Source organism: Schistocerca americana, chromosome 9 (assembly GCF_021461395.2).
Source record: "Schistocerca americana isolate TAMUIC-IGC-003095 chromosome 9, iqSchAmer2.1, whole genome shotgun sequence".
NCBI classification, from domain to species: domain Eukaryota; kingdom Metazoa; phylum Arthropoda; class Insecta; order Orthoptera; family Acrididae; genus Schistocerca; species Schistocerca americana.
Window position 1 is genome coordinate 221738440 of NC_060127.1, and position 144179 is coordinate 221882618.

A 144179-nucleotide genomic window follows, 5' to 3' on the forward strand; every position below is an offset into this window, starting at 1 on the left:
CACAGAATGTTAGAGCGTCAGTCCTCTTTTACTTAAGACGGCATTGTGCTATTTGTATTAATTTCGGATGCGATTTCTGTGTTTTATCGTCAACAAGAAGGTCCAAGGGATACAGTAAACCTGAAGCGAAGCATCGGAATCTAAACCTGACCTCGCAGGAGAGATTCGAATCATAGAAAGTGAGAGTGTCAGTCCTCTTGTACTTACGTCACCATTGTGACTTTTGTATTAATTTCGGATGCAATTTCTGTGTTTCATCGTCAATAAGAAGGTCCAAGGGATACAGTAAACCTGAAGTGAAGCATCGGAATCTAAAACTGGACTTACGGGAGAGGTTCAAATCATAGAAAGTTAGAGTGTCAGTCCTCTAGTACTTAAGTCGGCATTGTGCCTTTTGTATTAAATTCGGGTGCAAACTCTGTGTTTCATCGTCAATACAAAAGTCCAAGGGATACAGTAAACCTGAAGTAAAGCATCGGAATCTAAAACTGGACTCAAATGAGTGGTTCAAATCATAGAAAGTTAGAGTGTCAGTCCTCTTGTACTTAAGTCGGCATTGCGCCTTTTGAATTTAATTCCGATGCAATTTCTGTGTTTCATCGTCAATAAGAAGGTCCAAGGGATACAGTAAACCTGAAGTGAAGCATCGGAATCTAATACTGGACTCACAGCAGAGTTTCAAATCATAGAAAGTGAGAGTGTCAGTCCTCTTTTACTTAAGTCGGCATTGTGCGGTTTGAATTTAATTCCGATGCAATTTCTATGATTCGTCGTCAATAAGAAGGTAAAAGGGATACAGTAAACCTGAGTGAAGCATCGGAATCTAAAACTGGACTCACAGGAGATGTTCAAATCATAGAAAGTGAGAGTGTCAGTCCTCTTGTACTTAAGTCGCCATTGTGATTTTTGTATTAAATTCGGATGCAATTTCTGTGTTTCATCGTCAATACGAAGGTCCAAGGGATACAGTAAACCTGAAGTGAAGCATCGGAATCTAAAAGTGGACTCACAGGAGAGGTTCAAATCATAGAAAGTTAGAGTGTCAGTACTCTTGTACTTAAGTCGCCATTCAACCTTTTGTATTAAATTCGGATGCAAACTCTGTGTTTCATCGTCAATTAGAAGGTCCATGGGATACAGTAAACCTGAAGTGAAGCATCGGAATCTAAAACTGGACTCACAGGAGAGGTTCAAATCATAGAAAGTGAGAGTGTCAGTCCTCTTGCACTTAAGACGGAATTGTGCATTTTGAATTTAATTCCGATGCAATTTCTGTTTTTCATCGTCAATAACAAGGTTCAAGGTATACAGTAAACCTGAAGTGAAGCATCGGAATATAAATCTGACCTCACAGGAGAAGTTCGAATCATGGAAAGTGAGAGTGTCAGTGCTCTTGTACTTAAGTCGGCATTGTGCCATTTGTATTAAATTCGGATGCAATTTCTGTGTTTCATCGTCAATAAGAAGGTCCAAGGGATACAGTAAACCTGAAGTGAAGCATAGGAATCTAAAACTGGACTCACAGGATAGGTTCAAATCATATAAAGTGAGAGTGTCAGTCCCCTTGTACTTAAGTCGCCAATGTGCCTTTTGTATTAAGTTCGTATGCAATTTCTGTGTTTCATCGTCAATAAGAAGGTCCAAGGTATACAGTAACCTGAAGTGAAGCAATGGAATCTAAAACTGGACTCACAGGAGAGGTTGAAATCATAGAAAGTTAGAGTGTCAGTCCTCTTGCACTTAAGTCGGCATTGTACCTTTTGTATTAACTTCGGATGCAAACTCTGTGTTTCATCGTCAATTAGAAGGTCCAAGGGATACAGTAAACCTGAAGTGAAGCATCGGAATCTAAAACTGGACTCACAGGAGAGGTTCAAATCATAGAAAGTGAGAGTGTCAGTCCTCTTGTACTTAAGTCGGAATTGTGCATTTTGAATTTAATTCCGATGCAATTTCTGTTTTTCATCGTCAATAAGAAGGTTCAAGGTATACAGTAAACCTGAAGTGAAGCATCGGATTCTAAATCTGACCTCACAGGAGAAGTTCGAATCATGGAAAGTGAGAGTGTCAGTGCTCTTGTACTTAAGTCGGCATTGTGCCATTTGTATTAAATTCGGATGCAATTTCTGTGTTTCATCATCCATAAGAAGATCCAAGGGATACAGTAAACCTGAAGTGAAGCATCGGAATTTAAAACTGGACTCACAGGATAGGTTCAAATCATAGAAAGTGAGAGTGTCAGTCCCCTTGTAATTAGGTCGCCATTGTGCCTTTTGTATTAAATTCGGATGCAATTTCTGTGTTTCATCGTCAATAAGAAGGTCCAAGGGATACAGTAAACCTGAAGTGAAGCATCGGAATCTAAAACTGGACTCACTGGTGAGGTTCAAATCATTGACAGTTAGAGTGTCAGTCCTCTTGTACTTAAGTCGGCATTGTGCATTTTGTATTAAATTCGGATGCAAACTCTGTGTTTCATCGTCAATAAGAAGGACCAAGGGAAACAGTAAACCTGAGGTGAAGCATCGGAATCTAAAACTGGACTCACTGGAGAGGTTAAAATCATAGAAAGTTAGAGTGTCAGTCCTCTTGACCTTAAGTCGGCATTGTGCCTTGTGAATTTAATTACGATGCAATTTCTGTGTTTCATCGTCAATAAGAAAGTCCAAGGGGTACAGTAAACCTGAAGTGAAGCATCGGAATCTAAAACTGGACTCATAGGAGAGGCTCAAATCATAGAAAGTTAGAATGTATGTCCTCTTGTACTTAAGTCGGCATTGTGCCTTTTGTATTAAATACGGATGCAATTTCTGTGTTACATCGTCAATAAGAAAGTGCAAGGTATACAGTAAACCTGAAGTGAAGCATCGGAATCCAAAACTGGACTCACAGGAGAGGTTCAAATCATAGAAAGTGAGAGTGTCAGTCCTCTTGTACTTAAGTCGACATTGTGCCATTTGTATTAAATGCGGATGCAATTTCTGTGTTTCATCGTTAATAAGAAGGTCCAAGGGATACAGTAAACCTGAAGTGAAGCATCGGAATCTAAAACTGGACTCACAGGAGAGGTTGAAATCATAGTAAGTTAGAGTGTCAGTCCTCTTTTACTTAAGTCGGCATTGTGCCTTTTGTATTAAATTCTGATGCAATTTCTATGTTTCATCGTCAATAAGAAGGTGCAAGGTATACAGTAAACCTGAAGTGAAGCATCGGAATTTAAAACTGGACTCACAGGAGAGGTTCAAATCATAGAAAGTGAGAGCGTCAGTCCTCTTGTACTTAAGTTGGAATTGTGCCATTTGTATTAAATTCGGATGCAATTCCTGTGTTTCATAGTCAATAAGAAGGTCCAAGGGATACACTAAACCTGAAGTGAAACATCGCAATCTAAAACTGGACTCACAGGAGAGGTTCAAATCATAGAAAGTTAGAGTGTAACTCCTCTTGTACTTAAGTCGGTATTGTGCGTTTTGTATTAAATTCGGATGCTATTTCTGTGTTTCATCGTCAATAAGGAGGTCCAAGGGATACAGTAAACCTGAAGTGAAGCATAGGAATCTAAAACTGGACTCAAAGGAGAGGTTCAAATCATAGAAAGTGAGAGTGTCAGTCCTCCAGTACTTAAGTCGGCATTGAGCCTTATGAATTTAATTCCGATGCAATTTCTGTGTTTCATCGTCAATAAGAAGGTGCAAGGTATACAGTAAACCTGAAGTGAAGCATCGGAATCTAAAACTGGACTTACAGGAGAGGTTCAAATCATAGAAAGTGAGAGTGTTACTCCTCTTCTACTTAGGTCGGCATTGTGCGTTTTGAATTTAATTCCGATGTAATTTCTGTGTTTCAGCGTCTATAAGAACGTCCAAGGGATACAGTATACCTGAAGTGAAGCATCGGAATCTAAAACTGGACTCACAGGAGTGATTCAAATCATAGAAAGTTAGAGTGTTACTCCTCTTGTACATAAGTCAGTATTGTGAGTTTTGTATTAAATTCGGATGCAATTTCTGTGTTTCATCGTCAATAAGAAGCCCCAAGGTATACAGTAAACCTGAAGTGAAGCATCGGAATCTAAAACTGGACTTACAGGAGAGGTTCAAATCATAGAAAGTTAGAATGTAAGTCCTCTTGTACTTAAGTTGGCTTTGTGCCTATTGTATTAAATTCGGATGCAATTTCTGTCTTTCATCGTCAATAAGAAGGTCCAAGGGATACAGTAAACCTTAAGTGAAGCATCGGAATCTAAAACTGGACTCGCAGGAGAGGTTCAAATCACAGAATGTTAGAGCGTCAGTCCTCTTTTACTTAAGACGGCATTGTGCTATTTGTATTAATTTCGGATGCGATTTCTGTGTTTTATCGTCAACAAGAAGGTCCAAGGGATACAGTAAACCTGAAGCGAAGCATCGGAATCTAAACCTGACCTCGCAGGAGAGATTCGAATCATAGAAAGTGAGAGTGTCAGTCCGCTTGTACTTACGTCACCATTGTGACTTTTGTATTAATTTCGGATGCAATTTCTGTGTTTCATCGTCAATAAGAAGGTCCAAGGGATACAGTAAACCTGAAGTGAAGCATCGGAATCTAAAACTGGACTTACGGGAGAGGTTCAAATCATAGAAAGTTAGAGTGTCAGTCCTCTAGTACTTAAGTCGGCATTGTGCCTTTTGTATTAAATTCAGGTGCAAACTCTGTGTTTCATCGTCAATACAAAAGTCCAAGGGATACAGTAAATCTGAAGTAAAGCATCGGAATCTAAAACTGGACTCAAATGAGTGGTTCAAATCATAGAAAGTTAGAGTGTCAGTCCTCTTGTACTTAAGTCGGCATTGCGCCTTTTGAATTTAATTCCGATGCAATTTCTGTGTTTCATCGTCAATAAGAAGGTCCAAGGGATACAGTAAACCTGAAGTGAAGCATCGGAATCTAATACTGGACTCACAGGAGAGGTTCAAATCATAGAAAGTTAGAGTGTCAGTACTCTTGTACTTAAGTCGGCATTCAACCTTTTGTATTAAATTCGGATGCAAACTCTGTGTTTCATCGTCAATTAGAAGGTCCAAGGGATACAGTAAACCTGAAGTGAAGCATCGGAATCTAAAACTGGACTCACAGGAGAGGTTCAAATCATAGAAAGTGAGAGTGTCAGTCCTCTTGTACTTAAGTCGGAATTGTGCATTTTGAATTTAATTCCGATGCAATTTCTGTTTTTCATCGTCAATAACAAGGTTCAAGGTATACAGTAAACCTGAAGTGAAGCATCGGAATATAAATCTGACCTCACAGGAGAAGTTCGAATCATGGAAAGTGAGAGTGTCAGTGCTCTTGTACTTAAGTCGGCATTGTGCCATTTGTATTAAATTCGGATGCAATTTCTGTGTTTCATCGTCAATAAGAAGGTCCAAGGGATACAGTAAACCTGAAGTGAAGCATAGGAATCTAAAACTGGACTCACAGGATAGGTTCAAATCATAGAAAGTGAGAGTGTCAGTCCCCTTGTACTTAAGTCGCCATTGTGCCTTTTGTATTAAGTTCGTATGCAATTTCTGTGTTCCATCGTCAATAAGAAGGTCCAAGGTATACAGTTACCTGAAGTGAAGCAATGGAATCTAAATCTGTACTCACAGGAGAGGTTGAAATCATAGAAAGTTAGAGTGTCAGTCCTCTTGCACTTAAGTCGGCATTGTACCTTTTGTATTAACTTCGGATGCAAACTCTGTGTTTCATCGTCAATTAGAAGGTCCAAGGGATACAGTAAACCTGAAGTGAAGCATCGGAATCTAAAACTGGACTCACAGGAGAGGTTCAAATCATAGAAAGTGAGAGTGTCAGTCCTCTTGTACTTAAGTCGGAATTGTGCATTTTGAATTTCATTCCGATGCAATTTCTGTTTTTCATCGTCAATAAGAAGGTTCAAGGTATACAGTAAACCTGAAGTGAAGCATCGGATTCTAAATCTGACCTCACAGGAGAAGTTCGAATCATGGAAAGTGAGAGTGTCAGTGCTCTTGTACTTAAGTCGGCATTGTGCCATTTGTATTAAATTCGGATGCAATTTCTGTGTTTCATCATCCATAAGAAGATCCAAGGGATACAGTAAACCTGCAGTGAAGCATCGGAATTTAAAACTGGACTCACAGGATAGGTTCAAATCATAGAAAGTGAGAGTGTCAGTCCCCTTGTAATTAAGTCGCCATTGTGCCTTTTGTATTAAATTCGGATGCAATTTCTGTGTTTCATCGTCAATAAGAAGGTCCAAGGGATACAGTAAACCTGAAGTGAAGCATCGGAATCTAAAACTGGACTCACTGGTGAGGTTCAAATCATTGACAGTTAGAGTGTCAGTCCTCTTGTACTTAAGTCGGCATTGTGCATTTTGTATTAAATTCGGATGCAAACTCTGTGTTTCATCGTCAATAAGAAGGACCAAAGGAAACAGTAAACCTGAGGTGAAGCATCGGAATCTAAAACTGGACTCAAATGAGTGGTTCAAATCATAGAAAGTTAGAGTGTCAGTCCTCTTGTACTTAAGTCGGCATTGCGCCTTTTGAATTTAATTCCGATGCAATTTCTGTGTTTCATCGTCAATAAGAAGGTCCAAGGGATACAGTAAACCTGAAGTGAAGCATCGGAATCTAATACTGGACTCACAGCAGAGTTTCAAATCATAGAAAGTGAGAGTGTCAGTCCACTTTTACTTAAGTCGGAATTGTGCGGTTTGATTTTAATTCCGATGCAATTTCTATGATTCGTCGTCAATAAGAAGGTAAAAGGGATACAGTAAACCTGAAGTGAAGCATCGGAATCTAAAACTGGACTCACAGGAGATGTTCAAATCATAGAAAGTGAGAGTGTCAGTCCTCTTGTACTTAAGTCGCCATTGTGATTTTTGTATTAATTTCGGATGCAATTTCTGTGTTTCATCGTCAATACGAAGGTCCAAGGGATACAGTAAACCTGAAGTGAAGCATCGGAATCTAAAAGTGGACTCACAGGAGAGGTTCAAATCATAGAAAGTTAGAGTGTCAGTACTCTTGTACTTAAGTCGGCATTCAACCTTTTGTATTAAATTCGGATGCAAACTCTGTGTTTCATCGTCAATTAGAAGGTCCAAGGGATACAGTAAACCTGAAGTGAAGCATCGGAATCTAAAACTGGACTCACAGGAGAGGTTCAAATCATAGAAAGTGAGAGTGTCAGTCCTCTTGTACTTAAGTCGGAATTGTGCATTTTGAATTTAATTCCGATGCAATTTCTGTTTTTCATCGTCAATAACAAGGTTCAAGGTATACAGTAAACCTGAAGTGAAGCATCGGAATATAAATCTGACCTCACAGGAGAAGTTCGAATCATGGAAAGTGAGAGTGTCAGTGCTCTTGTACTTAAGTCGGCATTGTGCCATTTGTATTAAATTCGGATGCAATTTCTGTGTTTCATCGTCAATAAGAAGGTCCAAGGGATACAGTAAACCTGAAGTGAAGCATAGGAATCTAAAACTGGACTCACAGGATAGGTTCAAATCATAGAAAGTGAGAGTGTCAGTCCCCTTGTACTTAAGTCGCCATTGTGCCTTTTGTATTAAGTTCGTATGCAATTTCTGTGTTTCATCGTCAATAAGAAGGTCCAAGGTATACAGTAACCTGAAGTGAAGCAATGGAATCTAAATCTGTACTCACAGGAGAGGTTGAAATCATAGAAAGTTAGAGTGTCAGTCCTCTTGCACTTAAGTCGGCATTGTACCTTTTGTATTAACTTCGGATGCAAACTCTGTGTTTCATCGTCAATTAGAAGGTCCAAGGGATACAGTAAACCTGAAGTGAAGCATCGGAATCTAAAACTGGACTCACAGGAGAGGTTCAAATCATAGAAAGTGAGAGTGTCAGTCCTCTTGTACTTAAGTCGGAATTGTGCATTTTGAATTTCATTCCGATGCAATTTCTGTTTTTCATCGTCAATAAGAAGGTTCAAGGTATACAGTAAACCTGAAGTGAAGCATCGGATTCTAAATCTGACCTCACAGGAGAAGTTCGAATCATGGAAAGTGAGAGTGTCAGTGCTCTTGTACTTAAGTCGGCATTGTGCCATTTGTATTAAATTCGGATGCAATTTCTGTGTTTCATCATCCATAAGAAGATCCAAGGGATACAGTAAACCTGAAGTGAAGCATCGGAATTTAAAACTGGACTCACAGGATAGGTTCAAATCATAGAAAGAGAGAGTGTCAGTCCCCTTGTAATTAAGTCGCCATTGTGCCTTTTGTATTAAATTCGGATGCAATTTCTGTGTTTCATCGTCAATAAGAAGGTCCAAGGGATACAGTAAACCTGAAGTGAAGCATCGGAATCTAAAACTGGACTCACTGGTGAGGTTCAAATCATTGACAGTTAGAGTGTCAGTCCTCTTGTACTTAAGTCGGCATTGTGCATTTTGTATTAAATTCGGATGCAAACTCTGTGTTTCATCGTCAATAAGAAGGACCAAAGGAAACAGTAAACCTGAGGTGAAGCATCGGAATCTAAAACTGGACTCACTGGAGAGGTTAAAATCATAGAAAGTTAGAGTGTCAGTCCTCTTGACCTTAAGTCGGCATTGTGCCTTGTGAATTTAATTACGATGCAATTTCTGTGTTTCATCGTCAATAAGAAAGTCCAAGGGGTACAGTAAACCTGAAGTGAAGCATCGGAATCTAAAACTGGACTCACAGGAGAGGCTCAAATCATAGAAAGTTAGAATGTATGTCCTCTTGTACTTAAGTCGGCATTGTGCCTTTTGTATTAAATACGGATGCAATTTCTGTGTTACATCGTCAATAAGAAAGTGCAAGGTATACAGTAAACCTGAAGTGAAGCATCGGAATCCAAAACTGGACTCACAGGAGAGGTTCAAATCATAGAAAGTGAGAGTGTCAGTCCTCTCGTACTTAAGTCGACATTGTGCCATTTGTATTAAATGCGGATGCAATTTCTGTGTTTCATCGTTAATAAGAAGGTCCAAGGGATACAGTAAACCTGAAGTGAAGCATCGGAATCTAAAACTGGACTCACAGGAGAGGTTGAAATCATAGTAAGTTAGAGTGTCAGTCCTCTTTTACTTAAGTCGGCATTGTGCCTTTTGTATTAAATTCTGATGCAATTTCTATGTTTCATCGTCAATAAGAAGGTGCAAGGTATACAGTAAACCTGAAGTGAAGCATCGGAATTTAAAACTGGACTCACAGGAGAGGTTCAAATCACAGAAAGTGAGAGCGTCAGTCCTCTTGTACTTAAGTTGGAATTGTGCCATTTGTATTAAATTCGGATGCAATTCCTGTGTTTCATAGTCAATAAGAAGGTCCAAGGGATACACTAAACCTGAAGTGAAACATCGGAATCTAAAACTGGACTCACAGGAGAGGTTCAAATCATAGAAAGTTAGAGTGTAACTCCTCTTGTACTTAAGTCGGTATTGTGCGTTTTGTATTAAATTCGGATGCAGTTTCTGTGTTTTATCGTCAATAAGAAGGTCCAAGGGATACAGTAAACCTGAAGGGAAGCATCGGAATCTACAACTGACTTCACAGGAGAGGTTCAAATCATAGAAAGTGAGAGTTTCAGCCCTCTTGTACTTAAGTCGGCATTGTGCCGTTTGTATTAAATTCGGATGCATTTTCTGTGTTTCATCGTCAATAAGAAGGTCCAAGGGATACAGTAAACATGAAGTGAAGCATCGGAATCTAAAACTGGACTCACAGGAGATGTTCAAATCATAGAAAGTGAGAGTGTCAGTCCTCTTGTACTTAAGGCGCCATTGTGATTTTTGTATTAAATTCGGATGTAATTTCTGTGTTTCATCGTCAATAAGAAGGTCCAAGGTATACAGTAACCTGAAGTGAAGCAAAGGAATCTAAAACTGGACTCACAGGAGAGGTTCAAATCATAGAATGTTAGAGTGTCAGTCCTCTTGCATTTAAGTCGGCATTGTACCTTTTGAATTAAATTCGGATGCAAACTCTGTGTTTCATCGTCAATTAGAAGGTCTAAGGGATACAGTAAACCTGAAGTGAAGCATCGGAATCTAAAACTGAACTCACAGGAGAGGTTCAAATCATAGAAAGTGAGAGTGTCAGTCCTCTTTTACTTAAGTCGGCATTGTGCGGTTTGAATTTAATTCCAATGCAATTTCTATGATTCGTCGTCAATAAGAAGGTCCAAGGGAAACAGTAAACCTGAAGTGAAGCATCGGAATCTAAAACTGGACTCACAGGAGATGTTCAAATCATAGAAAGTGAGAGTGTCAGTCCCCTTGTACTTAAGTCGCCATTGTGATTTTTGTATTAAATTCGGATGCAATTTCTGTGTTTCATCGTCAATACGAAGGTCCAAGGGATACAGTAAACCTGAAGTGAAGCATCGGAATCTAAAAGTGGACTCACAGGAGAGGTTCAAATCATAGAAAGTTAGAGTGTCAGTACTCTTGTACTTAAGTCGGCATTCAACCTTTTGTATTAAATTCGGATGCAAACTCTGTGTTTCATCGTCAATTAGAAGGTCCAAGGGATACAGTAAACCTGAAGTGAAGCATCGGAATATAAATCTGACCTCACAGGAGAAGTTCGAATCATGGAAAGTGAGAGTGTCAGTGCTCTTGTACTTAAGTCGGCATTGTGCCATTTGTATTAAATTCGGATGCAATTTCTGTGTTTCATCGTCAATAAGGAGGTCCAAGGGATACAGTAAACCTGAAGTGAAGCATAGGAATCTAAAACTGGACTCACAGGATAGGTTCAAATCATAGAAAGTTAGAGTGTCAGTACTCTTGTACTTAAGTCGGCATTCAACCTCATGTATTAAATTCGGATGCAAACTCTGTGTTTCATCGTCAATAAGAAGGACCAAGGGAAACAGTAAACCTGAGGTGAAGCATCGGAATCTAAAACTGGACTCACTGGAGAGGTTAAAATCATAGAAAGTTAGAGTGTCAGTCCTCTTGACCTTAAGTCGGCATTGTGCCTTGTGAATTTAATTACGATGCAATTTCTGTGTTTCATCGTCAATAAGAAACTCCAAGGGGTACAGTAAACCTGAAGTGAAGCATCGGAATCTAAAACTGGACTCACAGGAGAGGCTCAAATCATAGAAAGTTAGAATGTATGTCCTCTTGTACTTAAGTCGGCATTGTGCCTTTTGTATTAAATACGGATGCAATTTCTGTGTTACATCGTCAATAAGAAAGTGCAAGGTATACAGTAAACCTGAAGTGAAGCATCGGAATCCAAAACTGGACTCACAGGAGAGGTTCAAATCATAGAAAGTGAGAGTGTCAGTCCTCTCGTACTTAAGTCGACATTGTGCCATTTGTATTAAATGCGGATGCAATTTCTGTGTTTCATCGTTAATAAGAAGGTCCAAGGGATACAGTAAACCTGAAGTGAAGCATCGGAATCTAAAACTGGACTCACAGGAGAGGTTGAAATCATAGTAAGTTACAGTGTCAGTCCTCTTTTACTTAAGTCGGCATTGTGCCTTTTGTATTAAATTCTGATGCAATTTCTATGTTTCATCGTCAATAAGAAGGTGCAAGGTATACAGTAAACCTGAAGTGAAGCATCGGAATTTAAAACTGGACTCACAGGAGAGGTTCAAATCATAGAAAGTGAGAGCGTCAGTCCTCTTGTACTTAAGTTGGAATTGTGCCATTTGTATTAAATTCGGATGCAATTCCTGTGTTTCATAGTCAATAAGAAGGTCCAAGGGATACACTAAACCTGAAGTGAAACATCGGAATCTAAAACTGGACTCACAGGAGAGGTTCAAATCATAGAAAGTTAGAGTGTAACTCCTCTTGTACTTAAGTCGGTATTGTGCGTTTTGTATTAAATTCGGATGCAGTTTCTGTGTTTTATCGTCAATAAGAAGGTCCAAGGGATACAGTAAACCTGAAGGGAAGCATCGGAATCTACAACTGACTTCACAGGAGAGGTTCAAATCATAGAAAGTGAGAGTTTCAGCCCTCTTGTACTTAAGTCGGCATTGTGCCGTTTGTATTAAATTCGGATGCATTTTCTGTGTTTCATCGTCAATAAGAAGGTCCAAGGGATACAGTAAACATGAAGTGAAGCATCGGAATCTAAAACTGGACTCACAGGAGATGTTCAAATCATAGAAAGTGAGAGTGTCAGTCCTCTTGTACTTAAGGCGCCATTGTGATTTTTGTATTAAATTCGGATGTAATTTCTGTGTTTCATCGTCAATAAGAAGGTCCAAGGTATACAGTAACCTGAAGTGAAGCAAAGGAATCTAAAACTGGACTCACAGGAGAGGTTCAAATCATAGAATGTTAGAGTGTCAGTCCTCTTGCATTTAAGTCGGCATTGTACCTTTTGAATTAAATTCGGATGCAAACTCTGTGTTTCATCGTCAATTAGAAGGTCTAAGGGATACAGTAAACCTGAAGTGAAGCATCGGAATCTAAAACTGAACTCACAGGAGAGGTTCAAATCATAGAAAGTGAGAGTGTCAGTCCTCTTTTACTTAAGTCGGCATTGTGCGGTTTGAATTTAATTCCAATGCAATTTCTATGATTCGTCGTCAATAAGAAGGTCCAAGGGAAACAGTAAACCTGAAGTGAAGCATCGGAATCTAAAACTGGACTCACAGGAGATGTTCAAATCATAGAAAGTGAGAGTGTCAGTCCCCTTGTACTTAAGTCGCCATTGTGATTTTTGTATTAAATTCGGATGCAATTTCTGTGTTCCATCATCAATACGAAGGTCCAAGGGATACAGTAAACCTGAAGTGAAGCATCGGAATCTAAAAGTGGACTCACAGGAGAGGTTCAAATCATAGAAAGTTAGAGTGTCAGTACTCTTGTACTTAAGTCGGCATTCAACCTTTTGTATTAAATTCGGATGCAAACTCTGTGTTTCATCGTCAATTAGAAGGTCCAAGGGATACAGTAAACCTGAAGTGAAGCATCGGAATATAAATCTGACCTCACAGGAGAAGTTCGAATCATGGAAAGTGAGAGTGTCAGTGCTCTTGTACTTAAGTCGGCATTGTGCCATTTGTATAAAATTCGGATGCAAGTTCTGTGTTTCATCGTCAATAAGGAGGTCCAAGGGATACAGTAAACCTGAAGTGAAGCATAGGAATCTAAAACTGGACTCACAGGATAGGTTCAAATCATAGAAAGTGAGAGTGTCAGTCCCCTTGTACTTAAGTCGCCATTGTGCCTTTTGTATTAAGTTCGTATGCAATTTCTGTGTTTCATCGTCAATAAGAAGGTCCAAGGTATACAGTAACCTGAAGTGAAGCAATGGAATCTAAAACTGGACTCACAGGAGAGGTTGAAATCATAGAAAGTTAGAGTGTCAGTCCTCTTGCACTTACGTCGGCATTGTACCTTTTGTATTAACTTCGGATGCAAACTCTGTGTTTCATCGTCAATTAGAAGGTCCAAGGGATACAGTAAACCTGAAGTGAAGCATCGGAATCTAAAACTGGACTCACAGGAGAGGTTCAAATCATAGAAAGTGAGAGTGTCAGTCCTCTTGACCTTAAGTCGGCATTGTGCCTTGTGAATTTCATTACGATGCAATTTCTGTGTTTCATCGTCAATAAGAAAGTCCAAGGGGTACAGTAAACCTGAAGTGAAGCATCGGAATCTAAAACTGGACTCACAGGAGAGGCTCAAATCATAGAAAGTTAGAATGTATGTCCTCTTGTACTTAAGTCGGCATTGTGCCTTTTGTATTAAATACGGATGCAATTTCTGTGTTTCATCGTCAATAAGAAAGTGCAAGGTATACAGTAAACCTGAAGTGAAGCATCGGAATCCAAAACTGGACTCACAGGAGAGGTTCAAATCATAGAAAGTGAGAGTGTCAGTCCTCTTGTACTTAAGTCGACATTGTGCCATTTGTATTAAATGCGGATGCAATTTCTGTGTTTCATCGTTAATAAGAAGGTCCAAGGGATACAGTAAACCTGAAGTGAAGCATCGGAATTTAAAACTGGACTCACAGGAGAGGTTCAAATCATAGAAAGTGAGAGCGTCAGTCCTCTTGTACTTAAGTTGGAATTGTGCCATTTGTATTAAATTCGGATGCAATTCCTGTGTTTCATAGTCAATAAGAAGGTCCAAGGGATACACTAAACCAGAAGTGAAACATCGGAATCTAAAACTGGACTCACAGGAGAGGTTCAAATCATAGAAAGTTAGAGTGTAACTCCTCTTGTACTTAAGTCGGTATTGTGCGTTTTGTATTAAATTCGGATGCAGTTTCTGTGTTTTATCGTCAATAAGAAGGTCCAAGGGATACAGTAAACCTGAAGTGAAGCATCGGAATCTACAACTGACTTCACAGGAGAGGTTCAAATCATAGAAAGTGAGAGTTTCAGCCCTCTTGTACTTAAGTCGGCATTGTGCCGTTTGTATTAAATTCGGATGCATTTTCTGTGTTTCATCGTCAATAAGAAGGTCCAAGGGATACAGTAAACCTGAAGTGAAGCATCGGAATCTAAAACTGGACTCACAGGAGATGTTCAAATCATAGAAAGTGAGAATGTCAGTCCTCTTGTACTTAAGGCGCCATTGTGATTTTTGTATTAAATTCGGATGTAATTTCTGTGTTTCATCGTCAATAAGAAGGTCCAAGGTATACAGTAACCTGAAGTGAAGCAAAGGAATCTAAAACTGGACTCACAGGAGAGGTTCAAATCATAGAATGTTAGAGTGTTAGTCCTCTTGCATTTAAGTCGGCATTGTACATTTTGTATTAAATTCGGATGCAAACTCTGTGTTTCATCGTCAATTAGAAGGTCTAAGGGATACAGTAAACCTGAAGTGAAGCATCGGAATCTAAAACTGAACTCACAGGAGAGGTTCAAATCATAGAAAGTGAGAGTGTTAGTCCTCCTCTAACTAGGTCGGCATTGTGCCTTTTGAATTTAATTCCCATGCAATTTCTGTGTTTCATCGTCAATAAGAACGTCCAAGGAATACAGTAAACCTGAAGTGAAGCATCAGAATCAAAAACTGGACTCTCAGGAGAGATTCAAATCATAGAAAGTTAGAGTGTCACTCCTCTTGTACTTAAATCGGTATTGTGAGCTTTGTATTAAATTCGGATGCAATTTCTGTGTTTCGTCGTCAATAAGAAGGTCCAAGGTATACAGTAAACCTGAAGTGAAGCATCGGAATCTAAAACTGGACTCACAGGAGAGATTCAAATCATAGAAAGTTAGAATGTAAGTCCTCCTGTACTTAAGTCGGCATTGTGCCTTTTGTATTAAATTCGGTTGCGATTTCTGTGTTCCATCGTCAATAAGAAAGTGCAAGGTATACAGTAAACCTGAAGTGAAGCATCGGAATCCAAAACTGAACTCACAGGAGAGGTTCAAATCATAGAAAGTGAGAGTGTCAGTCCTCTTTTACTTAAGTCGACATTGTGCCATTTGTATTAAATTCGGATGCAATTTCTGTGTTTCATCGTCAATAAGAAGGTCCAAGGGTTACAGTAAACCTGAAGTGAAGCATCGGAATCCAAAACTGAACTCACAGGAGAGGTTTAAATCATAGTAAGTTAGAGTGTCAGTCCTCTTTTACTTAAGATGGCATTGTGCGTTTTGAATTTAATTCCGATGCAATTTCTGTGTTTCATCGTCAATAAGAAGGTCCAAGGGATACATTAAACCTGAAGTGAAGCATCGGAATCTAAAACTGGACTCACAGGAGAGGTTCAAATCATAGAAAGTGAGAGTGTCAGTCATCTTGTACTTAAGTCGCCATTGTGATTTTTGTATTAAATTCGGATGCAATTTCTCTGTTTCATCGTCAATAAGAAGGTCCAAGGGATACAGTAAACCTGAAGTGAAGCATCAGAATCTAAAACTGGACTCACAGGAGAGGTTCAAATCATAGAAAGTTAGGCGGTCTGTCCTCTTTTACTTAAGTCGGCATTGTGCCTTTTGTATTAAATTCCGATGCAATTTCTGTGTTTCATCGTCAATCAGAAGGTGCAAGGTATACAGTAAACCTGAAGTGACGCATCGGAATCTAAAACTGGACGCACAGGAGAGGTTCAAATCATAGAAAGTGAGAGTGTTAGTCCTCTTCTACTTAGGTCGACATTGTGCCTTTTCAATTTAATTCCGATGCACTTTATGTGTTTCATCGTCAATAAGAACGTCCAAGGGATACAGTAAACCGGAAGTGAAGCATCGGAATCTAAAACTGGACCCACCGGAGAGATCCAAATCATAGAAAGTTAGTGTGTCACTCCTCTTGTACTTAAGTGGGTGTTGTGAATTTTGGATTAAATTCGGATGCAATTTCTGTGTTTCATCGTCAATAAGAAGGTCCAAGGGAAACAGTAAACTTTAAGTGAAGCATCGGAATCAAAAACCGGACTCGCAGGAGCGGTTCAAATCATAGAAAGTGAGAGTGTCAGTCCTCTTGTACTTAAGTCGGCATTGTGCCATTTGTATTAAATTCCGATGCAATTTCTATGTTTCATCGTCAATAAGAAGGTGCAAGGTATACAGTAAACCTGAAGTGAAGCATCGGAATTTAAAACTGGACTCACAGGAGAGGTTCAAATCATAGAAAGTGAGAGTGTCAGTCCTCTTGTACTTAAGTCGTCATTGTGCCATTTGTATTACATTCGGATGCAATTCCTGTGTCTCATAATCAATAAGAAGGTCCAAGGGATACACTAAACCTGAAGTGAAACATCGGAATCTATAACTGGACTCACAGGAGAGGTTCAAATCATAGAAAGATAGAGTGTCACTCCTCTTGTACTGAAGTCGGTATTGTGCCTTTTGTATCAAATTCGGATGCAATTTCTGTGTTTTATCGTCAATAAGAAGGTCCAAGGGATACAGTAAACCTGAAGTGAAGCATCGGAATCTAAAACTGACGTCACAGGAGTGGCTCGAATCATAGAAAGTGAGAGTGTCAGTCCTCTTGTACTTAAGTCGGTATTGTGCCAATTGTATTAAATTCGGATGCAATTTCTGTGTCTCATCGTAAATAAGAAGGTCCAAGGTATACAGTAAACCTGAAGTGAAGCATCGGAATCTAAAACTGGACTCACAGGAGGGGTTCAAATCATAGAAAGTGAGAGTGTCAGTCCTCTTCTACTTAGGTCGGAATTGTGCCTTTTGAATTTCATTCCGATGCAATTTCTGTGTTTCATCTTCAATAAGATGGCCCAAGGCATACAGTAAACCTGAAGTGAAGCATCGGAATCTAAAACTGGACTCACAGGAGAGATTCAAATCATAGAAAGTGAGAGTGTCAGTCCTCTTGTACTTAGGTCGGCATTGTGCCTTTTGAATTTAATTCCGATGCAAGTTCTGTGTTTCAACGTCAAAAAGACGGTGCAAGGTATACAGTAAACCTGAAGTGAAGCATCGGAATCTAAAACTGGACTCACTGGTGAGGTTCAAATCATTGACAGTTAGAGAGTCAGTCCTCTTGTACTTAAGTCGGCATTGTGCATTTTGTATTAAATTCGGATGCAAACTCTGTGTTTCATCGTCAATAAGAAGGACCAAGGGAAACAGTAAACCTGAGGTGAAGCATCGGAATCTAAAACTGGACTCACTGGAGAGGTTAAAATCATAGAAAGTTAGAGTGTCAGTCCTCTTGACCTTAAGTCGGCATTGTGCCTTGTGAATTTCATTACGATGCAATTTCTGTGTTTCATCGTCAATAAGAAAGTCCAAGGGGTACAGTAAACCTGAAGTGAAGCATCGGAATCTAAAACTGGACTCACAGGAGAGGCTCAAATCATAGAAAGTTAGAATGTATGTCCTCTTGTACTTAAGTCGGCATTGTGCCTTTTGTATTAAATACTTATGCAATTTCTGTGTTTCATCGTCAATAAGAAAGTGCAAGGTATACAGTAAACCTGAAGTGAAGCATCGGAATCCAAAACTGGACTCACAGGAGAGGTTCAAATCATAGAAAGTGAGAGTGTCAGTCCTCTTGTACTTAAGTCGACATTGTGCCATTTGTATTAAATGCGGATGCAATTTCTGTGTTTCATCGTTAATAAGAAGGTCCAAGGGATACAGTAAACCTGAAGTGAAGCATCGGAATCTAAAACTGGACCCACAGGAGAGGTTGAAATCATAGTAAGTTAGAGTGTCAGTCCTCTTTTACTTAAGTCGGCATTGTGCCTTTTGTATTAAATTCTGATGCAATTTCTATGTTTCATCGTCAATAAGAAGGTGCAAGGTATACAGTAAACCTCAAGTGAAGCATCGGAATTTAAAACTGGACTCACAGGAGAGGTTCAAATCATAGAAAGTGAGAGCGTCAGTCCTCTTGTACTTAAGTTGGAATTGTGCCATTTGTATTAAATTCGGATGCAATTCCTGTGTTTCATAGTCAATAAGAAGGTCCAAGGGATACACTAAACCTGAAGTGAAACATCGGAATCTAAAACTGGACTCACAGGAGAGGTTCAAATCATAGAAAGTTAGAGTGTAACTCCTCTTGTACTTAAGTCGGTATTGTGCGTTTTGTATTAAATTCGGATGCAGTTTCTGTGTTTTATCGTCAATAAGAAGGTCCAAGGGATACAGTAAACCTGAAGTGAAGCATCGGAATCTACAACTGACTTCACAGGAGAGGTTCAAATCATAGAAAGTGAGAGTTTCAGCCCTCTTGTACTTAAGTCGGCATTGTGCCGTTTGTGTTAAATTCGGATGCATTTTCTGTGTTTCATCGTCAATAAGAAGGTCCAAGGGATACAGTAAACCTGAAGTGAAGCATCGGAATCTAAAACTGGACTCACAGGAGATGTTCAAATCATAGAAAGTGAGAGTGTCAGTCCTCTTGTACTTAAGGCGCCATTGTGATTTTTGTATTAAATTCGGATGTAATTTCTGTGTTTCATCGTCAATAAGAAGGTCCAAGGTATACAGTAACCTGAAGTGAAGCAAAGGAATCTAAAACTGGACTCACAGGAGAGGTTCAAATCATAGAATGTTAGAGTGTTAGTCCTCTTGCATTTAAGTCGGCATTGTACCTTTTGTATTAAATTCGGATGCAAACTCTGTGTTTCATCGTCAATTAGAACGTCTAAGGGATACAGTAAACCTGAAGTGAAGCATCGGAATCTAAAACTGAACTCACAGGAGAGGTTCAAATCATAGAAAGTGAGAGTGTTAGTCCTCCTCTAATTAGGTCGGCATTGTGCCTTTTGAATTTAATTCCGATGCAATTTCTGTGTTTCATCGTCAATAAGAACGTCCAAGGAATACAGTAAACCTGAAGTGAAGCATCAGAATCAAAAACTGGACTCACAGGAGAGATTCAAATCATAGAAAGTTAGAGTGTCACTCCTCTTGTACTTAAATCGGTATTGTGAGCTTTGTATTAAATTCGGATGCAATTTCTGTGTTTCGTCGTCAATAAGAAGGTCCAAGGTATACAGTAAACCTGAAGTGAAGCATCGGAATCTAAAACTGGACTCACAGGAGAGATTCAAATCATAGAAAGTTAGAATGTAAGTCCTCTTGTACTTAAGTCGGCATTGTGCCTTTTGTATTAAATTCGGTTGCGATTTCTGTGTTCCATGGTCAATAAGAAAGTGCAAGGTATACAGTAAACCTGAAGTGAAGCATCGGAATCCAAAACTGAACTCACAGGAGAGGTTCAAATCATAGAAAGTGAGAGTGTCAGTCCTCTTTTACTTAAGTCGACATTGTGCCATTTGTATTAAATTCGGATGCAATTTCTGTGTTTCATTGTCAATAAGAAGGTCCAAGGGTTACAGTAAACCTGAAGTGAAGCATCGGAATCCAAAACTGAACTCACAGGAGAGGTTTAAATCATAGTAAGTTAGAGTGTCAGTCCTCTTTTACTTAAGATGGCATTGTGCGTTTTGAATTTAATTCCGATGCAATTTCTGTGTTTCATCGTCAATAAGAAGGTCCAAGGGATACATTAAACCTGAAGTGAAGCATCGGAATCTAAAACTGGACTCACAGGAGAGGTTCAAATCATAGAAAGTGAGAGTGTCAGTCATCTTGTACTTAAGTCGCCATTGTGATTTTTGTATTAAATTCGCATGCAATTTCTCTGTTTCATCGTCAATAAGAAGGTCCAAGGGATACAGTAAACCTGAAGTGAAGCATCAGAATCTAAAACTGGACTCACAGGAGAGGTTCAAATCATAGAAAGTTAGGCGGTCTGTCCTCTTTTACTTAAGTCGGCATTGTGCCTTTTGTATTAAATTCCGATGCAATTTCTGTGTTTCATCGTCAATCAGAAGGTGCAAGGTATACAGTAAACCTGAAGTGACGCATCGGAATCTAAAACTGGACTTACAGGAGAGGTTCAAATCATAGAAAGTGAGAGTGTTAGTCCTCTTCTACTTAGGTCGACATTGTGCCTTTTCAATTTGATTCCGATGCAATTTATGTGTTTCATCGTCAATAAGAACGTCCAAGGGATACAGTAAACCGGAAGTGAAGCATCGGAATCTAAAACTGGACCCACCGGAGAGATCCAAATCGTAGAAAGTTAGTGTGTCACTCCTCTTGTACTTAAGTGGGTGTTGTGAATTTTGGATTAAATTCGGATGCAATTTCTGTGTTTCATCGTCAATAAGAAGGTCCAAGGGAAACAGTAAACTTTAAGTGAAGCATCGGAATCTAAAACCGGACTCGCAGGAGAGGTTCAAATCATAGAAAGTGAGAGTGTCAGTCCTCTTGTACTTAAGTCGGCATTGTGCCATTTGTATTAAATTCCGATGCAATTTCTATGTTTCATCGTCAATAAGAAGGTGCAAGGTATACAGTAAACCTGAAGTGAAGCATCGGAATTTAAAACTGGACTCACAGGAGAGGTTCAAATCATAGAAAGTGAGAGTGTCAGTCCTCTTGTACTTAAGTCGTCATTGTGCCATTTGTATTACATTCGGATGCAATTCCTGTGTCTCATCGTAAATAAGAAGGTCCAAGGTATACAGTAAACCTGAAGTGAAGCATCGGAATCTAAAACTGGACTCACAGGAGGGGTTCAAATCATAGAAAGTGAGAGTGTCAGTCCTCTTCTACTTAGGTCGGAATTGTGCCTTTTGAATTTCATTCCGATGCAATTTCTGTGTTTCATGTTCAATAAGATGGCCCAAGGCATACAGTAAACCTGAAGTGAAGCATCGGAATCTAAAACTGGACTCACAGGAGAGATTCAAATCATAGAAAGTGAGAGTGTCAGTCCTCTTGTACTTAGGTCGGCATTGTGCCTTTTGAATTTAATTCCGATGCAAGTTCTGTGTTTCAACGTCAATAAGACGGTGCAAGGTATACAGTAAACCTGAAGTAAAGCATCGGAATCTAAAACTGGACTCACAGAAGAGGTTCAAATCATAGAAAGTGAGAGTGTTAGTCCCCTTCTACTTAGGTCGGCATTGTGCCTTTTGAATTTAATTCCAATGCAATGTCTGTGTTTCATCGCCAATAAGAACGTCCAAGGGATACAGTAAACATGAAGTGAAGCATCGGAATCTAAAACTGGACTCACAGGAGAGATTCAAATCATAGAAAGATAGAGTGTCACGCCTCTTGTATTTAAGTCGGTATTGTGCCTTTTGTATTAAATTCGGATGCAATTTCTGTGTTTCATCGTCAATAAGAAGGTCGAAGGGATACTGTAAACCTGAAGTGAAGCATCAGAATCTAAAACTGGACTCACAGGAGAGGTTCAAATCATAGAAAATTAGAGGGTCGGTACTCTTTTACTTAAGTCGGCATTGTGCCTTTTGTATTAAATTCCGATGCAATTTCTGTGTTTCATCGTCAATCAGATGTTGCAAGGTATACAATAAACCCGAAGTGAAGCATCGGAATCTAAAACTGTACTCTCAGGAGAGGTTCAAATCATAGAAAGTTAGAATGTCAGTCACCTTGTACTTAAGTCGGCATTGTGCCTTTTGTAATAAATTCGGATACAATTTCTGTGTTTCATCGTCAATAAGAAGGTGCTAGGTATACAAAAAACCTGACGTGAAGCATCGGAATCTAAAACTGGACTCACAGGAGAGGTACAAATCACAGAAAGTGAGAGTGTCAGTCCTCTTCTACTTAGGTTGGCATTGTGCCATTTGTATAAAATTCGGATGCAATTTCTGTGTTTCATCGTCAGTAAGAAGGTCCAAGATATGCAGTAAACCTGAAGTGAAGCATCGGAATCTAAAACTGGACTCACAGGAGAGGTTCAAATAATAGAAAGTTAGAGTATCACTCCTCTTGTACTTAAGTCGGTATTGTGCCATTTGTATTAAACTCGGATGCAATTTCTGGGTTTCATCGACAATAGGAAAGTCCAAGGGATACAGTAAACCAGAAGTGAAGCATCGGAATCTAAAACTGTACTCTCAGGAGAGGTTAAAATCATAGAAAGTTAGAATGTCAGTCACCTTGTACTTAAGTCGGCATTGTGCCTTTTGTATTAAATTCGGATACAATTTCTGTGTTTCATCGTCAATAAGAAGGTGCAAGGTATACAGAAAGCCTATGGTGAAGCATCGGAATCTAAAACTGGACTCACAGGAGAGGTACAAGTCACAGAAAGTGAGAGTGTCAGTCCTCTTCTACTTAGGTCGGCATTGTACATTTTGAATTTAATTCCGATGCGATTTCCGTGTTTTATCGTCAATAAGAAGGTCCAAGGGTTACGGTAAACCTGAAGTGAAGCATCGGAATCTAAAACTGCTCTCACAGGAGAGGTTCGAATCATAGAAAGTGAGAGTGTCAGCCCTCTTGTACTTAAGTCTGCATTGTGCCGTTTGTATTAAATTCGGATGCATTTTCTGTGTTTCATCGTCAATAAGAAGGTGCAAGGTATACAGGAAACCTGAAGTGAAGCATCGGAATCTAAAACTGGACTCACAGGAGAGGTATAAATCATAGAAAGTAAGAGTGTCAGTCCTCTTGTACTTTAGTCGGCATTGTGCCATTTGTATTAAATTAGGATGCAATTTCTGTGTTTTATCGTCTATAAGAAGGTCGAAGGGCTACAGTAAACCTGAAGTGAAACATCGGAATCTATATCTGACCTCACAGGAGAGGTTCAAATCATAGAAAGTTAGAGTGTCAGTCCTCTTGTACTTAAGTCGGCATTGTGCCTTTTGAATTTAATTCCGATGCAATTTCGGTGGTTCATCGTCAACAAGAAAGTCCAAGGGATACAGTAAACCTGAAGTGAAGCATCGGAATCTAAAACTGGACTCTCAGGAGAGGTTCAAATCATAGAAAGTTAGAATGTCAGTCCTCTTGTACTTAAGTTGGGATTGTGCCATTTGTATTAAATTCGGATGCAATTTTTGTGTTTTATCGTCTATAAGATGGTCCAAGGGATACAGTATACCTGAAGTGAAGCATCGGAATCTAAATCTGACCTCACAGGAGAGGTTCAAATCATAGAAAGTTAGAGTATCAGTCCTCTTGTACTTAAGTTGGCATTGTGCTTTTTCAATTTAATTTCGATGCAATTTCTGTGGTTCATCGTCAATAAGAAGGTGCAAGGTATACAGTAAACCTGAAGTGAAGCATCGGAATCTAAAACTGGACCCACAGAAGAGGTTCAAATCATAGAAAGTGAGAGTGTTAGTCCTCTTCTACATAGGTCGGCATTGTGCCTTTTGAATTTATTTCCGATACAATGTCTGTGTTTCATCGCCAATAAGAACGTCCAAGGGATACAGTAAACCTGAAGTGAAGCATCGGAATCTAAAACTGGACTCACAGGAGAGATTCAAATCATAGAAAGTTAGAGTGTCACTCCTTTTGTACTTAAGTCGGTATTGTGCCTTTTGTATTAAATTCGGATGCAATTTCGGTGTTTCATCGTCAATAAGAAGGTCCAAGGGATACAGTAAACGTGAAGTGAAGCATCGGAATCTAAACCTTGACTCACAGGAGAGGTTCAAATCATAGAAAGTTAGAGTGTCAGTCCTCTTGTACTTAAGTCGGCATTGTACCTTTTGTATTAAATTCGGATGCAAACTCTGTGTTTCATCGTCAATAGGAAGGTCCAAGGTATACAGTAAACCTGAAGTGAAGCATCGGAATCTAAAACTGGACTCACAGGAGGGGTTCAAATCATAGAAAGTGAGAGTGTCAGTCCTCTTCTACTTAGGTCGGAATTGTGCCTTTTGAATTTCATTCCGATGCAATTTCTGTGTTTCATGTTCAATAAGATGGCCCAAGGCATACAGTAAACCTGAAGTGAAGCATCGGAATCTAAAACTGGACTCACAGGAGAGATTCAAATCATAGAAAGTGAGAGTGTCAGTCCTCTTGTACTTAGGTCGGCATTGTGCCTTTTGAATTTAATTCCGATGCAAGTTCTGTGTTTCAACGTCAATAAGACGGTGCAAGGTATACAGTAAACCTGAAGTAAAGCATCGGAATCTAAAACTGGACTCACAGAAGAGGTTCAAATCATAGAAAGTGAGAGTGTTAGTCCCCTTCTACTTAGGTCGGCATTGTGCCTTTTGAATTTAATTCCAATGCAATGTCTGTGTTTCATCGCCAATAAGAACGTCCAAGGGATACAGTAAACATGAAGTGAAGCATCGGAATCTAAAACTGGACTCACAGGAGAGATTCAAATCATAGAAAGATAGAGTGTCACGCCTCTTGTATTTAAGTCGGTATTGTGCCTTTTGTATTAAATTCGGATGCAATTTCTGTGTTTCATCGTCAATAAGAAGGTCGAAGGGATACTGTAAACCTGAAGTGAAGCATCAGAATCTAAAACTGGACTCACAGGAGAGGTTCAAATCATAGAAAGTTAGAGGGTCGGTACTCTTTTGCTTAAGTCGGCATTGTGCCTTTTGTATTAAATTCCGATGCAATTTCTGTGTTTCATCGTCAATCAGATGTTGCAAGGTATACAATAAACATGAAGTGAAGCATCGGAATCTAAAACTGTACTCTCAGGAGAGGTTCAAATCATAGAAAGTTAGAATGTCAGTCACCTTGTACTTAAGTCGGCATTGTGCCTTTTGTAATAAATTCGGATACAATTTCTGTGTTTCATCGTCAATAAGAAGGTGCTAGGTATACAGAAAACCTGACGTGAAGCATCGGAATCTAAAACTGGACTCACAGGAGAGGTACAAATCACAGAAAGTGAGAGTGTCAGTCCTCTTCTACTTAGGTTGGCATTGTGCCATTTGTATAAAATTCGGATGCAATTTCTGTGTTTCATCGTCAGTAAGAAGGTCCAAGATATGCAGTAAACCTGAAGTGAAGCATCGGAATCTAAAACTGGACTCACAGGAGAGGTTCAAATAATAGAAAGTTAGAGTATCACTCCTCTTGTACTTAAGTCGGTATTGTGCCATTTGTATTAAACTCGGATGCAATTTCTGGGTTTCATCGACAATAGGAAAGTCCAAGGGATACAGTAAACCAGAAGTGAAGCATCGGAATCTAAAACTGTACTCTCAGGAGAGGTTCAAATCATAGAAAGTTAGAATGTCAGTCACCTTGTACTTAAGTCGGCATTGTGCCTTTTGTATTAAATTCGGATACAATTTCTGTGTTTCATCGTCAATAAGAAGGTGCAAGGTATACAGAAAGCCTATGGTGAAGCATCGGAATCTAAAACTGGACTCACAGGAGAGGTACAAGTCACAGAAAGTGAGAGTGTCAGTCCTCTTCTACTTAGGTCGGCATTGTACATTTTGAATTTAATTCCGATGCGATTTCCGTGTTTTATCGTCAATAAGAAGGTCCAAGGGATACGGTAAACCTGAATTGAAGCATCGGAATCTAGAACTGCTCTCACAGGAGAGGTTCGAATCATAGAAAGTGAGAGTGTCAGCCCTCTTGTACTTAAGTCTGCATTGTGCCGTTTGTATTAAATTCGGATGCATTTTCTGTGTTTCATCGTCAATAAGAAGGTGCAAGGTATACAGGAAACCTGAAGTGAAGCATCGGAATCTAAAACTGGACTCACAGGAGAGGTATAAATCATAGAAAGTGAGAGTGTCAGTCCTCTTGTACTTTAGTCGGCATTGTGCCATTTGTATTAAATAAGGATGCAATTTCTGTGTTTTATCGTCTATAAGAAAGTCGAAGGGCTACAGTAAACCTGAAGTGAAACATCGGAATCTATATCTGACCTCACAGGAGAGGTTCAAATCATAGAAAGTTAGAGTGTCAGTCCTCTTGTACTTAAGTCGGCATTGTGCCTTTTGAATTTAATTCCGATGCAATTTCGGTGGTTCATCGTCAACAAGAAAGTCCAAGGGATACAGTAAACCTGAAGTGAAGCATCGGAATCTAAAACTGGACTCTCAGGAGAGGTTCAAATCATAGAAAGTTAGAATGTCAGTCCTCTTGTACTTAAGTTGGGATTGTGCCATTTGTATTAAATTCGGATGCAATTTTTGTGTTTTATCGTCTATAAGATGGTCCAAGGGATACAGTATACCTGAAGTGAAGCATCGGAATCTAAATCTGACCTCACAGGAGGGGTTCAAATCATAGAAAGTTAGAGTATCAGTCCTCTTGTACTTAAGTTGGCATTGAGCTTTTTCAATTTAATTTCGATGCAATTTCTGTGGTTCATCGTCAATAAGAAGGTGCAAGGTATACAGTAAACCTGAAGTGAAGCATCGGAATCTAAAACTGGACTCACAGAAGAGGTTTAAATCATAGAAAGTGAGAGTGTTAGTCCTCTTCTACATAGGTCGGCATTGTGCCTTTTGAATTTATTTCCGATACAATGTCTGTGTTTCATCGCCAATAAGAACGTCCAAGGGATACAGTAAACCTGAAGTGAAGCATCGGAATCTAAAACTGGACTCACAGGAGAGATTCAAATCATAGAAAGTTAGAGTGTCACTCCTTTTGTACTTAAGTCGGTATTGTGCCTTTTGTATTAAATTCGGATGCAATTTCGGTGTTTCATCGTCAATAAGAAGGTCCAAGGGATACAGTAAACGTGAAGTGAAGCATCGGAATCTAAACCTTGACTCACAGGAGAGGTTCAAATCATAGAAAGTTAGAGTGTCAGTCCTCTTGTACTTAAGTCGGCATTGTACCTTTTGTATTAAATTCGGATGCAAACTCTGTGTTTCATCGTCAATAGGAAGGTCCAAGGGATACAGTAAACCTGTAGTGAAGCATCGGATTCTCGAACTGGACTCACAGGAGAGGTTCAAATCATAGAAAGTGACAGTGTCAGTCCTCTTGTACTTGGGTCGGCATTGTGCCTTTTGAATTTAATTCCGATGCAATTTCTGTGTTTCATCGTCAATAAGAGGGTGCAAGGTATACAGTAAACCTGAAGTAACGCATCGGAATCTAAAACTGGACTCACAGGAGAGGTACAAATCATAGAAAGTTAGAGGGTCGGTACTCTTTTACTTAAGTCGGCATTGTGCCTTTTGTATTAAATTCCGATGCAATATCTGTGGTTCATCGTCAATCAGACGTTGCAAGGTATACAGTAAACACGAAGTGAAGCATCGGAATCTAAAACTGGACTCACAGGAGGGATTCAAATCATAGAAAGTGAGAGTGTTAGTCCTCGTGTACTTTAGTCGGCATTGTGCCATTTGTATTAAATTGGGATGCAATTTCTGTGTTTCATCGTCAGTGAGAAGGTCCAAGATATAAAGTAAACCTGAAGTGAAGCATCGGAATCTAAAACAGAAAGTTAAATTGTCACTCCTCTTGTACTTAAGTCGGTATTGTGCCATTTGTATTAATCTCGGATGCAATTTCTGTTTTTCTTCGACAATAAGATAGTCCAAGGGATACAGTAAACCAGAAGTGAAGCATCGGAATCTAAAACTGGACTCTCAGGAGAGGTTCAAATCATAGAAAGTTAGAATGTCAGTCCTCTTGTACTTAAGTCGGCATTGTGCCTTTTGTATTAAATTCAGATACAATTTCTGTGTTTCATCGTCAATAAGAAGGTGCAAGGTATACAGGAAACCTGAAGTGAAGCATCGGAACCTAAAACTGGACTCACAGGAGAGGTACAAATCATAGAAATTGAGAGTGTCAGCCCTCTTCTACTTAGGTCGGCATTGTACATTTTGAATTTAATTCCGATGTGATTTCTGTGTTTTATCGTCAATAAGAAGGTCCAAGGGATACGGTAAACCTGAAGTGAAGCATCGGAATCTAAAACTGATCTCACAGGAGAGGTTCGAATCATAGAAAGTGAGAGTGTCAGCCCTCTTGTACTGAAGTCTGCATTGTGCCGTTTGTATTAAATTCGGATGCATTTTCTGTGTTTCATCGTCAATAAGAAGGTCCAAGGGGTACTGTCAACCTGAAGTGAAGCATCGGAATCTAAAACTGGACTCACAGGAGAGGTTCAAATCATAGAAAGTGAGAGTGTCAGTCCTCTTGTACTTAAGTCGGCATTGTGCCATTTGAATTAAATTAGGATGCAATTTCTGTGTTTTATCGTCTATAAGAAGGTCCAAGGGATACAGTAAACCTGAAGTGAAGCATCGGAATCTAAGTCTGACCTCACAGGAGAGGTTCAAATCATAGAAAGTTTGAGTGTCAGTCCTCTTGTACTTAAGTCGGCATTGTGCCTTTTGAATTTAATTCCGATGCAATTTCGGTGGTTCATCGTCAACAAGAAAGTCCAAGGGATACAGTAAACCTGACGTGAAGCATCGGAATCTATAACTGGACTCTCAGGAGAGGTTCAAATCATAGAAAGTTAGAATGTCAGTCACCTTGTACTTAAGTCGGCTTTGTGCCTTTTGTATTAAATTCGGATACAATTTCTGTGTTTCATCGTCAATAAGAAGGTGCAAGGTATACAGAAAACCTGAAGTGAAGCATCGGAATCTAAAACTGGACTCACAGGAGAGGTACAAATCACAGAAAGTGAGAGTGTCAGTCCTCTTCTACTTAGGTCGGCATTGTACATTTTGAATTTAATTCCGATGCGATTTCCGTGTTTTATCGTCAATAAGAAGGTCCAAGGGATACGGTAAACCTGAAGTGAAGCATCGGAATCTAAAACTGATCTCACAGGAGAGGTTCGAATCATAGAAAGTGAGAGTGTCAGCCCTCTTGTACTTAAGTCTGCATTGTGCCGTTTGTATTCAATTCGGATGCATTTTCTGTGTTTCATCGTCAATAAGAAGGTGCAAGGTATACAGGAAAACTGAAGTGAAGCATCGGAATCTAAAACTGGACTCACAGGAGAGGTACAAATCATAGAAAGTGAGAGTGTCAGTCCTCTTGTACTTAAGTCGGCATTGTGCCATTTGTATTAAATTAGGATGCAACTTCTGTGTTTTATCGTCTATAAGAAGGTCCAAGGGATACAGTAAACCTGAAGTGAAACATCGGAATCTAAATCTGACCTCACAGGAGAGGTTCAAATCATAGAAAGTTAGAGTGTCAGTCCTCTTGTACTTAAGTCGGCATTGTGCCTTTTGAATTTAATTCCGATGCAATTTCGGTGGTTCATCGTCAACAAGAAAGTCCAAGGGATACAGTAAACCTGAAGTGAAGCATCGGAATCTAAAACTGGACTCTCAGGAGAGGTTCAAATCATAGAAAGTTAGAGTGTCAGTCCTCTTGTACTTAAGTCGGCATTGTACTTTTGTATTAAATTCGGATGCAAACTCTGTGTTTCATCGTCAATTAGAAGGTCCAAGGGATACAGTAAACCTGAAGTGAAGCATCGGAATCTAAAACTGGACTCACAGGAGAGGTTCAAATAATAGAAAGTTAGAGTTACACTCCTCTTGTACTTATGTCGGCATTGTGCCATTTGTATTAAATTAGGATGCAACTTCTGTGTTTTATCGTCTATAAGAAGGTCCAAGGGATACAGTAAACCTGGAGTGAAGCATCGGAATCTAAAACTGATCTCACAGGAGAGGTTCAAATCATAGAAAGTGAGAGTGTCAGTCCTCTTGTACTTATGTCGGCGTTGTGCCTTTTGAATTTATTTCCGATGCAATTTCTTTGTGTCATCGTCAATAAGAAGGTGCAAGGTATACAGTAAACCTGAAGTGAAGCATCGGAATCTAAAACTGGACTCACAGAAGAGGTTCAAATCATAGAAAGTGAGAGTGTTAGTCCTCTTCACCTTAGGTCGGCATTGTGCCTTTTGAATTTATTTCCGATGCAATGTCTGTGTTTCATCGCCAATAAGAACGTCCAAGGGATACAGTAAACGTGAAGTGAAGCATCGAAATCTAAACCTGGACTCACAGGAGAGGTTCAAATCATAGAAAGTTAGAGTGTCAGTCCTCTTGTACTTAAGTCGGCATTGTACCTTTTGTATTAAATTCGGATGCAAACTCTGTGTTTCATCGTCAATAGGAAGGTCCAAGGGATACAGTAAACCTGTAGTGAAGCATCGGATTCTAAAACTGGACTCACAGGAGAGGTTCAAATCATAGAAAGTGAGAGTGTCAGTCCTCTTGTACTTGGGTCGGCATTGTGCCCTTTGAATTTAATTCCGATGCAATTTCTGTGTTTCATCGTCAATAAGAGGGTGCAAGGTATACAGGAAACCTGAAGTAACGCATCGGAATCTAAAACTGGACTCACAGGAGAGGTTCAAATCATAGAAAGTTAGAGGGTCGGTACTCTTGTACTTAAGTCGGCATTGTGCCTTTTGTATTAAATTCCGATGCAATATCTGTGGTTCATCGTCAATCAGAGGTTGCAAGGTATACAGTAAACACGAAGTGAAGCATCGGAATCTAAAACTTGACTCACAGGAGGGATTCAAATCATAGAAAGTGAGAGTGTTAGTCCTCTAGTACTTTAATCGGTATTGTGCCATTTGTATTAAATTGGGATGCAATTTCTGTGTTTCATCGTCAGTAAGAAGGTCCAAGATATAATGTAAACCTGAGGTGAAGCATCGGAATCTAAAACAGGACTCACAGGAGAGGTTCAAATCATAGAAAGTTAAAATGTCACTCCTCTTGTATTTAAGTTGGCATTGTGCTTTTTCAATTTAATTTCGATGCAATTTCTGTGGTTCATCGTCAATAAGAAGGTCCAAGGGATGCAGTAAACCTGAAGTGAAGCATCGGAAACTAAAACTGGACTCACAGGAGTGGTTCAAATCATAGAAAGTGTGAGTGTCAGTACTCTTGTACTTAAGTCGCCATTGTGATTTTTGTATTAAATTCGGATGCAATATCTGTGTTTCATCGTCAATAAGAAGGTCCAAGGGATACAGGAAACCTGAAGTGAAGCATCGGAAACTAAACCTGGACTCACAAGAGAGGTTCAAATCATAGAAAGTTAGAGTGTCAGTCCTCTTGTACTTAAGTCGGCATTGTACTTTTGTATTAAATTCGGATGCAAACTCTGTGTTTCATCGTCAATTAGAAGGTCCAAGGGATACAGTAAACCTGAAGTGAAGCATCGGAATCTAAAACTGGACTCACATTAGAGGTTCAAATCATAGATAGTGAGAGTGTCAGTCCTGTTGTACTTAGGTCGGCATTGTGCCTTTTGAATTTATTTCCGATGCAATTTCTGTGTTTCATCGTCAATAAGAAGGTGCAAGGTATACAGTAAACCTGAAGTGAAGCATCGGAATCTAAAACTGGACTCACAGAAGAGGTCCAAATCATAGAAAGTGAGAGTGTTAGTCCTCTTCTACTTAGGTCGGCATTGTGCCTTTTGAATTTAATTCCGATGCAATATCTGTGTTTCATCGCCACTAAGAACGTCCAAGGGATACAGTAAACCTGAAGTGAAGCATCGGAATCCAAAACTGGACTCACAGGAGAGATTCAAATCATAGTAAGTTAGAGTGTCACTCCTCCTGTACTTAAGTCGGTATTGTGCCTTTTGTATTAAATTCGGATGCAATTTCGGTGTTTCATCGTCAATAAGAAGGTCCAAGGAATACAGTAAACCTTAAGTGAAGCATCGGAATCTAAAACTGAACTCGCAATAGAGGTTCAAATCATAGAATGTTAGAGTGTCAGTCCTCTTTTACTTAAGTCGGCATTGTGCCTTTTGTATTAAATTCGGATGCAATTTATGTGTTTCATCGTCAATAAGAAGGTCGAAGGGATACAGTAAACCTGAAGTGAAGCATCAGAATCTAAAACTGGACCCACAGGAGAGGTTCAAATCATAGAAAGTTAGAAGGTCGGTCCTCTTTTACTTAAGTCGGCATTGTGCCTTTTGTATTAAATTCCGATGCCATTTCAGTGTTTCATCGTCAATTAGAAGTTGAAAGGTATACTGTAGACCCGAAGTGAAACATCGGAATCTAAAACTGGACTCACAGGAGGGATTCAAATCATAGAAAGTGAGAGTGTCAGTCCTCTTGCACTTAAGTCGGTATTGTGCCTTTTGTAATAAATTCGGATGCAATTTCTGTGTTTCATCGTCAGTAAGAAGGTCCAAGATATACAGTAAACCTGAAGTGAAGCATCGGAATCTAAAACTGGACTCACAGGAGAGGTTCAAATCATAGAAAGTTAGAGTGTCACTCCTCTTGTACTTAAGTCGGTATGGTGCCATTTGTATTAAACTCGGATGCAATTTCTGTGTTTCATCGACAATAAGAAAGTCCAAGGGATACAGTAAACCAGAAGTGAAGCATCGGAATCTAAAACTGTACTCTCAGGAGAGGTTCAAATCATAGAAAGATAGAGGGTCGGTCCTCTTTTACTTAAGTCGGCATTGTGCCTCTTGTATTAAATTCCGATGCAATTTCTGTGTTTAATCGTCAATCAGAAGTTGAAAGGTATACAGTAGACCCGAAGTGAAACATCGGAATCTGAAACTGGACTCACAGGAGGGATTCAAATCATAGAGAGTGTCAGTCCTCTTCAACTTAAGTCGGTATTGTGCCTTTTGTATTAAATTCGGATGCAAATTCTGTGTTTCATCGTCAGTAAGAAGGTCCAAGATATACAGTAAACCTGAAGTGAAGCATCGGAATCTAAAACTGGACTCACAGGAGAGGTTCAAATCATAGAAAGTGAGAGTGTCAGTCCTCTTGTACTTAAGTCAACATTGTGCCATTTGTATTTATTTAGGATGCAATTTCTGCGTTTTATCGTCTATAAGAAGGTCCAAGGGATACAGTAAACCTGAAGTGAAGCATCGGAATCTAAATCTGACCTCACAGGAGAGGTTCAAATCATAGAAAGTTAGAGTGTCAGTCCTCTTGTACTTAAGTCGCCATTGTGCCATTTGTATTAAATTCGGATGCAATTTCTGTGTTTTATCGTCTATAAGAAGGTCCAAGGGATACAGTAAACCTGCAGTGAAGCATCGGAATCTAAATCTGACCTCACAGGAGAGGTTCAAATAATAGAAAGTTAGAGTATCAGTCCTCTTGTACTTAAGTCGGCATTGTGCTTTTTGAATTTAATTTCGATACAGTTTCTGTGGTTCATCGTCAATAAGAAGGTCCAAGGGATACAGTAAACCTGAAGTGAAGCATCGGAAACTAAAACTGGACTCACAGGAGAGGTTCAAATCATAGAAAGTTAGAGTGTCAGTCCTCTTGTACTTAAGTCGGGATTGTACTTTTGTATTAAATTCTGATGCAAACTTTGTGTTTCATCGTCAATTAGAAGGTCCAAGGGATACAGTAAACCTGAAGTGAAGCATCGGAATCTAAAACTGGACTCACAGAAGAGGTTCAAATCATAGAAAGTGAGAGTGACAGTCCTCTTGTACTTAAGTCGCCATTGTGATTTTTGTATTAAATTCGGATGCAATATCTGGTTTCATCGTCAATAAGAAGGTCCAAGGGAGACAGGAAACCTGAAGTGAAGCATCGGAAACTAAACCTGGACTCACAAGAGAGGTTCAAATCATAGAAAGTTAGAGTGTCAGTCCTCTTGTACTTAAGTCGGCATTGTACTTTTGTATTAAATTCGGATGCAAACTCTGTGTTTCATCGTCAATTAGAAGGTCCAAGGGATACAGTAAACCTGAAGTGAAGCATCGAAATCTAAAACTGGACTCACATTAGAGGTTCAAATCATAGAGAGTGAGAGTGTCAGTCCTGTTGTACTTAGGTCGGCATTGTGCCTTTTGAATTTACTTCCGATGCAATTTCTGTGTTTCATCGTCAATAAGAAGGTGCAAGGTATACAGTAAACCTGAAGTGAAGCATCGGAATCTAAAACTGGACTCACAGAAGAGGTCCAAATCATAGAAGGTGAGAGTGTTAGTCCTCTTCTACTTAGGTCGGCATTGTGCCTTTTGAATTTAATTCCGATGCAATGTCTGATGTATCATCGCCACTAAGAACGTCCAAGGGATACAGTAAACCTGAAGTGAAGCATCGGAATCTAAAACTGGACTCACAGGAGAGATTCGAATCATAGTAAGTTAGAGTGTCACTCCTCCTGTACTTAAGTCGGTATTGTGCCTTCTGTATTACATTCGGATGCAATTTCGGTGTTTCATCGTCAATAAGAAGGTCCAAGGAATACAGTAAACCTTAAGTGAAGCATCGGAATCTAAAACTGAACTCGCAATAGAGGTTCAAATCATAGAATGTTAGAGTGTCAGTCCTCTTTTACTTAAGTCGGCATTGTGCCTTTTGTATTAAATTCGGATGCAATTTATGTGTTTCATCGTCAATAAGAAGGTCGAAGGGATACAGTAAACCTGAAGTGAAGCATCAGAATCTAAAACTGGACTCACGGGAGAGGTTCAAATCATAGAAAGTTAGAAGGTCGGTCCTCTTTTACTTAAGTCGGCATTGTGCCTTTTGTATTAAATTCCGATGCCATTTCAGTGTTTCATCGTCAATTAGAAGTTGAAAGGTATACTGTAGACCCGAAGTGAAACATCGGAATCTAAAACTGGACTCACAGGAGGGATTCAAATCATAGAAAGTGAGAGTGTCAGTCCTCATGCACTTAAGTCGGTATTGTGCCTTTTGTATTAAATTCGGATGCAATTTCTGTGTTTCATCGTGAGTAAGAAGGTCCAAGATATACAGTAAACCTGAAGTGAAGCATCGGAATCTAAAACTGGACACACAGGAGAGGTTCAAATCATAGAAAAATAGAGTGTCACTCCTCTTGTACTTAAGTCGGTATGGTGCCATTTGTATTAAACTCGGATGCAATTTCTGTGTTTCATCGACAATACGAAAGTCCAAGGGATACAGTAAACCAGAAGTGAAGCATCGGAATCTAAAACTGGACTCTCAGGAGAGGTTCAAATCATAGAAAGATAGAGGGTCGGTCCTCTTTTACTTAAGTCGGCATTGTGCCTTTTGTATTAAATTCCGATGCAATTTCTGTGTTTCATCGTCAATCAGAAGTTGAAAGGTATACTGTAGACCCAAAGTGAAACAACGGAATCTAAAACTGGACTCACAGGAGGGATTCAAATCATAGAAAGTGAGAGTGTCAGTCCTCTTGAACTTAAGTCGGTATTGTGTCTTTTGTATTAAATTCGGATGCAATTTCTGTGTTTCATCGTCAGTAAGAAGGTCCAAGATATACAGTAAACCTGAAGTGAAGCATCGGAATCTAAAACTGGACTCACAGGAGAGGTTCAAATCATAGAAAGTGAGAGTGTCAGTCCTCTTGTACTTAAGTCGACATTGTGCCATTTGTATTAATTTAGGATGCAATTTCTGTGTTTTATCGTCTATAAGAAGGTCCAAGGGATACAGTAAACCTGAAGTGAAGCATCGGAATCTAAATCTGACCTCACAGGAGAGGTTCAAATCATAGAAAGTTAGAGTGTCAGTCCTCTTGAACTTAAGTCGCCATTGTGCCATTTGTATTAAATTCTGATGCAAACTCTGTGTTTCATCGTCAATTAGAAGGTCCAAGGGATACAGTAAACCTGAACTGAAGCATCGGAATCTAAAACTGGACTCACAGGAGAGGTTCTAATCATTGAAATTTAGAGGGTCTTTCCACTTTTACTTAAGTCGGCATTGTGCCTTTTGAATTTATTTCCGATGCAATTTCTGTGTTTCATCGTCAATAAGAAGGTGCAAGGTATCCAGTAAACCAGAAGTGAAGCATCGGAATCTAAAACTGGACTCACAGAGGAGGTCCAAACCATAGAAAGTGAGAGTGTTAGTCCTCTTCTAGTTAGGTCGGCATTGTGCCTTTTGAATTTAATTCCGATGCAATGTCTGTGTTTCATCGCCAAAAAGAACGTCCAAGGGATACAGTAAACCTGAAGTGAAGCATCGGAATCTAAAACTGGACTCACAGGAGAGATTCAAATCATAGTAAGTTAGAGTGTCACTCCTCTTGTACTAAAGTAGGTATTGTGCCTTTTGTATTAAATTCGGATGCAATTCGGTGTTTCATCGTCAATAAGATGGTCCAAGGGACACAGTAAACCTTAAGTGAAGCATCGGAATCTAAAACTGAACTCGCAATAGAGGTTCAAGTCATAGAATGTTAGAGTGTCAGTCCTCTTTTACTTAAGTCGGCATTGTGCCTTTTGTATTAAATTCGGATGCAATTTATGTGTTTCATCGTCAATAAGAAGGTCGAAGGGATACAGTAAACCTGAAGTGAAGCATCAGAATCTAAAACTGGACTCACAGGAGAGGTTTAAATCATAGGAAGTTAGAGGGTCGGTCCTCTTTTACTTAAGCCGGCATTGTGCCTTTTGTATTAAATTCCGATTCCATTTCTGTGTTTCATCGTCAATCCGAAGTTGAAAGGTATACTGTAGACCCGAAGTGAAACATCGGAATCCAAAACTGGACTCACAGGAGGGATTCAAATCATAGAAAGTGAGAGTGTCAGTCCTCTTGTACTTAAGTCGGTATTGTGCCTTTTGTATTAAATTCGGATGCAATTTCTGTGTTTCATCGTCAGTAAGAAGGTCCAAGATATACAGTAAACCTGAAGTGAAGCATCGGAATCTAAAACTGGACTCACAGGAGAGGTTCAAATCATGGAAAGTAAGAGTGTCACTCCCCTTGTACTTAAGTCGGTATTGTGCCATTTGTATTAAACTCGGATGCAATTTCTGTGTTTCATCGACAATAAGAAAGTCCAAGGGATACAGTAAAGCAGAAATGAAGCATCGGAATCTAAATCTGGACTCTCAGGAGAGATTCAAATTATAGAAAGATAGAGGGTCGGTCCTCTTTTACTTAAGTCGTCATTGTGCCTTTTGTATTAAATTCCGATGCAATTTCTGTGTTTCATCGTCAATCAGAAGTTGAAAGGTATACAGAAGACCCGAAGTGAAACATCGGAATCTAAAACTGGACTCACAGGAGGGATTCAAATCATAGAAAGTGAGAGTGTCAGTCCTCTTGTACTTAAGTCGGTATTGTGCCTTCTATATTAAATTCGGATGCAATTTCTGTGTTTCATCGTCAGTAAGAAGGTCCAAGATATACAGTAAACCTGAAGTGAAGCATCGGAATCTAAAACTGGACTCACAGGAGTGGTTCAAATCATAGAAAGTGAGAGTGTCAGTCCTTTTGTACTTAAGTCGGCTTTGTGCCATTTGTATTAAATTAGGATGCAATTTCTGTGTTTTATCGTCTATAAGAAGGTCCAAGGGATACAGTAAACCTGAAGTGAAGCATCGGATTCTAAATCTGACCTCACAGGAGAGGTTCAAATCATAGAAAGTTAGAGTGTCAGTCCTCTTGTACTTAAGTCGCCATTGTGCCTTTTGAATTTATTTCCGATGCAATTTCGGTGGTTCATCGTCAACAAGAAAGTCCAAGGGATACAGTAATCCTGAAGTGAAGCATCGGAATCTAAAACTGGACTCACAGGAGAGGTTCAAATCATAGAAAGTGAGAGTGTCAGTCCTCTTGTACTTAGGTCGGCATTGTGCCTTTTGAATTTATTTCCGATGCAATTTCTGTGTTTCATCATCAATAAGAAGGTGCAAGGTATACAGTAAACAAGAAGTGAAGCATCGGAATCAAAAACTGGACTCACAGAAGAGGTTCAAATCATAGAAACTGAGAGTGTTAGTCCTCTTCTACTTAGGTCGGTATTGTGCCTTTTGAATTTAATTCCGATGCAATGTCTGTGTATCATCGCCAATAAGAACGTCCAAGGGATACAGTAAACCTGAAGTGAAGCATCGGAATCTAAAACTGGACGTACAGGAGAGATTCAAATCATATTAAGTTAGAGTGTCACTCCTCTTGTACTTAAGTCGGCATTGTGATTTTTGTATTAAATTCGGATGCAAACTCTGTGTTTCATCGTCAATAAGAAGGTCCAAGGGATACAATAAACCTTAAGTGAAGCATCGGAATCTAAAACTGGACTCGCAATGGAGGTTCAAATCATAGAATGTTAGAGTGTCAGTCCTCTTTTACTTAAGTCGGCATTGTGACTTTTGTATTAAATTCGGATGCAATTTCTGTGTTTCATCCTCAATAAGAAGGTCGAAGGGATACAGTAAACCTGAAGTGAAGCATCATAATATAAAACTGGACTCACAGGAGAGATTCAAATCATAGAAAGTAAGAGGGTCGGTCCTCTTTTACTTAAGTCGGCATTGTGCCTTTTGTATTAAATTCCGATGCAATTTCTCTGTTTCATCGTCAATCAGAAAGTGCAAGGTATACAGTAAACCCTAAGTGAAGCATCGGAATCTAAAACTGGACTCACAGGAGGGATTCAAATCATAGAAAGTGAGTGTGTCAGTTCTCTTGTACTTAAGTCGGCATTGTGCCATTTGTATTAAATTCGGATGCAATTTCTGTGTTTCATCGTCAGTAAGAAGGTCCAAGATATACAATAAACCTGAAGTGAAGCATCGGAATCTAAAACTGGACTCACAGGAGAGGTTCAAATCATGGAATGTAAGAGTGTCACTCCTCTTGTTTTTAAGTCGGTATTGTGCCATTTGTATTAAACTCGGATGCAATTTCTGTGTTTCATCGACAATAAGAAAGTCCAAGGGATACAGTAAAGCAGAAATGAAGCATCGGAATCTAAATCTGGACTCTCAGGAGAGATTCAAATTATAGAAAGATAGAGGGTCGGTCCTCTTTTACTTAAGTCGTCATTGTGCCTTTTGTATTAAATTCCGATGCAATTTCTGTGTTTCATCGTCAATCAGAAGTTGAAAGGTATACAGAAGACCCGAAGTGAAACATCGGAATCTAAAACTGGACTCACAGGAGGGATTCAAATCATAGAAAGTGAGAGTGTCAGTCCTCTTGTACTTAAGTCGGTATTGTGCCTTTTATATTAAATTCGGATGCAATTTCTGTGTTTCATCGTCAGTAAGAAGGTCCAAGATATACAGTAAACCTGAAGTGAAGCATCGGAATCTAAAACTGGACTCACAGGAGAGGTTCAAATCATAGAAAGTGTGAGTGTCAGTCCTCTTGTACTTAAGTCGGCTTTGTGCCATTTGTATTAAATTAGGATGCAATTTCTGTGTTTTATCGTCTATAAGAAGGTCCAAGGGATACAGTAAACCTGAAGTGAAGCATCGGATTCTAAATCTGACCTCACAGGAGAGGTTCAAATCATAGAAAGTTAGAGTGTCAGTCCTCTTGTACTTAAGTCGCCATTGTGCCTTTTGAATTTATTTCCGATGCAATTTCGGTGGTTCATCGTCAACAAGAAAGTCCAAGGGATACAGTAATCCTGAAGTGAAGCATCGGAATCTAAAACTGGACTCTCAGGAGAGGTTCAAGTCATAGAAAGTTAGAATGTCAGTCCTCTTGTACTTAAGTCGGCATTGTGCCATTTGTATTAAATTCGGATGCAATTTCTGTGTTTTATCGTCTATAAGAAGGTCCAAGGGATACAGTAAACCTGAAGTGAAGCATCGGAATCTAAATCTGACCTCACAGGAGAGGTTCTAATCATAGAAAGTTAGAGTATCAGTCCTCTTGTACTTAAGTCGGCATTGTGCTTTTTCAATTTAATTTCGATACAATTTCTGTTGTTCATCGTCAATAAGAAGGTCCAAGGGATACAGTAAACCTGAAGTGAAGCATCGGAAACTAAGACTGGACTCACAGGAGAGGTTCAAATCATAGAAAGTGAGAGTGTCAGTCCTCTCGTACTTAAGCCGCCATTGTGATTTTTGTATTAAATATGGATGTAATATCTGTGTTTCATCGTCAGTAAGAAGATCCAAGGGATACAGTAAACCTAAAGTGAAGCATCGGAAACTAAACCTGGACTCACAGGAGAGGTTCAAATCATAGAAAGTTAGAGTGCCAGTCCTCTTGTACTTAAGTCGGCATTGTACTTTTGTATTAAATTCTGATGCAAACTCTGTGTTTCATCGTCAATTAGAAGGTCCAAGGGATACAGTAAACCTGAAGTGAAGCATCGGAATCTAAAACTGGACTCACAGGAGAGGTTCAAATCATAGAAAGTGAGAGTGTCAGTCCTCTTGTACTTAGGTCGGCATTGTGCCTTTTGAATTTATTTCCGATGCAATTTCTGTGTTTCGTCATCAATAAGAAGGTGCAAGGTATACAGTAAACAAGAAGTGAAGCATCGGAATCTAAAACTGGACTCACAGAAGAGGTTCAAATCATAGAAACTGAGAGTGTTAGTCCTCTTCTACTTAGGTCGGTATTGTGCCTTTTGAATTTAATTCCGATGCAATGTCTATGTATCATCGCCAATAAGAACGTCCAAGGGATACAGTAAACCTGAAGTGAAGCATCGGAATCTAAAACTGGACGTACAGGAGAGATTCAAATCATATTAAGTTAGAGTGTCACTCCTCTTGTACTTAAGTCGGCATTGTGATTTTTGTATTAAATTCGGATGCAAACTCTGTGTTTCATCGTCAATAAGAAGGTCCAAGGGATACAATAAACCTTAAGTGAAGCATCGGAATTTAAAACTGGACTCGCAATGGAGGTTCAAATCATAGAATGTTAGAGTGTCAGTCCTCTTTTACTTAAGTCGGCATTGTGACTTTTGTATTAAATTCGGATGCAATTTCTGTGTTTCATCCTCAATAAGAAGGTCGAAGGGATACAGTAAACCTGAGGGTGAAGCATCATAATATAAAACTGGACTCACAGGAGAGATTCAAATCATAGAAAGTTAGAGGGTCGGTCCTCTTTTACTTAAGTCGGCATTGTGCCTTTTGTATTAAATTCCGATGCAATTTCTCTGTTTCATCGTCAATCAGAAAGTGCAAGGTATACAGTAAACCCTAAGTGAAGCATCGGAATCTAAAACTGGACTCACAGGAGGGATTCAAATCATAGAAAGTGAGTGTGTCAGTTCTCTTGTACTTAAGTCGGCATTGTGCCATTTGTATTAAATTCGGATGCAATTTCTGTGTTTCATCGTCAGTAAGAAGGTCCAAGATATACAATAAACCTGAAGTGAAGCATCGGAATCTAAAACTGGACTCACAGGAGAGGTTCAAATCATGGAATGTAAGAGTGTCACTCCTCTTGTTTTTAAGTCGGTATTGTGCCATTTGTATTAAATTCGGATGCAATTTCTGTGTTTCATCGACAATAAGAAAGTCCAAGGGATACAGTAAAGCAGAAGTGAAGCATCGGAATCTAAAACTGGACTCTCAGGAGAGATTCAAATCATAGAAAGATAGTGGGTCGGTCCTCTTTTACTTAAGTCGGCATTGTGCCTTTTGTATTAAATTCCGATGCAATTTCTGTGTTTTATCGTCAATCAGAAGTTGAAAGGTATACAGTAGACCCGAAGTGAAACATCGGAATCTAAAACTGGACTCACAGGAGGGATTCAAATCATAGAAAGTGAGAGTGTCAGTCCTCTTGTACTTAAGTCGGTATTGTGCCTTTTGTATTAAATTCGGATGCAATTTCTGTGTTTCATCGTCAGTAAGAAGGTCCAAGATATACAGTAAACCTGAAGTGAAGCATCGGAATCTAAAACTGGACTCACAGGAGAGGTTCAAATCATAGAAAGTGAGAGAGTCAGTCCTCATGTACTTAAGTCGGCATTGTGCCATTTGTATTAAATTAGGATGCAATTTCTGTGTTTTATCGTCTATAAGAAGGTCCAAGGGATACAGTAAACCTGAAGTGAAGCATCGGAATCTAAATCTGACCTCACAGGAGAGGTTCAAATCATAGAAAGTTAGAGCGTCAGTCCTCTTGTACTTAAGTCGCCATTGTGCCTTTTGAATTTATTTCCGATGCAATTTCGGTGGTTCATCGTCAACAAGAAAGTCCAAGGGATACAGTAATCCTGAAGTGAAGCATCGGAATCTAAAACTGGACTCTCAGGAGAGGTTCAAGTCATAGAAAGTTAGAATGTCAGTTCTCTTGTACTTAAGTCGGCATTGTGCCATTTGTATTAAATTCGGATGCAATTTCTGTGTTTTATCGTCTATAAGAAGGTCCAAGGGATACAGTAAACCTGACGTGAAGCATCGGAATCTAAATCTGACCTCACAGGAGAGGTTCTAATCATAGAAAGTTAGAGTATCAGTCCTCTTGTACTTAAGTCGGCATTGTGCTTTTTCAATTTAATTTCGATACAATTTCTGTGGTTCATCGTCAATAAGAAGGTCCAAGGGATACAGTAAACCTGAAGTGAAGCATCGGAAACTAAGACTGGACTCACAGGAGAGGTTCAAATCATAGAAAATGAGAGTGTCAGTCCTCTTGTACTTAAGCCGCCATTGTGATTTTTGTATTAAATATGGATGTAATATCTGTGTTTCATCGTCAGTAAGAAGGTCCAAGGGATACAGTAAACCTGACGTGAAGCATCGGAATCTAAATCTGACCTCACAGGAGAGGTTCTAATCATAGAAAGTTAGAGTATCAGTCCTCTTGTACTTAAGTCGGCATTGTACTTTTGTATTAAATTCTGATGCAAACTCTGTGTTTCATCGTCAATTAGAAGGTCCAAGGGATACAGTAAACCTGAAGTGAAGCATCGGAATCTAAAACTGGACTCACAGGAGAGGTTCAAATCATAGAAAGTGAGAGTGTCAGTCCTCTTGTACTTAGGTCGGCATTGTGCCTTTTGAATTTATTTCCGATGCAATTTCTGTGTTTCATCATCAATAAGAAGGTGCAAGGTATACAGTAAACAAGAAGTGAAGCATCGGAATCTAAAACTGGACTCACAGAAGAGGTTCAAATCATAGAAACTGAGAGTGTTAGTCCTCTTCTACTTAGGTCGGTATTGTGCCTTTTGAATTTAATTCCGATGCAATGTCTGTGTATCATCGCCAATAAGAACGTCCAAGGGATACAGTAAACCTGAAGTGAAGCATCGGAATCTAAAACTGGACGTACAGGAGAGATTCAAATCATATTAAGTTAGAGTGTCACTCCTCTTGTACTTAAGTCGGCATTGTGATTTTTGTATTAAATTCGGATGCAAACTCTGTGTTTCATCGTCAATAAGAAGGTCCAAGGGATACAATAAACCTTAAGTGAAGCATCGGAATCTAAAACTGGACTCGCAATGGAGGTTCAAATCATAGAATGTTAGAGTGTCAGTCCTCTTTTACTTAAGTCGGCATTGTGACTTTTGTATTAAATTCGGATGCAATTTCTGTGTTTCATCCTCAATAAGAAGGTCGAAGGGATACAGTAAACCTGAAGTGAAGCATCATAATATAAAACTGGACTCACAGGAGAGATTCAAATCATAGAAAGTTACAGGGTCGGTCCTCTTTTACTTAAGTCGGCATTGTGCCTTTTGTATTAAATTCCGATGCAATTTCTCTGTTTCATTGTCAATCAGAAAGTGCAAGGTATACAGTAAACCCTAAGTGAAGCATCGGAATCTAAAACTGGACTCACAGGAGGGATTCAAATCATAGAAAGTGAGTGTGTCAGTTCTCTTGTACTTAAGTCGGCATTGTGCCATTTGTATTAAATTCGGATGCAATTTCTGTGTTTCATCGTCAGTAAGAAGGTCCAAGATATACAATAAACCTGAAGTGAAGCATCGGAATCTAAAACTGGACTCACAGGAGAGGTTCAAATCATGGAATGTAAGAGTGTCACTCCTCTTGTTTTTAAGTCGGTATTGTGCCATTTGTATTAAATTCGGATGCAATTTCTGTGTTTCATCGACAATAAGAAAGTCCAAGGGATACAGTAAAGCAGAAGTGAAGCATCGGAATCTAAAACTGGACTCTCAGGAGAGATTCAAATCATAGAAAGATAGTGGGTCGGTCCTCTTTTACTTAAGTTGGCATTGTGCCTTTTCTATTAAATTCCGACGCAATTTCTTTGTTTTATCGTCAATCAGAAGTTGAAAGGTATACAGTAGACCCGAAGTGAAACATCGGAATCTAAAACTGGACTCACAGGAGGGATTCAAATCATAGAAAGTGAGAGTGTCAGTCCTCTTGTACTTAAGTCGGTATTGTGCCTTTTGTATTAAATTCGGATACAATTTCTGTGTTTCATCGTCAGTAAGAAGGTCCAAGATATACAGTAAACCTGAAGTGAAGCATCGGAATCTAAAACTGGACTCACAGGAGAGGTTCAAATCATAGAAAGTGAGAGTGTCAGTCCTCATGTACTTAAGTCGGCATTGTGCCATTTGTATTAAATTAGGATGCAATTTCTGTGTTTTATCGTCTATAAGAAGGTCCAAGGGATACAGTAAACCTGAAGTGAAGCATCGGAATCTAAATCTGACCTCACAGGAGAGGTTCAAATCATAGAAAGTTAGAGTGTCAGTCCTCTTGTACTTAAGTCGCCATTGTGCCTTTTGAATTTATTTCCGATGCAATTTCGGTGGTTCATCGTCAACAAGAAAGTCCAAGGGATACAGTAATCCTGAAGTGAAGCATCGGAATCTAAAACTGGACTCTCAGGAGAGGTTCAAGTCGTAGAAAGTTAGAATGTCTGTCCTCTCGTACTTAAGTCGGCATTGTGCCATTTGTATTAAATTCGGATGCAATTTCCGTGTTTTATCGTCTATAAGAAGGTCCAAGGGATACAGTAAACCTGAAGTGAAGCATCGGAATCTCAATCTGACCTCACAGGAGAGGTTCTAATCATAGAAAGTTAGAGTATCAGTCCTCTTGTACTTAAGTCGGCATTGTGCTTTTTCAATTTAATTTCGATACAATTTCTGTGGTTCATCGTCAATAAGAAGGTCCAAGGGATACAGTAAACCTGAAGTGAAGCATCGCAAACTAAGACTGGACTCACAGGAGAGGTTCAAATCATAGAAAGTGAGAGTGTCAGTCCTCTTGTACTTAAGTCGCCATTGTGATTTTTGTATTTAATATGGTTGCAATATCTGTGTTTCATCGTCAGTAAGAAGGTCCAAGGGATACAGTAAACCTAAAGTGAAGCATCGGAATCTAAACCTGGACTCACAGGAGAGGTTCAAATCATAGAAAGTGAGTGTGTCAGTTCTTTTGTACTTAAGTCGGCATTGTGCCATTTGTATTAAATTCGGATGCAATTTCTGTGTTTCATCGTCAGTAAGAAGGTCCAAGATATACAATAAACCTGAAGTGAAGCATCGGAATCTAAAACTGGACTCACAGGAGAGGTTCAAATCATGGAATGTAAGAGTGTCACTCCTCTTGTTTTTAAGTCGGTATTGTGCCATTTGTATTAAATTCGGATGCAATTTCTGTGTTTCATCGACAATAAGAAAGTCCAAGGGATACAGTAAAGCAGAAGTGAAGCATCGGAATCTAAAACTGGACTCTCAGGAGAGATTCAAATCATAGAAAGATAGTGGGTCGGTCCTCTTTTACTTAAGTCGGCATTGTGCCTTTTGTATTAAATTCCGATGCAATTTCTGTGTTTTATCGTCAATCAGAAGTTGAAAGGTATACAGTAGACCCGAAGTGAAACATCGGAATCTAAAACTGGACTCACAGGAGGGATTCAAATCATTGAAAGTGAGAGTGTCAGTCCTCTTGTACTTAAGTCGGTATTGTGCCTTTTGTATTAAATTCGGATGCAATTTCTGTGTTTCATCGTCAGTAAGAAGGTCCAAGATATACAGTAAACCTGAAGTGAAGAATCGGAATCTAAAACTGGACCCACAGGAGAGGTTCAAATCATAGAAAGTGAGAGTGTCAGTCCTCATGTACTTAAGTCGGCATTGTGCCATTTGTATTAAATTAGGATGCAATTTCTGTGTTTTATCGTCTATAAGAAGGTCCAAGGGATACAGTAAACCTGAAGTGAAGCATCGGAATCTAAATCTGACCTCACAGGAGAGGTTCAAATCATAGAAAGTTAGAGTGTCAGTCCTCTTGTACTTAAGTCGCCATTGTGCCTTTTGAATTTATTTCCGATGCAATTTCGGTGGTTCATCGTCAACAAGAAAGTCCAAGGGATACAGTAATCCTGAAGTGAAGCATCGGAATCTAAAACTGGACTCTCAGGAGAGGTTCAAGTCGTAGAAAGTTAGAATGTCAGTCCTCTCGTACTTAAGTCGGCATTGTGCCATTTGTATTAAATTCGGATGCAATTTCCGTGTTTTATCGTCTATAAGAAGGTCCAAGGGATACAGTAAACCTGAAGTGAAGCATCGGAATCTAAATCTGACCTCACAGGAGAGGTTCTAATCATAGAAAGTTAGAGTATCAGTCCTCTTGTACTTAAGTCGGCATTGTGCTTTTTCAATTTAATTTCGATACAATTTCTGTGGTTCATCGTCAATAAGAAGGTCCAAGGGATACAGTAAACCTGAAGTGAAGCATCGCAAACTAAGACTGGACTCACAGGAGAGGTTCAAATCATAGAAAGTGAGAGTGTCAGTCCTCTTGTACTTAAGTCGCCATTGTGAATTTGTATTAAATATGGTTGCAATATCTGTGTTTCATCGTCAGTAAGAAGGTCCAAGGGATACAGTAAACCTAAAGTGAAGCATCGGAATCTAAACCTGGACTCACAGGAGAGGTTCAAATCATAGAAAGTTAGAATGTCAGTCCTCTTGTACTTAGGTCGGCATTGTACGTTTGTATTACATTCTGATTCAAACTCTGTGTTTCATCGTCAATTAGAAGGTCGAAGGGATACAGTAAACCTGAAGTGAAGCATCGGAATCTAAAACTGGACTCACAGGAGAGGTTCAAATCATAGAAAGTGAGAGTGTCAGTCCTCTTGTACTTAGGTCGGCATTGTGCCTTTTGAATTTACTTCCGATGCAATTTCTGTGTTTCATCGTCAATAAGAAGGTGCAAGGTATACAGTAAACCTGAAGTGAAGCATCGGAATCTAAAACTGGACTCACAGAAGAGGTTCAATTCATAGAAACTGAGAGTGTTAGTCCACTTCTACTTAGGTCGGTATTGTCCCTTTTGAATTTAATTCCGATGCAATGTCTGTGTATCATCGCCAATAAGAACGTCCAAGGGATACAGTAAACCTGAAGTGAAGCATCGGAATCTAAAACTGACGTCACAGGAGTGGCTCGAATCATAGAAAGTGAGAGTGTCAGTCCTCTTGTACTTAAGTCGGTATTGTGCCAATTGTATTAAATTCGGATGCAATTTCTGTGTCTCATCATAAATAAGAAGGTCCAAGGTATACAGTAAACCTGAAGTGAAGCATCGGAATCTAAAACTGGACTCACAGGAGGGGTTCAAATCATAGAAAGTGAGAGTGTCAGTCCTCTTCTACTTAGGTCGGAATTTTGCCTTTTGAATTTCATTCCGATGCAATTTCTGTGTTTCATCTTCAATAAGATGGCCCAAGGCATACAGCAAACCTGAAGTGAAGCATCGGAATCTAAAACTGGACTCACAGGAGAGATTCAAATCATAGAAAGTGAGAGTGTCAGTCCTCTTGTACTTAGGTCGGCATTGTGCCTTTTGAATTTAATTCCGATGCAAGTTCTGTGTTTCAAAGTCAATAAGACGGTGCAAGGTATACAGTGAACCTGAAGTAAAGCATCGGAATCTAAAACTGGACTCACAGAAGAGGTTCAAATCATAGAAAGTGAGAGTGTTAGTCCTCTTCTACTTAGGTCGGCATTGTGCCTTTTGAATTTAATTCCGATGCAATGTCTGTGTTTCATCGCCAATAAGAACGTCCAAGGGATACAGTAAACCTGAAGTGAAGCATCGGAATCTAAAACTGGACTCACAGGAGAGATTCAAATCATAGAAAGATAGAGTGTCACGCCTCTTGTATTTAAGTCGGTATTGTGCCTTTTGTATTAAATTCGGATGCAATTTCTGTGTTTCATCGTCAATAAGAAGGTCGAAGGGATACTGTAAACCTGAAGTGAAGCATCAGAATCTAAAACTGGACTCACAGGAGAGGTTCAAATCATAGAAAGTTAGAGGGTCGGTACTCTTTTACTTAAGTCGGCATTGTGCCTTTTGTATTAAATTCCGATGCAATTTCTGTGTTTCATCGTCAATCAGATGTTGCAAGGTATACAATAAACCCGAAGTGAAGCATCGGAATCTAAAACTGTACTCTCAGGAGAGGTTCAAATCATAGAAAGATAGAATGTCAGTCACCTTGTACTTAAGTCGGCATTGTGCCTTTTGTAATAAATTCGGATACAATTTCTGTGTTTCATCGTCAATAAGAAGGTGCTAGGTATACAGAAAACCTGACGTGAAGCATCGGAATCTAAAACTGGACTCACAGGAGAGGTACAAATCACAGAAAGTGAGAGTGTCAGTCCACTTCTACTTAGGTTGGCATTGTGCCATTTGTATAAAATTCGGATGCAATTTCTGTGTTTCATCGTCAGTAAGAAGGTCCAAGATATGCAGTAAACCTGAAGTGAAGCATCGGAATCTAAAACTGGACTCACAGGAGAGGTTCAAATAATAGAAAGATAGAGTATCACTCCTCTTGTACTTAAGTCGGTATTGTGCCATTTGTATTAAACTCGGATGCAATTTCTGTGTTTCATCGACAATAAGAAAGTCCAAGGGATACAGTAAACCAGAAGTGAAGCATCGGAATCTAAAACTGTACTCTCAGGAGAGGTTCAAATCATAGAAAGTTAGAATGTCAGTCACCTTGTACTTAAGTCGGCATTGTGCCTTTTGTATTAAATTCGGATACAATTTCTGTGTTTCATCGTCAATAAGAAGGTGCAAGGTATACAGAAAGCCTGAAGTGAAGCATCGGAATCTAAAACTGGACTCACAGGAGAGGTACAAGTCACAGAAAGTGAGAGTGTCAGTCCTCTTCTACTTAGGTCGGCATTGTACATTTTGAATTTAATTCCGATGCGATTTCCGTGTTTTATCGTCAATAAGAAGGTCCAAGGGATACGGTAAACCTGAAGTGAAGCATCGGAATCTAAAACTGCTCTCACAGGAGAGGTTCGAATCATAGAAAGTGAGAGTGTCAGCCCTCTTGTACTTAAGTCTGCATTGTGCCGTTTGTATTAAATTCGGATGCATTTTCTGTGTTTCATCGTCAATAAGAAGGTGCAAGGTATACAGGAAACCTGAAGTGAAGCATCGGAATCTAAAACTGGACTCACAGGAGAGGTATAAATCATAGAAAGTGAGAGTGTCAGTCCTCTTGTACTTTAGTCGGCATTGTGCCATTTGTATTAAATTAGGATGCAATTTCTGTGTTTTATCGTCTATAAGAAGGTCGAAGGGATACAGTAAACCTGAAGTGAAACATCGGAATCTATATCTGACCTCACTGGAGAGGTTCAAATCATAGAAAGTTAGAGTGTCAGTCCTCTTGTACTTAAGTCGGCATTGTGCCTTTTGAATTTAATTCCGATGCAATTTCGGTCTTTCATCGTCAACAAGAAAGTCCAAGGGATACAGTAAACCTGAAGTGAAGCATCGGAATCTAAAACTGGACTCTCAGGAGAGGTTCAAATCATAGACAGTTAGAATGTCAGTCCTCTTGTACTTAAGTTGGGATTGTGCCATTTGTATTAAATTCGGATGCAATTTTTGTGTTTTATCGTCTATAAGATGGTCCAAGGGATACAGTATACCTGAAGTGAAGCATCGGAATCTAAATCTGACCTCACAGGAGAGGTTCAAATCATAGAAAGTTAGAGTATCAGTCCTCTTGTACTTAAGTTGGCATTGTGCTTTTTCAATTTGATTTCGATGCAATTTCTGTGGTTCATCGTCAATAAGAAGGTGCAAGGTATACAGTAAACCTGAAGTGAAGCATCGGAATCCTAAACTGGACTCACAGAAAAGGTTCAAATCATAGAAAGTGAGAGTGTTAGTCCTCTTCTACATAGGTCGGCATTGTGCCTTTTGAATTTATTTCCGATACAATGTCTGTGTTTCATCGCCAATAAGAACGTCCAAGGGATACAGTAAACCTGAAGTGAAGCATCGGAATCTAAAACTGGACTCACAGGAGAGATTCAAATCATAGAAAGTTAGAGTGTCACTCCTTTTGTACTTAAGTCGGTATTGTGCCTTTTGTATTAAATTCGGATGCAATTTCGGTGTTTCATCGTCAATAAGAAGGTCCAAGGGATACAGTAAACGTGAAGTGAAGCATCGGAATCTAAACCTTGACTCACAGGAGAGGTTCAAATCATAGAAAGTTAGAGTGTCAGTCCTCTTGTACTTAAGTCGGCATTGTACCTTTTGTATTAAATTCGGATGCAAACTCTGTGTTTCATCGTCAATAGGAAGGTCCAAGGGATACAGTAAACCTGTAGTGAAGCATCGGATTCTAAAACTGGACTCACTGGAGAGGTTCAAATCATAGAAAGTGAGAGTGTCAGTCCTCTTGTACTTGGGTCGGCATTGTGCCTTTTGAATTTAATTCCGATGCAATTTCTGTGTTTCATCGTCAATAAGAGGGTGCAAGGTATACAGTAAACCTGAAGTAACGCATCGGAATCTAAAACTGGACTCACAGGAGAGGTTCAAATCATAGAAAGTTAGAGGGGCGGTACTCTTTTACTTAAGTCGGCATTGTGCCTTTTGTATTAATTTCCGATGCAATATCTGTGGTTCATCGTCAATCAGAGGTTGCAAGGTATACAGTAAACACGAAGTGAAGCATCGGAATCTAAAACTGGACTCACAGGAGGGATTCAAATCATAGAAAGTGAGAGTGTTAGTCCTCTTGTACTTTAGTCGGCATTGTGCCATTTGTATTAAATTGGGATGCAATTTCTGTGTTTCATCGTCAGTAAGAAGGTCCAAGATATAAAGTAAACCTGAAGTGAAGCATCGGAATCTAAAACTGGACTCACAGGAGAGGTTCAAATCATAGAAAGTTAAAATGTCACTCCTCTTGTACTTAAGTCGGTATTGTGCCATTTGTATTAATCTCGGATGCAATTTCTGTTTTTCATCGACAATAAGAAAGTCCAAGGGATACAGTAAACCAGAAGTGAAGCATCGGAATCTAAAACTGGACTCTCAGGAGAGGTTCAAATCATAGAAAGTTAGAATGTCAGTCCTCTTGTACTTAAGTCGGCATTGTGCCTTTTGTATTAAATTCAGATACAATTTCTGTGTTTCATCGTCAATAAGAAGGTGCAAGGTATACAGGAAACCTGAAGTGAAGCATCGGAACCTAAAACTGGACTCACAGGAGAGGTACAAATCATAGAAAGTGAGAGTGTCAGTCCTCTTCTACTTAGGTCGGCATTGTACATTTTGAATTTAATTCCGATGTGATTTCTGTGTTTTATCGTCAATAAGAAGGTCCAAGGGATGCGGTAAACCTGAAGTGAAGCATCGGAATCTAAAACTGATCTCACAGGAGAGGTTCGAATCATAGAAAGTGAGAGTGTCAGCCCTCTTGTACTGAAGTCTGCATTGTGCCGTTTGTATTAAATTCGGATGCATTTTCTGTGTTTCATCGTCAATAAGAAGGTCCAAGGGGTACAGTCAACCCGAAGTGAAGCATCGGAATCTAAAACTGGACTCACAGGAGAGGTTCAAATCATAGAAAGTGAGAGTGTCAGTCCTCTTGTACTTAAGTCGGCATTGTGCCATTTGTATTAAATTAGGATGCAATTTCTGTGTTTTATCGTCTATAAGAAGGTCCAAGGGATACAGTAAACCTGAAGTGAAGCATCGGAATCTAAGTCTGACCTCACAGGAGAGGTTCAAATCATAGAAAGTTTGAGTGTCTGTCCTCTTGTACTTAAGTCGGCATTGTGCCTTTTGAATTTAATTCCGATGCAATTTCGGTGGTTCATCGTCAACAAGAAAGTCCAAGGGATACAGTAAACCTGACGTGAAGCATCGGAATCTATAACTGGACTCTCAGGAGAGGTTCAAATCAAAGAAAGTTAGAATGTCAGTCACCTTGTACTTAAGTCGGCTTTGTGCCTTTTGTATTAAATTCGGATACAATTTCTGTGTTTCATCGTCAATAAGAAGGTGCAAGGTATACAGAAAACCTGAAGTGAAGCATCGGAATCTAAAACTGGACTCACAGGAGAGGTACAAATCACAGAAAGTGAGAGTGTCAGTCCTCTTCTACTTAGGTCGGCATTGTACATTTTGAATTTAATTCCGATGCGATTTCCGTGTTTTAACGTCAATAAGAAGGTCCAAGGGATACGGTAAACCTGAAGTGAAGCATCGGAATCTAAAACTGATCTCACAGGAGAGGTTCGAATCATAGAAAGTGAGAGTGTCAGCCCTCTTGTACTTAAGTCTGCATTGTGCCGTTTGTATTAAATTCGGATGCATTTTCTGTGTTTCATCGTCAATAAGAAGGTGCAAGGTATGCAGGAAAACTGAAGTGAAGCATCGGAATCTAAAACTGGACTCACAGGAGAGGTACAAATCATAGAAAGTGAGAGTGTCAGTCCTCTTGTACTTAAGTCGGCATTGTGCCATTTGTATTAAATTAGGATGCAATTTCTGTGTTTTATCGTCTATAAGAAGGTCCAAGGGATACAGTAAACCTGAAGTGAAACATCGGAATCTAAATCTGACCTCACAGGAGAGGTTCAAATCATAGAAAGTTAGAGTGTCATTCCTCTTGTACTTAAGTCGGCATTGTGCCTTTTGAATTTAATTCCGATGCAATTTCGGTGGTTCATCGTCAACAAGAAAGTCCAAGGGATACAGTAAACCTGAAGTGAAGCATCGGAATCTAAAACTGGACTCTCAGGAGAGGTGCAAATCATAGAAAGTTAGAATGTCAGTCCTCTTGTACTTAAGTCGGCATTGTGCCATTTGTATTAAATTCGGATGCAATTTTTGTGTTTTATCGTCTATAAGAAGGTCCGAGGGATACAGTATACCTGAAGTCAAGCATCGGAATCTAAATCTGACCTCACAGGAGAGGTTCAAATCATAGAAAGTTAGAGTATCAGTCCTCTTGTACATAAGTTGGCATTGTGCTTTTTCAATTTAATTTCGATGCAATTTCTGTGGTTCATCGTCAATAAGAAGGTCCAAGGGATGCAGTAAACCTGAAGTGAAGCATCGGAAACTAAAACAGGACTCACAGGAGTGGTTCAAATCATTGAAAGTGAGAGTGTCAGTACTCTTGTACTTAAGTCGCCATTGTGATTTTTGTATTAAATTCGGATGCAATATCTGTGTTTCATCGTCAATAAGAAGGTCCAAGGGATATAGGAAACCTGAAGTGAAGCATCGGAAACTAAACCTGGACTCACAAGAGAGGTTCAAATCATAGAAAGTTAGAGTGTCAGTCCTCTTGTACTTAAGTCGGCATTGTACTTTTGTATTAAATTCGGATGCAAACTCTGTGTTTCATCGTCAATTAGAAGGTCCAAGGGATACAGTAAACCTGAAGTGAAGCATCGGAATCTAAAACTGGACTCACAGGAGAGGTTCAAATAATAGAAAGTTAGAGTTACACTCCTCTTGTACATATGTCGGTATTGTGCCATTTGCATTAAACTCGGATGCAATTTCTGTGTTTCATCGACAATAAGAAAGTCCAAGGGATACAGTAAACCAGAAGTGAAGCATCGGAATCTAAAACTGTACTCTCAGGAGAGGTTCAAATCATAGAAAGTTAGAGTATCAGTCACCTTGTACTTAAGTCGGCTTTGTGCCCTTTGTATTAAATTCGGATACAATTTCTGTGTTTCATCGTCAATAAGAAGGTGCAAGGTATACAGAAAACCTGAAGTGAAGCATCGGAATCTAAAACTGGACTCACAGGAGAGGTACAAATCACAGAAAGTGAGAGTGTCAGTCCTCTTCTACTTAGGTCGGCATTGTACATTTTGAATTTAATTCCGATGCGATTTCCGTGTTTTATCGTCAATATGAAGGTCCAAGGGATACGGTAAACCTGAAGTGAAGCATCGGAATCTAAAACTGATCTCACAGGAGAGGTTTGAATCATAGAAAGTGAGAGTGTCAGCCCTCTTGTACTTAAGTCTGCATTGTGCCGTTTGTATTAAATTCGGATGCATTTTCTGTGTTTCATCGTCAATAAGAAGGTGCAAGGTATACAGGAAACCTGAAGTGAAGCATCGGAATCTAAAACTGGACTCACAGGAGAGGTACAAATCATAGAAAGTGAGAGTGTCAGTCCTCTTGTACTTAAGTCGGCATTGTGCCATTTGTATTAAATTAGGATGCAATTTCTGTGTTTTATCGGCTATAAGAAGGTCCAAGGGATACAGTAAACCTGAAGTGAAGCATCGGAATCTAAAACTGATCTCACAGGAGAGGTTCAAATCATAGAAAGTGAGAGTGTCAGTCCTCTTGTACTTATGTCGGCATTGTGCCTTTTGAATTTATTTCCGATGCAATGTCTGTGTTTCATCGCCAATAAGAACGTCCAAGGGATACAGTAAAACTGAAGTGAAGAGTCAGAATCTAAAACAGGACTCACAGGAGGGATTCAAATCATAGAAAGTTAGAGTGTCACTCCTCTTGTACTTAAGTCGGTATTGTGCCTTTTGTATTAAATTCTAATGCAATTTCGGTGTTTCGTCGTCAATAAGAAGGTCCAAGGGATACAGTAAACGTGAAGTGAAGCATCGGAATCTAAACCTGGACTCACAGGAGAGGTTCAAATCATAGAAAGTTAGAGTGTCAGTCCTCTTGTACTTAAGTCGGCATTGTACCTTTTGTATTAAATTCGGATGCAAACTCTGTGTTTCATCGTCAATAGGAAGGTCCAAGGGATACAGTAAACCTGTAGTGAAGCATCGGATTCTAAAACTGGACTCACAGGAGAGGTTCAAATCATAGAAAGTGAGAGTGTCAGTCCTCTTGTACTTGGGTCGGCATTGTGCCTTTTGAATTTAATTCCGATGCAATTTCTGTGTTTCATCGTCAATAAGAGGGTGCAAGGTATACAGGAAACCTGAAGTAACGCATCGGAATCTAAAACTGGACTCACAGGAGAGGTTCAAATCATAGAAAGTTAGAGTGTCACTCCTCTTGTACTTAAGTCGGTATGGTGCCATTTGTATTAAACTCGGATGCAATTTCTGTGTTTCATCGACAATAAGAAAGTCCAAGGGATACAGTAAAGCAGAAGTGAAGCATCGGAATCTAAAACTGTACTCTCAGGAGAGGTTCAAATCATAGAAAGATAGAGGGTCGGTCCTCTTTTACTTAAGTCGTCATTGTGCCTTTTGTATTAAATTCCGATGCAATTTCTGTGTTTCATCGTCAATCAGAAGTTGAAAGGTATACAGTAGACCCGAAGTGAAACATCGGAATCTGAAACTGGACTCACAGGAGGGATTCAAATCATAGAAAGTGAGAGTGTCAGTCCTCTTCAACTTAAGTCGGTATTGTGCTTTTGTATTAAATTCGGATGCAATTTCTGTGTTTCATCGTCAGTAAGAAGGTCCAAGATATACAGTAAACCTGAAGTGAAGCATCGGAATCTAAATCTGACCTCACAGGAGAGGTTCAAATCATAGAAAGTTAGAGTGTCAGTCCTCTTGTACTTAAGTCGCCATTGTGCCATTTGTATTAAATTCGGATGCAATTTCTGTGTTTTATCGTCTATAAGAAGGTCCAAGGGATACAGTAAACCTGAAGTGAAGCATCGGAATCTAAATCTGACCTCACAGGAGAGGTTCAAATAATAGAAAGTTAGAGTATCAGTCCTCTTGTACTTAAGTCGGCATTGTGCTTTTTGAATTTAATTTCGATACAATTTCTGTGGTTCATCGTCAATAAGAAGGTCCAAGGGATACAGTAAACCTGAAGTGAAGCATCGGAAACTAAAACTGGACTCACAGGAGAGGTCAAATCATAGAAAATGAGAGTGTCAGTCCTCTTGTACTCAAGTCACCATTGTGATTTTTGTATTAAATATGGATGCAATATCTGTGTTTCATCGTCAGTAAGAAGGTCCAAGGGATACAGTAAACCTGAAGTGAAGCATCGGAATCTAAACCTGGACTCACAGGAGAGGTTCAAATCATAGAAAGTTAGAGTGTCAGTCCTCTTGTACTTAAGTCGGCATTGTACTTTTGTATTAAATTCTGATGCATACTTTGTGTTTCATCGTCAATTAGAAGGTCCAAGGGATACAGTAAACCTGAAGTGAAGCATCGGAATCTAAAACTGGACTCACAGAAGAGGTTCAAATCATAGAAAGTGAGAGTGACAGTCCTCTTGTACTTAAGTCGCCATTGTGATTTTTGTATTAAATTCGGATGCAATATCTGGTTTCATCGTCAATAAGAAGGTCCAAGGGATACAGGAAACCTGAAGTGAAGCATCGGAAACTAAACCTGGACTCACAAGAGAGGTTCAAATCATAGAAAGTTAGAGTGTCAGTCCTCTTGTACTTAAGTCGGCATTGTACTTTTGTATTAAATTCGGATGCAAACTCTGTGTTTCATCGTCAATAAGAAGGTCCAAGGGATACAGTAAACTTGAAGTGAAGCATCGAAATCTAAAACTGGACTCACATTAGAGGTTCAAATCATAGAGAGTGAGAGTGTCAGTCCTGTTGTACTTAGGTCGGCATTGTGCCTTTTGAATTTACTTCCGATGCAATTTCTGTGTTTCATCGTCAATAAGAAGGTGCAAGGTATACAGTAAACCTGAAGTGAAGCATCGGAATCTAAAACTGGACTCACAGAAGAGGTCCAAATCATAGAAGGTGAGAGTGTTAGTCCTCTTCTACTTAGGTCGGCATTGTGCCTTTTGAATTTAATTCCGATGCAATGTCTGTGTTTCATCGCCACTAAGAACGTCCAAGGTATACAGTAAACCTGAAGTGAAGCATCGGAATCTAAAACTGGACTCACAGGAGAGATTCGAATCATAGTAAGTTAGAGTGTCACTCCTCCTGTACTTACGTCGGTATTGTGCCTTTTGTATTACATTCGGATGCAATTTCGGTGTTTCATCGTCAATAAGAAGGTCCAAGGAATACAGTAAACCTTAAGTGAAGCATCGGAATCTAAAACTGAACTCGCAATAGAGGTTCAAATCATAGAATGTTAGAGTGTCAGTCCTCTTTTACTTAAGTCGGCATTGTGCCTTTTGTATTAAATTCGGATGCAATTTATGTGTTTCATCGTCAATAAGAAGGTCGAAGGGATACAGTAAACCTGAAGTGAAGCATCAGAATCTAAAACTGGACTCACGGGAGAGGTTCAAATCATAGAAAGTTAGAAGGTCGGTCCTCTTTTACTTAAGTCGGCATTGTGCCTTTTGTATTAAATTCCGATGCCATTTCAGTGTTTCATCGTCAATTAGAAGTTGAAAGGTATACTGTAGACCCGAAGTGAAACATCGGAATCTAAAACTGGACTCACAGGAGGGATTCAAATCATAGAAAGTGAGAGTGTCAGTCCTCTTGAACTTAAGTCGGTATTGTGCCATTTGTATTAAATTCGGATGCAATTTCTGTGTTTCGTCGTCAATAAGAAGGTCCAAGGGATACAGTAAACCTGAAGTGAAGCATCGGAATCTAAAACTGGACTCACAGGGGAGGTTCAAATCATAGAAAGTGACAGTGTCAGTCCTCTTGTACTAAAGTAGGTATTGTGCCTTTTGTATTAAATTCGGATGCAATTCGGTGTTTCATTGTCAATAAGAAGGTCCAAGGGATACAGTAAACCTTAAGTGAAGCATCGGAATCTAAAACTGAACTCGCAATAGAGGTTCAAATCATAGAATGTTAGAGTGTCAGTCCTCTTTTACTTAAGTCGGCATTGTGCCTTTTGTATTAAATTCGGATGCAATTTATGTGTTTCATCGTCAATAAGAAGGTCGAAGTGATACAGTAAACCTGAAGTGAAGCATCAGAATCTAAAACTGGACTCACAGGAGTGGTTTAAATCATAGAAAGTTAGAGGGTCGGTCCTCTTTTACTTAAGCCGGCATTGTGCCTTTTGTATTAAATTCGGATGCAATTTCTGTGTTTCATCGTCAGTAAGAAGGTCCAAGATATACAGTAAACCTGAAGTGAAGCATCGGAATCTAAAACTGGACTCACAGGAGAGGTTCAAATCATGGAAAGTAAGAGTGTCACTCCTCTTGTACTTAAGTCGGTATTGTGCCATTTGTATTAAACTCGGATGCAATTTCTGTGTTTCATCGACAATAAGAAAGTCCAAGGGATACAGTAAAGCAGAAATGAAGCATCGGAATCTAAATCTGGACTCTCAGGAGAGATTCAAATTATAGAAAGATAGAGGGTCGGTCCTCCTTTACTTAAGTCGTCATTGTACCTTTTGTATTAAATTCCGATGCAATTTCTGTGTTTCATCGTCAATCAGAAGTTGAAAGGTATACAGAAGACCCGAAGTGAAACATCGGAATCTAAAACTGGACTCACAGGAGGGATTCAAATCATAGAAAGTGAGAGTGTCAGTCCTCTTGTACTTAAGTCGGTATTGTGCCTTTTATATTAAATTCGGATGCAATTTCTGTGTTTCATCGTCAGTAAGAAGGTCCAAGATATACAGTAAACCTGAAGTGAAGCATCGGAATCTAAAACTGGACTCACAGGAGAGGTTCAAATCATAGAAAGTGAGAGTGTCAGTCCTCTTGTACTTAAGTCGGCATTGTGCCATTTGTATTAAATTAGGATGCAATTTCTGTGTTTTATCGTCTATAAGAAGGTCCAAGGGATACAGTAAACCTGAAGTGAAGCATCGGAATCTAAATCTGACCTCACAGGAGAGGTTCAAATCATAGAAAGTTAGAGTGTCAGTCCTCTTGTACTTAAGTCGCCATTGTGCCTTTTGAATTTATTTCCGATGCAATTTCGGTGGTTCATCGTCAACAAGAAAGTCCAAGGGATACAGTAATCCTGAAGTGAAGCATCGGAATCTAAAACTGGACTCTCAGGAGAGGTTCAAGTCATAGAAAGTTAGAATGTCAGTCCTCTTGTACTTAAGTCGGCATTGTGCCATTTGTATTAAATTCCGATGCAATTTCTGTGTTTTATCGTCTATAAGAAGGTCCAAGGGATACAGTAAACCTGAAGTGAAGCATCGGAATCTAAATCTGACCTCACAGGAGAGGTTCTAATCATAGAAAGTTAGAGTATTAGTCCTCTTGTACTTAAGTCGGCATTGTGCTTTTTCAATTTAATTTCGATACAATTTCTGTGGTTCATCGTCAATAAGAAGGTCCAAGGGATACAGTAAACCTGAAGTGAAGCATCGGAAACTAAGACTGGACTCACAGGAGAGGTTCAAATCATAGAAAGTGAGAGTGTCAGTCCTCTTGTACTTAAGCCGCCATTGTGATTTTTGTATTAAATATGGATGCAATATCTGTGTTTCATCGTCAGTAAGAAGATCCAAGGGATACAGTAAACCTAAAGTGAAGCATCGGAAACTAAACCTGGACTCACAGGAGAGGTTCAAATCATAGAAAGTTAGAGTGTCAGTCCTCTTGTACTTAAGTCGGCATTGTACTTTTGTATTAAATTCTGATGCAAACTCTGTGTTTCATCGTCAATTAGAAGGTCCAAGGGATACAGTAAACCTGAAGTGAAGCATCGGAATCTAAAACTGGACTCACAGGAGAGGTTCAAATCATAGAAAGTGAGATTGTCAGTCCTCTTGTACTTAGGTCGGCATTGTGCCTTTTGAATTTATTTCCGATGCAATTTCTGTGTTTCATCGTCAATAAGAAGGTGCAAGGTATACAGTAAACAAGAAGTGAAGCATCGGAATCTAAAACTGGACTCACAGAAGAGGTTCAAATCATAGAAACTGAGAGTGTTAGTCCTCTTCTACTTAGGTCGGTATTGTGCCTTTTGAATTTAATTCCGATGCAATGTCTGTGTATCATCGCCAATAAGAACGTCCAAGGGATACAGTAAACCTGAAGTGAAGCATCGGAATCTAAAACTGGACGTACAGGAGAGATTCAAATCATATTAAGTTAGAGTGTCACTCCTCTTGTACTTAAGTCGGCATTGTGATTTTTGTATTAAATTCGGATGTAAACTCTGTGTTTCATCGTCAATAAGAAGATCCAAGGGATACAATAAACCTTAAGTGAAGCATCGGAATCTAAAACTGGACTCGCAATGGAGGTTCAAATCATAGAATGTTAGAGTGTCAGTCCTCTTTTACTTAAGTCGGCATTGTGACTTTTGTATTAAATTCGGATGCAATTTCTGTGTTTCATCCTCAATAAGAAGGTCGAAGGGATACAGTAAACCTGAAGTGAAGCATCATAATATAAAACTGGACTCACAGGAGAGATTCAAATCATAGAAAGTTAGAGGGTCGGTCCTCTTTTACTTAAGTCGGCATTGTGCCTTTTGTATTAAATTCCGATGCAATTTCTCTGTTTCATCGTCAATCAGAAAGTGCAAGGTATACAGTAAACCCTAAGTGAAGCATCGGAATCTAAAACTGGACTCACAGGAGGGATTCAAATCATAGAAAGTGAGTGTGTCAGTTCTCTTGTACTTACGTCGGCATTGTGCCATTTGTATTAAATTCGGATGCAATTTCTGTGTTTCATCGTTAGTAAGAAGGTCCAAGATATACAATAAACCTGAAGTGAAGCATCGGAATCTAAAACTGGACTCACAGGAGAGGTTCAAATCATGGAATGTAAGAGTGTCACTCCTCTTGTTTTTAAGTCGGAATTGTGCCATTTGTATTAAACTCGGATGCAATTTCTGTGTTTCATCGACAATAAGAAAGTCCAAGGGATACAGTAAAGCAGAAGTGAAGCATCGGAATCTAAAACATGACTCTCAGGAGAGATTCAAATCATAGAAAGATAGTGGGTCGGTCCTCTTTTACTTAAGTCGGCATTGTGCCTTTTGTATTAAATTCCGATGCAATTTCTGTGTTTCATCGTCAATCAGAAGTTGAAAGGTATACAGTAGACCCGAAGTGAAACATCGGAATCTAAAACTGGACTCACAGGAGGGATTCAAATCATAGAAAGTGAGAGTGTCAGTCCTCTTGTACTTAAGTCGGTATTGTGCCATTTGTATTAAATTAGGATGCAATTTCTGTGTTTTATCGTCTATAAGAAGGTCCAAGGGATACAGTAAACCTGCAGTGAAGCATCGGAATCTAAATCTGACCTCACAGGAGAGGTTCAAATCATAGAAAGTTAGAGGGTCGGTACTCTTGTACTTAAGTCGGCATTGTGCCTTTTGTATTAAATTCCGATGCAATATCTGTGGTTCATCGTCAATCAGAGGTTGCAAGGTATACAGTAAACACGAAGAGAAGCATCGGAATCTAAAACTTGACTCACAGGAGGGATTCAAATCATAGAAAGTGAGAGTGTTAGTCCTCTAGTACTTTAATCGGCATTGTGCCATTTGTATTAAATTGGGATGCAATTTCTGTGTTTCATCGTCAGTAAGAAGGTCCAAGATATAAAGTAAACCTAAGGTGAAGCATCGGAATCTAAAACAGGACTCACAGGAGAGGTTCAAATCATAGAAAGTTAAAATGTCACTCCTCTTGTAATTAAGTTGGCATTGTGCTTTTTCAATTTAATTTCGATGCAATTTCTGTGGTTCATCGTCAATAAGAAGGTCCAAGGGATGCAGTAAACCTGAAGTGAAGCATCGGAAACTAAAACTGGACTCACAGGAGAGGTTCAAATCATAGAAAGTTAGAAGGTCGGTCCTCTTTTACTTAAGTCGGCATTGTGCCTTTTGTATTAAATTCCGATGCCATTTCAGTGTTTCATCGTCAATTAGAAGTTGAAAGGTATACTGTAGACCCGAAGTGAAACATCGGAATCTAAAACTGGACTCACAGGAGGGATTCAAATCATAGAAAGTGAGAGTGTCAGTCCTCTTGCACTTAAGTCGGTATTGTGCCTTTTGTAATAAATTCGGATGCAATTTCTGTGTTTCATCGTCAGTAAGAAGGTCCAAGATATACAGTAAACCTGAAGTGAAGCATCGGAATCTAAAACTGGACTCATAGGAGAGGTTCAAATCATAGAAAGTTAGAGTGTCACTCCTCTTGTACTTAAGTCGGTATGGTGCCATTTGTATTAAACTCGGATGCAATTTCTGTGTTTCATCGACAATAAGAAAGTCCAAGGGATACAGTAAACCAGAAGTGAAGCATCGGAATCTAAAACTGTACTCTCAGGAGAGGTTCAAATCATAGAAAGATAGAGGGTAGGTCCTCTTTTACTTAAGTCGGCATTGTGCCTTTTGTATTACATTCCGATGCAATTTCTGTGTTTCATCGTCAATCAGAAGTTGAAAGGTATACAGTAGACCCGAAGTGAAACATCGGAATCTGAAACTGGACTCACAGGAGGGATTCAAATCATAGAAAGTGAGAGTGTCAGTCCTCTTCAACTTAAGTCGGTATTGTGCCTTTTGTATTAAATTCGGATGCAAACTCTGTGTTTCATCGTCAATTAGAAGGTCCAAGGGATACAGTAAACTTGAAGTGAAGCATCGAAATCTAAAACTGGACTCACATTAGAGGTTCAAATCATAGAGAGTGAGAGTGTCAGTCCTGTTGTACTTAGGTCGGCATTGTGCCTTTTGAATTTACTTCCGATGCAATTTCTGTGTTTCATCGTCAATAAGAAGGTGCAAGGTATACAGTAAACCTGAAGTGAAGCATCGGAATCTAAAACTGGACTCACAGAAGAGGTCCAAGTCATAGAAGGTGAGAGTGTTAGTCCTCTTCTACTTAGGTCGGCATTGTGCCTTTTGAATTTAATTCCGATGCAATGTCTGTGTTTCATCGCCACTAAGAACGTCCAAGGTATACAGTAAACCTGAAGTGAAGCATCGGAATCTAAAACTGGACTCACAGGAGAGATTCGAATCATAGTAAGTTAGAGTGTCACTCCTCCTGTACTTACGTCGGTATTGTGCCTTTTGTATTACATTCGGATGCAATTTCGGTGTTTCATCGTCAATAAGAAGGTCCAAGGAATACAGTAAACCTTAAGTGAAGCATCGGAATCTAAAACTGAACTCGCAATAGAGGTTCAAATCATAGAATGTTAGAGTGTCAGTCCTCTTTTACTTAAGTCGGCATTGTGCCTTTTGTATTAAATTCGGATGCAATTTATGTGTTTCATCGTCAATAAGAAGGTCGAAGGGATACAGTAAACCTGAAGTGAAGCATCAGAATCTAAAACTGGACTCACGGGAGAGGTTCAAATCATAGAAAGTTAGAAGGTCGGTCCTCTTTTACTTAAGTCGGCATTGTGCCTTTTGTATTAAATTCCGATGCCATTTCAGTGTTTCATCGTCAATTAGAAGTTGAAAGGTATACTGTAGACCCGAAGTGAAACATCGGAATCTAAAACTGGACTCACAGGAGGGATTCAAATCATAGAAAGTGAGAGTGTCAGTCCTCATGCATTTAAGTCGGTATTGTGCCTTTTGTATTAAATTCGGATGCAATTTCTGTGTTTCATCGTGAGTAAGTAGGTCCAAGATATACAGTAAACCTGAAGTGAAGCATCGGAATCTAAAACTGGACACACAGGAGAGGTTCAAATCATAGAAAAATAGAGTGTCACTCCTCTTGTACTTAAGTCGGTATGGTGCCATTTGTATTAAACTCGGATGCAATTTCTGTGTTTCATCGACAATAAGATAGTCCAAGGGATACAGTAAACCAGAAGTGAAGCATCGGAATCTAAAACTGGACTCTCAGGAGAGGTTCAAATCATAGAAAGATAGAGGGTCGGTCCTCTTTTACTTAAGTCGGCATTGTGCCTTTTGTATTAAATTCCGATGCAATTTCTGTGTTTCATCGTCAATCAGAAGTTGAAAGGTATACAGTAGACCCAAAGTGAAACATCGGAATCTAAAACTGGACTCACAGGAGGGATTCAAATCATAGAAAGTGAGAGTGTCAGTCCTCTTGAACTTAAGTCGGTATTGTGCCATTTGTATTAAATTCGGATGCAATTTCTGTGTTTCATCGTCAGTAAGAAGGTCCAAGATATACAGTAAACCTGAAGTGAAGCATCGGAATCTAAAACTGGACTCACAGGAGAGGTTCAAATCATAGAAAGTGAGAGTGTCAGTCCTCTTGTACTTAAGTCGACATTGTGCCATTTGTATTAAATTCGGATGCAATTTCTGTGTTTCGTCGTCAATAAGAAGGTCCAAGGGATACAGTAAACCTGAAGTGAAGCATCGGAATCTAAAACTGGACTCACAGGGGAGGTTCAAATCATAGAAAGTGACAGTGTCAGTCCTCTTGTACTAAAGTAAGTATTGTGCCTTTTGTATTAAATTCGGATGCAATTCGGTGTTTTATCGTCAATAAGAAGGTCCAAGGGATACAGTAAACCTTAAGTGAAGCATCGGAATCTAAAACTGAACTCGCAATAGAGGTTCAAATCATAGAATGTTAGAGTGTCAGTCCTCTTTTACTTAAGTCGGCATTGTGCATTTTGTATTAAATTCGGATGCAATTTATGTGTTTCATCGTCAATAAGAAGGTCGAAGTGATACAGTAAACCTGAAGTGAAGCATCAGAATCTAAAACTGGACTCACAGGAGTGGTTTAAATCATAGAAAGTTAGAGGGTCGGTCCTCTTTTACTTAAGCCGGCATTGTGCCTTTTGTATTAAATTCCGATTCCATTTCTGTGTTTCATCGTCAATCCGAAGTTGAAAGGTATACTGTAGACCCGAAGTGAAACATCGGAATCTAAAACTGGACTCACAGGAGGGATTCAAATCATAGAAAGTGAGAGTGTCAGTCCTCTTGTACTTAAGTCGGTATTGTGCCTTTTGTATTAAATTCGGATGCAATTTCTGTGTTTCATCGTCAGTAAGAAGGTCCAAGATATACAGTAAACCTGAAGTGAAGCATCGGAATCTAAAACTGGACTCACAGGAGAGGTTCAAATCATGGAAAGTAAGAGTGTCACTCCTCTTGTACTTAAGTCGGTATTGTGCCATTTGTATTAAACTCGGATGCAATTTCTGTGTTTCATCGACAATAAGAAAGTCCAAGGGATACAGTAAAGCAGAAATGAAGCATCGGAATCTAAATCTGGACTCTCAGGAGAAATTCAAATTATAGAAAGATAGAGGGTCGGTCCTCTTTTACTTAAGTCGTCATTGTGCCTTTTGTATTAAATTCCGATGCAATTTCTGTGTTTCATCGTCAATCAGAAGTTGAAAGGTATACAGAAGACCCGAAGTGAAACATCGGAATCTAAAACTGGACTCACAGGAGGGATTCAAATCATAGAAAGTGAGAGTGTCAGTCCTCTTGTACTTAAGTCGGTATTGTGCCTTTTATATTAAATTCGGATGCAATTTCTGTGTTTCATCGTCAGTAAGAAGGTCCAAGATATACAGTAAACCTGAAGTGAAGCATCGGAATCTAAAACTGGACTCACAGGAGAGGTTCAAATCATAGAAAGTGAGAGTGTCAGTCCTCTTGTACTTAAGTCGGCATTGTGCCATTTGTATTAAATTAGGATGCAATTTCTGTGTTTTATCGTCTATAAGAAGGTCCAAGGGATACAGTAAACCTGAAGTGAAGCATCGGAATCTAAATCTGACCTCACAGGAGAGGTTCAAATCATAGAAAGTTAGAGTGTCAGTCCTCTTGTACTTAAGTCGCCATTGTGCCTTTTGAATTTATTTCCGATGCAATTTCGGTGGTTCATCGTCAACAAGAAAGTCGAAGGGATACAGTAATCCTGAAGTGAAGCATCGGAATCTAAAACTGGACTCTCAGGAGAGGTTCAAGTCATAGAAAGTTAGAATGTCAGTCCTCTTGTACTTAAGTCGGCATTGTGCCATTTGTGTTAAATTCGGATGCAATTTCTGTGTTTTATCGTCTATAAGAAGGTCCAAGGGATACAGTAAACCTGAAGTGAAGCATCGGAATCTAAATCTGACCTCACAGGAGAGGTTCTAATCATAGAAAGTTAGAGTATTAGTCCTCTTGTACTTAAGTCGGCATTGTGCTTTTTCAATTTAATTTCGATACAATTTCTGTGGTTCATCGTCAATAAGAAGGTCCAAGGGATACAGTAAACCTGAAGTGAAGCATCGGAAACTAAGACTGGACTCACAGGAGAGGTTCAAATCATAGAAAGTGAGAGTGTCAGTCCTCTTGTACTTAAGCCGCCATTGTGATTTTTGTATTAAATATGGATGCAATATCTGTGTTTCATCGTCAGTAAGAAGATCCAAGGGATACAGTAAACCTAAAGTGAAGCATCGGAAACTAAACCTGGACTCACAGGAGAGGTTCAAATCATAGAAAGTTAGAGTGTCAGTCCTCTTGTACTTAAGTCGGCATTGTACTTTTGTATTAAATTCTGATGCAAACTCTGTGTTTCATCGTCAATTAGAAGGTCCAAGGGATACAGTAAACCTGAAGTGAAGCATCGGAATCTAAAACTGGACTCACAGGAGAGGTTCAAATCATAGAAACTGAGAGTGTTAGTCCTCTTCTACTTAGGTCGGTATTGTGCCTTTTGAATTTAATTCCGATGCAATGTCTGTGTATCATCGCCAATAAGAACGTCCAAGGGATACAGTAAACCTGAAGTGAAGCATCGGAATCTAAAACTGGACGTACAGGAGAGATTCAAATCATATTAAGTTAGAGTGTCACTCCTCTTGTACTTAAGTCGGCATTGTGATTTTTGTATTAAATTCGGATGTAAACTCTGTGTTTCATCGTCAATAAGAAGATCCAAGGGATACAATTAACCTTAAGTGAAGCATCGGAATCTAAAACTGGACTCGCAATGGAGGTTCAAATCATAGAATGTTAGAGTGTCAGTCCTCTTTTACTTAAGTCGGCATTGTGACTTTTGTATTAAATTCGGATGCAATTTCTGTGTTTCATCCTCAATAAGAAGGTCGAAGGGATACAGTAAACCTGAAGTGAAGCATCATAATATAAAACTGGACTCACAGGAGAGATTCAAATCATAGAAAGTTAGAGGGTCGGTCCTCTTTTACTTAAGTCGGCATTGTGCCTTTTGTATTAAATTCCGATGCAATTTCTCTGTTTCATCGTCAATCAGAAAGTGCAAGGTATACAGTAAACCCTAAGTGAAGCATCGGAATCTAAAACTGGACTCACAGGAGGGATTCAAATCATAGATAGTGAGTGTGTCAGTTCTCTTGTACTTAAGTCGGCATTGTGCCATTTGTATTAAATTCGGATGCAATTTCTGTGTTTCATCGTTAGTAAGAAGGTCCAAGATATACAATAAACCTGAAGTGAAGCATCGGAATCTAAAACTGGACTCACAGGAGAGGTTCAAATCATGGAATGTAAGAGTGTCACTCCTCTTGTTTTTAAGTCGGAATTGTGCCATTTGTATTAAACTCGGATGCAATTTCTGTGTTTCATCGACAATAAGAAAGTCCAAGGGATACAGTAAAGCAGAAGTGAAACATCGGAATCTAAAACATGACTCTCAGGAGAGATTCAAATCATAGAAAGATAGTGGGTCGGTCCTCTTTTACTTAAGTCGGCATTGTGCCTTTTGTATTAAATTCCGATGCAATTTCTGTGTTTCATCGTCAATCAGAAGTTGAAAGGTATACAGTAGACCCGAAGTGAAACATCGGAATCTAAAACTGGACTCACAGGAGGGATTCAAATCATAGAAAGTGAGAGTGTCAGTCCTCTTGTACTTAAGTCGGTATTGTGCCTTTTGTATTAAATTCGGATGCAATTTCTGTGTTTCATCGTCAGTAAGAAGGTCCAAGATATACAGTAAACCTGAAGTGAAGCATCGGAATCTAAAACTGGACTCACAGGAGAGGTTCAAATCATAGAAAGTGAGAGTGTCAGTCCTCATGTACTTAAGTCGGCATTGTGCCATTTGTATTAAATTAGGATGCAATTTCTGTGTTTTATCGTCTATAAGAAGGTCCAAGGGATACAGTAAACCTGCAGTGAAGCATCGGAATCTAAATCTGACCTCACAGGAGAGGTTCAAATCATAGAAAGTTAGAGTGTCAGTCCTCTTGTACTTAAGTCGCCATTGTGCCTTTTGAATTTATTTCCGATGCAATTTCGGTGGTTCATCGTCAACAAGAAAGTCCAAGGGATACAGTAATCCTGAAGTGAAGCATCGGAATCTAAAACTGGACTCTCAGGAGAGGTTCAAGTCGTAGAAAGTTAGAATGTCAGACCTCTCGTACTTAAGTCGGCATTGTGCCATTTGTATTAAATTCGGATGCAATTTCCGTGTTTTATCGTCTATAAGAAGGTCCAAGGGATACAGTAAACCTGAAGTGAAGCATCGGAATCTAAATCTGACCTCACAGGAGAGGTTCTAATCATAGAAAGTTAGAGTATCAGTCCTCTTGTACTTAAGTCGGCATTGTGCTTTTTCAATTTAATTTCGATACAATTTCTGTGGTTCATCGTCAATAAGAAGGTCCAAGGGATACAGTAAACCTGAAGTGAAGCATCGCAAACTAAGACTGGACTCACAGGAGAGGATCAAATCATAGAAAGTGAGAGTGTCAGTCCTCTTGTACTTAAGTCGCCATTGTGATTTTTGTATTAAATATGGATGCAATATCTGTGTTTCATCGTCAGTAAGAAGGTCCAAGGGATACAGTAAACCTAAAGTGAAGCATCGGAATCTAAACCTGGACTCACAGGAGAGGTTCAAATCATAGAAAGGTAGAGTGTCAGTCCTCTTGTACTTAGGTCGGCATTGTACTTTTGTATTAAATTCTGATTCAAACTCTGTGTTTCATCGTCAATTAGAAGGGCCAAGGGATACAGTAAACCTGAAGTGAAGCATTGGAATCCAAAACTGGACTCACAGGAGAGGTTCAAATCATAGAAAGTGAGAGTGTCAGTCCTCTTGTACTTAGGTCGGCATTGTGCCTTTTGAATTTATTTCCGATGCAATTTCTGTGTTTCATCGTCAATAAGAAGGTGCAAGGTATACAGTAAACCTGAAGTGAAGCATCGGAATCTAAAACTGGACTCACAGAAGAGGTTCAAATCATAGAAACTGAGAGTGTTAGTCCACTTCTACTTAGGTCGGTATTGTCCCTTTTGAATTTAATTCCGATGCAATGTCTGTGTATCATCGCCAATAAGAACGTCCAAGGGATACAGTAAACCTGAAGTGAAGCATCGGAATCTAAAACTGGACGTACAGGAGAGATTCAAATCATATTAAGTTAGAGTGTCACTCCTCTTGTACTTAAGTCGGCATTGTGATTTTTGTATTAAATTCGGATGCAAACTCTGTGTTTCATCGTCAATAAGAAGGTCCAAGGGATACAGTAAACCTTAAGTGAAGCATCGGAATCTAAAACTGGACTCGCAATGGAGGTTCAAATCATAGAATGTTAGAGTGTCAGTCCTCTTTTACTTAAGTCGGCATTGTGACTTTTGTATTAAATTCGAATGCAATTTCTGTGTTTCATCGTCAATAAGAAGGTCTTAGGGATACAGTAAACCTGAAGTGAAGCATCATAATATAAAACTGGACCCTCAGGAGAGGTTCACATCATAGAAAGTTAGAATGTCAGTCCTCTTGTACTTAAGTCGGCATTGTGCCTTTTGTATTAAATTCGGATACAATTTCTGTGTTTCATCGTCAATAAGAAGGTGCAAGGTATACAGGAAACCTGAAGTGAAGCATCGGAATCAAAAACTGGACTCACTGGAGAGGTACAAATCATAGAAAGTGAGAGTGTCAGTCCTCTTGTACTTAAGTCGACATTGTGCCATTTGTATTAAATTCGAATGCAATTTCTGTGTTTCATCGTTAATAAGAAGGTCCAAGGGATACAGTATACCTGAAGTGGAGCATCGGAATCTAAAACAGGACTCACAGGAGAGGTTCAAATCATAGAAAGTTAGAGTGTCAGTCCTCTTGTACTTAAGTCGGCATTGGGATTTTTGTGTTAAATTCGGATGCAAACTCTGTGTTTCATCGTCAATAAGAAGGTCCTAGGGATACAGTAAACCTGAAGTGAAGCATCGGAATCTAAAACTGGACTCACAGGAGAGGTTCAAATCATAGAAAGTGAGAGTGTCAGTCCTCTTGTACTTAAGTCGCTATTGTGATATTTGTATTAAATTCGGATGCAATATCTGTGTTTCATCGTCAATAAGAAGGTCCAAGGGATACAGTAAACCTGAAGTGAAGCATCGGAATCTAAACCTGGACTCACAGGGGAGGTTCAAATCATAGAAAGTTAGAGTGTCAGTCCTCTTGTACTTAAGTCGGCATTGTACCTTTTGTATTAAATTCGGATGCAAACTCTGTGTTTCATCGTCAATTAGAAGGTCCAAGGGATACAGTAAACCTGAACTGAAGCATCGGAATCTAAAACTGGACTCACAGGAGAGGTTCAAATCATAGAAAGTGAGAGTGCCAGTCCTCTTGTACCTAAGTCGCCATTGTGATTTTTGTAATAAATTCGGATGCAATATCTGTGTTTCATCGTCAATAAGATGGTCCAAGGGATACAGTAAACCTGAAGTGAAGCATCGGAAACTAAACCTGGACTCACAGGAGAGGTTCAAATCATAGAAAGTTAGAGTATCAGTCCTCTTGTACTTAAGTCGGCATTGTGCCATTTGAATTTAATTTCGATGCAATTTCGGTGGTTCATCGTCAACAAGAAAGTGCAAGGGATACAGTAAACAAGAAGTGAAGCATCGGAAACTAAAACTGGACTCTTAGGAGAGGTTCGAATAATAGAAAGTTAGAATGTCAGTCCTCTTGTACTTAAGTCGGCATTGTGCCATTTGTATTAAATTCGGATGCAATTTCTGTTTTTTATCGTCTATAAGAAGGTCCAAGGGATACAGTAAACCTGAAGTGAAGCATTGGAATCTAAATCTGACCTCACAGGAGAGGTTCAAATCATAGAAAGATAGAGTATCAGTCCTCTTGTACTTAAGTCGGCATTGTGCTTTTTCCATTTAATTTCATTGCAATTTCTGTGGTTCATCGTCAAAAAGAAGGTCCAAGGAATACAGTAAATCTGAAGTGAAGCATCGGAAACTAAAACTGGACTCACAGGAGAGGTTCAAATCATATAAAGTGAGAGTGTCAGTTCTCTTGTACTTAAGTCGGCAATGTACTTTTGTATTAAATTCGGATGCAAACTCTGTGTTTCATCGTCAATTAGAAGGTCCAAGGTATACAGTAAACCTGAAGTGAATCATCGGAATCTAAAACTGGACTCACAGAAGAGGTTCAAATCATAGTAAGTGAGTGTGTCAGTCCTCTTGTACTTAGGTCGGCATTGTGATTTTTCTATTAAATTCGGATGCAAACTCTGTGTTTCATCGTCAATAAGAAGGTCCAAGGGATACAGTAATCCTTAAGTGAAGCATCGGAATCTAAAACTGGACTCGCAATGGAGGTTCAAATCATAGAATGTTAGAGTGTCAGTCCTCTTTTACTTAAGTCGGCATTGTGCCTTTTGTATTAAATTCGGATGCAATTTCAGTGTTTCATCGTCAATAAGAAAGTCCAAGGGATACAGTAAACCTGAAGTGAAGCATCGGAATCTAAAACTGGACTCTCAGGAGAGGTTCAAATCATAGAAAATGAGGGTGTCAGTCCTCTTGTACTTAAGTCGCCATTGTGATTTTTGTATTAAATTCGGATGCAATATCTAAGTTTCATCGTCAATAAGAAGGTGCAAGGGATACAGTAAACCTGAAGTGAAGCTTCGGAATCTAAACCTGGACTCACAGGAGAGGTTCTAATCATAGAAAGTTAGAGTGTCAGTCCTCTTGTACTTAAGTCGGCATTATACATTTGTATTAAATTCGGTTGCAAACTCTGGGTTTCATTGTCTATTAGAGGGTCCAAGGGATACAGTAAACCTGAAGTGAAGCATAAGAATCGAAAACTGGACTCACAGGAGAGGTTCAAATCATAGAAAGTGAGAGTGTCAGTCCTCTTGTACTTAGGTCGGCATTGTGCTTTTTTAATTTAATTACGATGCAATTTCTGTGTTTCATCGTCAATAAGAAGGTGCAAGGTATACTGGGAACCTGAAGTGAAGCATCGGAATCTAAAACTGGACTCACAGAAGAGGTTCAAATCATAGAAAGTGAGAGTGTTAGTCCACTTCTACTTAGGTCGGCATTGTGCCTTTTGAATTTAATTCCGATGCAATGTTTGTGTTTCATCGCCAATAAGAACGTCCAAGGGATACAGTAAACCTGAAGTGAAGCATCGGAATGTAAAACTGGACTCACAGGAGAGATTCAAATCATTGAAAGTTAGAGTGTGACTCCTCTTGTACTTAAGTCGGTATTGTGCCCTTTGTATTAAATTCGGATGCAATTTCGGTGTTTCATCGTCAATAAGAAGGTCCAAGGGATACAGTAAACCTTAAGTGAAGCATCGGAATCTAAAACTGGACTCGCAATAGAGGTTCAAATCATAGAATGTTAGAGTGTCAGTCCTCTTTTACTTAAGTCGGCATTGTGCCTTTTGTATTAAATTCGGATGCAATTTCTGTGTTTCATCGTCAATAAGAAGGTTGAAGGGATACAGTAAACCTGAAGTGAAGCATCAGAATCTAAACCTGGACTCACTGGGGAGGTTCAAATCATAGAAAGTTAGATTGTCCGTCCTCTTGTACTTAAGTCGGCATTGTACCTTTTGTATTAAATTCGGATTCAAACTCTGTGTTTCATCGTCAATTAGAAGGTCCAAGGGATACAGTAAACGTGAAGTGAAGTATCGGAATCTAAAACTGGACTCACAGGAGAGGTTCAAATCATAGAAAGTGAGAGTGTCAAACCTCTTGTACTTAGGTCGCCATTGTGCCTTTTGAATTTAATTCCGATGCAATTTCTGTGTTTCATCGTCAATAAGAAGGTGCAAGGTATACAGTAAACCAGAAGTGAAGCATCGGAATCTAAAACTGGACTCACAGAAGAGGATCACATCATAGAAAGTGAGAGTGTCAGTCCTCTTGTATTTAAGTCGACATTGTGCCATTTGTATTAAATTCGGATGGAATTTCTGTTTTTCATCGTTAATAAGAAGATCCAAGGGATACAGTATACCTGAAGTGAAGCATCGAAATCTGAAATCGGACTCACAGGAGAGGTTCAAATCATAGAAAGTTTTAGGGTCTGTCCTCTTTTACTTAAGTCGGCATTGTGCCTTTTGTATTAAATTCCGATGCAATTTCTGTGTTTCATCGTCAATCAGAAGTTGCAAGGTATGCAGTATACCCGAAGTGAAGCATTGGAATCTAAAACTGGACTCACAGGAGGGCCTCAAATCATAGAACGTGAGAGTGGCAGTCCTCTTGTACTTAAGTCGGCATTGTGCCATTTGTATTAAATTCGGATGCAATTTCTGTGTTTCATCGTAAATAAGAAGGTCCAAGATATACAGTAAACCTGAAGTGAAGCATCGGAATCTAAAACTGGACTCACAGGAGAGGTTCACATCATATAAAGTTAGAATGTCACTCCTCTTGTACTTAAGTCGGTATTGTGCCATTTCTATTAAACTCGGATGGAATTTCTGTGTTTCATCGTCAATAAGAAAGTCCAAGGGATACAGTAAACCAGAAGTGAAGTATCGGAATCTAAAACTGGACTCTTAGGAGAGGTTCAAATCATAGAAATTTAGAATGTCTGTTCTCTTGTACTTAAGTCGGCATTGTGCCATTTCATTTAAATTCGGATGCAATTTCTGTGTTTTATCGTCTATAAGAAGGTCCAAGGGATGCAGTAGACCTGAAGTGAAGCATCGGAATCTAAAACTGGACTCACAGGAGAGGTTCAAATCATAGAAAGTGAGAGTGTCAGTCCTCTTGTACTTAAGTCGCTATTGTGATATTTGTATTAAATTCGGACGCAATATCTGTGTTTCATCGTCAATAAGAAGGTCCAAGGGATACAGTAAACCTGAAGTGAAGCATCGGAATCTAAACCTGGACTCACAGGGGAGGTTCAAATCATAGAAAGTTAGAGTGTCAGTCCTCTTGTACTTAAGTCGGCATTGTACATTTTGTATTAAATTCGAATGCAAACTCTGTGTTTCATCATCAATTAGAAGGTCCAAGGGATACAGTAAACCTGTAGTGAAGCATCGGAATCTAAAACTGGACTCACAGGAGAGGTTCAAATCATAGAAAGTGAGAGTGTCACACCTCTTGTACTTAGGTCGCCATTGTGCCTTTTGAATTTAATTCCGATGCAATTTCTGTGTTTCATCGTCAATAAGAAGGTGCAAGGTATACAGTAAACCTGAAGTGAAGCATCGGAATCTAAAACTGGACCTACAGGAGAGGTTGAAATCATAGGAGGTCAGAGTGTCAGTCCTGTTGTACATAAGTCGGGATTGTGCCTTTTGAATTTAATTCCGATGCAATTTCTGTGTTTCATCGTCAATAAGAAAGTCCAAGGTATCCAGTAAACCTATATTGAAGCATCGTAATCTAAAACTGGACTCACAGGAGAGGTTCCAATCATAGAAAGTGAGAGTGTCTGTCCTCTTTTACTTAAGTAGGCATTGTGCCTTTTGAATTTAATTCCGATGCAATTTCTGTGTTTCATCGTCAATAAGAAGGTGCAAGGTATACAGTAACCCTGAAGTGAAGCATCGGAATCTAAAACTGGACTTACAGGAGAGGTTCAAATCATAGAAAGTGAGAGTGTCAGTCCTCTTGTACTTAAGTCGGCATTGTGCCTTTTGTATTAAATTCGGATTCAATTTCTGTGTTTCATCGTCAATAAGAAGGTCCAAGGGATACAGTAAACCTGAAGTGAAGCATCATAATCTAAAACTGGACTCACAGGAGAGGTTAAAAACATAGGAAGTTAGAGGGTCTGTCCTCTTTTACTTAAGTCGGCATTGTGCCTTTTGTATTAAATTCCGATGGAATTTCTGTGTTACATCGTCAATCAGATGGTGCAAGTTATACAGAAAACCCGAAGTGAGCTTCGGAATCTAAAACTGGACTCACAGGAGAGATTCAAAACATAGAAAGTGAGAGTGTCAGTCCTCTTGTACTTAAGTCGGCATTGTGCCATTTGTATTAAATTCGGATGCAATTTCTGTGTTTCATCGTCAATAAGAAGGTCCAAGGGATACAGTAAAATTTCAGTGAAGCATCAGAATCTAAAACTGGACTCACTGGAGAGGTTCAAATCATAGAAAGTTAGAGAGTCGGTCATCTTTTACTTAAGTCGGCATTGTGCCTTTTGTGTTAAATTCCGATGCAATTCCTGTGTTTCATTGTCAATCAGAAGTTGCAAGGTATACAGTAAAGCTGAAGTGAAGCATCGGAATCTAAAACTGGACTCACAGGAGAGGTTCAAATCATAGAAAGATAGAGTGTCACTCCTCTTGTACTTCAGTCGGTATTGTGCCATTTGTATTAAACTCGGATGCAAGTTCTGTGTTTCATCGTCAATAAGAAGGTTCAAGGTATACAGGAAACCTGAAGTGAAGCAGCTGAATCTAAAACTGGACTCACAGGAGAGGTACAAATCATAGAAAGTGAGAGTGTCAGTCCTCTTGTACTTAAGTCGACATTGTACCATTTGAATTAAATTCAGATGCAATATCTGTGTTTCATCGTTAATAAGAAGGTCCAAGGGATACAGTATACCTGAAGTGAAGCATCGGAATCTAAAACTGGACTCACAGGAGAGTTTCAAATCATAGAAAGTTAGAGTGTCACTCCTTTTGTACTTAAATCGGTATTGTGCCATTTGTATTAAACTCGGATGCAATTTCTGTGTTTCATCGACAATAAGAAAGTCCAAGGGATACAGTAAATCAGAAGTGATGCATCGGAATCTAAAACTGGACTCTCAGGAGAGGTTCAAATCATAGAAAGTTAGAATGTCAGTCCTCTTGTACTTAAGTCGCCATTGTGCCGTTTGTATTAAATTCACATACAATTTCTGTGTTTCATCGTCAATAAGAAGGTGCAAGGTATACAGGAAACCTGAAGTGAAGCATCGGAACCTAAAACTGGAGTCACAGGAGAGGTACAAATCATAGAAAGTGAGAGTGTCAGTCCTCTTGTACTTAAGTCGACATTGTGCCGTTTGTATTAAATTCGGATGCAATTTCTGTGTTTCATCGTTAATAAGAAGGTCCAAGGGATACAGTATACCTGAAGTGAAGCATCAGAATCTAAAACTGGACTCACAGGAGAGGTTCAAATCATAGAAAGTTAGGGTGTTACGCCTCTTTTACTTACGTCGGCATTGTGGCTTTTGTATTAAATTCCGATGCAATTTCTATGTTTCATCGTCAATAAGAAGGTGCAAGGTATACAGTAAACCAGAAGTGAAGAATCGGTATTTAAAACTGGACTCACAGGAGGGGTTCAAATCATAGAATGTTAGAGTGTCAGTCCTCTTGTACTTAAGTCGGCATTGTGCCATTTGTATTAAATTCGGATGCAATTTCTGTGTTTCAGCGTTAATAAGAATGTCCAAGGGATACAGTATACCTGAAGTGAAGCATCGGAATCTAAAACTGGACTCACAGGAGACGATCAAATCATAGAAAGTTAGAGTGTCAGGCCTCTTTTACCTACGTCGGCATTGTGGCTTTTGTATTAAATTCCGATGCAATTTCTATGTTTCATCGTCAATAAGAAAGTGCAAGGTATACAGTAAACCTGAAGTGAAGCATCGGAATCTAAAACTGGACTCACAGGAGAGGTTCAAATCATAGAAAGTGAGAGTGTCTGTCCTCTTTTACCTAAGTAGGCATTGTGCCTCTTGAATTTAATTCCGATGCAATTTCTGTGTTTCATCATCAATAAGAAGGTCCAACGGATACACTAAACCTGAAGTGAAGCATCGGAATCTAAATCTGGACTCACAGGAGAGGTTCAAATCATAGAATGTTAGAGTGTCAGTCCTCTTGTACTTAAGTCGGCATTGTGCCATTTGTATTAAATTCGGATGCAATTTCTGTGTTTCATCGTTAATAAGAAGGTCCAAGGGATACAGTATACCTGAAGTGAAGCATCGGAATCTAAAGCTGGACTCACAGGAGAGGTTCAAATCATGGAAAGTTAGAGTGTTAGGCCTCTTTTACTTACGTCGGCATTGTGGCTTTTGTATTAAATTCCGATGCAATTTCTATGTTTCATCGTCAATAAGAAGGTGCAAGGTATACAGTAAACCAGAATTGAAGAATCGGTATTTAAAAATGGACTCACAGGAGAGGTTCAAATCATAGAATGTTAGAGTGTCAGTCCTCTTGTACTTAAGTCGGCATTGTGCCATTTGTATTAAATTCGGATGCAATTTCTGTGTTTCATCGTTAATAAGAAGGTCCAAGGGATACAGTATACCTGAAGTGAAGCATCGGAATCTAAAACTGGACTCACAGGAGACGATCAAATCATAGAAAGTTAGAGTGTCAGGCCTCTTTTACTTACGTCGGAATTGTGGCTTTTGTATTAAATTCTGATGCTATTTCTATGTTTAATCGTCAATAAGAAGGTGCAAGGTATACAGTAAACCTGAAGTGAAGCATCGGAATCTAAAACTGGACTCACAGGAGAGGTTCAAATCATAGAAAGTGAGAGTGTCTGTCCTCTTTTACTTAAGTAGGCATTGTGCCTCTTGAATTTAATTCCGATGCAATTTCTGTGTTTCATCATCAATAAGAAGGTCCAAGGGATACACTAAACCTGAAGTGAAGCATCGGAATCTAAAACTGGACTCACAGGAGAGGTTCAAATCATAGAAAGATAGAGTGTCTGTCCTCTTGTACTTACGTCGGCATTGTGCCTTTTGTATTAAATTCGGATGCAAACTCTGTGTTTCATCGTCAATAAGAAGGTCCAAGGGATACAGTAAACCTGAAGTGAAGCATCGGAATCTAAGACTGGACCTACAGGAGAGGTTGAAATCATAGAAGGTTAGTGTGTCAGTCCTGTTGTACTTAAGTCGGCATTGTGCCTTTTGAATTTAATTCCGATGCAATTTCTGTGTTTCATCGTCAATAAGAAGGTCCAAGGGATACAGTAAACCTGAAGTGAAGCATCGGAATCTAAAACTGGACTCACAGGATAGGTTCAAATCATAGAAATTGAGAGTGTCTGTCCTCTTTTTCTTAAGTAGGCATTGTGCCTTTTGAATTTAATTCCGATGCAATTTCTGTGTTTCATCGTCAATAAGAAGGTGCAAGGTATACAGTAACCCTGAAGTGAAGCATCGGAAACTAAAACTGGACTTACAGGAGAGGTTCAAATCATAGAAAGTGAGAGTGTCAGTCCACTTGTACTTAAGTCTACATTGTGCCATTTGTATTAAATTCGGATGCAATTTCTGTGTGTCATCGTTAATAAGAAGGTCCAAGGGATACAGTATACCTGAAGCGAAGCATCGGAATCTAAAACTGGACTCACAGGAGAGGTTCAAATCATAGAAAGTTAGAGTGTCAGGCCTCTTTTACTTACGTCGGCATTGTGGCTTTTGTATTAAATTCCGATGCAATTTCTATGTTTCATCGTCAATAAGAAGGTGCAAGGTATACAGTAAACCAGAACTGAAGAATCGGTATTTAAAACTGGACTCACAGGAGAGGTTAAAATCATAGAATGTTAGAGTGTCAGTCCTCTTGTACTTAAGTCGGCATTGTGCCATTTGTATTAAATTCTGATGCAATTTCTGTGTTTCAGCGTTAATAAGAAGGTCTAAGGGATACAGTATACCTGAAGTGAAGCATCGGAATCTAAAACTGGACTCACAGGAGACGATCAAATCATAGAAAGTTAGAGTGTCAGGCCTCTTTTACTTACGTCGGCATTGTGGCTTTTGTATTAAATTCCGATGCAATTTCTATGTTTCATCGTCAATAAGAAAGTGCAAGGTATACAGTAAACCTGAAGTGAAGCATCGGAATCTAAAACTGGACTCACAGGAGAGGTTCAAATCATAGAAAGTGAGAGTGTCTGTCCTCTTTTACTTAAGTAGGCATTGTGCCTCTTGAATTTAATTCCGATGCAATTTCTGTGTTTCATCATCAATAAGAAGGTCCAAGGGATACACTAAACCAGAAGTGAAGCTTCGGAATCTAAAACTGGACTCACAGGAGAGGTTCAAATCATAGAAAGTTAGAGTGTCAGGCCTATTTTACTTACGTCGGCATTGTGGCTTTTGTATTAAATTCCGATGCAATTTCTGTGTTTCATCGTCAATAAGAAGGTGCAAGGTATACAGTAAACCTGAAGTGAAGCATCGGTATTTAAAACTGGACTCACAGGAGAGGGTCAAATTATAGAAAGTTAGAGTGTCAGTCCTCTTGTACTTAAGTCGGCATTGTGCCATTTGTATTAAATTCGGATGCAATTCCTGTGTTTCATAGTCAATAAGAAGGTCCAAGGGATACACTAAACCTGAAGTGAAACATCGGAAACTAAAACTGGACACACAGGAGAGGTTCAAATCATAAAAAGTTAGAGTGTCACTCCTCATGTACTTAAGTCGGTATTGTGCCATTTGTATTAAACTCGGATGCAATTTCTGTGTTTCATCGACAATAAGAAAGTCCAAGGGATACAGTAAACCAGAAGTGTAGCATCGGAATCTAAAACTGGACTCTCAGGAGAGGTTCAAATCATAGAAAGTTAGAATGTCAGTCCTCTTGTACTTAAGTCGGCATTGAGCCTTTTGTATTATATTCGGATACAATTTCTGTGTTTCATCGTCAATAAGAAGGTTCAAGGTATACAGGAAACCTGAAGTGAAGCTTCGGAATCTAAAACTGGACTCACAGGAGAGGTACAAATCATAGAAAGTGAGAGTGTCAGTCCTCTTGTACTTAAGTCGACATTGTGCCATTTGAATTATATTCGTATGCAATATATGTGTTTCATCGTTAATAAGAAGATCCAAGGGATACAGTATACCTGAAGTGAAGCATCGGAATCTAAAACTGGACTCACAGGAGAGGTTTCAAATCATAGAAAGTTAGAGTGTCACTCCTTTTGTACTTAAATCGGTATTGTGCCGTTTGTATTAAACTCGGATGCAATTTCTGTGTTTCATCGACAATAAGAAAGTCCAAGGGATACAGTAAACCAGAAGTGAAGCATCGGAATCTAAAACTGGACTCTCAGGAGAGGTTCAAATCATAGAAAGTTAGATTGTCAGTCCTCTTGTACTTAAGTCGGCATAGTGCCTTTTTTATTAAATTCAGATACAATTTCTGTGTTTCATCGTCAATAAGAAGGTGCAAGGTATACAGGAAACCTGAAGTGAAGCATCGGAATCTAAAACTGGACTCACAGGAGAGGTACAAATCATAGAAAGTGAGAATGTCAGTCCTCTTGTACTTAAGTCGACATTGTGCCATTTGTATTAAATTCGGATGCAATTTCTGTGTTTCATTGTTAATAAGAAGGTCCAAGGGGTACAGTATACCTGAAGTGAAGCATCGGAATCTAAAATTGGACTCACAGGAGAGGTTCAAATCATAGACAGTTAGAGTGTCAGGCCTCTTTTACTTACGTCGGCATTGTGGCTTTTGTATTAAATTCCGATGCAATTTCTATGTTTCATCGTCAATAAGAAGGTGCAAGGTATACAGTAAACCAGAAGTGAAGAATCGGTATTTATAACTGGACTCACAGGAGAGGTTAAAATCATAGAATGTTAGAGTGTCAGTCCTCTTGTACTTAAGTCGGCATTGTGCCATTTGTATTAAATTCGGATGCAATTTCTGTGTTTCAGCGTTAATAAGAAGGTCCAAGGGATACAGTATACCTGAAGTGAAGCATCGGAATCTAAAACCGGACTCACAGGAGACGATCAAATCATAGAAAGTTAGAGTGTCAGGCCTCTTTTACTTACGTCGGCATTGTGGCTTTTGTATTAAATTCCGATGCAATTTCTATGTTTCATCGTCAATAAGAAGGTGCAAGGTATACAGTAAACCTGAAGTGAAGCATCGGAATCTAAAACTGGACTCACAGGAGAGGTTCAAATCATAGAAAGTGAGAGTGTCAGGCCTATTTTACTTACGTCGGCATTGTGGCTTTTGTATTACATTCCGATGAAATTTCTGTGTTTCATCGTCAATAAGAAGGTGCAAGGTATACAGTAAACCTGAAGTGAAGCATCGGTATTTAAAACTGGACTCACAGGAGAGGTTCAAATTATAGAAAGTTAGAGTGTCAGTCCTCTTGTACTTAAGTCGGCATTGTGCCATTTGTATTAAATTCGGATGCAATTCCTGTGTTTCATAGTCAATAAGAAGGTCCAAGGGATACACTAAACCTGAAGTGAAACATCGGAAACTAAAACTGGACACACAGGAGAGGTTCAAATCATAAAAAGTTAGAGTGTCACTCCTCTTGTACTTAAGTCGGTATTGTGCCGTTTGTATTAAACTCGGATGCAATTTCTGTGTTTCATCGACAATAAGAAAGTCCAAGGGATACAGTAAACCAGAAGTGAAGCATCGGAATCTAAAACTGGACTCTCAGGAGAGGTCCAAATCATAGAAAGTTAGAATGTCAGTCCTCTTGTACTTAAGTCGGCATTGTGCCTTTTTTATTAAATTCAGATACAATTTCTGTGTTTCATCGTCAATAAGAAGGTGCAAGGTATACAGGAAACCTGAAGTGAAGCATCGGAATCTAAAACTGGACTCACAGGAGAGGTACAAATAATAGAAAGTGAGAATGTCAGTCCTCTTGTACTTAAGTCGACATTGTGCCATTTGTATTAAATTCGGATGCAATTTCTGTGTTTCATTGTTAATAAGAAGGTCCAAGGGATACAGTATACCTGAAGTGAAGCATCGGAATCTAAAACTGGACTCACAGGAGAGGTTCAAACCATAGACAGTTAGAGTGTCAGGCCTCTTTTACTTACGTCGGCATTGTGGCTTTTGTATTAAATTCCGATGCAATTTCTATGTTTCATCGTCAATAAGAAGGTGCAAGGTATACAGTAAACCTGAAGTGTAGCATCAGAATCTAAAACTGGACTCACAGGAGAGGTTCAAATCATAGAAAGTGAGAGTGTCTGTCCTCTTTTACTTAAGTAGGCATTGTGCCTCTTGAATTTAATTCCGATGCAATTTCTGTGTTTCATCGTCAATAAGAAGGTCCAAGGGATACAATAAACCTGAAGTGAAGCATCGGAATCTAAAACTGGACTCACAGGAGAGGTTCAAATCATAGAAAGTTAGAGTGTCTGTCCTCTTGTACTTACGCCGTCATTGTGCCTTTTGTATTAAATTCGGATGCAAACTCTGTGTTTCATCGTCAATAAGAAAGTCCAGGGGATACAGTAAACCTGAAGTGAAGCATCGGAATCTAAAACTGGACCTACAGGAGAGGTTGAAATCATAGAAGATTAGAGTGTCAGTTCTGTTGTACTTAAGTCGGTATTGTGCCTTTTGAATTTAATTCCGATGCAATTTCTGTGTTTCATCGTCAATAAGAAGGTCCAAGGGATACAGTAAACCTGAAGTGAAGCATCGGAATCTAAAACTGGACTCACAGGATAGGTTCAAATCATAGAAAGTGAGAGTGTCTGTCCTCTTTTACTTAAGTAGGCATTGTGCCTTTTGAATTTAATTCCGATGCAATTTCTGTGTTTCATCGCCAATAAGAAGGTCCAAGGGATACAGTAAACCTGAAGTGAAGCATCGGAATCTAAAACTGGACTCACAGGAGAGGTTCAAATCATAGAAAATGAGAGTGTCAGTACTCTTGTACTTAAGTCGACATTGTGCCATTTAAATTAAATTCGGATGCAATTTCTGTGTTTCATCATTAATAAGAAGGTCCAAGGGATACGGTATACCTGAAGTGAAGCATCGGAATCTAAAACTGGACTCACAGGAGAGGTTCAAATCATACAAAGTTAGAGTGTCAGGCCTCTTTTACTTACGTCGGCATTGTGGCTTTTGTATTAAATTCCGATGCAATTTCTATGTTTCATCGTCAATAATAAGGTGCAAGGTATACAGTAAACCTGATGTGAAGCATCGATATTTAAAACTGGACTCACAGGAGAGGTTCAAATCATAGAAAGTTAGAGTGTCAGTCCTCTTGTACTGAAGTCGGCATTGTGCGATTCGTATTAAATTCCGAAGCAATTTCTGTGTTTCATCCTCAATAAGAGTTGTCCAAGGGGTAAAGTAAACCTGAAGTGAAACATCGGAATCTAAAACTGGACTCACAGGAGAGGGTCAAATCATAGAAAGTGAGAGTGTCAGTCCTCTTGTACTTAAGTCGGCATTGTGCCATTTGTATTAAATTCGGATGCAATTTCTGTGTTTCATCATCAATAAGAAGGTCCAAGGGATACAGTAAACCTGAAGTGAAGCATCGGAATCTAAAACTGGACTCACAGGAGAGGTTGAAATCATAGAAAGTTAGAGTGTCAGTCCTGTTGTACTTAAGTCGGCATTGTGCCTTTTGAATTTAATTCCAATGCTATTTCTGTGTTCCATCGTCAATAAGAAGGTCCAAGGGATACAGTAAACCTGAAGTGAAGCATCGGAATCTAAAACTGGACTTACAGGAGAGGTTCAAACCATACAAAGTGAGAGTGTCAGTCCTCTTGTACTTAAGTCGGCATTGTGCCTTTTGTATTAAATTCGGATGCAATGTCTGTGTTTCATCGTCAATAAATAGTCCAAGGGATACAGTAAACCTGAAGTGAAGCATCGGAATCTAAAACTGGACTCACAGGAGAGGTTCATATCATAGAAAGTGAGAGTGTCAGTCCTCTTGTACTTAAGTCGGCATTATGCCATTTGTATTAAATTCGGATGCAATTTCTGTGTTTCATCATCAATAAGAAGGTCCAAGGGATACTGTAAACCTGAAGTGAAGCATCGGAATCTAAAACTGGACTCACAGGAGAGGTTGAAATTATAGAAACTTAGAGTGTCAGTCCTGTTGTACTTAAGTCGGCATTGTGCCTGTTGAATTTAATTCCGATGCTATTTCTGTGTTTCATCGTCAATAAGAAGGTCCAAGGGATACAGTAAACCTGAAGTGAAGCATCGGAATCTAAAACTGGACTTACAGGAGAGGTTCAAACCATACAAAGTGAGAGTGTCAGTCCTCTTGTACTTAAGTCGGCATTGTGCCTATTGTATTAAATTCGGATGCAATGTCTGTGTTTCATCGTCAATAAATAGTCCAAGGGATACAGTAAACCTGAAGTGAAGCATCGGAATCTAAAACTGGACTCACAGGGGAGGTTCATATCATAGAAAGTGAGAGTGTCAGTCCTCTTGTACTTAAGTCGGCATTATGCCATTTGTATTAAATTCGGATGCAATTTCTGTGTTTCATCCTCAATAAGAGTTGTCTAAGGGGTAAAGTCAACCTGAAGTGAAACATCGGAATCTAAAACTGGACTCACAGGAGAGGTTCAAATCATAGAAAGTGAGAGTGTCAGTCCTCTTGTACTTAAGTCGGCATTGTGCCATTTGTATTAAATTCGGATGCAATTTCTGTGTTTCATCATCAATAAGAAGGTCCAAGGGATACAGTAAACCTGAAGTGAAGCATCGGAATCTAAAACTGGACTCACAGGAGAGGTTGAATTCATAGAAAGTTAGAGTGTCAGTCCTGTTGTACTTAAGTCGGCATTGTGCCTTTTGAATTTAATTCCAATGCTATTTCTGTGTTCCATCGTCAATAAGAAGGTCCAAGGGATACAGTAAACCTGAAGTGAAGCATCGGAATCTAAAACTGGACTTACAGGAGAGGTTCAAACCATACAAAGTGAGAGTGTCAGTCCTCTTGTACTCAAGTCGGCATTGTGCATTTTGTATTAAATTCGGATGCAATGTCTGTGTTTCATCGTCAATAAATAGTCCAAGGGATACAGTATACCTGAAGTGAAGCATCGGAATCAAAAACTGGACTCGCAGGAGAGGTTAAAATCATAGAATGATAGAGTGTCCGTCCTCTTTTACTTAAGTCGTCATTGTGGCTTTTGTATTATATTCGAATGCAATTTCTGTGTTTCATCGTCAATAAGAAAGTCCAAGGGATACTGTGAACCTGAAGTGAAGCATCGGAATCGAAAACTGGACTCACAGGAGAGGTTCAAATCATAGAAAGTGAGAGTGTGAATCCTTTTTTACTTCAGTCGGCATTGTGCCTTCTGTATTAAAATAGGATGCAATTTCTGTGTTTCATCGTCAATAAGAAGGTCCAAGGGATACAGTTAACCTGAAGTGAAGCATCGGAATCTAAAACTGGACTCACAGGAGGGGATCAAATCATAGAAATTTAGAGTTTCACTAATCCTGTACTTATGTCGGTATTGTGCCCTTTGTATTAAATTCGGATGCTATTTCTGTGTTTCATCGTCAATAAGAAGGTCCAAGGGATACAGTAAACCTGAAGTTAAGCATCGGAATCTAAAACAGGTCTCATAGGAGAGATTCAAATCATAGAAAGTTAGAGTTTCACTCCTCCTGTACTTAAGTCGGTATTGTGCCCTTTGTATTAAATTTGGATGCAAATTCTGTGTTTCATCGTCAATAAGAAGGTCCAAGGGATACAGTAAACCTGAAGTGAAGCATCGTAATCTAAAACTGGACTCACAGGAGAGGTTCAAATCATAGAATGTTAGAGTGTCACTCCTCTTGTGCTTAAGTCGGTATTGTGTCTTTTGTATTAAATTCGGATGCAATTTCTGTGTTTCATCGTCAACAAGAAGGTCCAAGGGATACAGTAAACCTTTAGTGAAGCATCGGAATCTAAAACTGGACTCCCAGGAGATGTTGAAATCATAGAATGTCAGAGTGTCAGTCCTCTTTTACTTAAGTCGGCGTTGTGGCTTTTGTATTATATTCGAATGTAATTTCTGTGTTTCATCGTCAATAAGAAAGTCCAAGGGATACAGTGAACCTGAAGTGAAGCATCGGAATCGAAAACTGGACTCACAAGAGAGGTTCAAATCATAGAAAGTGAGAGTGTCAGTCCTCTTGTACTTAAGTCGGCATAGTGCAATTTATATTAAATTCGGATTCAATTTCTGTGTCTCATCGTCAATAAGAAGGTCCAAGGTATACAGTAAAACTGAAGTGAAGCATCGGAATCTAAAACTGGACTCGCAGGACAGGTTCAAATCATAGAATGTTAGAGTGTCACTCCTCTTGTGCTTAAGTCGGTATTTTGCCTTTTGTATTAAATTCGGATGCAATTTCTGTGTTTCATCGTCAATAAGAAGGTCCAAGGGATACAGTAAACCCTCAGTGAAGCATCGGAATCAAAAACTGGACTCACAGGAGAGTTTCGAATCATAGAAAGTTAGAGTGTCAGTCCTATTGCACTTAAGTCGGGAATGTGCCTTTTGAATTTAATTCCGATGCAATTTCTGTGTTTCATCGTCAATAAGAAGGTGCAAGGTATACAGTAAACCTGAAGTGAAGCATCGGAATCTAAAACTGGACTCACAGGAGAGGTTTAAATCATACAAAGTTAGAGTGTCAGTCCTCTTGTACTTAAGTCGGCATTGTGCCATTTGTATTAAAATCGGATGCAATTTCTGTGTTTCATCGTCAATAATAAGGTCCAAGGGATACAGTAAACCTGAAGTGAAGCATCGGAATCTAAAACTGGACTCACAGGAGAGGTTCAAATTATAGAAAGTTAGTGTGTCACTCCTCTTGCACTTAAGCCGGTTTTGTGGCTTTTGTATTAAATTCAGATGCAATTTCTGTGTTTCATCGTCAATAAGAAAGTCCAAGGGATACAGTAAACCTGAAGTGAAGCATCGGAATCTAAAACTGGACTCACAGGAGAGGTTCAAATCATAGAAAGTTAGAATGTCAGTCCTTTTGTATTTCAGTCGGCATTGTGCCTTTTGTATTAAATTCGGATGCAATTTCTGTGTTTCATCGTCATTAAGAAGGTCCAAGGGATACAGTAAACCTTAATGGAAGCATCGCAATCTGAAACTGGACTCTCAGGAGAGGTTCAAATCATAGAATGTTAGAGTGTCAGTCCTCTTGTACTTAAGTCGGCATTGTGCCATTTATACTAAATTCGGATGCAATTTCTGTGTTTCATCGTCAATAAGAAGGTCCAAGGGATACAGTAAACCTGAAGTGAAGCATCGGAATCTAAAACTGGACTCAGAGGAGAGATTCAAATCATAGAATGATAGAGTTTCACTCCGCTTGTACTTACGTCGGTATTGTGCCTTTTGTATTAAATTCGGATGTAATTTCTGTGTTTCATCGTCAATAAGAAGGTCCAAGGGATACAGTAACCTTAAGTGAAGCCACGGAATCTGAAACTGGACTCGCAGGAGAGGTTCAAATCAAGGAATGTTAGAGTGTCAGTCCTCTTTTACTTAAGTAGGCATTGTGCATTTTGTATTAAATTCGGATCCAATTTCAGTGTTTCATCGTCAATAAGAAGGTCCAAGGGATACAGTAATCATGAAGTGAAGCATCGGAATCAAAAACTGGACTCACAGGAGACGTTCAAATCATAGAATGTTAGAGTTTCACTCCTCCTGTACTTAAGTCGGTATTGTGCCCTTTGTATTAAATTCGGATGCAAATTCTGTGTTTCATCGTCAATAAGAAGGTCCAAGGGATACAGTAAACCTGAAGTGAAGCATCGGAATCTAAAACTGGACTCACAGGAGAGGTTCAAATCATAGAAAGTGAGAGTGTCAGTCCTCTTGTACTTAAGTCGGCATTGCGCCATTTATATTAAATTCGGACGCAATTTCTGTGTTTCATCGTCAATAAGAAGGTGCAAGGTATACAGTAAACCGGAAGTGATGCATGGGAATCTAAAACTTGACTCAAAGGAGTGGTTCAAATCATAGAAAGTGAGAGTGTCAGTCCTCTTGCACTTATGTCGACATTGTACCATTTGTATTAAATTCGGATGCAATTTCTGTGTTTCATCGTCAATAAGAAGGTCCAAGGGATACAGTAAATCTGAAGTGAAGCATCGGAATCTAAAACTGGACTCACAGGAGAGGTTAAAATCATAGAAAGTTAGAGTTTCACTCCCCCTGTACTTAAGTCGGTATTGTGCCCTTTGTATTAAATACCGATGCAATTTCTGTGTTTCATCGTCAATAAGAAGGTCCAAATGATACAGTAAACCTGAAGTGAAGCATCGGAATTTAAAACTGGACTCACAGGAGGGGTTCGAATCATAGAAAGTTAGAGTGTCAGTCCTCTTGCACTTATGTCGACATAGTGCCATTAGTATTAAATTCGGATGCAATTTCTGTGTTTCATCGTCAATAAGAAGGTCCAAGGGATACAGTAAACCTGAAGTGAAGCATCGGAATCTAAAACTGGACTCACAGGAGAGGTTCCTATCATAGAAAGTTAGAGTATCAGTTCTCTTTTACTTAAGTCGGCATTGTGCCTTTTGTATTAAATTCCGATGCAATTTTTGTGTTATATTGCCAATAATAAGGTGCAAGGTATACAGTAAACCTGAAGTGAAGCATCGGAATCTAAAACTGGACTCACAGGAGAGGTTCAAATCATAGAAAATGAAAGTGTCAGTCCTCTTGTACTTAAGTCTGTATTGTGCCATTTGTATTAAATTCTGTGTTTCTGTGTTTCATCGTCAATAAGAAGGTGCAAGGTATACAGTAAACCTGAAGTGAAGCATCGGAATCTAATACTGGTCTCACAGGAGAGTTCAAATCATAGAAGGTGAGAGTGTCAGTCCTCCTGTACTTAAGTCGGCATTATGCCTTTTGTATTAAATTCGGATGCAATTCTTGTGTTTCATCGTCAATATGAAGGTCCAAATGATACAGTAAACCTGAAGTGAAGCATCGGAATTTAAAACTGGACTCACAGGAGAGGTTCGAATCATAGAAAGTTAGAATGTCAGTCCTCTTGCACTTAAGTCGGCATTGTGCCTTTTGATTTTAATTCCGATGCAATTTCTGTGTTTCATCGTCAATACGAAGGTGCAAGGTATACAGTAAACCTGAAGTGAAACATCGGAATCTAAAACTGGACTCACAGGAGAGGTTGAAATCATAGAAAGTGAGAGTGTCAGTCCTCTTGTACTTAAGTCGGCATTGTGCCTTTTGCATTAAATACGGATGCAATTTCTGTGTTTCATCGTCAAGAAGAAGGTGCAAGGTATACAGTAAACCTGAAGTGAAGCATCGGAATGTAAAACTGGACTCACTGGAGAGGTTCAAATCATTGAAAGTGAGACTGTCAGTCCTCTTGTACTTAAGTCGGCATTGTGCCATTTATATTAAATTCAGATGCAATGTCTGTGTTTCATCGTCAATAAGAAGGTCCAAGGGATACAGTAAACCTGAAGTGAAGCATCGGAATCTAAAACTGGATTCACAGGAGAGATTCAAATCATAGAAAGTTAGAGTGTCACTCATCTTGTACTTAAGTCGGTATTGTGACTTTTGTATTAAATTCGGATGCAATTTCTGTGTTTCATCGGCAATAAGAAGGTCCAAGGGATACAGTAAACCTGAAGTGAAGCATCGGATTAAAAAACTGGACTCGAAGGAGAGGTTCAAATCATAGAATGACAGAGTGTCCGTCCTCTTTTACTTAAGTCGGCATTGTGGCTTTTGTATTATATTCGAATGCAATTTCTGTGTTTCATCGTCAATAAGAAAGACCGAGGGATACTTTGAACCTGAAGTGAAGCATCGGAATCGAAAACTGGACTCACAGGAGAGGTTCAAATCATAGAAAGTGAGAGTGTGAATCCTTTTTTACTTCAGTCGGCATTGTGCCTTCTGTATTAAATTCGGATGCAATTTCTGTGTTTCATCGACAATAAGAAGGTGCAAGGTATACAGTAAACCTGAAGTGAAGCATCGGAATGTAAAACTGGACTCACAGGAGAGGTTCAAATCATAGAAATTGAGAGTGTCAGTCCTCTTGTACTTAAGTCGGCATTGTGCCATTTATATTAAATTCGGATGCAATTTCTGTGTTTCATCGTCAATAAGAAGGTCCAAGGGATACAGTAAACCTGAAGTGAAGCATCGGAATCTAAAACTGGACTCGCAGGAGAGATTCAAACCATTGAATGTTAGAGTGTCACTCCTCTTGTGCCCAAGTCGGTATTGTACCTTTTGTATTAAATTCGGATGCAATTTCTGTGTTTCAGCGTCAATAAGAAGGTCCAAGGGATACAGTAAACCTTAAGTGAAGCATCCTAATCTAAAACTGGACTCACAGGAGAGGTTCGAATCATAGAAAGTTAGAGTGTCAGTTCTCTTGCACTTCAGTCGGCATTGTGCCTTTTGAATTTAATTCCGATGCAATTTCTGTGTTTCATCGTCAATAAGAAGGTGCAAGGTATACAGTAAACCTGAAGTGAAGCATCGGAATCTAAAACTGGACTCACAGGAGAGGTTCAAATCATAGAAAGTGAGAGTGTCAGTCCTCTTGTACGTAAGTCGGCATTGTGCCATTTGTATTAAAATTGGATGCAATTTCTGTGTTTCATCGTCAATAAGAAGGTCCAAGGGATACAGTAAACCTGAAGTGAAGCATCGGAATCTAAAACTGGACTCACAGGAGGGGTTCAAATCAAAGAAATTTAGAGTTTCACTTCTACTGTACTTAAGTCGGTATTGGAACTTTGTATTAAATTCGGATGCTATTTCTGTGTTTCATCGTCAATAAGAAGGTCCAAGGGATACAGTAAACCTGAAGTTAAGCATCGGAATCTAAAACTGGTCTCAATGGAGAGATTCAAATCATAGAAAGTTAGAGTTTCACTCCTCCTGTACTTAAGTCGGTATTGTGCCCTTTGTATTAAATTCGGATGCAAATTCTGTGTTTCATCGTCAATAAGAGGGTCCAAGGGATACAGTAAACCTTTAGTGAAGCATCGGAATCTAAAACTGGACTCCCAGGAGATGTTCGAATCATAGAATGTCAGAGTGTCAGTCCTCTTTTACTTAAGTCGGCATTGTGCCTTTTTTTATTAAATTCGAATGCAATTACTGTGTGTCATCGTCATTACAAAGGTGGAAGGTATACAGTAAACCTGAAGTGAAGCATCGGAATCTAATACTGGACTCACAGGAGAGGTTCAAGTCATAGAAAGTGAGAGTGTAGGTCCTCTTGTACTTAAGTCGACATTGTGCCATTTGTATTAAATTCGGATGCAATTTCTGTGTTTCATCGTCAATAAGAAGGTCCAAGGGATAAAGTGAACCTGAAGTGAAGCATCGGAATCGAAAACTGGACTCACAGGAGAGGTACAAATCATAGAAAGTGAGAGTGTCAATCCTTTTTTACTTCAGTCGCCATTGCGACTTCTGTATTAAATTCGGATGCAATTTCTGTGTTTCATCGTCAATAAGAAGGTCCAAGGGATACAGTAAATCTGAAGTGAAGCATCGGAATCTAAAACTGGACTCACAGGAGAGGTTCAAAACATAGAAAGTGAGAGTGTCAGTCCTCTTGTACTTTGGTCGGCATTGTGCCTTTTGTTTTAAATTCGGATGCAATTTCTGTGTTTCATCGTTAAGAAGAAGGTCCAAGGGATACAGTAAACCTGAAATGAAGCATCGGAATCTCAAACTGGACTCACAGGAGAGGTTAAAATCATAAAAAGTTAGAGTGTCAGTCCTCTTTTACTTAAGCCGGCATTTTGCCTTTTGAATTTAATTCCGATTCAATTTCTGTCTTTCATCGTCAAAAAGAATGTCCAAGGGATACAGTAAACCTGAAGTGAAGCATCGGAATCTAAAACTGGACTCACAGGAGAGGTTCAAATCATAGAAAGTGAGAGTGTCAGGCCTCTTGTACTTAAGTCGGCATTATGCCATTTGTATTAAATTCGGAAGCAATATCTGTGTTTCATCGTCAATAAGAAGGTACAAGGGATGCAGTAAACCTAAAGTGAAGCATCGGAATCTAAAACTGGACTCACAGGAGAGATTCAGATCATAGAAGGTTAGAGTGTCACTCCTCTTGTACTTAAGTCGCTATTGTGCCTTTTGTAATAAATTCGGATGCAATTTCTCTGTTTCATCGTCAATAAGAAGGTCCAAGGGATACAGTAAACCTTAAGTGAAGCATTTGAATCTAATACTGGACTCGTAGGAGAGGTTCAAATCATAGAATGTTAGAGTGTCAGTCCTCTTTTACTTAAGTCGGCAATGAGCGTTTTGTATTAAATTCGGATGCAATATCTGTGTTTCATCGTCAATAATAAGGTGCAAGGTACACAGTAAACCTGAAGTGAAGCATCGGAATCTAAAACTGGACTCACAGGAGAGGTTCAAATCATAGAAAGTAAGAGTGTCAGTCTTCTTGTACTTAAGTCGCCATTGTGATATTTGTATTAAATTCGGATGCAATTTCTGTGTTTCATCGTCAATAAGAAGGTCCAAGGGATACTGTTAACCAGAAGTGAAGCATCGGAATCTAAAACTGGACTCACAGGGGAGGTTCAACTCAGAAAGTTAGAGTGTCACTCCTCCTGCACTTAAATCGGTATTGTGCCCTTTGTATTAAATTCGGATGCAATTTCTGTGTTTCATCGTCAATAAGAAGGTCCAAGGGATACAGCAAACCTGAAGTGAAGCATCTGAATCTAATACTGGACTCGCAGGAGAGGTTCAATTCATAGAAAGTTAGAGTGTCAGTCCTCTTGCACTTAAGTCGGCATTGTGCCTTTTGAATTTAATTCCGATGCAATTTCTGTGTTTCATTGTCAATAAGATGGTGCAAGGTATGCAGTAACCCTGAAGTGAAGCATCGGAATCTGTAACTGGACTCACAGCAGAGGTTCAAATCATAGAAAGTGAAAGTGTAAGTCCTCTTGTACTTAAATCGGCATTGTGCCTTTTGTATTAAATTCGGATGCAAAATCTGTGTTTCATCGTCAATAAGAAGGTCCAAGGGATACAGTAAACCAGAAGTGAAGCATCGGAATCTAAAACTGGACTCACAGGAGAGGTTCAATTCATAGAAAGTTAGAGTTTCACTCCTCCTGTACTTAAGTCGTTATTGTGCCCTTTGTATTAAATTCGGATGCAAATTCTGTGTTTCATCGTCAATAAGAAGGTCCAAAGGATACAGTTAACCTGAAGTGAAGCATCGGAATCTAAAAGTGGAATCACAGGAGAGGTTCATATCATAGAAAGTGAGAGTGTCAGTCCTCTTGTACTTAATTCGACATTGTGCCATTTGTATTAAATTCGGATGCCATTTCTGTGTTTCATCGTCAATAAGATGGTCCAAGGGATACTGTAATCCTGAAGCTAAGCATCGGAATCTAAAACTGGAATCACAGGAGAGGTTCAAATCATAAAAAGTGAGAGTGTCAGTCCTCTTGTACTTTAGTCGGCATTGTGTCAATTATACTGAATTCGGATGCAATTTCTGTGTCTCATCGTCAATAAGAAGGTCCAAGGGATACATTAAACCTGAAGTGAAGAATCGGTATCTTAAACTGGACTCACAGGAGAGGTTCAAGTCATAGAACGTGAGAGTGTAGGTCCTCTTGTACTTAGGTCGACATTGTGTCATTTGTATTAAATTCGGATGCAATTTCTGTGTTTCATCGTCAATAAGAAGGTCCAAGGGATACAGTAAATCTGAAGTGAAGCATCGGAATCTAAAACTGGACTCACAGGAGAGGTTCAAAACATAGAAAAAGAGAGTGTCAGTCCTCTTGTACTTAAGTCGGCATTTTGCCTTTTGTTTTAAATTCGGATGCAATTTCTGTGTTTCATCGTCAAGAAGAAGGTCCAAGGGATACAGTAAACCTGAAATGAAGCATCGGAATCTGAAACTGGACTCACAGGAGAGGTTCAAATCATAGAAAGTAAGAGTGTCAGTCCTCTTGTACTTAAGTCGGCATTGTGCCTTTTAAATTTAATTCCGATGCAATTTCTGTGTTTCATCGTCAATAAGAAGGTGCAAGGTATGCAGAAAACCTTAAGTGAAGCATCTGAATCTAATACTGGACTCGCAGGAGAGGTTCAAATCATAGAATGTTAGAGTGTCAGTCCTCTTTTCCTTAAATTGGCATTGAGCCTTTTATATTAAATTCGGATGCAATTTCTGTGCTTCATCGTCAATAATAACGTGCAAGGTATACAGTAAACCTGAAGTGAAGCATGGAATCGAAAAATGGACTCACAGGAGAGATTCAAATCATAGAAAGTAAGAGTGTCAGTCATCTTGTACTTAAGTCGGCATTGTGATATTTGTATTAAATTCGGATGCAATTTCGGTGTTTCATCGTCAATAAGAAGGTCCAAAGGATACAGTAAACCTGAAGTGAAGCATCGGAATCTAAATCTGGACTCACAGGAGAGGTTAAATTACTAGAGAGTTAGAGTGTCACTCCTCTTGCACTTAAGTCGGTAGTGTGTCTTTTGTATAAAATTCGGATGCAAATTTTTGTGTTTCATCGTCAATTAGAAGTTCCAAGGGATACAGTAAACCTGAAGTGCAGCATTGGAATCAAAAACTGGACTCACAGGAGACGTTCGAATCATAGAAAGTTAGAGTGTTGGTCCTCTTGCACTTAAGTCGGCATTGTGCCTTTTGAATTTAATTCCGATGCAATTTCTGTGTTTCATCATCAATAAGTAGGTGCAAGGTGTACAGTAAACCTGAAGTAAAGCATCGGAATCTAAAACTGGACTCACAGGAGAGGTTCAAATCATAGAAAGTGAGAGTGTCATTCCTTTTTTACTTCAGTCGGCATTGTGCCTTCTGTATTACATTCGGATGCAATTTCTGTGTTCATCGTCAATAAGAAGGTCCAAGGGATTCAGTAAATCTGAAGTTAAGCATCGGAATCTAAAACTGGACTCACAGGAGAGGTTCAAATCATAGAAAGTGAGAGTGTCTGTCCTCTTTTACTTAAGTCGGCATTTTGCCTTTTGAATTTATTTCCGATGCAATTTCTGTGTTTCTTCGTCAATAAGAAGGTCCAAGGGGTCTAGTAAACCTGAATTGAAGCATCGAAATCTAAAACTGGACTCACAGGAGAGGTTCAAATCATAGAAAGTGAGAGTGTCAGTCCTCTTGTACGTAAGTCGACATTGTGCCATTTGTATTAAATTCGGATGCAATTTCTGTGTTTCATCGTCAATAGGAAGGTCCAAGGGATACAGTAAACCTGAAGTGAAGCATCGGAATCGAAAACTGGACTCACAGGAGAGGTTCAAACCATAGAAAGTTAGAGTGTCACTCCTCCTGTACTTAAGTCGGTATTGTGAACTTTTTATTAAATGCTAATGCAATTTCTATGTTTCATCGTCAATAAGAAGGTCCAAGGGATACAGTAGACCTGAAGTGGAGCATCTTAATCTAAAGCTGGACTCACAGGAGAGGCTCAAATCATTGAAAGTGAGAGTGTCAATCCTCTTGTACTTAAGTCGGCATTGTGCCATTTGTATTAAATTCGGATGCGATTTCTGTGTTTAATCGTCAATAAGAAGATCCAATGCATACAGTAAACCTGAAGTGGAGCATCGGAATGTAAAACTGGACTCACAGGAGAGGTTCAAATCCTACAAAGTTAGAGTGTCACTCTTCCAGCACTTAAATCGGTATTGTGCCCTTTGTTTTAAATTCGGATTCAATTTCTGTGTTTCATCGTCAATAAGAAGGTCCAAGGGATACAGCAAACCTGAAGTGAAGCATCGGAATCTAAAACTGGACTCACTGGAAGGTTCGAATCATAGAAAGCTAGAGTGTCAGTCCTCTTACACTTAAGTCGGCATTGTGCTTTTGAATTTAATTCCGATGCAATTTCTGTGATTCATCGTCAATAAGAAGGTGCAAGGTATGCAGTAACACTGAAGTGAAGCATCGGAATCAAAAACTGGACTCACAGGAGAGGTTTAAATCATAGAAAGTGAGAGTGTAAGTCCTCTTGTATATAAGTCGACATTGTGAAATTTGTATTAAATACGAATGCAATTTCTGTGTTTCATCGTCAATAAGAAGGTCCAAGGGATACAGAAAACCTGAAGTTAAGCATCGGAATATAAAACTGGACTCACAAGAGAGGTTCAAATCATAGAAAGTTAGATTTTCACTCCTCCTGTACTTAAGTCGGTATTGTGCCCTTTGTATTAAATTCGGATGCTATTTCTGTGTTTCATCGTCAATAAGAAGGTCCAAGGGATACAGGAAACCTGAAGTTAAGCATCAGAATCTAAAACTGGTCTCACCGGAGAGATTCAAATCATAGAAAGTTTGAGTTTCACTCCTCCTGTACTTAAGTCGGTATTGTGCCCTTTGTATTAATTTCGGATGCAAAATCTGTGTTTCATCGTCAATAAGGAGGTCCAAGGGATACAGTAAACCTGAAGTGAAGCATCGGAATCTAAAACTGGACTCACAGGAGAGGTTCAAATCATAGAATGTTAGAGTGTCACTCCTCTTGTACCTAAGTCGGCATTGTGCCTTTTGTATTAAATTCGGATGCAATTTCTGTGTTTCATCGTCAATAAGAAGGTCCAAGGGATACAGTAAACCTTAAGTGAAGCATCGGAATCTAAAACTGGACTCGCAGGAGAGGTTCAAATCATAGAATGTTAGAGTGTCAGTCCTCTTTTACTGAATTCGGCATTGTGGTTTTTGTATTAAATTCGAATGCAATTTCTGTGTTTCATCGTCAATAAGAAGGTGCAAGATATGCAGTAAACCTGAAGTGAAGCATCGGAATCTAAAACTGGACTCACAGGAGAGGTTCCAATCATAGAAAGTGAGAGAGTCACTCCTCTTGTACTTAAGTCGGCATTGTGCCTTTTGTATTAAATTCGGATGCAATTTCTGTATTTCATCGTCAAGAAGGAGGTCCAAGGGATACAGTACACCTGAAATGAAGCATCGGAATTTAAACTGGACTCACAGGATAGGTTCAAATCATAGAAAGTTAGAGTGTCTGTCCTCTTGTACTTAAGTCGGCATTGTGCCTTTTGAACTTAATTCCGCTGCAATTTCTGTGTTTCATCGTCAATAAGAAAGTGCAAGGTTTGCAGTAAACCTGAAGTGAAGCATCGGAATCTAAAACTGGACTCACAGGAGAGGTTCAAGTAATTGAAAGTGAGAGTGTAAGTCCTCTTGTACTTAAGTCGACATAGTGCCATTTGTATTAAATTCGGATGCAATTACTGTGTTTCAACGTCAATAAGAAGGTCCAAGTGATACAATATACCTGAAGTTAAGCATCGGAATCTAAAACTGTACTCACAGGAGAGGTTCAAATCATAGAAAGTTAGAGTTTCACTCCTCCTGTACTTAAGTCGGTATTGTGCCCTTTGTATTAATTTCGGACGCAAAATCTGTGTTTCATCGTCAATAAGGAGGTCCAAGGGATACAGTAAACCTGAAGTGAAGCATCGGAATCTAAAACTGGACTCACAGGAGAGGTTCAAATCATAGAATGTTAGAGTGTCACTCCTCTTGTACCTAAGTCGGCATTGTGCCTTTTGTATTAAATTCGGATGCAATTTCTGTGTTTCATCGTCAATAAGAAGGTCCAAGGGATACAGTAAACCTTAAGTGAAGCATCGGAATCTAAAACTGGACTCGCAGGAGAGGTTCAAATCATAGAATGTTAGAGTGTCAGTCCTCTTTTACTGAAGTCGGCATTGTGGTTTTTGTATTAAATTCGAATGCAATTTCTGTGTTTCATCGTCAATAAGAAGGTGCAAGATATGCAGTAAACCTGAAGTGAAGCATCGGAATCTAAATCTGGACTCACAGGAGAGGTTCAATTCATAGAAAGTTAGAGTGTCACTCCTCTTGCACTTAAGTCGGTAGTGTGCCTTTTGTATTAAATTCGGATGCCATTTTTTGTGTTTCATCGTCAATTAGAAGTTCCAAAGGATACAGTAAACCTGAAGTGAAGCATCGGAATCTAAAACTGGACTCACAGGAGAGGTTCAAGTAATTGAAAGTGAGAGTGTAAGTCCTCTTGTACTTAAGTCGACATAGTGCCATTTCTATTAAATTCGGATGCAATTACTGTGTTTCAACGTCAATAAGAAGGTCCAAGTGATACAATATACCTGAAGTTAAGCATCGGAATCTAAAACTGTACTCACAGGAGAGGTTCAAATCATAGAAAGTTAGAGTTTCACTCCTCCTGTACTTAAGTCGGTATTGTGCCCTTTGTATTAAACTCGGATGCTATATCTGTGTTTCATCGTCAATAAGAAGGTCCAAGGGATACATTAAACCTGAAGTTAAGCATCAGAATCTAAAACTGGTCTCACCGGAGAGATTCAAATCATAGAAAGTTTGAGTTTCACTCCTCCTGTACTTAAGTCGGTATTGTGCCCTTTGTATTAAATTCGGATGCAAAATCTGTGTTTCATCGTCAATAAGAAGGTCCAAGGGATACAGTAAACCTGAAGTGAAGCATCGGAATCTAAAACTGGACTCATAGGAGAGGTTCAAATCATAGAAATTGAGAGTGTCTCTCCTCTTGTACTTAAGTCGGTATTGTGCCTTTTGTATTATATTCGGATGCAATTTCTGTGTTTCATCGTCAATAAGAAGGTCCAAGGGATACAGTAAACCTTAAGTGAAGCATCGGAATTCAGAACTGGACTCGCAGGAGAGGTTCAAATCATAGCATGTTAGAGTGTCAGTCCTCTTTTACTTAAGTCGGCATTGTGGCTTTTGTATTAAATTCGGATGCAAAATCTGTGTTTCATCGTCAATAAGAATTTCCAAGGGATACAGGAAACCTGAAGTGAAGCATCGGAATCTAAAACTGGACTCATAGGAGAGGTTCAAATCATAGAAAGTGAGAGTGTCAGTCCTCTTTTACTTCAGCCCGCACTTTGCGTTTTGAATTTAATTCCGATTCAATTTCTGTCTTTCATCGTCAAAAAGAATGTCCAAGGGATACAGTATACCTGAAGTGAAGCATCGGAATCTAAAACTGGACTCACAGGAGAGGTTCAAATCATAGAAAGTGAGAGTGTCAGTCTTCTTGTACTTAAGTCGGCATTGTGATATTTGTATTAAATTCGGATGCAATTTCTGTGTTTAATCGTCAATAAGAAGGTCCAAGGGATACAGTAAACCTGAAGTGAAGCATCGGAATCTAAATCTGGACTCACGGGAGAGGTTCAATTCATAGAAAGTTAGAGTGTCACTCCTCTTGCACTTAAGTCGGTAGTGTGCCTTTTGTATTAAATTCGGATGCCATTTTTTGTGTTTCATCGTCAATTAGAAGTTCCAAAGGATACAGTAAACCTGAAGTGAAGCATCGGAATCTAAAACCGGACTCACAGGAAAGGTTCGAATCATAGAAAGTTAGAGTGTCACTCCTCTTGCACTTAAGTCGGCATTGTGCCTTTTGAATTTAATTCCGATGCAATTTCTGTGTTTCATCGTCAATAAGAAGGTGCAAGGTATACAGTAAACCTGAAGTGAAGCATCGGAATCAAAAACTGGACTCACAGGAGAGGTACAAATCATAGAAAGTTAGGGTGTCAGTTCTCTTGTACTTAAGTCGGCATTGTGCCCCTTGAATTTAATTCCGATGCAATTTCTGTGTTTCATCGTCTATAAGAAGGTGCAAGGTATACAGTAAACATGAAGTGAAGCATCGGAATCTAAAACTGGACTCACAGGAGAGGTTCAAATCATAGAAAGTGAGAGTGTCAGTCCTTTTTACTTCAGTCGGCATTGTGCCTTCTGTATTACATTCGGAAGCAATTTCTGTGTTTCATCATCAATAAGAAGGTCCAAGGGATTCAGTAAATCTGAAGTGAAGCATCGGAATCTAAAACTGGTCTCAGAGGAGAGGTTCATATCATAGAAAGTGAGAGTGTCAGTCCCCTTGTACTTAAGTCGGCATTGTGCCTTTTGTATTCAATTCGGATGCAATTTCTGTGTTTCATCGTCAATAAGAAGGTCCAAGGGATACAGTTAACCAGACGTGAAGCATCGGAATCTAAAACTGGACTCACAGGAGAGGTTCAAATCATAGAAAGTTAGGGTGTCAGTTCTCTTGTACTTAAGTCGGCATTGTGCCCCTTGAATTTAATTCCGATGCAATTTCTGTGTTTCATCGTCAATAAGAAGGTGCAAGGAATGCAGTAAACCTGAAGTGAAGCATCGGAATCTAAAACTGGACTCACAGGAGAGGTTCAAATCATAGAAAGTGAGAGTGTCCGTCCTCTTTTACTTAAGTCGGCATTTTGCCTTTTGAATCTAATTCCGATGCAATTTCTGTGTTTCTTCGTCAATAAGAAGGTCCAAGGGGAACAGTAAACCTGAATTGAAGCATCGAAATCTAAAACTGGACTCACAGGAGAGGTTCAAATCATAGAAATTGAGAGTGTCAGTCCTCTTGTACGTAAGTTGACATTGTGCAATTTCTATTAAATTCGGATGCAATTTCTGTGTTTCATCGTCAATAGGAAGGTCCAAGGGATACAGTAAACCTGAAGTGAGGCATCGGAATCTAAAACTGGACTTACAGGAGAGGTTCAAACCATAGAAAGTTAGAGTGTCACTCCTCCTGTACTTAAGTCGGTATTGTGAACTTTGTATTAAATGCGGATGCAATTTCTGTGTTTCATTGTCAATAAGAAGGTCCAAGGGATGCAATAGACCTGAAGTGGAGCATCGGAATCTAAAACTGGACTCACAACCGAGGCTCAAATCATAGAAAGTGAGTGTGTCAATCCTCTTGTACTTAAGTCGGCATTGTGCCATTTGTATTAAATTCGGATGCGATTTCTGTGTTTAATCGTCAATAAGAAGGTCCAAGGGATACAGCAAACCTGAAGTGAAGCATCGGAATCTAAAACTGGACTCACTGGGAGGTTCGAATCATAGAAAGTTAGAGTGTCAGTCCTCTTACACTTAAGTCGGCATTGTGCCTTTTGAATTTAATTCCGATGCAATTTCTGTGTTTCATCGTCAATAAGAAGGTGCAAGGTATGCAGTAACACTGAAGTGAAGCATCGGAATCTAAAACTGGACTCACAGGAGAGGTTCAAGTAATTGAAAGTGAGAGTGTAAGTCCTCTTGTACTTAAGTCGACATAGTGCCATTTGTATTAAATTCGGATGCAATTACTGTGTTTCAACGTCAATAAGAAGGTCCAATTGATACAATATACCTGAAGTTAGGCATCGGAATCTAAAACTGTACTCACAGGAGAGGTTCAAATCATAGAAAGTTAGAGTTTCACTCCTCCTGTACTTAAGTCGGTATTGTGCCCTTTGTATTAAACTCGGATGCTATTTCTGTGTTTCATGGTCAATAAGAAGGTCCAAGGGATACACTAAACCTGAAGTTAAGCATCAGAATCTAAAACTGGTCACACCGGAGAGATTCAAATCATAGAAAGTTTGAGTTTCACTCCTCCTGTACTTAAGTCGGTATTGTGCCCTTTGTATTAAATTCGGATGCAAAATCTGTGTTTCATCGTCAATAAGAAGGTCCAAGGGATACAGTAAACCTGAAGTGAAGCATCGGAATCTAAAACTGGACTCATAGGAGAGGTTCAAATCATAGAAATTGAGAGTGTCTCTCCTCTTGTACTTAAGTCGGTATTGTGCCTTTTGTATTATATTCGGATGCAATTTCTGTGTTTCATCGTCAATAAGAAGGTCCAAGGGATGCAGTAAACCTAAAGTGAAGCATCGGAATTTAAAACTGGACTCACAGGAGAGATTCAAATCATAGAAGGTTAGAGTGTCACTCCTCTTGTACTTAAGTCCGCATTGTGCCTTTTGAATTTAATTCCGATGCAATTTCTGTGTTTCATCATCAATAAGAAGGTACAAGGTATGCAGTAAACCTGAAGTGAAGCATCGGAATCTAAAACTGGACACACAGGAGAGGTTAAAATCATAGAAAGTGAGAGTGTCAGTCCTCTTTTACTTAAGCCGGCATTTTGCCTTTTGAATTTAATTCCGATTCAATTTCTGTCTTTCATCGTCAAAAAGAATGTCCAAGGGATACAGTAAACCTGAAGTGAAGCATCGGAATCTAAAACTGGACTCACAGGAGAGGTTCAAATCATAGAAAGTGAGAGTGTCAGTCCTTTTATACTTAAGTCGGCATTATGCCATTTGTATTAAATTCGGAAGCAATATCTGTGTTTCATCGTCAATAAGAAGGTCCAAGGGATGCAGTAAACCTAAAGTGAAGCATCGGAATCCAAAACTGGACTCACAGGAGGGATTCAAATCATAGAAGGTTAGAGTGTCAATCCTCTTGTACTTAAGTCGGTATTGTGCCATTTGTATTAAATTCGGATGCAATTTCTGTGTTTCATCGTCAATAGGAAGGTCCAAGGGATACAGTAAACCTTAAGTGAAGCATCTGAATCTAATACTGGACTCGCAGGAGAGGTTCAAATCATAGAATGTTAGAGTGTCAGTCCTCTTTTACTTAAGTCGGCATTGAGCCTTTTGTATTAAATTCGGGTGCAATTTCTGTGTTTTACCGTCAATAATAACGTGCAAGGTATACAGTAAACCTGAAGTGTAGCATCGGAATCTAAAACTGGACTCACAGGAGAGGTTCAATTCATAGAAAGTAAGAGTGTCAGTCTTCTTGTACTTAAGTCGGCATTGTGATATTTGTATTAAATTCGGATGCAATTTCTAAGTTTCATCGTCAATAAGAAGGTCCAAGGGATACAGTTAACCAGAAGTAAACCATCGGAATCTAAAACTGGACTCACAGGAGAGGTTCAAATCATAGAAAGTTAGAGTGTCACTCCTCCTGCACTTAAATCGGTATTGTGCCCTTTGTATTAAATTCGGATGCAATTTCTGTGTTTCATCGTCAATAAGAAGGTCCAAGGGATACAGCAAACCTGAAGTGAAGCATCGGAATCTAATACTGGACTCACTGGGAGGTTCGAATCATAGAAAGTTAGAGTGTCAGTCCTCTTGCACTTAAGCCGGCATTGTGCCTTTTGATTTTAATTCCGATGCAATTTCTGTGTTTCATTGTCAATAAGATGGTGCAAGGTATGCAGCAACCCAGAAGTGAAGCATCGGAATCTGAAACCGGACTCACAGGAGAGGTTCAAATCATAGAAAGTGAGAGTGTAAGTCCTCTTGTACTTAAATCGGCATTGTGCCTTTTGTATTAAATTCGGATGCAATATCTGTGTTTCATCGTCATTAAGAAAGTCCAAGGGATACAGTAAACCAGAAGGGAAGCATCGGAATCTAAAACTGGACTCACAGGAGAGGTTTAATTCATTGAAAGTTAGAGTTTCACTCCTCCTGTACTTAAGTCGTTATTGTGGCCTTTGTATTAAATTCGGATGCAAATTCTGTGTTTCATCGTCAATAAGAAGGTCCAAGGGATACAGTAAACCTGAAGTGAAGCATCGGAATCTAAAACTGGACTCACAGGAGAGGTTCAAGTCATAGAAAGTGAGAGTGTCAGTCCTCTTGTATTTAAGTCGGCATTGCGCCATTTATATTAAATTCGGATGCAATTTCTGTGTTTCATCGTCAATAAGAAGGTCCAAGGTATACAGTAAACCTGAAGTGAAGCATCGGAATCTAAAACTGGACTCACACTAGAGGTTCAAATCATAGAATGTTAGAGTGTCACTTCTGATGTACTTAAGTCGGTACTGTGCTGTTTGTATTAAATTCGGATGCAATTTCTGTGTTCATCGTCAATAAGAAGGTACAAGGTATACAGTAAACCATAATGGAAGCATCGGAATCTGAAAGTGGACTCTCAGGAGAGGTTCAAATCATAGAATGTTAGAGTGTAAGTCCTCTTTTACTTAAGTCGGCATTGTGCCTTTTTATTAAATTCGAATGCAATTTCTGTGTTTCATCGTCATTACGAAGGTGCAAGGTATACAGTAAACCTGAAGTGAAGCATCGGAATGTAAAACTGGACTCACAGGAGAGGTTCAAGTCATAGAAAGTGAGAGTGTCAGTCCTCTTGTACTTAATTCGACATTGTTCCATTTGAATTAAATTCGGATGCCATTTCTGTGTTTCATCGTCAATAAGATGGTCCAAGGGATACAGTAAACCTGAAGTTAAGCATCGGAATCTAAAACTGGAATCACAGGAGAGGTTCAAATCATAGATATTTAGAGTTTCACTCCTCCTGTACTTAACTCGGTATTGTGCCCTTTGTATTAAATTCGGATGCTATTTTTGTGTTTCATCGTCAATAAGAAGGTCCAAGGGATACAGTAAATCTGAAGTTAAGCATCGGAATCTAAAACTGGTCTCACAGGAGAGATTCAAATCATAGAAAGTTAGAGTTTCACTCCTCCTGTACTTAAGTCGGTATTGTGCCCTTTGTATTAAATCCGGATGCAAATTCTGTGTTTCATCGTCAATAAGAAGGTCCAAGGGATACAATAAACTTGAAGTGAAGCATCGGAATCTAAAACTGGACTCACAGGAGAGGTTCAAATCGTAGAATGTTATAGTGTCACTCCCCTTGTGCTTGAGTCGGTGTTGTGCGTTTTGTATTAAATTCGGATGCAATTTCTGTGTTTCATCGTCAGTAAGAAGGTCCAAGGGATACAGTAAACCTTAGGTGAAGCATCGGAATCTAAAACTGGACTCGCAGGAGAGGTTCAACTCATAGAATGTTAGAGTGTCAGTCCTCTTTTACTTAAGTCGGCATTGTGGCTTTTGTATTATATTCGAATGCAATTTCTGTGTTTCATCGTCAATAAGAAGGACCAAGGGATACAATAAAACTGACGTTAAGCATCGGAATCTAAAACTGGACTCACAGGAGAGGTTCAAATCATAGAAAGTGAGAGTGTCAGTCCTCTTGTACATAAGTCGGCATTGTGCCATTTATACTAAATTCGGATGCATTTTCTGTGTTTCATCGTCAATAAGAAGGTCCAAGGGATACAGTAAACCTGAAGTGAAGCATCGGAATCTAAAACTGGACTCACAGGAGAGGTTCAAGTCATAGAAAGTGAGAGTGTAGGTCCTCTTGTACTTAAGTCGACATTGTGCCATTTGTATTACATTCGGATGCAATTTCTGTGTTTCATCGTCAATACGAAGGTCCAAGGGATACAGTGAACCTGAGGTGAAGCATCGGAATCGAAAACTTTACTCACAGGAGAGGTTCAAATCATAGAAAGTGAGAGTGTCAGTCCTTTTTTACTTCAGTCGGCATTGTGCCTTCTGTATTACATTCGGAAGCAATTTCTGTGTTTCATCGTCAATAAGAAGGTCCAAGGGATACAGTAAATCTGAAGTGAAGCATCGGAATCTAAAACAGGACTCACAGGAGAGGTTCAAAACATAGAAAAAGAGAGTGTCAGTCCTCTTGTACTTAAGTCGGCATTGTGCCTTTTGTTTTAAATTCGGATGCAATTTCTGTGTTTCATCGTCAAGAAGAAGGTCCAAGGGATACAGTAAACCTGAAATGAAGCATCGGAATATGAAACTGCACTCACAGGAGAGATTCAAATCATAGAAAGTTAGAGTGTCAGTCCTCTTGTACTTAAGTCGGCATTGTGCCTTTTGAATTTATCTCCCCGGCGCAATTTCTGTGTTTCATCGTCAATGAGAAGGTGCGAGGTATGCAGTAAACCTTAAGTGAAGCATCTGAATCTAATACTGGACTCACAGGAGAGGTTCAAATCATAGAAAATAAGAGTGTCAGTCTTCTTGTACTTACGTCGGCATTGTGATATTTGTATTAAATTCAGATGCAATTTCTGTGTTTCATCGTCAATAAGAAGGTCCAAGGGATACAGTAAACCTGAAGTGAAGCATCGGAATCTAAAACTGGACTCACAGGAGAGGTTCGAATCATAGAAAGTTAGAGTGTCAGTCCTCTTGCACTTAAGTCGGCATTGTGCCTTTTAAATTTAATTCCGATGCAATTTCTGTGTTTCATCGTCAATCAGAAGGTTCAAGGTATACAGTAAACCTGAAGTGAAGCATCGGAATCTAAAACTGGACTCACAGGAGAGGTTCAAATCATAGAAAGTGAGAGTGTCAGTCCTTTTTTACTTCAGTCGGCATTGTGCCTTCTGTATTACATTCGGATGCAATTTCTGCGTTTCATCGTCAATAAGAAGGTTTAAGGGATTCAGTAAATCTAAAGTGAAGCATCGGAATCTAAAACTGGACTCACAGGAGAGGTTCAAATCATTGAAAGTGAGAGTGTCTGTCCTCTTTTACTTAAGTCGGCATTTTGCCTTTTGAATTTAATTCCGATGTAATTTCTGTGTTTCTTCGTCAATAAGAAGGTCCAAGGGGTACAGTAAACCTGAATTGAAGCATCGAAATCAAAAACTGGACTCACAGGAGAGGTTCAAAACATAGAAAGTGAGAGTGTCAATCCTCTTGTACGTAAGTCGACATTGTGCCATTTGTATTAAATTCGGATGCAATTTCTGTGTTTCATCGTCAATAAGAAAGTGCAATATATGCAGTAAACCTGAAGTGAAGCATCGGAATCTAAAACTGGACTCACAGGAGAGGTTCAAATCATTGAAAGTGAGAGTGTCTGTCCTCTTTTACTTAAGTCGGCATTTTGCCTTTTGAATTTAATTCCGATGTAATTTCTGTGTTTCATCGTCAATAGGAAGGTCCAAGGGATACAGTAAACCTGAAGTGAAGCATCGGAATCTAAAACTGGACTCACAGGAGAGGTTCAAATCCTAGAAATTTAGAGTGTCACTCCTCCTGCACTTAAATCGGTATTGTGCCCTTTCTATTAAACTCGGATGCAATTTCTGTGTTTCATCGTCAATAAGAAAGTGCAATATATGCAGTAAACCTGAAGTGAAGCATCGGAATCTAAAACTGGACTCACAGGAGAGGTTCAAATCATAGAAAGTGAGAGTGTCAGTCCTCCTGTACTTAAGTCGGCATTGTGCCTTTTGTACTAAATTCGGATGCAATTTCTGTGTTTCATCGTCAAGAAGAAGGTCCAAGGAATACAGTAAACCTGAAATGAAGCATCGGAATCGAAAACTGGACTCACAGGATAGGTTCAAATCATAGAAAGTTAGAGTGTCGGTCCTCTTGTACTTAAGTCGGCATTGTGCCTTTTGAATTTAATTCCGATGCAAATTCTGTGTTTCATCGTCAATAAGAAAGTGCAAGGTATGCAGTAAACCTGAAGTGAGGCATTTAAGTCTAAATCTGGACTCACGGGAGAGGTTCAAGTCATAGAAAGTGAGAGTGTAAGTCCGCTTGTATTTAAGTCGACATTGTGAAATTTGTATTAAATTCGGATACAATTTCTGTGTTTCATCGTCAATAAGAAGGTCCAAGGGATACAGTAAACCTGAAGTTAAGCATCGGAAACTAAAACTGGACTCACAGGAGAGGTTCAAATCATAGAAAGTTAGATTTTTTCTCCTCCTGTACTTAAGTCAGTATTGTGCCCTTTGTATTAAATTCGGATGCTAGTTCTGTGTTTCATCGTCAGTAAGAAGGTCCAAGGGATACAGTAAACCTGAAGTTAAGCATCGGAATCTGAAACTGGTCTCACCGGAGAGATTCAAATCTTAGAAAGTGAGAGTTTCACTCCTCCTGTACATAAGTCGGTATTGTGCCATTTGTATTAAATTCGGATGCAAAATCTGTGTTTCATCGTCAATAAGAAGGTCCAAGGGATACAGTAAACCTGAAGTGAAGCATCGGAATCTAAAACTGGACTCATAGGAGAGGTTCAAATCATAGAATGTTAGAGTGTCACCGATCTTGTACTTAAGTCGGTATTGTGCCTTTTGTATTAAATTCGGATGCAATTTCTGTGTTTCATCGTCAATAAGAAGGTCCAAGGGATACAGTAAAACTGAAGTGAAGCATCGGAATCTGAAACTGGACTCACAGGAGAGGTTCAAATCATAGAAAGTGAGAGTGTCAGTCCTCTTTTACTTAAGCCGACATTTTGCCTTCTGAATTTAATTCCGATTCAATTTCTGTCTTTCATCGCCAAAAAGAATGTCCAAGGGATACAGTAAACCTGAAGTGAAGCATCGGAATCTAAAACTGGACTCACAGGAGAGGTTCAAATCATAGAAAGTGAGAGTGTCAGTCCTCTTGTACTTATGTCGGCATTATGCCATTTGTATTAAATTCGGATGCAATATCTGTGTTTCATCGTCAATAAGAAGGTCCATGGGATGCAGCAAACCTGAAGTGAAGCATCGGCATCTAAAACTGGACTCGCAGGAGAGGTTCAAATCATAGAAAGTAAGAGTGTCAGTCTTCTTGTACTTAAGTCGGCATTGTGATATTTGTATTAAATTCGGATGCAATTTCTGTGTTTCATCGTCAATAAGAAGGTCCAAGGGATACAGTAAACTTGAAGTGAAGCATCGGAATCTAAATCTGGACTCACAGGAGAGGTTCAATTCATAGAAAGTTAGAGTGTCACTCCTCTTGCACTTAAGTCGGTAGTGTGCCTTTTGTATTAAATTCGGATGCAATTTTTTGTGTTTCATCGTCAATTAGAAGTTCCAAGGGATACAGTAAACCTGAAGTGAAGCATCGGAATCTAAAACTGGACTCACAGGAGAGGTTCGAATCATAGAAATTTAGAGTGTCAGTCCTCTTGCACTTAAGTCGGCATTGTGCCTTTTGAATTTAATTCCGATGCAATTTCTGTGTTCCACCGTAAGTAAGAAGGTGCAAGGTATACAGTAAACCTGAAGTGAAGCATCGGAATCAAAAACTGGACTCACAGGAGATGTACAAATCTTAGAAAGTGAGAGTGTCAGTCCTTTTTTACTTCAGTCGGCATTGTGCCTTCTGTATTACATTCGGATGCAATTTCTGTGTTTCATCGTCAATAAGAAGGTCCAAGGGATTCAGTAAATCTGAAGTGAAGCATCGGAATCTGAAACTGGACTCACAGGAGAGGTTCAAATCATAGAAAGTGAGAGTGTCAGTCCTCTTGTACTTAAGTCGGCATTGTGCATTTTGTATTAAATTCGGATGCAATTCATGTGTTTCATCGTCAATAAGAAGGTCCAAGGGATAAAGTTAACCAGAAGTGAAGCATCGGAATGTAAAACTGGACTCACAGGAGAGGTTCAAATCATAGAAAGTTAGAGTGTCAGTCCTCTTGTACTTAAGTCGGCATTGTGCCTTTTATATTAAATTCGGATGCAATTTCTGTGTGTCATCGTCAAGAAGAAGGTGCAAGGGATACAGTAAACCTGAAATGAAGCATCGGAATCTAAAACTGGATTCACAGGAGAGGTTCAAATCATAGAAAGTGAGAGTGTCAGTCCTCTTGTACTTATGTCGGCATTATGCCATTTGTATTTAATTCGGATGCAATATCTGTGTTTCATCTTCAATACGAAGGTCCAAGGGATACAGTAAACCTTAAGTGAAGCATCTGAATCTAAAACTGGACTCGCAGGAGAGGTTCAAATCATAGAATGTTAGAGTGTCAGTCCTCTTTTACTTAAGTCGGCATTGATCCTTTTGTATTAAATTCGGATGCAATTTCTGTGTTTCATCGTCAATAATAAGGTGCAAGATGTACAGTAAACCTGAAGTGAAGCAACGGAATCTAAAACTGGACTCACAGGAGAGGTTCAAATCATAGAAAGTAAGAGTGTCAGTCTTCTTGTACTTAAGTCGGCATTGTGATATTTGTATTAAATTCGGATGCAATTTCTGAGTTTCATCGTCAATAAGAAGGACCAAGGGATACAGTAAGCCTGAAGTGAAGCATCGGAATCTAAATCTGGACTCACAGGAGAGGTTCAATTCATAGAAAGTTAGATTGTCACTCCTCTTGCACTTAAGTCGGTAGTGTGCCTTTTGTATTAAATTCGGATGCAATTTTTTGTGTTTCATCGTCAATTAGAAGTTCCAAGGGATACAGTAAACCTGAAGTGAAGCATCGGAATCTAAAACTGGACTCACAGGAGCGGTTCGAATCATAGAAAGTTAGAGTGTCAGTCCTCTTGCACTTAAGTCGGCATTGTGCCTTTTGAATTTAATTCCGATGCAATTTCTGTGTTTCATCGTCAATAAGAAAGTGCAAGGTAAACAGTAAACCTGAAGTGAAGCATCGGAATCTAAAACTGGACTCACAGAAGAGGTTCAAATCATAGAAAGTTAGAGTTTCACTCCTCCTGTACTTATGTCGGTATTGTGCCCTTTGTATTAAATTCGGATGCTATTTCTGTATTTCATCGTCAATAAGAAGGTCCAAGGGATACAGTAAACCTGAAGTTAAGCATCAGAATCTAAAACTGGTCTCACCGGATAGATTCAAATCATAGAAAGTTTGAGTTTCACTCCTCCTGTACTTAAGTCGGTATTGTGCCCTTTGTATTAAATTCGGATGCAAAATCTGTGTTTCATCGTCAATTAGAAGGTCCAAGGGATACAGTAAATCTGAAGTGAAGCATCGCAATCTAAAACAGGACTCATAGGGGAGATTCAAATCATAGAATGTTAGAGTGTCACTCCTCTTGTACTTAAGTCGGTATTGTGCCTTTTGTATTATATTCTGATGCAATTTCTGTGTTTCATCGTCAATAAGAAGGTCCAAGGGATACAGTAAACCTTAAGTGAAGCATCGGAATCTAAAACTGGACTCGCAGGAGAGGTTCAAATCATAGAATGTTAGAGTGTCAGTCCTCTTTTACTTAAGTCGGCATTGTGGCTTTTGTATTAAATTCGAATGCAATTTCTGTGTTTCATCGTCAATAAGAAGGTCCCAGGGATACAGTGAACCTGAAGTGAAGCATCGGAATCGAAAACTGGACTCACAGGAGAGGTTCAAATCATTGAAAGTGAGAGTGTCAATCCTTTTTTACTTCAGTCGGCATTGTGCCTTCTGTATTAAATTCGGATGCAATTTCTGTGTTTCATTGTCAATAAGAAGGTCCAAGGGATACAGTAAATCTGAAGTGAAGCATCGGAATCTAAAACTGGACTCACAGGAGAGGTTCAAATCATAGAAAGTGAGAGTGTCAGTCCTCTTGTACTTAAGTCTTCATTGTGCCTTTTGTATTAAATTCGGATGCAATTTCTGTGTTTCATCGTCAATTAGAAGTTCCAAGGGATACAGTAAACCTGAAATGAAGCATCGGAATCTAAAACTGGACTCGCAGGAGAGGTTCAAATCATAGAATGTTAGAGTGTCAGTGCTCTTGCACTTAAGTCGGCATTGTGCCTTTTGAAATTAATTCCCATGCAATTTCTGTGTTTCATCGTCAATAAGAAAGTGCAAGGTATGCAGTAAACCTCAAGTGAAGCATCGGAATCTAAATCTGGACTCGCAGGAGAGGTTCAAATCAAAGAAAGTGAGAGTGTCAGTCCTCTTGTACTTATGTCGGCATTATGCCATTTGTATTAAATTCGGATGCAATATCTGTGTTTCATCGTCAATAAGAAGGTCCAAGGGATACAGTAAACCTTAAGTGAAGCATCTGAATCTAAAACTGGACTCGCAGGAGAGGTTCAAATCATAGAATGTTAGAGTGTCAGTCCTCTTTTACTTAAGTCGGCATTGATCCTTTTGTATTAAATTCGGATGCAATTTCTGTGTTTCATCGTCAATAATAAGGTGCAAGATATATGGTAAACCTGAAGTGAAGCATCGGAATCTAAAACTGGACTCACAGGAGAGGTTCAAGTCATAGAAAGTGAGAGTGTCAGTCCTTTTTTACTTCAGTCGGCATTGTGCCTTCTGTATTACATTCGGATGCAATTTCTGTGTTTCATCGTCAATAAGAAGGTCCAAGGGATTCAGTAAATCTGAAGTGAAGCATCGGAATCTAAAACTGGACTCACAGGAGAGGTTCAAATCATAGAAAGTGAGAGTGTCAGTCATCTTGTAGTTAAGTCGGCATTGTGCCTTTTGTATTAAATTCGGATGCAATTTCAGTGTTTCATCGTCTTTAAGAAGGTCCAAGGGATACAGTTATCCAGAAGTGAAGCATCGGAATCTAAAACTGGACTCACAGGAGAGGTTCAAATCATAGAAAGTGAGAGTGTCAGTCCTTTTTTACTTCAGTCGACATTGTGCCTTCTGTATTACATTCGGATGCAATATCTGTGTTTCATCGTCAATAAGAAGGCCCAAGGTATACAGTAAACCAGAAGTGAAGCATCGGAATCTAAAACTGGACTCACAGGAGAGGTTCAAATCATAGAAAGTGAGAGTGTCTGTCATCTTTTACTTAAGTCGGCATTTTGCCTTTTGAATTTAATTCCGATGCAATTTCTGTGTTTCTTCGTCAATAAGAAGGTCCAAGGGCTACAGTAAACCTGAATTGAAGCATCGAAATCTAAAACTGGACTCACAGGAGAGGTTCAAATCATAGAAAGTGAGTGTGTCAGTCCTCTTGTACGTAAGTCGACATTGTGCAATTTCAATTAAATTCGGATGTAATTTCTGTGTTTCATCGTCAATTGGAAGGTCCAAGGGATACAGTAAACCTGAAGTGAAGCATCGGAATCTAAAACTGGACTTACAGGAGAGGTTCAAACCATAGAAAGTCAGAGTGTCACTCCTCCTGTACTTAAGTCGGTATTGTGAACTTTGTATTAAATGCGGATGCAATTTCTGTGTTTCATCGTCAATAAGAAGGTCCAAGGGATACAGTAGACCTGAATTGGAGCATCGGAATCTAAAACTGGACTCACAGGAGAGGTTCAAATCATTGAAAGTGAGAGTGTCAATCCTCTTTTACTTAAGTCGGCATTGTGCCATTTGTATTAAATTCGGATGCGATTTCTGTGTTTAATCGTCAATAAGAAGATCCAATGGATACAGTAAACCTGAAGTGAAGCATCGGAATGTAAAACTGGACTCACAGGAGAGGTTCAAATCATAGATAGTTTGAGTTTCACTCCTCCTGTACTTATGTCGGTATTGTGCTCTTTGTATTAAATTCGGATGCTATTTCTGTGTTTCATCGTCAATAAGAAGGTCCAAGAGTACAGTAAACCTGAAGTTCACCATCAGAATCAAAAACTGGTCTCACCGGAGAGATTCAAATCATAGAAAGTATGAGTTTCACTCCTCCTGTACTTAAGTCGGTATTGTGCCCTTTGTATAAAATTCGGATTCAAAATCTGTGTTTCATCGTCAATATGAAGGTCCAAGGGATACAGTACACCTGAAGTGAAGCATCGGAATCTAAAACTGGACTCATAGGAGAGGTTCAAATCATACAATGTTAGAGTGTCACTCCTCTTGTACTTAAGTCGGTATTGTGCCTTTTGTATTAAATTCGGATGCAATTTCTGTGTTTCATCGTCAATAAGAAGGTCCAAGGGATACAGTAAACCTTAAGTGAAGCATCGGAATCTAAAACTGGACTCACAGGAGAGATTCAAATCATAGAAGGTTAGAGTGTCACTCCTCTTGTACTTAAGTCGGTATTATGCCGTTTGTATTAAATTCGTATGCAATTTCTATGTTTCATCGTCAATAAGAAGGTCCAAGCGATACAGTAAACCTTAAGTGAAGCATCTGAATCTGAAACTGGATTCGTAGGAGAGGTTCAAATCATAGAATGTTAGAGTGTCAGTCCTCTTTTACTTAAGTCGGCATTGATCTTTTGTATTAAATTCAGATGCAATTTCTGTGTTTCATCGTCAATAATAAGGTGCAAGATATACGGTAAACCTGAAGTGAAGCATCGGAATCTAAAACTGGACTCACAGGAGAGGTTCAAATCTTAGAAAGTTAGAGTGTCAGTCCTCTTGTACTTAAGTCGGCATTGTGCTTTTTGAATTTAATTCCGATGCCATTTCTGTGTTTCATCGTCAATAAGAAGGTGCAAGATATGCAGTAAACCTGAAGTAAAGCGTCGGAATCTAAAACTGGACTCACAGGAGAGGTTCAAATCATAGAAAGTGAGAGTATCAGTCCTCTTTTACTTAAGCCGGCATTTTGCCTTTTGAATTTAATTCCGATTCAATTTCTGTCTTTCATCGTCAAAAAGAATGTCCAAGGGATACAGTAAACCTGAAGTGAAGCATCGGAATCTAAAACTGGACTCACAGGAGAGGTTCAAATCATAGAAAGTAAGAGTGTCAGTCCTCTTGTACTTAAGTCGGCATTATGCCATTTGTATTAAATTCGGAAGCAATATCTGTGTTTCATCGTCAATAAGAAGGTCCAAGGGATGAAGTAAACCTAAATTGAAGCATCGGAATCTAAAACTGGACTCACAGGAGAGATTCAAATCATAGAAGGTTAGAGTGTCACTCCTCTTGTACTTAAGTCGGTATTGTGCCTTTTGTATTAAATTCGGATGCAATTTCTGTGTTTCATCGTCAATAAGAAAGTCCAAGGGATACAGTAAACCTGAAGTGAAGCATCGGAATCTAAATCTGGACTCACAGGAGAGGTTCAATTCATAGAAAGTTAGAGTGTCACTCCTCTTGCACTTAAGTCGGTAGTGTGCCTTTTGTATTAAATTCGGATGCAATTTTTTGTTTTTCATCGTCAATTAGAAGTTCCAAGGGATACAGTAAACCTGAAGTGAAGCATTGGAATGTAAAACTGGACTCACAGGAGAGGTTCGAATGATAGAAACTTAGAGTGTCAGTCTTCTTGCACTTAAGTCGGCATTGTGCCTTTTGAATTTAATTCCGATGCTATTTCTGTGTTTCTTCGTCAATAAGAAGGTCCAAGGGGTACAGTAAACCTGAATTGAAGCATCGAAATCTAAAATTGGACTCACAGGAGAGGTTCAAATCATAGAAAGTGAGAGTGTCAGTCCTCTTGTCCGTAAGTCGACATTGTGCCATTTGTATTAAATTCGGATGCAATTTCTGTGTTTCATCGTCAATAGGAAGGTCCAAGCGATACAGTAAACCTGAAGTGAAGCATCGGAATCTAAAACTGGACTCATAGGAGAGGTTCAAATCATAGAATGTTAGAGTGTCTCTCCTCTTGTACTTAAGTCGGTATTGTGCCTTTTGTATTAAATTCGGATGCAATTTCTGTCTTTCATTGTCAATAAGAAGGTCCAAGGGATACAGTAAACCTTAAGTGAAGCATCGGAATCTAAAACTGGACTCGCAGGAGAGGTTCAAATCATTGAATGTTAGAGTGTCAGTCCTCTTTTACTTAAGTCGGCATTGTGGCTTTTGTATTAAATTTGAATGCAATTTCTGTGTTTCATCGTCAATAAGAAGGTCCGAGGGATACAGTGAACCAGTGAACCTGAAGTGAAGCATCGGAATCGAAAACTGGACTCACAGGAGAGGTTCAAATCATAGAAAGTGAGAGTGTCAATCCTTTTTTACTTCAGTCGGCATTGTGCCTTCTGTATTAAATTCGGATGCAATTTCTGTGTTTCATCGTCAATAAAAAGGTCCAAGGGATACAGTAAATCTGAAGTGAAGCATCGGAATCTAAAACTGGACTCACAGGAGAGGTTCAAGTCATAGAAAGTGAGAGTGTAAGTCCTCTTGTACTTAAGTCGACATTGTGCCATTTGTATTAAATTCGGATGCAATTTCTGTGTTTCATCGTCAATAAGAAGGTCTAAGGGATACAGTAAACCTGAAGTTAAGCATCGGAATCTAAAACTGGACTCACAGGAGAGGTTCAAATCATAGAAAGTTAGAGTTTCACTCCTCATGTACTTAAGTCGGTATTGTTCCCTTTGTATTAAATTCGGATGCTATTTCTGTGTTTCATCGTCAATAAGAAGGTCCAAAGGATACAGTAAACCTGAAGTGAAGCATCGGAATCTAAAGCTGGACTCACAGGAGAGGTTCAATTCATAGAAAGTTAGAGTGTCACTCCTCTTGCACTTAAGTCGGTAGTGTGCCTTTTGTATTAAATTCGGATGCAATTTTTTGTGTTTCATCGTCAATTAGAAGTTCCAAGGGATACAGTAAACCTGAAGTGAAGCATCGGAATCTAAAACTGGACTCACAGGAGAGGTTCGAATGATAGAAAGTTAGAGTGTCAGTCCCCTTGCACTTAAGTCGGCATTGTGCCTTTTGAATTTAATTCCGATGCAATTTCTATGTTTCATCGCCAATAAGAAGGTGCAAGGTATACAGTAAACCTGAAGTGAAGCATCGGAATCTAAAACTGGACTCACAGGAGAGGTTCAAATCATAGTAAGTGAGAGTGTCAGTCCTTTTTTACTTCAGTCGGCATTGTGCCCTCTGTATTACATTCGGATGCAATTTCTGTGTTTCATCGTCAATAAGAAGGTCCAAGGGATTCAGTAAATCTGAAGTGAAGCATCGGAATCTAAAACCGGACTCACAGGAGAGGTTCAAATCATAGAAAGTGAGAGTGTAAGTCCTCTTTTACTTAAGTCGGCATTTTGCCTCTTGAATTTAATTCCGATGCAATGTCTGTGTTTCTTCGTCAATAAGAAGGTCCAAGGGGTACAGTAAACCTGAATTGAAGAATCGAAATCTAAAACTGGACTCACAGGAGAGGTTCAAATCATAGAAAGTGAGTGTGTCAGTCCTCTTGTCCGTAAGTCGACATTGTGCCATTTGTATTAAATTCGGATGCAATTTCTGTGTTTCATCGTCAATAGGAAGGTCCAAGGGATACAGTAAACCTGAAGTGAAGCATCGGAATCTAAAACTGGAATCACAGGAGAGGTTCAAACCAGAGAAAGTTAGAGTGTCACTCCTCCTGTACTTAAGTCGGTATTGTGAACTTTGTATTAAATGCGGATGCAATTTCTGTGTTTCATCGTCAATAAGAAGGTCCAAGGGATACAGTAGACCTGAAGTGGAGCATCGGAATCTAAAACTGGACTCACAGGAAAGGCTCAAATCATTGAAAGTGAGAGTGTCAATCCTCTTGTACTTAAGTCGGCATTGTGCCATTTGTATTAAATTCGGATGCGATTTCTGTGTTTCATCGTCAATATGAAGATCCAATGGATACAGTAAACCTGAAGTGAAGCATCGGAATCTAAAACTGGACTCACAGGACAGGTTCAAATCCTAGAAAGTTAGAGTGTCACTCCTGCTGCACTTAAATCGGTATTGTGCCCTTTGTATTAAATTCGGATGCAATTTCTGTGTTTCATCGTCAATAAGAAGGTCCAAGGGATACAGCAAACCTGAAGTGAAGCATCGGAATATAAAACTGGACTCACTGGGAGGTTCGAATCATAGAAAGTTAGAGTGTCAGTCCTCTTACACTTAAGTCGGCATTCTGCCTTTTGAATTTAATTCCGATGCAATTTCTGTGTTTCATCGTCAATAAGAAGGTGCAATGTATGCAGTAACACTGAAGTGAAGCATCGGAACCTAAAACTGGACTCACCGGAGAGATTCAAATCATAGAAAGTTAGAGTTTCACTCCTCCTGTACTTAAGTCGGTATTGAGCCCTTTGTATTAAATTCGGATGCAAAATCTGTGTTTCATCGTCAATAAGAGGGTCCAAGGGATACAGTAAACCTGAAGTGAAGCATCGGAATCTAAAACTGGACTCATAGGAGAGGTTCAAATCATAGAATGTTAGAGTGTCTCTCCTCTTGTACTTAAGTCGGTATTGTGCCTTTTGTATTAAATTCGGATGCAATTTCTGTGTTTCATCGTCAATGATAAGGTCCAAGGGATACAGTAAACCTTAAGTGAAGCATCTGAATCTAAAACTGGACTCGCAGGAGAGGTTCAAATCATAGAATGTTAGAGTGTCAGTCCTCTTGTACTTAAGTCGGTATTGTGCCTTTTGTATTAAATTCGGATGCAATTTCTGTGTTTCATCGTCAATATTAAGGTGCAAGATATACGGTAAACCTGAATTGAAGCATCGGAATCTAAAACTGGACTCACAGGAGAGGTTCAAATCATAGAAAGTGAGAGTGTCAGTCCTCTTGTACTTATGTCGGCATTATGCCATTTGTATTAAATTCGGATGCAATATCTGTGTTTCATCGTCAATAAGAAGGTCCAAGGGATGCAGTAAACCTGCAGTGAAGCATCGGAATCTAAAACTGGACTCACAGGAGAGATTCAAATCATAGAAGGTTAGAGTGTCACTCCTCTTGTACTTAAGTCGTTATTGTGCCTTTTGTATTAAATTCGGATGCAATTTCTGTGTTTCATCGTCAATAAGAAGGTCCAAGGGATACAGTAACCCTTAAGTGAAGCATCTGAATCTAAAACTGGACTCACAGGAGAGGTTCAAATCATAGAAAGTGAGAGTGTCAGTCCTCTTGTACTTAAGTCGGCATTATGCCATTTGTATTAAATTCGGAAGCAATATCTGTGTTTCATCGTCAATAAGAAGGTCCAAGGGATGAAGTAAACCTAAATTGAAGCATCGGAATCTAAAACTGGACTCACAGGAGAGATTCAAATCATAGAAGTTTAGAGTGTCACTCCTCTTGTACTTAAGTCGGTATTGTGCCTTTTGTATTAAATTCGGATGCAATTTCTGTGTTTCATCGTCAATAAGAAGGTCCAAGGGATACAGTAAACCTGAAGTGAAGCATCGGAATCTAAATCTGGACTCACAGGAGAGGTTCAATTCATAGAAAGTTAGAGTGTCACTCCTCTTGCACTTAAGTCGGTAGTGTGCCTTTTGTATTAAATTCGGATGCAATTTTTTGTGTTTCATCGTCAATTAGAAGTTCCAAGGGATACAGTAAACCTGAAGTGAAGCATCGGAATGTAAAACTGGACTCACAGGAGAGGTTCGAATGATAGAAACTTAGAGTGTCAGTCCTCTTGCACTTAGGTCGGCATTGTGCCTTTTGAATTTAATTCCGATGCTATTTCTGTGTTTCTTCGTCAATAAGAAGGTCCAAGGGGTACAGTAAACCTGAATTGAAGCATCGAAATCTAAAATTGGACTCACAGGAGAGGTTCAAATCATAGAAAGTGAGAGTGTCAGTCCTCTTGTCCGTAAGTCGACATTGTGCCATTTGTATTAAATTCGGATGCAATTTCTGTCTTTCATCGTCAATAGGAAGGTCCAAGCGATACAGTAAACCTGAAGTGAAGCATCGGAATCAAAAACTGGACTCACATGAGAGGTTCTAACCATAGAAAGTTAGAGTGTTACTCCTCCTGTACTTAAGTCGGTATTGTGAACTTCGAATTAAATGCGGATGCAATTTCTGTGTTTCATCGTCAATACGAAGGTCCAAGGGATACAGTAGACCTGAAGTGGAGCATCGGAATCTAAAACTGGACTCACAGGAAAGGCTCAAATCATTGAAAGTGAGAGTGTCAATCCTCTTGTACTTAAGTCGGCATTGTGCCATTTGTATTAAATTCGGATGCGATTTCTGTGTTTCATCGTCAATAAGAAGATCCAATGGATACAGTAAACCTGAAGTGAGCATCGGAATCTAAAACTGGACTCACAGGAGAGGTTCTAATCCTAGAAAGTTAGAGTGTCACTCCTCCTGCACTTAAATCGGTATTGTGCCCTTTGTATTAAATTCGGATGCAATTTCTGTGTTTCATCGTCAATAAGAAGGTCCAAGGGATACAGCAAACCTGAAGTGAAGCATCGGAATATAAAACTGGACTCACTGGGAGGTTCGAATCATACAAAGTTAGAGTGTCAGTCCTCTTACACTTAAGTCGGCATTCTGCCTTTTGAATTTAATTCCGATGCAATTTCTGTGTTTCATCGTCAATAAGGAGGTGCAAGGTATGCAGTAACACTGAAGTGAAGCATCGGAATCTAAAACTGGACTCACAGGAGAGGTTCAAGTCATAGAAAGTGAGAGTGTAAGTCCTCTTGTACTTAAGTCGACATTGTGCCATTTGTATTAAATTCGGATGCAATTTCTGTGTTTCATCGTCAATAAGAAGTCTAAGGGATACAGTTAACCTGAAGTTAAGCATCGGAATCTAAAACTGGACTCACAGGAGAGGTTCAAATCATAGAAAGTTAGAGTTTCACTCCTCCTGTACTTAAGTCGGTATTGTTCCCTTTGTATTAAATTCGGATGCTATATCTGTGTTTCATCGTCAATAAGAAGGTCCAAGGGATACAGTAAACCTGAAGTTAAGCATCGGAATCTAAAACTGGTCTCACCGGAGAGATTCAAATCACAGAAAGTTAGAGTTTCACTCCTCCTGTACTTAAGTCGGTGTTGTGCCCTTTGTATTAAATTCGGATGCAAAATCTGTGTTTCATCGTCAATAAGAAGGTCCAAGGGATACAGCAAACCTGAAGTGAAGCATCGGAATCTAAAACTGGACTCACAGGAGAGGTTCAAATCATAGAAAGTGAGAGTGTCAGTCCTCTTGTACTTAAGTCGGCATTATGCCATTTGTATTAAGTTCGGAAGCAATATCTGTGTTTCATCGTCAATAAGAAGGTCCAAGGGATGAAGTAAACCTAAATTGAAGCATCGGAATCTAAAACTGGACTCACAGGAGGGATTCAAATCATAGAAGGTTAGAGTGTCACTCCTCTTGTACTTAAGTCGGTATTGTGCCTTTTGTATTAAATTCGGATGCAATTTCTGTGTTTCATCGTCAATAAGAAGGTCCAAGGGATACAGTAAACCTGAAGTGAAGCATCGGAATCTAAATCTGGACTCACAGGAGAGGTTCAATTCATAGAAAGTTAGAGTGTCACTCCTCTTGCACTTAAGTCGGTAGTGTGCCTTTTGTATTAAATTCGGATGCAATTTTTTGTGTTTCATCGTCAATTAGAAGTTCCAAGGGATACAGTAAACCTGATGTGAAGCATCGGAATGTAAAACTGGACTCACAGGAGAGGTTCGAATGATAGAAACTTAGAGTGTCAGTCCTCTTGCACTTAGGTCGGCATTGTGCCTTTTGAATTTAATTCCGATGCTATTACTGTGTTTCTTCGTCAATAAGAAGGTCCAAGGGGTACAGTAAACCTGAATTGAAGCATCGAAATCTAAAATTGGACTCACAGGAGAGGTTCAAATCATAGAAAGTGAGAGTGTCAGTCCTCTTGTCCGTAGGTCGACATTGTGCCATTTGTATTAAATTCGGATGCAATTTCTGTGTTTCATCGTTAATAGGAAGGTCCAAGCGATACAGTAAACCTGAAGTGAAGCATCGGAATCAAAAACTGGACTCACAGGAGAGGTTCAAACCATAGAAAGTTAGAGTGTTACTCCTCCTGTACTTAAGTCGGTATTGTGAACTTTGTATTAAATGCAGATGCAATTTCTGTGTTTCATCGTCAATACGAAGGTCCAAGGGATACAGTAGACCTGAAGTGGAGCATCGGAATCTAAAACTGGACTCACAGGAAAGGCTCAAATCATTGAAAGTGAGAGTGTCAATCCTCTTGTACTTAAGTCGGCATTGTGCCATTTGTATTAAATTCGGATGCGATTTCTGTGTTTCATCGTCAATAAGAAGATCCAATGGATACAGTAAACCTGAAGTGAGCATCGGAATCTAAAACTGGACTCACAGGAGAGGTTCTAATCCTAGAAAGTTAGAGTGTCACTCCTCCTGCACTTAAATCGGTATTGTGCCCTTTGTATTAAATTCGGATGCAATTTCTGTGTTTCATCGTCAATAAGAAGGTCCAAGGGATACAGCAAACCTGAAGTGAAGCATCGGAATATAAAACTGGACTCACTGGGAGGTTCGAATCATAGAAAGTTAGAGTGTCAGTCCTCTTACACTTAAGTCGGCATTCTGCCTTTTGAATTTAATTCCGATGCAATTTCTGTGTTTCATCGTCAATAAGGAGGTGCAAGGTATGCAGTAACACTGAAGTGAAGCATCGGAATCTAAAACTGGACTCACAGGAGAGGTTCAAGTCATAGAAAGTGAAAGTGTAAGTCCTCTTGTACTTAAGTCGACATTGTGCCATTTGTATTAAATTCGGATGCAATTTCTGTGTTTCATCGTCAATAAGAAGGTCTAAGGGATACAGTTAACCTGAAGTTAAGCATCGGAATCTAAAACTGGACTCACAGGAGAGGTTCAAATCATAGAAAGTTAGAGTTTCACTCCTCCTGTACTTACGTCGGTATTGTTCCCTTTGTATTAAATTCGGATGCTATATCTGTGTTTCATCGTCAATAAGAAGGTCCAAGGGATACAGTAAACCTGAGGTTAAGCATCGGAATCTGAAACTGGTCTCACCGGAGAGATTCAAATCATAGAAAGTTAGAGTTTCACTCCTCCTGTACTTAAGTCGGTGTTGTGCCCTTTGTATTAAATTCGGATGCAAAATCTGTGTTTCATCGTCAATAAGAAGGTCCAAGGGATACAGTAAACCTGAAGTGAAGCATCGGAATCTAAAACTGGACTCATAGGAGAGGTTCAAATCATAGAATGTTAGAGTGTCTCTCCTCTTGTACTTAAGTCGGTATTGTGCCTTTTGTATTAAATTCGGATGCAATTTCTGTCTTTCATTGTCAATAAGAAGGTCCAAGGGATACAGTAAACCTTAAGTGAAGCATCGGAATCTAAAACTGGACTCGCAGGAGAGGTTCAAATCATTGAATGTTAGAGTGTCAGTCCTCTTTTACTTAAGTCGGCATTGTGGCTTTTGTATTAAATTTGAATGCAATTTCTGTGTTTCATCGTCAATAAGAAGGTCCGAGGGATACAGTGAACCAGTGAACCTGAAGTGAAGCATCGGAATCGAAAACTGGACTCACAGGAGAGGTTCAAATCATAGAAAGTGAGAGTGTCAATCCTTTTTTACTTCAGTCGGCATTGTGCCTTCTGTATTAAATTCGGATGCAATTTCTGTGTTTCATCGTCAATAAAAAGGTCCAAGGGATACAGTAAATCTGAAGTGAAGCATCGGAATCTAAAACTGGACTCGCAGGAGAGGTTCAAGTCATAGAAAGTGAGAGTGTAAGTCCTCTTGTACTTAAGTCGACATTGTGCCATTTGTATTAAATTCGGATGCAATTTCTGTGTTTCATCGTCAATAAGAAGGTCTAAGGGATACAGTAAACCTGAAGTTAAGCATCGGAATCTAAAACTGGACTCACAGGAGAGGTTCAAATCATAGAAAGTGAGAGTGTCAGTCCTCTTTTACTTCAGTCGGCATTGTGCCCTCTGTATTACATTCGGATGCAATTTCTGTGTTTCATCGTCAATAAGAAGGTCCAAGGGATTCAGTAAATCTGAAGTGAAGCATCGGAATCTAAAACCGGACTCACAGGAGAGGTTCAAATCATAGAAAGTGAGAGTGTCAGTCATCTTGTACTTAAGTCGGCATTGTGCCTTCTGTATTAAATTCGGATGCAATTTCAGTGTTTCATCGTCAATAAGAAGGTCCAAGGGATACAGTTAACCAGAAGTGAAGCATCGGAATCTAAAACTATACTCACAGGAGAGGTTCAAATCATAGAAAGTGAGAGTGTAAGTCCTCTTTTACTTAAGTCGGCATTTTGCCTCTTGAATTTAATTCCGATGCAATGTCTGTGTTTCTTCGTCAATAAGAAGGTCCAAGGGGTACAGTAAACCTGAATTGAAGAATCGAAATCTAAAACTGGACTCACAGGAGAGGTTCAAATCATAGAAAGTGAGTGTGTCAGTCCTCTTGTCCGTAAGTCGACATTGTGCCATTTGTATTAAATTCGGATGCAATTTCTGTGTTTCATCGTCAATAGGAAGGTCCAAGGGATACAGTAAACCTGAAGTGAAGCATCGGAATCTAAAACTGGAATCACACTAGAGGTTCAAACCAGAGAAAGTTAGAGTGTCACTCCTCCTGTACTTAAGTCGGTATTGTGAACTTTGTATTAAATGCGGATGCAATTTCTGTGTTTCATCGTCAATAAGAAGGTCCAAGGGATACAGTAGACCTGAAGTGGAGCATCGGAATCTAAAACTGGACTCACAAGAAAGGCTCAAATCATTGAAAGTTAGAGTGTCAAACCTCTTGTACTTAAGTCGGCATTGTGCCATTTGTATTAAATTCGGATGCGATTTCTGTGTTTCATCGTCAATATGAAGATCCAATGGATACAGTAAACCTGAAGTGAAGCATCGGAATCTAAAACTGGACTAACAGGAGAGGTTCAAATCCTAGAAAGTTAGAGTGTCACTCCTCCTGCACTTAAATCGGTATTGTGCCCTTTGTATTAAATTCGGATGCAATTTCTGTGTTTCATCGTCAATAAGAAGGTCCAAGGGATACAGGAAACCTGAAGTGAAGCATCGGAATATAAAACTGGACTCACTGGGAGGTTCGAATCATAGAAAGTTAGAGTGTCAGTCCTCTTACACTTAAGTCGGCATTCTGCCTTTTGAATTTAATTCCGATGCAATTTCTGTGTTTCATCGTCAATAAGAAGGTGCAATGTATGCAGTAACACTGAAGTGAAGCATCGGAATCTAAAACTGGACTCACCGGAGAGATTCAAATCATAGAAAGTTAGAGTTTCACTCCTCCTGTACTTAAGTCGGTATTGAGCCCTTTGTATTAAATTCGGATGCAAAATCTGTGTTTCATCGTCAATAAGAGGGTCCAAGGGATACAGTAAACCTGAAGTGAAGCATCGGAATCTAAAACTGGACTCATAGGAGAGGTTCAAATCATAGAATGTTAGAGTGTCTCTCCTCTTGTACTTAAGTCGGTATTGTGCCTTTTGTATTAAATTCGGATGCTATTTCTGTGTTTCATCGTCAATGATAAGGTCCAAGGGATACAGTAAACCTTAAGTGAAGCATCTGAATCTAAAACTGGACTCGCAGGAGAGGTTCAAATCATAGAATGTTAGAGTGTCAGTCCTCTTTTACTTAAGTCGGCATTGATCCTTTTGTATTAAATTCGGATGCAATTTCTGTGTTTCATCGTCAATATTAAGGTGCAAGATATACGGTAAACCTGAATTGAAGCATCGGAATCTAAAACTGGACTCACAGGAGAGGTTCAAATCATAGAAAGTGAGAGTGTCAGTCCTCTTGTACTTATGTCGGCATTATGCCATTTGTATTAAATTCGGATGCAATATCTGTGTTTCATCGTCAATAAGAAGGTCCAAGGGATGCAGTAAACCTGCAGTGAAGCATCGGAATCTAAAACTGGACTCAGAGGAGAGATTCAAATCATAGAAGGTTAGAGTGTCACTCCTCTTGTACTTAAGTCGGTATTGTGCCTTTTGTATTAAATTCGGATGCAATTTCTGTGTTTCATCGTCAATAAGAAGGTCCAAGGGATACAGTAACCCTTAAGTGAAGCATCTGAATCTAAAACTGGACTCGCAGGAGAGATTCAAATCATAGAAGGTTAGAGTGTCACTCCTCTTGTACTAAAGTCGGTATTGTGCCTTGTGAATTTAATTCCGATGCATTTTCTGTGTTTCATCGTCAATAAGAAGGTGCAAGGTATACAGTAAACCTGAAGAGAAGCATCGGAATCTAAAACTGGACTCACAGGAGAGGTTCAAATCATAGAAAGTGAGAGTGTCAGTCCTTTTTTACTTCAGTCGGCATTGTGCCTTCTGTATTACAGTCGGATGCAATTTCTGTGTTTCATCGTCAATAAGAAGATCCAAGGGATACAGTTAATCTGAAGTGAAGCATCGGAATCTAAAACTGGACTCACAGGAGAGGTTCAAATCATAGAAAGTGAGAGTGTCAGTCCTCTTGTACTTAAGTCGGCATTGTGCCTTTTGTATTAAATTCGGATGCAATTTCTGTGTTTCATCGTCAATAAGAAGGTCCAAGGTGTACAGCAAACCAGAAGTGAAGCATCGGAATATAAAACTGGACTCACAGGAGAGGTTCAAATCGTAGAAAGTTAGAGTTTCAGTTCTCTTGTACGTAAGTCGGCATTTTGCCTTTTGAATTTAATTCCGATGCAATTTCTTTATTTCTTCGTCAATAAGAAGGTCCAAGGGGTACAGTAAACCTGAATTGAAGCATCGAAATAAAAAACTGGACTCACAGGAGTGATTCAAATCATAGAAAGTGAGAGTGTCAGTTCTCTTGTACTTAAGTCGTCATTGTGCCTTTTGAATTTAATTCCGATGCAATTTCTGTGCTTCCAAGTCAATAAGAAGGTGCAAGGTATGCAGTAACCCTGTAGTGAAGCATCGGAATCTGAAACTGGACTCACAGGAGAGGTTCAAATCATAGAAAGTTAGAGTGTCACTCCTCCTGCACTTAAATCGGTATTGTGCCCTTTGTATTAAATTCGGATGCAATTTCTGTGTTTCATCGTCAATAAAAAGGTCCAAGGGATACAGCAAACCTGAAGTGAAGCATCGGAATCTAAAACTTGACTCACTGGGCGGTTCGAATCATAGAAAGTTAGAGTGTCAGTCCTCTTGCACTTAAGTCGCCATTGTGCCTTTTGAATTTATTTCCGATGCAATTTCTGTGTTTCATCGTCAATAAGAAGGTGCAAGGCATGCAGTAACCCTGAAGTGAAGCATCGGAATCTGAAACTGGACTCACAGGAGAGGTTCAAATCATAGAAAGTGAGAGTGGTAGTCCTCTTGTACTTAAGTCGGCATTGTGCCTTTTGTATTAAATTCGGATGCAATATCTGTGTTTCATCGTCAATAAGAAGGTCCAAGGTATACAGTAAACCTAAAGTGAAGCATCGGAATCTAAAACTGGACTCACACAAGAGGTTCAAATCATAGAAAGTTAGAGTGTCAGTTCTCTTGTACATAAGTCGGCATTGTGCCTTTTGAATTAAATTCGCATGCAATATCTGTGTTTCATCGTAAAGAAGAAGGTCCAAGGGGTAGAGTATACCTGAATTGTAGCATCGAAATCTAAAACTGGACTCACAGGAGAGGTTCAAATCATAGAAAGTGAGAGTGTCAGTCCTCTTGTACGTAAGTCCACATTGTGCCATTTGTATTACATTCGGATGCAATTTCTGTGTTTCATCGTCAAGAAGAAGGTCCAAGGGATACAGTAAACCTGAAATGAAGCATCGGAATCTAAAACTGGACTCACAGGATAGGTTCAAATCATAGAAAGTTAGAGAGTCAGTCCTCTAGTACTTAAGTCGGCATTGTGCCTTTTGTATTAAATTCGGATGCAATTTCTGTGTTTCATCGTCAAGAAGAAGGTCCAAGGGATACAGTAAACCCGAAATGAAGCATCGGAATCTAAAACTGGACTCACAGGATAGGTTCAAATCATAGCAACTTAGAGAGTCAGTCCTCTTGTACTTAAGTCGGCATTGTGCCTTTTGAATTTAATTCCGATGCAATTTCTGTGTTTCATCGTCAATAAGAAAGTGCAAGGTATGCAATAAACTTGAAGTGAAGCATCGGAATCCAAATCTGGACTCACAGGAGAGGTTCAAATCAAAGAAAGTGAGAGTGTCAGTCCTCTTGTACTTATGTCGGCATTTTGCCTTTTGAATTTAATTCCGATTCAATTTCTGTCCTTCATCGTCAAAAAGAATGTCCAAGGGATACAGTAAACCTGAAGTGAAGCATCGGAATCTAAAACTGGACTCACAGGAGAGGTTCAAATCATAGAAAGTGAGAGTGTCAGTCCTCTTGTACTTATGTCGGCATTATGCCATTTGTATTAAATTCGGATGCAATATCTGTGTTTCATCGTCAATAAGAAGGTCCAAGGGATGCAGTAAACCTGAAGTGAAGCATCGGAATCTAAAACTGGACTCACAGGAGTGATTCAAATCATAGAAGGTTAGAGTGTCACTCCTCTTGTACTTAAGTCGGTATTGTGCCTTTTGTATTAAATTCGGATGCAATTTCTGTGTTTCATCGTCATTAAGAAGGTCCAAGGGATACAGTAAACCTTAAGTGAAGCATCTGAATCTAAAACTGGACTCGCAGGAGGGATTCAAATCATAGAAGTTTAGAGTGTCACTCCTCTTGTACTTAAGTCGGTATTGTGCCTTGTGAATTTAATTCCGATGCAATTTCTGTGTTTCATCGTCAATAAGAAGGTGCAAGGTATACAGTAAACCTGAAGTGAAGCATCGGAATCTAAAACTGGACTCACAGGAGAGGTTCAAATCATAGAAAGTGAGAGTGTCAGTCCTTTTTTACTTCAGTCGGCATTGTGCCTTCTGTATTACAGTCGGATGCAATTTCTGTGTTTCATCGTCAATAAGAAGATCCAAGGGATACAGTTAATCTGATGTGAAGCATCGGAATCTAAAACTGGACTCACAGGAGAGGTTCAAATCATAGAAAGTGAGAATGTCAGTCCTCTTGTACTTAAGTCGGCATTGTGCCTTTTGTATTAAATTTGGATGCAATTTCTGTGTTTCAACGTCAATAAGAAGGTCCAAGGTGTACAGTAAACCAGAAGTGAAGCATCGGAATCTAAAACTGGACTCACAGGAGAGGTTCAAATCATAGAAAGTTAGAGTGTCAGTTCTCTTGTACTTAAGTCGGCATTGTGAATTTTGAAATAAATTCGCATGCAATTTCTGTGTTTCATCTTAAAGAAGAAGGTCCAAGGGGTACAGTATACCTGAATTGTAGCATCGAAATCTAAAACTGGACTCACAGGAGAGGTTCAAATCATAGAAAGTGAGAGTGTCAGTCCTCTTGTACGTAAGTCGACATTGTGCCATTTGTATTGCATTCGGATGCAATTTCTGTGTTTCATCGTCAAGAAGAAGGTCCAAGGGAAACAGTAAACCTGAAATGAAGCATCGGAATCTAAAACTGGACTCACAGGATAGGTTCAAATCATAGAAAGTTAGAGAGTCAGTCCTCTTGTACTTAAGTCGGCATTGTGCCTTTTGTATTAAATTCGGATGCAATTTCTGTGTTTCATCGTCAAGAAGAAGGTCCAAATGATACAGTAAACCCGAAATGAAGCATCGGAATCTAAAACTGGACTCACAGGATAGGTTCAAATCATAGAAAGGTAGAGAGTCAGTCCTCTTGTACATAAGTCGGCATTGTGCCTTTTGAATTTAATTCCGATGCAATTTCTGTGTTTCATCGTCAAAAAGAAAGTGCAAGGTATGCAATAAACCTCAAGTGAAGCATCGGAATCTAAATGTGGACTCACAGGAGAGGTTCAAATCAAAGAAAGTGAGAGTGTCAGTCCTCTTGTACTTATGTCGGCATTATGGCAATTGTATTAAATTCGGATGCAATATCTGTGTTTCATCGTCAATAAGAAGGTCCAAGGGATGCAGTAAACCTAAAGTGAAGCATCGGAATCTAAAACTGGACTCACAGGAGAGATTCAAACCATAGAAGGTTAGAGTGTCACTCCTCTTGTACCTAAGTCGGTATTGTGCCTTTTTCATTAAATTCGGATGCAATTTCTGTGTTTCATCGTCAATAAGAAGGTCCAAGGGTTACAGTAAACCTTAAGTGAAACATCTGAATCTAAAACTGGACTCGCAGGAGAGGTTCAAATCATAGAATGTTAGAGTGTCAGTCCTCTTTTACTTAAGTCGGTATTGATCCTTTTGTATTAAATTCGGATGCGATTTCTGTGTTTCATCGTCAATATGAAGATCCAATGGATACAGTAAACCTGAAGTGAAGCATCGGAATCTAAAACTGGACTCACAGGAGAGGTTCAAATCCTAGAAAGTTAGAGTGTCACTCCTCCTGCACTTAAATCGGTATTGTGCCCTTTGTATTAAATTCGGATGCAATTTCTGTGTTTCATCGTCAATAAGAAGGTCCTAGGGATACAGCAAACCTGAAGTGAAGCATCGGAATATAAAACTGGACTCACTGATAGGTTCGAATCATAGAAAGTTAGAGTGTCAGTCCTCTTACACTTAAGTCGGCATTCTGCCTTTTGAATTTAATTCCGATGCAATTTCTGTGTTTCATCGTCAATAAGAAGGTGCAATGTATGCAGTAACACTGAAGTGAAGCATCGGAATCTAAAACTGGACTCATAGGAGAGGTTCAAATCATAGAATGTTAGAGTGTCTCTCCTCTTGTACTTAAGTCGGTATTGTGCCTTTTGTATTAAATTCGGATGCAATTTCTGTGTTTCATCGTCAATGATAAGGTCCAAGGGATACAGTAAACCTTAAGTGAAGCATCTGAATCTAAAACTGGACTCGCAGGAGAGGTTCAAATCATAGAATGTTAGAGTGTCAGTCCTCTTTTACTTAAGTCAGCATTGATCCTTTTGTATTAAATTCGGATGCAATTTCTGTGTTTCATCGTCAATATTAAGGTGCAAGATATACGGTAAACCTGAATTGAAGCATCGGAATCTAAAACTGGACTCACAGGAGAGTTTCAAATCATAGAAAGTGAGAGTGTCAGTCCTCTTGTACTTATGTCGGCATTATGCCATTTGTATTAAATTCGGATGCAATATCTGTGTTTCATCGTCAATAAGAAGGTCCAAGGGATGCAGTAAACCTGCAGTGAAGCATCGGAATCTAAAACTGGACTAACAGGAGAGATTCAAATCATAGAAGGTTAGAGTGTCACTCCTCTTGTACTTAAGTCGGTATTGTGCCTTTTGTATTAAATTAGGATGCAATTTCTGTGTTTCATCGTCAATAAGAAGGTCCAAGGGATACAGTAACCCTTAAGTGAAGCATCTGAATCTAAAACTGGACTCGCAGGAGAGATTCAAATCATAGAAGGTTAGAGTGTCACTCCTCTTGTACTAAAGTCGGTATTGTGCCTTGTGAATTTAATTCCGATGCATTTTCTGTGTTTCATCGTCAATAAGAAGGTGCAAGGTATACAGTAAACCTGAAGTGAAGCATCGGAATCTAAAACTGGACTCACAGGAGAGGTTCAAATCATAGAAAGTGAGAGTGTCAGTCCTTTTTTACTTCAGTCGGCATTGTGCCTTCTGTATTACAGTCGGATGCAATTTCTGTGTTTCATCGTCAATAAGAAGATCCAAGGGATACAGTTAATCTGAAGTGAAGCATCGGAATCTAAAACTGGACTCACAGGAGAGGTTCAAATCATAGAAAGTGAGAGTGTCAGTCCTCTTGTACTTAAGTCGGCATTGTGCCTTTTGTATTAAATTCGGATGCAATTTCTGTGTTTCATCGTCAATAAGAAGGTCCAAGGTGTACAGTAAACCAGAAGTGAAGCAACGGAATCTAAAACTGGAATCACAGGAGAGGTTCAAATCGTAGAAAGTTAGAGTTTCAGTTCTCTTGTACGTAAGTCGGCATTTTGCCTTTTGAATTTAATTCCGATGCAATTTCTTTATTTCTTCGTCAATAAGAAGGTCCAAGGGGTACAGTAAACCTGAATTGAAGCATCGAAATAAAAAACTGGACTCACAGGAGAGATTCAAATCATAGAAAGTGAGAGTGTCAGTTCTCTTGTACTTAAGTCGTCATTGTGCCTTTTGAATTTAATTCCGATGTAATTTCTGTGCTTCCAAGTCAATAAGAAGGTGCAAGGTATGCAGTAACCCTGTAGTGAAGCATCGGAATCTGAAACTGGACTCACAGGAGAGGTTCAAATCATAGAAAGTTAGAGTGTCACTAATCCTGCACTTAAATCGGTATTGTGCCCTTTGTATTAAATTCGGATGCAATTTCTGTGTTTCATCGTCAATAAGAAGGTCCAAGGGATACAGCAAACCTGAAGTGAAGCATCGGAATCTAAAACTTGACTCACTGGGCGGTTCGAATCATAGAAAGTTAGAGTGTCAGTCCTCTTGCACTTAAGTCGCCATTGTGCCTTTTGAATTTAATTCCGATGCAATTTCTGTGTTTCATCGTCAATAAGAAAGTGCAAGGTATGCAATAAACCTGAAGTGAAGCATCGGAATCTAAATCTGGACTCACAGGAGAGGTTAAATCAAAGAAAGTGAGAGTGTCAGTCCTCTTGTACTTATGTCGGCATTTTGCCTTTTGAATTTAATTCCGATTCAATTTCTGTCCTTCATCGTCAAAAAGAATGTCCAAGGGATACAGTAAACCTGAAGTGAAGCATCGGAATCTAAAACTGGACTCACAGGAGAGGTTCAAATCATAGAGAGTGAGAGTGTCAGTCCTCTTGTACTTATGTCGGCATTATGCCATTTGTATTAAATTCGGATGCAATATCTGTGTTTCATCGTCAATAAGAAGGTCCAAGGGATACAGTAAACCTTAAGTGAAGCATCTGAATCTAAAACTGGACTCGCAGGAGAGGTTCAAATCATAGAATGTTAGAGTGTCAGTCCTCTTGTACTTAAGTCGGTATTGTGCCTTTTGTATTAAATTCGGATGCAATTTCTGTGTTTCATCGTCATTAAGAAGGTCCAAGGGATACAGTAAACCTTAAGTGAAGCATCTGAATCTAAAACTGGACTCGCAGGAGAGATTCAAATCATAGTAGTTTAGAGTGTCACTCCTCTTGTACTTAAGTCGGTATTGTGCCTTGTGAATTTAATTCCGATGCAATTTCTGTGTTTCATCGTCAATAAGAAGGTGCAAGGTATACAGTAAACCTGAAGTGAAGCATCGGAATCTAAAACTGGACTCACAGGAGAGGTTCAAATCATAGAAAGTGAGAGTGTCAGTCCTTTTTTACTTCAGTCGGCATTGTGCCTTCTGTATTACAGTCGGATGCAATTTCTGTGTTTCATCGTCAAGAAGAAGGTCCAAGGGAAACAGTAAACCTGAAATGAAGCATCGGAATCTAAAACTGGACTCACAGGATAGGTTCAAATCACAGAAAGTTAGAGAGTCAGTCCTCTTGTACTTAAGTCGGCATTGTGCCTTTTGTATTAAATTCGGATGCAATTTCTGTGTTTCATCGTCAAGAAGAAGGTCCAAATGATACAGTAAACCCGAAATGAAGCATCGGAATCTAAAACTGGACTCACAGGATAGGTTCAAATCATAGAAAGGTAGAGAGTCAGTCCTCTTGTACTTAAGTCGGCATTGTGCCTTTTGAATTTAATTCCGTTGCAATTTCTGTGTTTCATCGTCAAAAAGAAAGTGCAAGGTATGCAATAAACCTCAAGTGAAGCATCGGAATCTAAATGTGGACTCACAGGAGAGGTTCAAATCAAAGAAAGTGAGAGTGTCAGTCCTCTTGTACTTATGTCGGCATTATGGCAATTGTATTAAATTCGGATGCAATATCTGTGTTTCATCGTCAATAAGAAGGTCCAAGGGATGCAGTAAACCTAAAGTGAAGCATCGGAATCTAAAACTGGACTCACAGGAGAGATTCAAATCATAGAAAGTTAGAGTGTCACTCCTCCTGTACTTAAGTCGGTATTGTGCCTTTTGTATTAAATTCGGATGCAATTTCTGTGTTTCATCGTCAATAAGAAGGTCCAAGGGATACAGTAAACCTTAAGTGAAGCATCTGAATCTAAAACTGGACTCGCAGGAGAGGTTCAAATCATAGAATGTTAGAGTGTCAGTCCTCTTTTACTTAAGTCGGTATTGATCCTTTTGTATTAAATTCGGATGCAATTTCTGTGTTTCATCGTCAATATTAAGGTGCAAGATATACGGTAAACCTGAAGTGAAGCATCGGAATGTAAAACTGGACTCACAGGAGAGGTTCAAATCATAGAAAGTGAGAGTGTCAGTCCTCTTGTACTTATGTCGGCATAATGCCATTTGTATTAAATTCGGATGCAATATCTGTGTTTCATCGTCAATAAGAAGGTCCAAGGGATGCAGTAAACCTGAAGTGAAGCATCGGAATCTAAAACTGGACTCACAGGAGAGATTCAAATCATAGGAGGTTAGAGTGTTACTCCTCTTGTACTTAAGTCGGTATTGTGCCTTTTGTATTAAATTCGGATGCAATTTCTGTGTTTCATCGTCAACAAGAAGGTCCAAGGGATACAGTAAACCTTAAGTGAAGCATCTGAATCTAAAACTGGACTCGCAGGAGAGATTCAAATCATAGAAGGTTAGAGTGTAGCTCCTCATGTACTTAAGTCGGTATTGTGCCTTGTGAATTTAATTCCGACGCAGTTTCTGTGTTTCATCGTCAATAAGAAGGTGCAAGGTATACAGTAAACCTGAAGTGAAGCATCGGAATCTAAAACTGGACTCACAGGAGAGGTTCAAATCATAGAAAGTGAGAGTGTCAGTCCTTTTTTACTTCAGTCGGCATTGTGCCTTCTGTATTACAGTCGGATGCAATTTCTGTGTTTCATCGTCAATAAGAATATCCAAGGGATACAGTTAATCTGAAGTGAAGCATCGGAATCTAAAACTGGACTCACAGGAGAGGTTCAAATCATAGAAAGTGAGAGTGTCAGTTCTCTTGTACTTAAGTCGGCAATTTTCCTTTTGAATTTAATTCCGATGCAATTTCTTTATTTCTTCGTCAATAAGAAGGTCCAAGGGGTACAGTAAACCTGAATTGAAGCATCGAAATATAAAACTGGACTCACAGGAGAGATTCAAATCATAGAAAGTGAGAGTGTCAGGTCTCTTGTACTTAAGTCGTCATTGTGCCTTTTGAATTTAATTCCGATGCAATTTCTGTGCTTCATCGTCAATAAGAAGGTGTAAGGTATGCAGTAACCCTGTAGTGAAGCATCGGAATCTGAAACTGGACTCACAGGAGAGGTTCAAATCATAGAAAGTTAGAGTGTCACTAATCCTGCACTTAAATCGGTATTGTGCCCTTTGTATTAAATTCGGATGCAATTTCTGTGTTTCATCGTCAATAAGAAGGTCCAAGGGATACAGCAAACCTGAAGTGAAGCATCGGAATCTAAAACTTGACTCACTGGGCGGTTCGAATCATAGAAAGTTAGAGTGTCAGTCCTCTTGCACTTAAGTCGCCATTGTGCCTTTTGAATTTAATTCCGATGCAATTTCTGTGTTTCATCGTCAATAAGAAAGTGCAAGGTATGCAATAAACCTGAAGTGAAGCATCGGAATCTAAATCTGGACTCACAGGAGAGGTTAAATCAAAGAAAGTGAGAGTGTCAGTCCTCTTGTACTTATGTCGGCATTTTGCCTTTTGAATTTAATTCCGATTCAATTTCTGTCCTTCATCGTCAAAAAGAATGTCCAAGGGATACAGTAAACCTGAAGTGAAGCATCGGAATCTAAAACTGGACTCACAGGAGAGGTTCAAATCATAGAGAGTGAGAGTGTCAGTCCTCTTGTACTTATGTCGGCATTATGCCATTTGTATTAAATTCGGATGCAATATCTGTGTTTCATCGTCAATAAGAAGGTCCAAGGGATACAGTAAACCTTAAGTGAAGCATCTGAATCTAAAACTGGACTCGCAGGAGAGGTTCAAATCATAGAATGTTAGAGTGTCAGTCCTCTTGTACTTAAGTCGGTATTGTGCCTTTTGTATTAAATTCGGATGCAATTTCTGTGTTTCATCGTCATTAAGAAGGTCCAAGGGATACAGTAAACCTTAAGTGAAGCATCTGAATCTAAAACTGGACTCGCAGGAGAGATTCAAATCATAGTAGTTTAGAGTGTCACTCCTCTTGTACTTAAGTCGGTATTGTGCCTTGTGAATTTAATTCCGATGCAATTTCTGTGTTTCATCGTCAATAAGAAGGTGCAAGGTATACAGTAAACCTGAAGTGAAGCATCGGAATCTAAAACTGGACTCACAGGAGAGGTTCAAATCATAGAAAGTGAGAGTGTCAGTCCTTTTTTACTTCAGTCGGCATTGTGCCTTCTGTATTACAGTCGGATGCAATTTCTGTGTTTCATCGTCAAGAAGAAGGTCCAAGGGAAACAGTAAACCTGAAATGAAGCATCGGAATCTAAAACTGGACTCACAGGATAGGTTCAAATCACAGAAAGTTAGAGAGTCAGTCCTCTTGTACTTAAGTCGGCATTGTGCCTTTTGTATTAAATTCGGATGCAATTTCTGTGTTTCATCGTCAAGAAGAAGGTCCAAATGATACAGTAAACCCGAAATGAAGCATCGGAATCTAAAACTGGACTCACAGGATAGGTTCAAATCATAGAAAGGTAGAGAGTCAGTCCTCTTGTACTTAAGTCGGCATTGTGCCTTTTGAATTTAATTCCGTTGCAATTTCTGTGTTTCATCGTCAAAAAGAAAGTGCAAGGTATGCAATAAACCTCAAGTGAAGCATCGGAATCTAAATGTGGACTCACAGGAGAGGTTCAAATCAAAGAAAGTGAGAGTGTCAGTCCTCTTGTACTTATGTCGGCATTATGGCAATTGTATTAAATTCGGATGCAATATCTGTGTTTCATCGTCAATAAGAAGGTCCAAGGGATGCAGTAAACCTAAAGTGAAGCATCGGAATCTAAAACTGGACTCACAGGAGAGATTCAAATCATAGAAAGTTAGAGTGTCACTCCTCCTGTACTTAAGTCGGTATTGTGCCTTTTGTATTAAATTCGGATGCAATTTCTGTGTTTCATCGTCAATAAGAAGGTCCAAGGGATACAGTAAACCTTAAGTGAAGCATCTGAATCTAAAACTGGACTCGCAGGAGAGGTTCAAATCATAGAATGTTAGAGTGTCAGTCCTCTTTTACTTAAGTCGGTATTGATCCTTTTGTATTAAATTCGGATGCAATTTCTGTGTTTCATCGTCAATATTAAGGTGCAAGATATACGGTAAACCTGAAGTGAAGCATCGGAATGTAAAACTGGACTCACAGGAGAGGTTCAAATCATAGAAAGTGAGAGTGTCAGTCCTCTTGTACTTATGTCGGCATAATGCCATTTGTATTAAATTCGGATGCAATATCTGTGTTTCATCGTCAATAAGAAGGTCCAAGGGATGCAGTAAACCTGAAGTGAAGCATCGGAATCTAAAACTGGACTCACAGGAGAGATTCAAATCATAGGAGGTTAGAGTGTTACTCCTCTTGTACTTAAGTCGGTATTGTGCCTTTTGTATTAAATTCGGATGCAATTTCTGTGTTTCATCGTCAACAAGAAGGTCCAAGGGATACAGTAAACCTTAAGTGAAGCATCTGAATCTAAAACTGGACTCGCAGGAGAGATTCAAATCATAGAAGGTTAGAGTGTAGCTCCTCATGTACTTAAGTCGGTATTGTGCCTTGTGAATTTAATTCCGACGCAGTTTCTGTGTTTCATCGTCAATAAGAAGGTGCAAGGTATACAGTAAACCTGAAGTGAAGCATCGGAATCTAAAACTGGACTCACAGGAGAGGTTCAAATCATAGAAAGTGAGAGTGTCAGTCCTTTTTTACTTCAGTCGGCATTGTGCCTTCTGTATTACAGTCGGATGCAATTTCTGTGTTTCATCGTCAATAAGAATATCCAAGGGATACAGTTAATCTGAAGTGAAGCATCGGAATCTAAAACTGGACTCACAGGAGAGGTTCAAATCATAGAAAGTGAGAGTGTCAGTTCTCTTGTACTTAAGTCGGCAATTTTCCTTTTGAATTTAATTCCGATGCAATTTCTTTATTTCTTCGTCAATAAGAAGGTCCAAGGGGTACAGTAAACCTGAATTGAAGCATCGAAATATAAAACTGGACTCACAGGAGAGATTCAAATCATAGAAAGTGAGAGTGTCAGGTCTCTTGTACTTAAGTCGTCATTGTGCCTTTTGAATTTAATTCCGATGCAATTTCTGTGCTTCATCGTCAATAAGAAGGTGTAAGGTATGCAGTAACCCTGTAGTGAAGCATCGGAATCTGAAACTGGACTCACAGGAGAGGTTCAAATCATAGAAAATTAGAGTGTCACTCCTCCTGCACTTAAATCGGTATTGTGCCCTTTGTATTAAATTCGGATGCAATTTCTGTGTTTCATCGTCAATAAGAAGGTCCAAGGGATACAGCAAACCTGAAGTGAAGCATCGGAATCTAAAACTTGACTCACTGGGCGGTTCGAATCATAGAAAGTTAGAGTGTCAGGTCTCTTGTACTTAAGTCGTCATTGTGCCTTTTGAATTTAATTCCGATGCAATTTCTGTGCTTCATCGTCAATAAGAAGGTGCAAGGTATGCAGTAACCCTGTAGTGAAGCATCGGAATCTGAAACTGGACTCACAGGAGAGGTTCAAATCATAGAATGTTAGAGTGTCAGTCCTCTTTCACTTTAGTCGGCATTGATCCTTTTGTATTAAATTCGGATGCAATTTCTGGGTTGCATCGTCAATAAGAAGGTCCAAGGAATGCAGTAAACCTAAAGTGAAGCATCGGAATCTAAAACTGGACTCACAGGAGAGATTCAAATCATAGAAGGTTAGAGTGTCACTCCTCTTGTACGTAAGTCGGTATTGTGCCTTTTGTATTAAATTCGGATGCAATTTCTGTGTTTCATCGTCAATAAGAAGGTCCAAGGGATACAGTAAACCTTAAGTGAAGCATCTGAATCTAATACTGGACTCGCAGGAGAGGTTCAATTCATAGAATGTTAGAGTGTCAGTCCTCTTTTACTTAAGTCGGCATTGAGCCTTTTGTATTAAATTCGGATGCAATTTCTGTGTTTCATCGTCAATAATAAGGTGCAAGATATACGGTAAACCTGAAGTGAAGCATCGGAATCTAAAACTGGACTCACAGGAGAGGTTCAAATCTTAGAAAGTTAGAGTGTCAGTCCTCTTGTACTTAAGTCGGCATTGTGCCTTTTGAATTTATTTCCGATGCAATTTCTGTGTTTCATCGTCAATAAGAAGGTCCAAGGGATACAGTAAACCTTAAGTGAAGCATCTGAATCTAATACTGGACTCGCAGGAGAGGTTCAAATCATAGAATGTTAGAGTGTCAGTCCTCTTGTACTTAAGTCGGCATTGTGCCTTTTGAATTTAATTCCGATGCAATTTCTGTCTTTCATCGTCAAAAAGAATGTCCAAGGGATACAGTAAACCTGAAGTGAAGCATCGGAATCTAAAACTGGACTCACAGGAGAGGTTCAAATCATAGAAAGTGAGAGTGTCAGTCCTCTTGTACTTAAGTCGGCATTATGCCATTTGTATTAAAATCGGAAGCAATATCTTTGTTTCATCGTCAATAAGAAGGTCCAAGGGATGCAGTAAACTTAAAGTGAAGTGTCGGAATCTAAAACTGGACTCACAGGAGAGATTCAAATCATAGAAGGTTAGAGTGTCACTCCTCTTGTACTTAAGTCGGTATTGTGCCTTTTGTATTAAATTCGGATCCAATTTCTGTGTTTCATCGTCAATAAGAAGGTCCAAGGGATACAGTAAACCTTAAGTGAAGCATCTGAATCTAATACTGGACTCGCAGGAGAGGTTCAAATCATAGAATGTTAGAGTGTCAGTCCTCTTGTACTTAAGTCGGCATTGTGCCTTTTGAATTTAATTCCGATGCAATTTCTGTGTTTCATCGTCAATAAGAAGGTGCAAGATATGCAGTAAACCTGAAGTGAAACGTCGGAATCTAAAACTGGACTCACAGGAGAGGTTCAAATCATAGAAATTGAGAGTGTCGGTCCTCTTTTACTTAAGCCGGCATTTTGCCTTTTGAATTTAATTCCGATCCAATTTCTGTCTTTCATCGTCAAAAAGAATCTCCGAGGGATACAGTAAACCTGAAGTGAAGCATCTGAATCTAATACTGGACTCGCAGGAGAGGTTCAAATCATAGAATGTTAGAGTGTCAGTCCTCTTGTACTTAAGTCGGCATTGTGCCTTTTGAATTTAATTCCGATGCAATTTCTGTCTTTCATCGTCAAAAAGAATGTCCAAGGGATACAGTAAACCTGAAGTGAAGCATCGGAATCTAAAACTGGACTCACAGGAGAGGTTCAAATCATAGAAAGTGAGAGTGTCAGTCCTCTTGTACTTAAGTCGGCATTATGCCATTTGTATTAAAATCGGAAGCAATATCTTTGTTTCATCGTCAATAAGAAGGTCCAAGGGATGCAGTAAACTTAAAGTGAAGTGTCGGAATCTAAAACTGGACTCACAGGAGAGATTCAAATCATAGAAGGTTAGAGTGTCACTCCTCTTGTACTTAAGTCGGTATTGTGCCTTTTGTATTAAATTCGGATCCAATTTCTGTGTTTCATCGTCAATAAGAAGGTCCAAGGGATACAGTAAACCTTAAGTGAAGCATCTGAATCTAATACTGGACTCGCTAGAGAGGTTCAAATCATAGAATGTTATAGTGTCAGTCCTCTTTTACTTAAGTCGGCATTGAGCCTTTTGTATTAAATTCGGATGCAATTTCTGTGTTTCATCGTCAATAATAAGGTGCAAGGTATACAGTATACCTGAAGTGAAGCATCGGAATCTAAAACTGGACTCACAGGAGAGGTTCAAATCATAGAAAGTAAGAGTGTCAGTCGTCTTGTACTTCAGTCGGCATTGTGATATTTGTATTAAATTCGGATGCAATTTCTGTGTTTCATCGTCAATAAGAAGGACGAAGGGATACAGTAAACCTGACGTGAAGCATCGGAATCTAAATCTGGACTCACAGGAGAGGTTCAATTCATAGAAAGTTAGAGTGTCACTCCTCTTGCACTTAAGTCGGTAGTGTGTTTTTTGTATTAAATTCGGATGCAATTTTTTGTGTTTCATCGTCAATTAGAAGTTCCAAGGGATACAGTAAACCTGAAGTGAAGCATCGGAATCTAAAACTGGACTCACAGTAGAGGTTCGAATGATAGAAAGTTAGAGTGTCAGTCCTCTTGCACTTAAGTCGGCATTGTGCCTTTTGAATTTAATTCCGATGCAATTTCTGTGTTTCATCGTCAATAAGAAGGTCCAAGGGATACAGTAAACCTGAAGTGAAGCATCGGAATCTAAAACCGGACTCACAGGAGAGGTTCAAATCATAGAAAGTGAGAGTGTCAATCATCTTGTACTTAAGTCGGCATTGTGCCTTTTGTATTAAATTCGGATGCAATTTTAGTGTTTCATCGTCAATAAGAAGGTCCAAGGGATACAGTTAACCAGAAGTGAAGCATCGGAATCTAAACCTGGACTCACAGGAGAGGTTCAAATCATAGAAAGTTAGAGTGTCACTCCTCCTGCACTTAAATCGGTATTTGGCCCTTTGTATTAAATTCGTATGCAATTTCTGTGTTTCATCGTCAATAAGAAGGTCCAAGGGATACAGCAAACCTGAAGTGAAGCATCGGAATCTAAAACTGGACTCACTGGGAGGTTCGAATCATAGAAAGTTAGAGTGTCAGTCCTCTTGCACTTAAGTCGACGTTGTGCCTTTTGAATTTAATTCCGATGCAATTTCTGTGTTTCATTGCCAATAAGAAGGTGCAAGGTATGCAGTAACCCTGAAGTGAAGCATCGGAATCTGAAACTGGACTCACAGTAGAAGTTCAAATCATAGAAAGTGAGAGTGTAAGTCCTCTTGTACTTAAGTCGGCATTGTGCCTTTTGTATTAAATTCGGAAACAATATCAGTGTTTCATCGTCAATAAGAAGGTCCAAGGGATACAGTAAACCAGAAGTGAAGCATCGGAATCTACAACTGGACTCACAGGAGAGGTTCAAATCATAGAAAGTTAGAGTGTCAGTTCTCTTGTACTTAAGTCGGCATTGTGCCCCTTGAATTTAATTCCGATGCAATTTCTGTGTTTCATCGTCAATAAGAAGGTGCAAGGTATGCAGTACACCTGAAGTGAAGCATCGGAATCTAAAACTGGACTCACAGGAGAGGTTCAAATCATAGAAAGTGAGAGTGTCAGTCCTCTTTTACTTAAGTCGGCATTTTGCCTTTTGAATTTATTCCGATGCAATTTCTGTGTTTCTTCGTCAATAAGAAGGTCCAAGGGGTACAGTAAACCTGAATTGACGCATCGAAATCTAAAACTGGACTCACAGGAGAGGTTCAAATCATAGAAAGTTAGAGTGTCACTCCTCCTGCACTTAAATCGGTATTCTGCCCTTTGTATTAAATTCGTATGCAATTTCTGTGTTTCATCGTCAATAAGAAGGTCCAAGGGATACAGCAAACCTGAAGTGAAGCATCGGAAACTAAAACTGGACTCACTGGGAGGTTCGAATCATAGAAAGTTAGAGTGTCAGTCCTCTTGCACTTAAGTCGGCGTTGTGCCTTTTGAATTTAATTCCGATGCAATTTCTGTGTGTCATTGCCAATAAGAAGGTGCAAGGTATGCAGTAACCCTGAAGTGAAGCATCGGAATCTGAAACTGGACTCACAGTAGAAGTTCAAATCATAGAAAGTGAGAGTGTAAGTCCTCTTGTACTTAAGTCGGCATTGTGCCTTTTGTATTAAATTCGGAAACAATATCAGTGTTTCATCGTCAATAAGAAGGTCCAAGGGATACAGTAAACCAGAAGTGAAGCATCGGAATCTAAAACTGGACTCACAGGAGAGGTTCAAATCATAGAAAGTTAGAGTGTCAGTTCTCTTGTACTTAAGTCGGCATTGTGCCCCTTGAATTTAATTCCGATGCAATTTCTGTGTTTCATCGTCAATAAGAAGGTGCAAGGTATGCAGTACACCTGAAGTGAAGCATCGGAATCTAAAACTGGACTCACAGGAGAGGTTCAAATCATAGAAAGTGAGAGTGTCAGTCCTCTTTTACTTAAGTCGGCATTTTGCCTTTTGAATTTATTCCGATGCAATTTCTGTGTTTCTTCGTCAATAAGAAGGTCCAAGGGGTACAGTATACCTGAAGTGAAGTATCGGAATCTAAAACTGGACTCACAGGAGAGGTTCAAACCATAGAAAGTTAGAGTGTCACTCCTCCTGTACTTAAGTCGGTATTGTGAACTTTGTATTAAATGCGGATGCAATTTCTGTGTTTCATCGTCAATAAGAAGGTCCAAGGGATACAGTAGACCTGAAGTGGAGCATCGGAATCTAAAACTGGACTCACAGGAGAGGCTCAAATCATTGAAAGTGAGAGTGTCAATCCTCTTGTACTTAAGTCGGCATTGTGCCATTTGTATTAAATTCGGATGCGATTTCATTGTGTCATCGTCAATAAGAAGATCCAATGGATACAGTAAACCTGAAGTGAAGCATCGGAATCTAAAACTGGACTCACAGGAGAGGTTCAAATCCTAGAAAGTTAGTGTGTCACTCCTCCTGCACTTAAATCGGTATTGTGCCCTTTGTATTAAATTCGGATGCAATTTCTGTGTTTCATCGCCAATAAGAAGGTCCAAGGGATACAGTAAACCTGAAATGAACCATCGGAATCTAAAACTGGTCTCACAGGATAGGTTCAAATCATAGAAAGTTAGAGTGTCAGTCCTCTTGTACTTAAGTCGGCATTGTGCCTTTTGAATTTAACTGCGATGCAATTTCTGTGTTTCATCGTCAATAAGAAAGTGCAAGGTATGCAGTGAACCTGAAGTGAAGCATCGTAATCTAAACCTGGACTCACAGGAGAGGTTCAAATCATAGAAACTGGGAGTGTCAGTCCTCTTGTACTTATGTCGGCATTATGCCATTTGTATTAAATTCGGATGCAATTTCCGTGTTTCATCGTCAATAAGAAGGTCCAAGGGATGCAGTAAACCTGAAGCTAAGCATCGGAATCTAAAACTGGACTCACAGGAGAGTTTCAAATCATAGAAGGTTAGAGTGTAATTCCTCTTGTACTTAAGTCGGTATTGTGCCTTTTGTATTAAATTCGGATGCAATTTCTATGTTTCATCGTCAATAAGATGGTCGAAGGGATACAGTAAACCTTAAGTGAAGCATCTGAATCTAAAACTGGACTCGCAGGAGAGGTTCAAATCATAGAATGTTAGAGTGTCAGTCCTCTTTTACTTAAGTCGGTATTGATCCTTTTGTATTAAATTCGGATGCAATTTCTGTGTTTCATCGTCAATATTAAGGTGCAAGATATATGGTAAACCTGAAGTGAGCATCGGAATCTAAAACTGGACTCACAGGAGAGGTTCAAATCATAGAAAGTGAGAGTGTCAGTTTTCTTGTACTTAAGTCGGCATTGTGATATTTGTATTAAATTCGGATGCAATTTCTGTGTTTCATCGACAATAGGAAGGTTCAAGGGATACAGTAAACCTGAAGTGAAGCATCGGAATCTAAAACTGGACTCACAGGAGAAGTTCGAATCATAGAAAGTAAGAGTGTCTGTCCTCTTGCTCTTAAGTCGGCATTGTGCCTTGTGAATTTAATTCCGATGCAATTTCTGTGTTTCATCGTCAATAAGAAGGTGCAAGGTATACAGTAAACCTGAAGTGAAGCATCGGAATCTAAAACTGGACTCACAAGAGAGGTTCAAATCATAGAAAGTGAGAGTGTCAGTCCTTTTTTACTTGAGTCGGCATTGTGCCTTCTGTATTACAGTCGGATGCTATTTCTGTGTTTCATCGTCAATAAGAAGA